Source organism: Blennius ocellaris, assembly GCF_963422515.1.
Source record: "Blennius ocellaris genome assembly, chromosome: 22".
NCBI lineage: Eukaryota > Metazoa > Chordata > Actinopteri > Blenniiformes > Blenniidae > Blennius > Blennius ocellaris.
The window spans coordinates 20,199,500-20,343,678 of NC_137671.1; positions in this window are offsets into that span (position 1 = coordinate 20,199,500).

The window sequence follows — 144,179 nt, forward strand, 5'->3', positions numbered from 1 at the left end:
AGAACTACAAGTTTCTGAAAATGGGCTATAAAAAGCACTTTGGGTTTTAAAAGATTTAAAGTTGTTCAATGCAGATTATTACTTTGGTAACTTACTAACTGCTTCCTTTTTCCGACATCATGATTTTCCCTGAACGCTCAGATGAGCGGGTCCCTTTAAATGTTGTCGCTGCAAGGAATTATGGGGCAGCATGAGCTCACCTCCTTTACGACAGGAAGCATCAGTACTATCCTATGCTAAAGGAGGTTCTAAAGGAAGCATCAGTGCTATCCTATGCTAAAGGAGGTTCTAAAGGAAGCATCAGTGCTATCCTATGCTAAAGTAGGTTCTAAAGGAAGCATCAGTGCTATCCTATGCTAAAGTAGGTTCTAAAGGAAGCATCAGTGCTATCCTATGCTAAAGGAGGTTCTAAAGGAAGCATCAGTGCTATCCTATGCTAAAGGAGGTTCTAAAGGAAGCATCAGTGCTATCCTATGCTAAAGGAGGTTCTAAAGGAAGCATCAGTGCTATCCTATGCTAAAGTAGGTTCTAAAGGAAGCATCAGTGCTATCCTATGCTAAAGGAGGTTCTAAAGGAAGCATCAGTGCTATCCTATGCTAAAGGGGGTTCTAAAGGAAGCATCAGTGCTGTCCTGTGCCAAAGGAGGTTCTAAATGAAGCATCAGTGCTATCCTATGCTAAAGGAGGTTCTAAAGGAAGCATCAGTGCTATCCTATGCTAAAGGAGGTTCTAAAGGAAGCATCAGTGCTATCCTATGCTAAAGTAGGTTCTAAAGGAAGCATCAGTGCTATCATATGCTAAAGGAGGTTCTAAAGGAAGCATCAGCACTATCCTATGCTAAAGGAGGTTCTAAAGGAAGCATCAGTGCTATCCTATGCTAAAGTAGGTTCTAAAGGAAGCATCAGTGCTATCCTATGCTAAAGGAGGCTCTAAAGGAAGCATCAGTACTATCCTATGCTAAAGTAGGTTCTAAAGGAAGCATCAGCACTATCCTATGCTAAAGTAGGTTCTAAAGGAAGCATCAGCACTATCCTATGCTAAAGGAGGTTCTAAAGGAAGCATCAGCGCTATCCTATGCTAAAGGAGGCTCTAAAGGAAGCATCAGTGCTATCCTATGCTAAAGGAGGTTCTAAAGGCAGCATCAGTACTATCCTAGGCTAAAGGAGGTTCTAAAGGAAGCATCAGTGCTATCCTATGCTAAAGGAGGTTCTAAAGGAAGCATCAGTGCTATCCTATGCTAAAGGAGGTTCTAAAGGAAGCCTCAGTACTATCCTAGGCTAAAGGAGGTTCTAAAGGAAGCATCAGTGCTATCCTATGCTAAAGGAGGTTCTAAAGGAAGCATCAGCACTATCCTATGCTAAAGGAGGTTCTAAAGAAAGCCTCAGTGCTATCCTATGCTAAAGGAGGTTCTAAAGGAAGCATCAGTGCTATCCTATGCTAAAGGAGGTTCTAAAGGAAGCATCAGTACTATCCTATGCTAAAGGAGGTTCTAAAGGAAGCATCAGTGCTATCCTATGCTAAAGGAGGTTCTAAAGGAAGCCTCAGTGCTATCCTATGCTAAAGGAGGTTCTAAAGGAAGCATCAGTGCTATCCTATGCTAAAGGAGGTTCTAAAGGAAGCATCAGTGCTATCCTATGCTAAAGGAGGTTCTAAAGGAAGCCTCAGTGCTATCCTATGCTAAAGGAGGTTCTAAAGGAAGCATCAGTGCTATCCTGTGCTAAAGGAGGTTCTAAAGGAAGCATCAGTGCTATCCTATGCTAAAGGAGGTTCTAAAGGAAGCATCAGTGCTATCCTATGCTAAAGTAGGTTCTAAAGGAAGCATCAGTGCTATCATATGCTAAAGGAGGTTCTAAAGGAAGCATCAGCACTATCCTATGCTAAAGGAGGTTCTAAAGGAAGCATCAGTGCTATCCTATGCTAAAGTAGGTTCTAAAGGAAGCATCAGTGCTATCCTATGCTAAAGGAGGCTCTAAAGGAAGCATCAGTACTATCCTATGCTAAAGTAGGTTCTAAAGGAAGCATCAGCACTATCCTATGCTAAAGTAGGTTCTAAAGGAAGCATCAGCACTATCCTATGCTAAAGGAGGTTCTAAAGGAAGCATTAGCGCTATCCTATGTTAAAGGAGGCTCTAAAGGAAGCATCAGTGCTATCCTATGCTAAAGGAGGTTCTAAAGGAAGCATCAGTGCTATCCTATGCTAAAGGAGGTTCTAAAGGAAGCCTCAGTACTATCCTAGGCTAAAGGAGGTTGTAAAGGAAGCATCAGTGCTATCCTATGCTAAAGGAGGTTCTAAAGGAAGCATCAGCACTATCCTATGCTAAAGGAGGTTCTAAAGGAACCATCAGTGCTATCCTATGCTAAAGGAGGTTGTAAAGAAAGCCTCAGTGCTATCCTATGCTAAAGGAGGTTCTAAAGGAAGCATCAGTGCTATCCTATGCTAAAGGAGGTTCTAAAGGAAGCATCAGTACTATCCTATGCTAAAGGAGGTTCTAAAGGAACCATCAGTGCTATCCTATGCTAAAGGAGGTTCTAAAGAAAGCCTCAGTGCTATCCTATGCTAAAGGAGGTTCTAAAGGAAGCATCAGTGCTATCCTGTGCTAAAGGAGGTTCTAAAGGAAGCATCAGTGCTATCCTATGCTAAAGGAGGTTCTAAAGGAAGCATCAGTGCTATCCTATGCTAAAGGAGGTTCTAAAGGAAGCATCAGTGCTATCCTATGCTAAAGTAGGTTCTAAAGGAAGCATCAGTGCTATCCTATGCTAAAGGAGGTTCTAAAGGAAGCATCAGCACTATCCTATGCTAAAGGAGGTTCTAAAGGAAGCATCAGTGCTATCCTATGCTAAAGGAGGCTCTAAAGGAAGCATCAGTACTATCCTATGCTAAAGTAGGTTCTAAAGGAAGCATCAGTACTATCCTATGCTAAAGTAGGTTCTAAAGGAAGCATCAGCACTATCCTATGCTAAAGTAGGTTCTAAAGGAAGCATCAGCACTATCCTATGCTAAAGGAGGTTCTAAAGGAAGCATCAGTGCTATCCTATGCTAAAGGAGGTTCTAAAGGAAGCATCAGTGCTATCCTATGCTAAAGGAGGTTCTAAAGGAAGCATCAGTACTATCCTATGCTAAAGGAGGTTCTAAAGGAAAACTCAGTGCTATCCTATGCTAAAGGAGGTTCTAAAGGAAGCATCAGTGCTATCCTATGCTAAAGGAGGTTCTAAAGGAAGCCTCAGTACTATCCTATGCTAAAGGAGGTTCTAAAGGAAGCATCAGTGCTATCCTATGCTAAAGGAGGTTCTAAAGGAAGCATCAGTGCTATTCTATGCTAAAGGAGGTTCTAAAGGAAGCATCAGTGCTCTCCTATGCTAAAGGAGGTTCTAAAGGAAGCATCAGTGCTCTCCTACTTCAGTACAAGTGGATAATGAGAATATATGTAAGACCAACTCAACTAAATCAATTCAACCCCAATAACCCTGACACGTGCTACAAGTGTGGTAGAGTGGGCACACTATACCATTGCCTATGGGACTGCCCATTGATTCAGGCCTTTTGGACTGAGGTGATATGATTTTGCAGGTTACAGGTATAAAACTAATATTAGACCCCAAACTTTGTATTCTTGGTATTTTTCCGACAAACCTTAGCCTTAACAAGGCAAATAAATCTATGATTATTTTTTGCTTGTTACAAGCCAAATACACTATAGCAAAGTCATGGAAATCCACTACTAAACCAAGTACCAGTGTCTGGCTTGCAGGACTATCAGACTCCCTGGCACTTGAAAAAGTCACCTTCACGTTAAAGGGTAAATATCTAATCTTTGACAGTATGTGGAGATCTTTTATGGTGTTCTTGGAGGGGAGGAAAGCATTGGAGGCCTGTTCCCCCTGTATGTAAGCCATCAACAAATGTAATTACCATGTATTTATTATACGTCTGTTTGTTTTTGTTTTTGTTTTTTGTTTTTTTGTTTTTTTTTGTTTTTTGTTTTCCGCTCCTTTTATTTATATTTGAAATGCTTTTCGTCAAGTGAGATGATGGATTTTTATATTTTGGAATTTGTAAATAACACATGCTGCTGCCCTGTGATGTTTGTACCATTTAAGATGAGCCTTATTGTGACAGTTTTGTTTTGCACCTGTGTTTTTTTTTTTTTTTTTTTTTTGTATTGTGAATAATTATTTTGAAAAAATTAATAAACACACTTGTTTAAAAAAAAAATGTGGCGTTGGTGAAGATCTGCGCTCTACCGAGTGTAGTTCTAGTTCTACGTTTAAATAAATGATGGTAGACATCAAGCAACAACAGCAGCACATCACATTGATGAGGAGGTGAGGTGACACAGTGAAGCTTCCAGGGAGCTGATGGGGTCAAGGATCCTCTAGATCAGGTGTGGGGAACCCTGGTCCTCAAGGGCCACAGTCCTGGATGTTCAAACACAGCTGAGTTGTCATGGTGACGAGCCAATCATTGTTGTCAGCTGTGTTGATGTGAGGAGACATTGAAACCACTGAGATTTGAACTCAGATCACTGGACTCAGAGTCCAGAGTGCTAACCATTACACCATGGAGCCATAGTGGAGCCAATATGACTTGATACTATGATAACGTTGTTTGATTAAGTACCAATTCATCATAAATACACTGAAAGACAGTTTTACTGCATTCAAGATGGAGTTCAGTGTTTTACTGCATTCCTAAGTATAATACAGACTGTGTATGATTGGTACCTTGCCCAATGTATGGTAACTGTGTTCAGGTTATGGGTTTAGGCATGTTTTATTAGTTACTGATGCTTTAATGATCTCTGCCATGAGCTTTCAAAGTAAAAGGATCTAGAATGAACTCTGTTCTGCTCGCTATGTGAAGTAACTCTACAACTGTAGGATCATTATCAGCTCATCAACATTTTTTGGTGACGTCTCCACTGTAAAGGTTGTCTTATGCTTGACGTGTCCACGAGCTCCTCACGGCTTCCTGCAGCCAAATGACATCATTTTAGCCGCCACGCCCCTCAGTGCAGTCCTGTTCACGTGGACGTCACCGCTCCGTGTGCCTCCCAATTCTTCTGACTACACGGACGGAGACGTGAGGAAAAAAAGGTGGAGCTGAAGAGGAGGAAGACTGAAGACTTGTTGTAAAGACACAAAAAGCATCAAGCTGCACATCCACACTGAAAACACAAGATGTGATTCGTCAATATTTTTGCATCTCAATCAACCCGTTGATCACTTTGACACTAAATCCTGACAGAAAAGATGAAGAAAAGGAAGAGCAAAATAGGAGGTGGAGGTCAGGAGGTGATATTATTTGGTGTCACAGAATCACAAATAAAGCTGTATAGAGTGTTGTTGGGGGTTCAGCTAATGACAATTAAGGAAGACCCTCCCTTTGACCCTCCCACAATGAGACAGCTCCGCTCTGTCAGACGGCATCATGGGAGAAAGTATAATACAACCTCTCGGCCATTCTGACCTAAAAACACCAGGTCACATGTAGCCGAGGACGTTCTGGGTTCTCTAGTTCGTCTCATCTCACACCTTCACCCTGATGATGTTGTTTGGTCGTCCAAGAGTTTTCTCTCCAAGCCAACAATCAGGGACTACAAGCTCCAGTGGAGCTGCAGAAGCTACTGACGCTAGGAGGAGGAGGAGTGGAGCCATAGACCTATAGAACTAGAATTATATAGAGGTTTATGAGCAGATATCTACTTCTAGATTTCTATGTGGTCTGTCTTCTGTGTTTTTGGTGTGTTAGGTGAGTCACAGCGCCCCTAAAGGCCTGACATGTGTACTGCATGCCCTGAAGCCTTGTGTTGAGCCGTGTTCATAGTGAGGTGTGGACACAATTGTTTTGGAGAAGGCTGGGGAGAAAAAAGATGTTTTTTCGTCATGTGGATGAAACCTTACACTTGCAGGCCCAGCAGACGACCTTTGTCAGAGCAGAGAAGAAGCTCCTGAAGACTTTGAGTCTCTTTGGTTGACGCTGGCAATCAAGACGCAACAAGAGGTGACACATTCTAAACACTTTGCTGGAGAACTCAACTTTTTGAAAAGTTCCATAGAAATTGTGAGAATGCAACTTTCTGAAAACGTTCTTGTTCTTGTTTATTTCACAGCAGCCACACGTCTGTAAAGCAGCGTTTTAACTTTTCAACTGCAGTTTATTTCTCCCCTCCAGTGCTTTCAGAAATACATTTCACTGAACTGATTCAGTAATGAAAGAGAGTTTTTGTATGAGCGGCCATGTTGGTCTGGTTTTAACTGCAGGAGTTGCTGCTTTTCGTGATGCGTTCAGGTGCATCACGTAAGCCTGCACTCCGACATTTCAACAAGCTGCGGTGCTCCTGCAGTAGCGACGTTACAAGTTAATGTGATTAAAACATGACTGCTAGTTATTAGCGAGCTGGAACACGCATGCTCAGCACACGTCAGTGCTGAAGTTTGTGCAGTGCAGCTCCTCAACAGTTGGTCCAGGACGGTCGGCACAGCCCAAACTCATTTCTTCAGCCACAAGGAGCTGGTCCAAGGAAATGATGTCATTTTGTTCAGCAGGATCCTGGAGTGCTGAACTTTCTTCTTCTTCTTATGGAGGACCAATTGGCCTTTATTGTGTGAATGCTGAAGGCAATGCTTTGATCTGCAACAGACGCTGATCTCCTTTGATCCTATCAGAGTGAATCCTGATCTGTGTGTGTGTGTGTGTGTGTGTGTGTGTGTGTGTGTGTGTGTGTGTGTGTGTGTGTGTGTGTGTGCGTGTGTGCGTGTGTGCGTGTGTGCGTGTGTGCGTGTGTGCGTGTGTGCGTGTGTGTGTGTGTGCGTGTGTGTGTGTGTGTGTGTGTGCGCGTGTGTGTGTGTGTGTGTGTGTGTGTGTGTGTTTCAGAGGATCAGCATGCTTGTTTTCACATGTTTTGTGAAAAAGCCTTGCTCATGTTTTTGACATTGAGAATAAAATAAAACTCATGTTTTGTAACACAACAGTTAAAAGTGTGTCTGTATTGCTTATTGAAACTTGAAGACCTTCTATAACACACTGATGGATATTTCAATGACTGACAGTCACATGTTAACGGGTCGGTTTTGACCTGAGTCTTAGATCCCATTTACACAACAACGTTCCAAGTGACAACAACTTGTCTGTTCAAGAAAAGTCTTACTTTTACACAACAGCAGCAGACACACTGACAACAATGGAGTTTTTACAATGTGAACAAGTCTCAGTCAACAGTGGTCGTCTTCTGTGTAGGGTATTACAGGGAACCTTCCATGAGGACAGAACAAGTTGTGTGTGCTTCTGGGAATGACGAGAAGGTTTGGGCTTTTGTGCTGCAGGAACCAGGTTTTGTGTTTTAGCAATCGAGAAAAACTGGAATTCAGACCCAAAGTTTTATCCACAAGATGAAACAGAGTGGCGCCGTCATAGCAATGTGTAGAAATGTGGGTTATTGGGGCGTCGACACATTATTGGTTTGTGTCCTCAACTCTGATGTTGGAGGTTGGGGGTTCAACTCCCAGCTGAGTTTTTGTTTTCCTGCTGGTTCCTGTCAGGACTCACTGCAGTATTTTATCTCAGTTGAAGACTTCAACATTTGAAATTCTGCTGGTCATGCAGTAGATACTGAGACTGATGACGTCACAGTGATGTCAGAAAGTAGCTCTTGCCATGTTGCCATGGTAACTGTTGATCATAGAATGAGTTCACTCAGCTCAGCACAGTTTTACCTCCAGTCTGGTTCTTCTGTCTGCCACAGACATGTTGGACTGAAATTCACTAGCAGGTTTTAAAATAGACCTTTTTAAGAAACTCAGACCAACTTGTTACTGCAGAAGAGTTTTAGGGCCACTCATGAGGAAATAAAATAGGAGTTAGTTTATTATCATGCAATTTGATAAAGAGTCAAAAAACATTGTTGAGATATTTTGTCCATAAAACACTTGGTGTGGTCGAGAGTGGAGATATTTTCACACTCTGACAGTTTACAGTTGTAAAATGTTGATATGGAGCCTTTCTTCAAAGGCTCAGATGAAAGCAGTTCTTCTAAGACACTATCAGGGGGCTGGTTAGGAAAGGACCAGAATGTGCTCTTAACAAAATTTCAAATATAAAAGCGTGAGTCACAAATAAATACAACAAAGAATGAAGGTCAAAGGTTAAATATGTATAAACATGGTGCAGGAGGCAGGGATCAGCAGAGTTTTGGGCAAAACAGGTTGTAACCTTTATGTTCAGACGATGGGGGGGTGTTGTCAGCAGCTGCTGAAAGTAACTTCTAATCTAACTTAGTTACTTTTAAAAACAAGTGATTAGTAAAGTAATTGAGTTACTTTTAAAGGAGTAACTAGTAATTAGTAATCAGATTAGTTTTTCAAGGTAACTGTGGCAACACTGCTCAGTTCTCACGTTAGGTTTGTAAAACACCTCAGGTGCTTAAAATAAGAAAATTCCAGATTAAATAGTGTGTCTGCCTCTACAAACAAACTTCTACCAGCAGAGTCTGGTTCAGGAACTTTCAAGTTTCCTAAAACCTTTGATCTCTGGATTGAGCTGCTGCAGGACATCACATGACCCTGCTACCTCTATCAGAGTTTCTGTAGTGTAGTGGTTATCACGTTTGCTTCATACGCAAAAGGTCCCCTGTTCGAAACTGGGCAGAAACACAGAAGTGTTTTAGAAATTCCTCAACACAGTTTCCAGCATATTTGGAGCTGAATGGTGTCTTTATGATCTTTGACAGGTGAAAGTTCTCAAAGTAGTGATGGTGGTATAGTGGAGAGCATAGCTGCCTTCCAAGCAGTTGACCCGGGTTCAATTCCCGGCCATCACAGAGGTTAGACTTTCCTCTACATTTTTCGATATTGGATATTTTTCAATTCTTTCAAACCTTTATTCAAAGGCTCAATGTACGTCCAAAAAGTCCCTCCTAACTTTTTCTTTTCCTTTTCTAGGGCCAGGAGTGTCCACTGCTGGAAACTCTGCTGGAGGTCAACAGGGTCATGTGAACACATTTGACTACAAGCAGCAACTCAATCCAGAGACGAGAGAATCTGCATTTCCCGCAGCAAATGCATGATAGTGTGAATGCTGCAGGTAGACTGTAATACTTTGTCCTGCATGCCTGCCGGCAGGTAGATTGTAATGCTTTGTCCTGCCGGCCCGTCTCTGGTCTGGAGTGAGAGTTTAAGAAAGAGTTTAAAGACTGGCAGTTTAAAATGGGTGAAGAGGAGATGAAGAAGAGGGTGAAGAGGACAGATGAAGAGGAGGGTGAAGAAGAGAGATGAATAAGAGGATGAAGAGGACAGATGAAGACTGGTGAAGCATGAAGAGATGAAGTTGAAACAGTTAAAAAGGATTTAAAGAACATACAAGTTTGAAAAAAGTTTAAAGGTCAAGGTTTAAAACAAAAATTTAAACAATTTAAACAAATTTAAAACAGAAAGTTGAAAAAATATTGAAAGAAGTTGCAAAAGTTTCAAAAAGTTAAACATTTTCAAAACGTTTAAAGGTCAAGGTTTGAAATAAAGTTGAAAAATTTGAAACAGTTGAAACAGTTGAAAAAGATTTAGAAAAGTTAAAAGTTAAAAGCTGACAGTTAAATAACAGGTGAAAAGTGGGCGTGGCTTTGCCTGCTGGCAGCCTGATTAGTGCAGGTGAATCTGTTGCCGTGGAGACGGAGCTCCTCTGCTGTCACTCTGTGACAGGCTGGATGAGAACAGGGCTACAAAGCTGATACGCAGCTCCCCAACAACTGCTTGTAGTTGGAAAACCGTGACACTTGGTTGAAAAATGTCTTCACCGTCGGCGTCAGAAGAAGTTGAAGGACGTGTAGTGAGCTTCTCATGTCCTCACGACGTTCCGTCTCCCCGTGAGGACTTGAAACAAATGTCCCAACTTTTGGGATTTGGGGAGAAAATGACTCTTCAAAATACATTGGTGCGGGTGGGAGAAAATCCTGCACTCCCTGTCAATTAAGTCCCCTGGAGGGAGAACCGTGTCTCTCTGAGACAAAAGTGTCCCCTCATGAGAAGCACAAGACCTGTAGCTACAGTTTGATGTATAATATGTTTGAGAAAGACGAAGAAATGTGGCCGTGGCGACGAGTTAAAGACATTTTTTTTTTTGTACTCCAACAGCTTCCCTCACTCTAACCAAAGTCTCTGCACTCTAGCCTCCAATACACACCCATGTTAAACTCCTACATCGGCTAAAACTTGATGAAACTTGAAGGCTCGCAGTTTAAAATTGGTGACAGATAGAAAAAAGACGGTGACACTTCTGAAAAGACGACAAGAGTGGCAACATTTGGTGAGTCACACCATGTTTCTAGCTGGAAGTTTGACCAAGCTGTCGGGGTTCAAAGTTGAAGGAGTTCACATTTTCTTCTCCGTCCACTTCCATGTTAAATTGAATTTGACAACGTTTAAATATTTTAAAAAGTTGAAAAGATTTGAAAAAAGTTTAAGAAGTTTTAAAAAAAGTTGAAAAAGTTGAACAGTTTAAAAGTCGAATGGTTGAAATCGGTTAAGATTTGAAGAAGTTATAGGTAGTTAAAAGTTGAACATTTCTCCATCCACTAACATTATAAAAAAGTTGCACAAAAGTTGAAATATTTTAAAAAGTTGAAGAGAGTTGAAAAAGTTGAAACATAGCCATTGCTCATCAGACACTCTTCTTTTATCTCCTTTGATCTCCATGAGGAGCCTCTCTCATCTGAATTGAATCCACAGGAGGTAATGAGACATTGATGGACTCTGCTGCTCTCTGATTATGTAACTAAACACACCTGTGAGCTACAAGCTTTAAATACTGGAGTTTCAATCACAGCAGGAGGTCATAACTCAAGAGTTTTGGTCCAGAAGTATCTGCAGAGGAACTTCATCCACAACTGAAGGTTAGAGTCTGCTGGAGTCAGTCCTGCAATATGCAAATTAGCCATGAGCACCAGACAGGAGAAAGACTGACTTTGAGTAACTTTGTAAATAAAGTCACTCAGTTCCAGTGATGGTGGTAACACGTTAACTAGCAGGGTTGGGAAGGTGACTTGTAAACTGTAATCAATTACAATTACAAGTTACTTGTCAAAAAATGTAGGTTGTGACGTCAGTCACACGTAATAACAAGTAGTTGTATTTAGAAAAATGCCTGAACTGGGACCACAAATCAACGAGGCCTGGGTCTGGAGTCAAAACTTTGGAATTGGGAATTTTTAACTTGGACACAAAACAGGTTTTTGTTCAGTCTGTTCTCACTTTAAATGATTATTAATTCAGCCTCTTTTACTTTGTGATAATAAATGGATGCAGGTGCTCTGTCTCAACAAAACTTAGCTGGATCAGTTGCAGTCAGTTCAAAATTCATAGTGAGACTTTAGAGCAGCAGCAACAGGAGGACCATGTGACCTCTGTTCATATCTCTCCACTGGCTCCCTGTTGACTTTCATATTCAGGTTAAAATCTTGGTGCTCACTTTTCCAGCCCTACATGGTCAAGCTCCTCCTTACATTGCTGACCTCATGAAGCCCTACAGCTTGACTCAGAGCTTGAGATGGTCTGAGCAGAACTTGTTAATGGTTCCATGTACCTGCTTTAAAACTTGTGACGACAACATTTTAGCAGCCATTGCCGTGACCCGGATTCGAACCGGGGTTGCTGCGGCCACAACGCAGAGTACTAACCACTATACCATCACAACGCAGAGTACTAACCACTATACGATCACGGCTGCTGGATGCACTGCTGGGATTTTGTCTTGGCCTCGTTGGCGCCCTCCTCAGGTTGCTCCTCACACTCTTGTTGGCCTGCTGGTCCCTCAATCTGAAAGCAGAGTGTTTCCACAAGTTTCCACACTAGTGGACAAAGCTGCCATGACAGTTTCTCTAAAGCTTCAGTTTAAGAAGAAGCCCTGAGTTCACATTCCTGGAACTTGTTGAAGTGAAACTCAGAGAGCAGAAGGCATCGTACAGGTGTTACTCACCTGGTGAGGCAGCTGACAGGTACAAAACCTTTAAGTTTTGTTATTAAAAAAAACCCTTCCAGCCATATCTCATTACCACCTGTGGATTCAGTTCAGCAGATGAGAGAGGCACTCATGGAGATCAAAGGAGCTCAGTGTCTGTTGCCATGGACACACTGTTCAGTGTTGTAGCTACCTGGCTTACCTAGTTATCATTGAGATGAGCTAATGGCTATCATGCTACTGAATCTAACTAATGTGAAACAAATGTGACTTTTGTTAAGATTCTGCTCACCGTTAATGAAATTTAAAAAACTAAATAAAAACTGAGTAAAACATCTCAGCAACGTCCTCCAGCATGAGCCATGGAAAACATTCTGCTGCAGCAACATCCTCCAGCATGAGCCATGGAGAATGTTCTGCTGCAGGAACATCCTCCAGCATGAGCCGTGGAGAATGTTCTGCTGCAGGAACGTCCTCCAGCATCGTGGAGAACGTTCTGCTGCAGCAACATCCTCCAGCATGAGCCATGGAGAATGTTCTGCTGCAGCAACATCCTCCAGCATGAGCCATGGAGAATGTTCTGCTACAGGAACATCCTCCAGCATGAGCCGTGGAGAATGTTCTGCTGCAGGAACATCCTCCAGCATGAGCCGTGGAGAACGTTCTGCTGCAGCAACGTTCTCCAGCATGAGCCGTGGAGAACGTTCTGCTGCAGGAACATCCTCCAGCATGAGTGGTTTGGCGCTGGGTCAGTAATGGTGTGGGGAGGCATTTCTTTGGATGGCCCACAGCCTCCATGTTCTAGCCAGAGGAACCCTGACTGCCATGAGGTACCAGATGAGATCCTCAGACCCATTGTGAGACCAGCACTATCGGTGCTGAACAACCACACACCAGGAATAGTAAACAAGCTTTTTTCTGGGCAGCATTGTTAGATTAGCCTGAAGCTAATACATAAATGTGTTTATTTTCTGTGTTTTCTGATAAAGCTGCATCTGTTTGTGTTCATGTGTGAACGTCGTGTTCAGGCGCACTCCCGTCTGAAGCCTCGGTTTCCTCCTCAGACACCAGAGGTCTGGTTTAGCTTCCTGAAGCTAACTTCAATCCCTGTGTGGAGAACCGAGTGTCAAACCTTGCCAGAGCTTTTCCCCCTCTCTCTCTCACATTAACTCCCCGTGAGCGCCCTGCGTGTATATCGCCACCACATGTGGTAACTGATTGAGATAAGCTCTCCACATAGCCACATTTAGCATCTGAACCGCTAACTTGTGCCACTAAACCACCTCCTCACAACCACCAGACTTCTAACTGGATGTTCCGACATCCAGCTATCCAACATAAGCTGCAGGGATCATAGCACGTGGAAAAAGTAAGGGCTTATAGTCCAGAAAGTAGTGTAGTTAATTTTTTGACATTTGTGGTTACACTATTTATGGATCTGTCAGGTTTCCAATATGTGTCCACCCCAATACTCACTCCTACACATTTGATTCCTTCGGTTTTCAGTTAGCATCTCCTTGCTAACTCTGGTCCGTTATGAGTTCTGGAGGAATGTTTCAGTCATGTGATATAATACCATGAATCGACCAGTACGGGATTTGAACATACACATGGAGAATTAGCAGTCCTTCACCGAAACCACATCATCCTACTGCACTTCTTGAAACAGCACCTCCATGTGGTGATATCTGAATGGATCTAATCTATACACACTATTCAAATGAAAGTATTGTTGGTTGTCTGTCTTGAAGTGTCTCACCGTGCACAGCCAAAGATCTCGTCCCTGGGTGGGCTCGAACCACCATCCTTTCGGTTAACAGCCGAATGTGCTAGCCGATTGCGCCACAGAGACTGGTTATTATTAAAAGTGGGCGTGGCTTTGAGTTTCATCACTAAGTCTCTTTGTTGAGCTATGATTTTATTTCATATTTTTTTGGTTCAATGTGTGAGAGTTCACTTTTACTTGTGAAGTTAAAGTCGTTCATTCAGTCTCTTTTTGGCCAAATTCAGCTCAGATCCAGATCAGATCCATAATGTGATTTGTTAAGAAGTGAAACAGGAAATGGTCTGTAAGGTGCAGTATAGCGGGGCTCCGCCCCTCCACCATGTGACAGCATCTCAGTTCTTTTGCTGAATAACTAGTCCTGCACTGCTGGAGCACAGACACAAAAAGAACACATGGACTACATTCATAATCAGTCCAAGAGTTTCCATGTGTACGTCCACAACAGGGTACAAAGAATCCACCAGACCACAGAACCAAACCAATGGAAGTACGTTCCTTCAGAACATCACCCAGCTGACCATGCTTCTAGGTTAGCCCAAGCCTCACAGCTAACTAGAACCAACTGGCTCACAGGACCAGCGTTCTTGTACAAACCACAGAAAACCAGTGAGCAACATGAGACTTTTGAGCTCATCAGTCCAGATTTTGATGTAGAAATCTGATCAAAAGTGACAAGTTGTGTCATGACACAAAAGGACAAGCTACTCAATCCTGAGAGGTTCACACAATTCTCTTCCTGGATGTCCTTACAAAGATCATTCTTCCAGGTAATCACCATGTGTCCACGTTGCTCATCAGACACTCTCCTTTGATCTCCTTTGATCTCCATGAGGAGCCTCTCTCATCTGCTGAATTGAATCCACAGGAGGTAATGAGACATTGATGGACTCTGCTGCTCTCTGATTGTGTAACTAGTCACACCTGTGAGCTGCAAGCTTTAAATACTGGAGTTTCAATCTCAGCAGGAGGTCATAACTCAAGGGTTTTGGTCCAGAAGTGTCTGCAGAGGAACTTCATCCACAACTGAAGGTTAGAGTCTGCTGGAGTCAGTCCTGCAATATGCAAATTAGCCAGTAGCACCAGACAGGAGAAAGCCTGACTTTGCCTACCATCCACTGCATTGGCCAGGGTTCAGGCCTGATGGTTATCAGGAACAACACACAGAAAACCTTACCCTCCCCTTTGAGGAATTGAACCCTGGTCTCCTCAAAAGGCAATAAAGTAGGTTTAACCTGATGTAAAACCTTCTTTGAGCATGTTGTTGTGGCCGAGAGGTTAAGGCGATGGACAAGAAAGCCATCGGGGTCTCCCTGCGTGGGTTTGAATGCTACCAGCAACGCTGCTCAATGCTTTGTGACGGTTACTCTCCTTGTGGGTTATTTCATAAAGTCAAACCTCTGAGTTGGAGACAACCTGAAATCAGAACCAAAAACACAATTCACTTGTTTCCACATGTCTGAATATTCAAAACTCTTTGTGAAAAACCTTAAACAAAGGTTACTGAAGAAATGATTAATTGCACTTTGTGTTCATTCAGCAAACACATGGTTCCTCATGTCAAAACTTTAATCAGTCTTTCATTCCAGAGCTGAGACAACTGAACTCCACACATTTACTGGTGAGCAGTCACTTCTATGTTCAGTTTGGGAATTGAACCCAAGACCTCGGTGTTCTGAGATGAGAATTCCATGAATAGGTCAGACATATGCATGAGGAGAATGAAGCTCATATAAATGAATCATGACACTCAAGAAGAGTCTTTGTGTAACAAAGTATTGAGCAGCGTTATTGTCAGGATTCAGACGCTGCATTGTAGCTCCTCCTTATGGAACCGTACCGATGTGCTAGCTACCACTACAGAGGGTGACGGTTGGTACGGTACTTTTGGTACACTGCACAACTTTAATGAGTGAAAACACATGAAAACCTGGACTGGATCATAACGTAGCAGCACACAGTGCAGGGTAGAAATGAGACACTTTGAGTATGAAGGAGTTGGTGACACAGTGAAGCTCCCTGGGAATCTCAACTATGAGCACTAGACAGGAGAAAGCCTGACTTTGCCTACCATCCACTGCATTGGCCAGGGTTCAGGCCTGATGGTTATCAGGAACAACACACAGAAAACCTTACCCTCCCCTTTGAGGAATTGAACCCTGGTCTCCTCAAAAGGCAATAAAGTAGGTTTAACCTGATGTAAAACCTTCCTGGAGCATGTTGTTGTGGCCGAGAGGTTAAGGCGATGGACTTGAAATCCATTGTGGTCTCCCTGCGTCGGTTCAAATCCTGCCAACAACGCTGCTCAATGCTTTGTGACAGTAACTGAATGACTCTTCTTGTGTAATATATCATAAAGTCAAACCTCTGACTTGGACACAACCTGAAATCCAAGGACAAGAGTCCCCTGAAGACAAGTTCTCTTCAGAGAAACATGAATTTATGGTACGCAGAACTACTCGACCCGTCGTAGTAATGAATTAATATTCCGAGACAAAACACACACAAGAGAAACTCAGCAGCACAAAAACCTTTTCTTCACAAATCTTTCATCATTCCCAGAAGCACACACACATTTCCCAGAACCAAAAACACAATTTACTTGTTTCCACGTCTGAATATTCAAAACTCTAAATTGGACTTACACTTTCTTACAGGCCTTGTTTTCTTACTGGGAAGAGAAAATCCCTGCTGAGGTTTAGTGAAACTTCTCCTTCACAACAAAACTTGCTTCTCTTGCTTTATCCACAAGTTGAAGAAGCTTTGGAAGAACTTGGTCAGATGGAACGTCCTCACAGGGTGAGGTGTCGACAACGTGACAATGTGACTCACTCCTGGTTGGGAAGTGTTGTGGGCAGGATTTGAACCCAATGGATATCAAGTACATGGCCTGAACCACTCAGCACAACATTTCAAAAGCTCTTGTGACGACTTACAGCTTTCAAACAATGTCAATGACAAACATTTTTATCCAGCAATGTTGTCATTCTGTCCACCAGTCAGGCTTCCTTGAAGACACCTGAACTAATAGAAATTATTTGATACTTCTGGACCAAAACCCTTGAGCAACAGAGTCCATCAATGTCTCATTACCTCCTGTGGATTCAATTCAGATGAGAGGCTCCTCATGGAGCTCAAAGGAGATCAAAGGAGATCAGCATCTGCTGCCATAGAGATGCTCCCTGCTCAGTGTTGAAGCTACCTGGTCTGCCCAGTTGGCATTGAGATAACCTAATGGCTATCATGCTCGCAACACTAACTCGGCTCATTAAAGAAATGTGGCATTGGTGAAGTATTGGCTGTACCGAGTGTAGCTCTAGTTGGTAGTTTATTAATACTTTTTCACTCTTACTATTATTTTTCTTGGTCTTTTTCCCATCACTAATACTTTATTGAAACGTCTTCACACAGTACACATTGACTCGCATAGCACCTGTTAGCTCCCATACATATTAGCATGTTAGCTTGGGTGCATGGATGTAAAAAAACACATCAAAATATTAAATATTTTGCTGTGACTTTTACATGTGGGAAGTTTTTGACAGAATGACTGTGAGGTTAGCAGAAGCAGCTTTTCCATCAGAAGTCCAGTAAATGTTGTGAAACTCTCTTACAGTACTTCACACACTTGTGATCAGAAGTCAGATCCTGAAACCCTGAACTGTCACTAGCAGAGGATGGTTTCGATCCATCGACTTCTGGGTTATGGGCCCAGCACGCTTCCACTGCGCCACTCTGCTTAGTGCATGACTGTTTCTTCCCAAATTAACTTTCCTTGTAGGATCTTGTTTCCCACTGAGGTCCTGGTTTAGGTGTATGAGGGACATGAAAGTCTACTGAAATTGATCCCCCAACCATTTACTGGAGCACCATTTGTTTCCAGTGTGGTTTTAGACTTGTTGACAGTGTTGGCTTGGAGAGAAAATTCTTGGACGACCAAACAACATCACCAGGGTGAAGGTGTGAGATGAGATGAACTAGAGAACCCAGAACGTCCTCGTCTACACGAGACCTGGAGTCGCTACTGCAGAGGACCTCAGGGCCCATGAGGGTCGATATGATAAAAGCAGTTCAGATAAATAAGAGGGTGCAAAACCATTAAGACACTTGAAGGGTTATGAAGGGTTTATCTCTCGCTGTACTCTTTACAAACTGTTTCACCCATCAGATATACGAACAGTTACTTCACGTTATGTACTGAAAAAAGGTAAACCTCGGGTGCTTTATTGATAGCCACCGTTAGCATTGCTTAGCTTTAAAATGACTCGTAAACTAAACCACTGGTGTAACATTACGGCAGGTATATAGTGTGAATTGAAATCAAAGGAAAAGAGGCTGAATTAATAATCATTCAAACTGAGAACAGGCTGAACAAAAACCTGTTTTGTGGTCAAGTTAAAACTCCCAATTCCATCTTTTCACTCCAGACCCAGGCCTCATTGATTTGTGGTACCAGTTCAGGTATTTTTCTAAATGCAACTGCTTGTTATTGACGTGTGACTGATGTCACAGATAAGCACCAGAAGAAGCAGCTCCTCCAGAATAAAAGCTGTTAAAAGCTCTGCTCTTTTCTCCTCATTCTCCTTCTTTCAATCGTGCATAGATGAAGAAAGAGACTCAATGTCCTTTGTAAATGATGAGATATGACTTCAACATGAGACACAGTGACAGCCTGTAATGACACAGCTGATCAATTAGTAGGATTAATAATGGAAACAGAGACAGAAGGCAGAACAGAGAGAGTGTGGATTACACTGAGCTGTGCAGCACAATTTGCTCTAGTTCAGCATCAGATATTCAAATTCGGGTATCGGGATCTGATGGGAAGTGAAAAAACCTGTATTGGTGCCTCCCCAACAGCAGTAAAACCAAACTGATCAAACCAAAGGTCAAAATGTCTTCCTGTAGAAGAGAATGACTAACAGTTATGTTCCACAGTGCAGAGCAGCTCTTTAACCCCCAAAGTGAAACTACTTCCTGGAGGTTGGACACCATCTTGTAACAGGTGAACTCTACCTGAGACCAGCTGCCACCACACCTCTGAACATCAGCTCTACGTTGTCTGACCCTGAAGCTTCTCTTCTGTTTCTCCTTGTTAGCCACATACTCAGGTTGGCTTGTCCTTACAGGAAGTTGGCCAAACAGATGTTTGTGTGCTGTGCTGGTGTGAACCTGGGAGCAAAGAGGAAGAAGCTGTGCTCCTATATGAACCCTCGACCAGCCAGCCACTGCTGCAGTAAAGAGGGAGTCAGTCTGGGACATGGAGACAAAGGTGCTGGATTGTTTCCTCAGCTTGGCAGAAGAGGCAGTGACTTCCTGTTTGGGGGTCAAGCTGCACCACATGTCTGTTGGTAGCCAAGGCCCCATGCACTGTCCTCCACTGGAGATCCACAGAAGACCTGTGACACGAGAGCCAATTGAAACTGATCAGGAAAAATGATCTCCTTTCAGAAGTATATGAACGGTGGCATTCAAATCTGATTTCCAGACTGCAGTCAGTGTTTGTAAAGGATGACAATTAGGAAGGAGCAATTAATGTGCTGAATGTCTCCTTGAAAGTTGTGCAAATGGGACTAAACCCATATTTTTCTGAGTTGAACTGTGTTTTGGAGTTTAAATAAGCTTCCTTGGTGTTTCTCCCTGTTTTGATCAGGGGAACTTTTGCTTGTCAAGCAAATGTGATAACCACTACACTACAGAAACTATGCATGAAGTAAGCAGGGTGGTGTGGATGACAGGGGTGATATTCCACCAAATTTGCTTTCTCATTTGAATATTTTTCATTAGTATTGCAGCACTAATAAGCATCCCTAAACCTTGGAAGAAAACATGTTCAGAAATAAATCACAGAGTGCCTCTTGGTGATGAAACAATAAGTGCTCATGTTCTACAATGAATTTGATTTCATAGCGATCGCAAGCAACAAGTGACAAAATTCTCTTCTTGGATGTCCTTACAAAGAGCGGTCACAACACTCATTCATGTTGTTCTGTCTTTCAAACCGACAGGCCAAAGGGCCAGTGGGTGTAGTGGTTGGCACTGGTGTTCAAAGTCTCACACCACTGATGAGTTGTGTAAGGCCACTAAAGTAAACCTTCTTGCTGTACAATGAGACTCCTTCCATGAAGATTTAGATGTTCTCTCCAAAGGAGCTAATGTTTGCAAAAGGAGCTCACTGACCAAACTAAATCTGACTGTAGATTCAGACGGTCTGCTGAGGATCAGAGGCAGACTGAAGCTAGATGATCTAAGTGACAAAGAAAAGCATCCAATCATTCTTCCAGTCAATCACCATGTGTCATCAAACACTCTCCTTTGATCTCCTTTGATCTCCATGAGGTGCCTCTCTCATCTGAATTGAATCTACAGGAGGTAATGAGACATTGATGGGCTCTGCTGCTCTCTGATTATGTAACTAAACAATAAAATCAATGGGCCAATGGATAACGCATCTGACTACGGATCAGAAGACTGCAGGTTCAACTCCTGGCTGGCTCGTACCTTAAAACAAACATAACATTCTCTCATGTTTCAAGTGAATAAAATCCACTGTTTGGAACCATAACAAGCTCCCATGAGGTTGATCAAAAACTTATCAGTGATTAAATCAAGGACTCTTTCTCCAAACATCTAGGCTCATGTAGAACAGGCTGTATGGTTAGTGGTACAGTGGTAAATCATCTCATATAGAGCAGTCTGTAATCTGCCTTTTGTTTCCCTCCTCTCCTCACCTCATGTTGTCCTTCTTACCCTCAAACTTTCTATGTTTTGTTGTACCTGTTAAAATGACAATAAAAAGATTCTGAGTTGAAAAGGAGCAGGAAGAGCGCCCCCTGATGACGGAAGGAAAAGCATACAGCACCTGGTATTCCCAGTCAGTCTCCCATCCAAGTACTAACCAAAGAAGGTCTGGTATCCATAACTGTCTCTCTGTATCGTTCCCAACACAGTTTGGCTGTCCAGCAGGTGGAACCATCGTTCTACTTCCATTCAGTTCTACTTTTCAATATATTTTATGAGTTGGGTTGCAAAGACTGCTGCACAGAGCTCTGCTATGCCTGGTTAGTTAGCTTCAGTTTTTACACCCCCCCTTTCTGGTCCAGTGGTGTGAGCTTTCCCTTCGATTCTACCAATCTGACCTGGACGCCTTGCTTGGTTTCCCAGCTGAGGTATACCACAGCTCCAAAGCTCTTGTCACTTCCATCTGAGAATGTTATTCCCCAAGGTTTTCCAACCCAGCCAGCTGATGTGAGGCTTCTATGGAACGTGATCTGGCCAAGATGCACATATTCCTCAAACAAGTTGAGGGCATCCCTCCAGAGGTCTCCAGAAAGGGGCTTGTCCCGAGTGTCTCGGGTCATACTTCCACCTCCAGCCTCTTGGAATGCTTTCCTGACAAGTATGGCTCCTTTCACCTTGATGGGTGTAACAATCCAATCAGATCATAGAGGCTAGCCACTTGGCTTAATAGCTCTCTTCTGGTCAGTGGGTCAGGAGTCTTTCTCTTTCTTTTCAAGAAGGTCTTGGCCTGTTCTTGTTTTCTTTCTCCTTCTTGAGAAGTTGATTGAGGATTTTATGTAAATCTGGTCCTTGTCTTGGCGAGATGATTTGAGAAAAAGGGTACGATTGAAATCACCTTAATTTAAACAAAAGGATGGTTTTACATTGTTGGGATCTCACAAGACCACAGAAAGTTTGTTCATTTCCAAGGAAAGACATTTTTCATTTGTCATAATGCAGTCATAACATGTGAATTCTGACTCAGGAATGTGACTTTTGCCACTGAGATCATCCATAATCATCGATCAGTAACAACCATTAGTCATGTTTTCAAGCCTCGTTGGTGCAGTAGGCAGAGCGTCAGTCTCATAATCTGAAGGTTGTGAGTTCGAGCCTCACACGGGGCAACAGGTTTAGCTCATTTGCTCAGTGTTGAACGAGAACAGTAGAAAGTCTGATCACTTTCAAAAACCACAGACAATCCAGAGATTTAAGTCAAATGTATCACTGAACGTATTAATTCTATATCAGCCTTATTTACACATTTCAAAGCAGGAAGAATAGTAAAAGTACAAATGGTGGTATTCAACAGTAAACATCAAGAGAAAAAGCGTCTTGTCATGCAGGGTAAGTAACCACAACCACTGCATGAATGATTGAGACCAAAGAGAAGCAGAATGTTCAGCATCTTAGCAAGTTTTCCTGGAGAAAGATTCTTTCCTGAACGGTTCCATTATTTCTTGCAATAGTGATTGTTGGTCAGTATTTGTGAGACTCACAACAAAGACTATTTGGAGGTTTATTCCAGGTTGATTTCAGACGAGCCTGATTGACAACAAATGCCACAGTAAATGTGTTTTCAGTGTAAATTCAACTCTAAAAAGATCCTTCCTTCCTGTTGCTGTTGCTTACGGCCATACCACCCTGAACACACCTGATCTCATCTGATCCTGGAAGCTAAGCAGGGTAGGGCCTGGTCACTACTTAGATGGGAACAGCTCATGACCCCCCAAGTCCCTGTTGCTGGTCTTGGGGTTGAGCAGAATCCTGGATCAGAGGATTTTATGGGCTTGTGCCACCTGCTGGCCAGTTCATGTCACAACACTTTCTTTTAATGTAATTTCAGCTCATTGAAGGAGATTTATTATGTATTCATTCAGGACAATATAATTCAGGGGGATTGATTTCATCCCTTTAACAATATATTCTGAAGTCTTACATCTTAATGGAGAAGGCCAGAGGATTCCAATTTACCAGTCACATTTGATCTCCAACAGATCAGAACTTTTGTAACTCAAGACAGATTCTTTTCAGGTCTTGTTCTCCTATTATGTGATTCTTTAAGATCTGTCTGGAGACACTGTTTTCACACTCACTACATTTTTACTGAGAATAACAGACATTTTAAATGCCAACAACATTTTTATTAAGTGTATTTAGTATACTGAAACCATTCTGTATTTACACAAACATTTAGTGTTTTGATATGAAATAATAACTACTATAAATTTACAAATATAATATAACAATAGTTAACAATGTAAAGTATTTACTGTTTAACATTACATTTGCTAATGTCAGAAAATGTGAAGGCAAATTTACAAATAACAAACATAAATACAACGATGTAATGCAAGACAACTCACAACTATTTAACAATATACATATATAGACTTTTCATTTTCTACAAACACACCAAATGGAGGTGTTAATCATTCCTCCTCTTCTCCACCACAGTTTTAAAATGTTCACAGCTGGTGTACACCACACCCTCAAAACCAGGCGTGGTGGATTTTCTTGTTGTTGGAGCAAAAGGTAAACATCTTCTGGTTTCCACTTACGTTTTCTTTTGATGGCGTGTACCTTGTGCGCAGGCCACCACACTGCGGTACTCGACACGCCACACAGGGTTTGTTAGATTCCTTTGGCATGACGGTCTTGACGATGGGTGCAGGGGGGGGGGGGGGGGACAAACACCTGACTGCTGGACGGCCCAGCAAACTGAATAGACGGTGCCCGAGGCTGTGCTGGGACCACCAGCAGTATTGGTGCTGCTGAGACGGAGGTGGGATGTGGGAGGTGGTCCTGGTGGCCTTGGGCTGGATGGTCCACTTTGAAGGTCCTGCCACCGGCTCTGGTTCCTCAGGCTCCTCAAAGTCCAATCTGCAGATGTACAAAACAGACCATGAGGATTCAGGGACGTGGATTAGCCCTTTAACATCATTCAGAAGTAAAAAACATGCTCCCTGCCAAAGAGCACCTCGGCCTGCTGGTTCATGCGCTGGATCTGCCGGGCCTCCATGCACGTCGTGTGGCGCCCCTGGACACCAGCAACCTGGAGGGATTCCATCAGGAACACCTGAGAAACACATGATGAAAAAAATATCTTATGTGTACCTGATGAATAATTTATAACCAAATGGTGTAATGGTTAGCACTCTGGACTCTGAATCCAGTGATCTGAGTTCTAATCTCAGTGGAACCTGACTTTTCATGAACAAAAACACAATGTGAGTAGATCTCTATCCTGCACTGAGTGCAAACACTGAAAATAACCACTGACAGCAATAATGAGTCACAAGTAGTGATGCTCAATGAAGCCTCATGAACCACTTCTTTATTTTCTCACCACCAGATGGCACTGTTGGTTTGAAGGTTGACACTGAAGGACTGAAGCAGTGGAGTGTGTTTTAAACAGTGGTGGTCAGTCAGGGGCAGCAGGTCTAGCACTGCTAGCCCTGTCAAAAATGACTTTTCTTTTTTTTTTAATAATAATTAAAAAGTGATTTTGAAATCTGTGTCTGGAATCAATTAGTGACTTTAGCAACTTTATCCAGAAGACGACTGGTTCTATTGTGTGGAGTTCAAATCTCCTATGTCCTCTGAACACATCACGGCTCCTTTCCTCTGCTGGGGCTAGCAGTAGCTTCATTGCTAACCTCTGATGGAAGCTGGACGTTGCTATTGGGTTAAAATGTTGAGTGACAGTATCATCAGCCAATCAGATTCTGATGTGTTATTGACAGAACGCTTTAGGGCCAGCAGAGTTTCTAGTGCTGGTCTGGGTGTGGTCATTGAAATGAGCTTGACTGATTGGCTCATGGGCAGGAGGTGATGACTCTGTTATTATCTGCTATTCTGGAGTGATGGAGGCTAATTTAACATCAAGATCATGATACCATTGAAGACCTGCTTTGGGAACTTTTTCAAGGTGCCTGTTTGCAGAAAAAAGGTAAATTGTGAGTAGAAGAAGACCGACACAGAAATGATGAGGAACTCAGACCAACAAAGGCTTTGTGCAGCATTTTACAGCAGGATGATTTAATCTACAAGTGATGGTGATGCTAGTTAGTTTTTTACTTTCTCTGGATTAGATTGGTGCTGCTGTTGGCATTTGGTGGTGTTTTTGATTGTAAAGTGGTGTTTCCCATACAATGGTGCACACAGACAAAGTGTGCATGACAGTGGTGTGTAAACCTGTTGGAAACACTGGAGAATGATGTGATGGTGAAGCTGCTCAGTGTGTCTTGATGTGTTGTGGTTGTTGATCAGCTGTCATGTTGGTGTGGATTAAGTCCTGATGCATAGTCGTGGCCTTACATTGGATTCTGATTGTGTATTTACTGTAGGACATAATGTGTGGGGGAGGGGGGTATTTTGTTACTGCTGGCCCTGACTGAAACTACTGGTTTTAAATGTTTGTTAAAGAGACAGCGCCATCAGAAAGTAAAGACAGAACTTCATGAAGCTTCATGTGGCCAGTATGGGGATTGAACCCATGACCTTGGTGTTATTAGCACCACACTGACCAACTGAGCTAACCGGCACACTTTGGGGAAAACAATTTGTATGTGATTTTAAATGTTTTCTAAACAAGAGTTTCTGTAGTGTAGTGGTTATCACGTTTGCTTCACACACAAAAGGTCCACTGTTTGAAACCGGACGAAAACACAGGAAGGTTTTGGAAATTCCTCAACTCAGTTTCCAACATATTAGGAGCTTCATGGACTGTGGCATCTTGTTACTTCCTGATTTCAGTAAATATAACAACGTAAACTTCTGAAACTGGGAGTGGTGGCATTTGAAAGCTGAATTGAATTAGAGCTTTGAATTTGCAGCTTTTAATTTGTGGGTGCGTCACGCGCCATGGCGTGGGTGCCCCGCACACCGTCAGGCGGTCAGCGTTCTGTTCAACCGCGGTCAGTGCCACTGCATCGGGACGGATGCCGTACCGCTTTGTTCCGTCCCCGTACTTTTGTGCGGTGGAAACGGGGCTAAGGAGAACATACAAACTCCAAGCTGGTCCTGACTTGAAGTGTGGAAATGATCCAAACCTGCATCTTTATGACAATCACTGGAGTCCTTTAGCTTCTTGAACATGTTGGCTCGTTGGTCTAGGAGTACGATTCTCGCTTTGGGTGCGAGAGGTTCCGGGTTCAATTCCCGGATGAGCCCTTTGGTCATCAATCAACCATCAACCCTTCCTGTTAAATTTCAAAAGAGGCTTTGGGTACGTCTGAAATGTCCTCCTCACTCCTCATCTATCAACTTTCACTGAACCCTGGAAGTGTTTTGTGTCGCGGCCATGATAAGGACTGACTGAATTCTCAATAAGCAAAGGAAAGGAGACTCGTTGGTTCCTTTAGAACCTCCTTTACCATAGGATAGCACTGATGCTTCCTTTAGAACCTCCTTTAGCATAGGATAGTACTGATGCTTCCTTTAGAATCTCCTTTAGCATAGGATAGTACTGATGCTTCCTTTAGAACCTCCTTTAGCATAGGATAGCACTGATGCTTCCTTTAGAACCTACTTTAGCATAGGATAGCACTGATGCTTCCTTTAGAACCTCCTTTAGCATAGGATAGCACTGATGCTTCCTTTAGAACCTCCTTTAGCATAGGATAGCACTGAGGCTTCCTTTAGAACCTCCTTTAGCATAGGATAGCACTGATGCTTCCTTTAGAACCTCCTTTAGCATAGGATAGCACTGATGCTTCCTTTAGAACCTCCTTTAGCATAGGATAGCACTGATGCTTCCTTTAGAACCTCCTTTAGCATAGGATAGCACTGAGGCTTCCTTTAGAACCTCCTTTAGCATAGGATAGCACTGATGCTTCCTTTAGAGCCTCCTTTAGCATAGGATAGCACTGATGCTTCCTTTAGAACCTCCTTTAGCATAGGATAGCACTGATGCTTCCTTTAGAACCTCCTTTAGCATAGGATAGCACTGATGCTTCCTTTAGAGCCTCCTTTAGCATAGGATAGCACTGATGCTTCCTTTAGAACCTCCTTTAGCATAGGATAGCACTGATGCTTCCTTTAGAACCTCCTTTAGCATAGGATAGCACTGATGCTTCCTTTAGAGCCTCCTTTAGCATAGGATAGCACTGATGCTTCCTTTAGAACCTCCTTTAGCATAGGATAGCACTGATGCTTCCTTTAGAACCTCCTTTAGCATAGGATAGTACTGATGCTTCCTATAGAACCTCCTTTAGCATAGGATAGCACTGATGCTTCCTTTAGAACCTCCTTTAGCATAGGATAGCACTGATGCTTCCTTTAGAACCTCCTTTAGCATAGGATAGTACTGATGCTTCCTTTAGAACCTCCTTTAGCATAGGATGGTACTGATGCTTCCTTTAGAACCTCCTTTAGCATAGGATAGCACTGATGCTTCCTTTAGAACCTCCTTTTGCATAGGATAGCACTGATGCTTCCTTTAGAACCTCCTTTAGCATAGGATAGCACTGATGCTTCCTGTCGTAAAGGAGGTGAGCTCATGCTGCCCCACAATTCCTTGCAGCGACAACATTTTAAGGGACCCGCTCATCTGAGCGTTCAGGGAAAATCATGATGTCGGAAAAAGGAAGCAGTTAGTAAGTTACCAAAGTAATAATCTGCATTGAACAACTTTAAATCTTTTAAAACCCAAAGTGCTTTTTATAGCCCATTTTCAGAAACTTGTAGTTCTTCCCCACCACGGCAGACGTCACTAACTTGCACCGCCGTCGTTTCTGTATTAAACAGCTTTGTGTGCAGGTGTCTACATGAAACAGGAAATGGTGTGTAAGGTGCAGTACGGCGTGGCTCCGCCCCTCCACCATGTGACAGCGTCTCAGTTTTTTACTGAATAACTCGTCCTGCACTGCTGGAGCACAGACACAAGAAGAACATCAGGAAGACGTTGTTATCACTTTTGTTAATGATTCACATAACTGCTTCCAAACACAATTGAAAAAACCAGCAAAACAATGTTTCATACAAAGTGATGGGAGAGGCTCCTCATGGAAGAGATGAAAGGAGATTAAAGGAGATTTTAGGAGATCAACTTCTGTTGCCATGGAGACACGAAGAATAAAGGAGAGGCAGACACACACTATTTCACCTGGAATTTTCTTGTTTTAAGCACCTGAGGTGTTTTAAAAACCTAACATGAGATCTGAGCAGTGTAGCCACAGTTACCTTGAAAAACTAATCTGATTACTGATTACTAGTTACTCATTTAAAAATTAACTTAGTTATTTTACTGATGACTTGTTTTTAAACTTATTTGAGACTTGTTTGGGTGTAAAGAAAATTCTTTCTCATCTAAACTAACCAACCAATGAGATAAAACACAGAAGGATTCCAGCGGCACCGGCCAGCTCCTCCTGGATCCCACAGGACAAAGTTTCATCACAGATCTCAAGAGACCAGCTCCTTGGACCTGCATGGGAGAATCAGGACACTGCCAGGACTGTTCCTGAACCACAACTCCTCCAGCTTCTTCTTCTTCTGCACAATGCAGCACAACCAGAGTTAGCAAGGAGATGCTAACTGAAAACCCAAGGAATCAAGCATGTAGTAATGAGTTGGGGTGGTACAATTATCTACCGTACTTTCTGGACTATAAGCTGCTACTTTTTTCACGGGCTATGATCCCTGCAGCTTATACAATGAACAGACTTCATGCCGTGGATACATCTCAATTTTAATTACAATTTATAAGCAAATTGTCCTGGACACACAGCCCTACACCCCCCCCTCCCTCTCTCTCTCTCTCTCTCTCTCTCTCTCTCTCTCTCTCTCTCTCTCTCTCTCTCTCTGTGCATGCTAGGAGTGTGTGGGTGTGAGTGTGTGAGCAGGTGTGTAGCGTTGGGAGAAGTTTGACTGTGTAAACTGTGTTTCTGCACTTTAATCTTCGGTGTTCCTCCTCCCCTGGTTCCTCCTCCCCTGGTTCCTCCTCCCCAGGCTCCTCCTCCCCTGGTTCCTCCTCCCCTGGTTCCTCCTCCCCAGGCTCCTCCTCCCCTGGTTCCTCCTCCCCTGGTTCCTCCTCCCCGGGTTCCTCCATGTGAAGGTAAGAGGAGGTTCATTCATCACTTTGAAGGAAAGGAAACTGGAACATCCAGTTAGAACTCTGGTGGTCAGGAGGAAGTGGTTTAGCGGCACAACTTAGCGGTTCAGATGCAAAAAAGTGTCTATGTGTGTTTCAATAACCACAATTAGATAACATGAGCGGAAGGTGGGCGTACCCTCGTGAGGTCAGGCTCATGAAGAGAGAGAAGGAAAACTATGGTTGTCTTTGCAGAAACCCGGGATTGAACCAGGGACCTTTAGAGCTTCAGTCTAAAGCTCTCCCTATTTCAGCACATAACAATGATTTTGCATTAACATATGGAAACTTAACATCAGAATCACTGTACTTATTACTGGATCACCATAGGATCCATTGTTCTCACTCATACTTCCTCAACTCCCTGTGAAGACTCTCCATCCACCTGGTTGACGTCGTCCTGAGGAGGACTTTCCTTCCATTGTAACGCCTCAAAAGTCTTGAATGAACATCGGCTCAGAGTGATTCTGACAAATGAATCCAGGATCCACTCTACCAACTGAGCTATAGAACGGTGTAAAGTGTGTTTCCTCACAGGGAGAAAACATTCCAGTGGAATAGACACACTGCAATAGTTTACATTGTTCTAACTCATGTTTCATCACATCAGAAAGTTTCCTTTGAAGTCTTGAGGACTGTGGTCAGATGTCTTGACTCTGTAGTTTGACTTTCCAGCTGAACCATGATGTCATAAAGTAAACTTGTTCTTCCAAATCCTCCATACTCAGTTTTATGAAAACTCCTCCTTCGAGCCTGATTTGAACCAGCGACCTAAGGATGTCAATGTTGTCCACTACAGTCCTCCACTCTACCAACTGAGCTATCGAAGGGTGTGAAGTGTTGTTTACGGCCAGGAGAAAACATTCCTCAGGACTATACACAGGTGAAGTTTTGACACATTTGCAGATGATACAACCGTCATAGGGCTTATTGGCTCAAAAGATGAGTCACATTATCGTGAGGAGGTGGAAAAGGTAGTCAAAGTATAGAAATCAACTTGCTTCTGAACACCTCAAAGACATGTGAACTTGTCATGGACTTTCATCACAATAAGAATCAGACGCCAATTACCATCAACAATTCTGAGGTACAGATTGTTGAGGAATGGAAATTCTTGGGCGTGACTCTTTCTCATGACCTGAATTGGAGCTCAAACACCAGTAACATTGCTAAGAAAGCCAGACAGCGCCTCTTCTTTTCATGCAAGCTCTGTGATTTTACTCAAAATACAAGGATTCTTCTAAACTTTTACTATTGTGTAATTGAGAGTATCTTAACGAATTGTACTACTGTGTGGTTAGGAAATCTCACTTCAGATCTGAGATCACAGTGTAGACAGGTATCAGGGAGATCACAGTGTAGACAGGTATCTGGGAGATCACAGTGTAGACAGTTATCTGGGAGATCACAGTGTAGACAGTTATCAGGGAGATCACAGTGTAGGTTGGTATCATGGAGATCACAGTGTAGACAGGAATCAGGGAGATCACAGTGTAGACAGGTATCAGGGAGATCACAGTGTAGGTTGGTATCATGGAGATCACAGTGTAGACAGGTATCAGGGAGATCACAGTGTAGACAAGTATCAGGGAGATCACAGTGTAGACAGGTATCAGGGAGAACACAGTGTAGACAGGTGTCAAGGAGATCACAGTGTAGATAGGTATCAGGGAGATCACAGTGTAGACAGGTATCAAGGAGATCATAGTGTAGAAAGGTATCAAGGAGATCACAGTGTAGACAGGTGTCAAGGAGATCACAGTGTAGACAAGTATCAAGGAGATCACAGTGTAGAAAGGTATCAGGGAGATCACAGTGTACACAAGTATCAGGGAGATCACAGTGGAGACAAGTATCAGGGAGATCACATTATCAAGGAGATCACAGTGTGGACAGGTATCAGGGAGATCACAGTGTAGATATGTATAAAGGATATCACAGTGTAGTCGGGTATCAGGGAGATCACAGTGTAGACAGGTATCAAGGATATCACAGTGTAGACAGGTATCAGGGAGATCACAGTGTAGACAGGTATCAAGGAGATCACAGTGTAGACAGGTATCAGGGAGATCAGAGTGTAGACAGGTATCAAGGAGATCACAGTGTAGACAGGTATCAGGGAGATCACAGTGTAGACAGGTATCAAGGAGACCACAGTGTAGACAGGTAGCAGGGAGATCAGAGTGTAGACAGGTACCAAGGAGATCACAGTGTAGATACGTATCAAGGAGATCACAGTGTAGACAGGTATCAGGGAGATCACAGTGTAGACAGGTATCAAGGAGATCACAGTGTAGATAAGTATCAAGGAGATCACAGTGTAGACAGGTATCAGGGAGATCACAGTGTAGACAGGTACCAAGGAGATCACAGTGTAGACAGGTACCAAGGAGATCACAGTGTAGACAGGTATCAAGGAGATCACAGTGTAGACAGGTATCAGGGAGATCACAGTGTAGACAGGTATCAAGGAGACCACAGTGTAGACAGGTAGCAGGGAGATCAGAGTGTAGACAGGTACCAAGGAGATCACAGTGTAGATACGTATCAAGGAGATCACAGTGTAGACAGGTATCAGGGAGATCACAGTGTAGACAGGTATCAAGGAGATCACAGTGTAGATAAGTATCAAGGAGATCACAGTATAGACAGGTATCAGGGAGATCACAGTGTAGACAGGTACCAAGGAGATCACAGTGTAGACAGGTATCAAGGAGATCAAAGTGTAGACAGGTATCAAGGAGATCACAGTGTAGACAGGTATCAAGGAGATCAGCTGTGCAGTTTTAACATATGTTAGAGGAAGTGAGAGCATCTTGTGTAATGAACTAGTTAAGGACCTTGTATTGTCTGAGCTGTATATTGGTGTTTCTGCTCATTGTGAATGTGTTTCTACAGATTAGTGACCAAAGCGTTGGGTTTGTGTTGATGTTGAGATCTTCTTCACATTTGGAGGTTGAAGGGATATTGTGGTATTTGAACATGACAGGATTGAAAGGATTTTAGAAAGTGGTTTTGGTGCTGAGATCTTCGGGAGGTTTGTCACTGTCTGAGGTCAGTTTAGGTTCATCTCTTCTCTGTTAACGGGTCGGTTTTGACCTGAGTCTTAGATCCCATTTACACAACAACGTTCCAAGTGACAACAACTTGTCTGTTCAAGAAAAGTCTTACTTTTACACACCAGCAGCAGACACACTGACAACAATGGAGTTTTTACAATGTGAACAAGTCTCAGTCAACAGTGGTGGTCTTCTGTGTAGGGTATTACAGGGAACCTTCCATGAGGACAGAACAAGGTGCCTGGCTAGCTCAGTCGGTAGAGCATGAGACTCTTAATCTCAGGGTCGTGGGTTCAAGCCCCACGTTGGGCTTTACTTTCAGACAGTGGTGTCCTCAAGAACTAGGCGCCTGAAGCTCTCAATTATGAGTCTCCCAGGTGAGTGGTCACCACTGTGGGTCTCAACCATGACCTTTGACCCCATCAGCTCCCTGGGAGCTTCACTGTGTCACCAACTCCTTCATACTCAGTGTCTCATTTCTACCCTGCACTATGTGCTGCTACATTATGATCCAGTCCAGGTTTTCATGTGTTTTCACTCAATAAAGTTGTGCAGTGTACCAAAAGTACCGTACCAACCGTCACCCTCTGTAGTGGTAGCTAGCACATCGGTACGGTTCCATAAGGAGGAGCTCCATTAGTGTCTGCTTCGTGTCACTCAGAAGTGAAGGTAGAAGGTAGTTGGATGTCGATCTCATGAACAATAAGCTGGTGAATTGTGTTTTTGGTTCTGGGAAATGTGTGTGTGCTTCTGGGAATGACGAGAAGGTTTGGGCTTTTGTGCTGCAGGAACCAGGTTTTGTGTTTTAGCAATCGAGAAAACTGGAATTCAGACCCAAAGTTTTATCCACAAGATGAAACAGAGTGGCGCCGTCATAACAATGTGTAGAAATGTGGGTTATAAGGGCATCGATACATTATTGGTTTGTGTCCTCAACTCTGATGTTGCAGGTTGGGGGTTCGACTCCCAGCTGAGTTTTTTTTTTCCTGCTGGTTCCTGTCAGGACTCACTGCAGCATTTTATCTCAGTTGAAGACTTCAACATTTGAAATTCTTCTGGTCATAGAGTCTACTCTATGACCAGCAGAATTTCAAAGACTGAGACTGATGACATCACAGTGATGTCAGAAAGTAGTTATTGCTGTGTTGCCATGGTAACTGTTGATCATAGAATGAGTTCACTCAGCTCAGCAGTTTTACCTCCAGTCTGGTTCTTCTGTCTGCCACAGACATGGTGGACTGAAATTCACTAGCAGGTTTTAAAATATGTATGAAGTATCATCCTTACTGTGATCCTGTTGACAGATGGATCGTCTCACTTTCATCTTGAGTCAAAGACAGATGGATCATCTCACTTTCATCTTGAGCCAAAGCCCTCAGATCAAAGTCACACCCAGTGATGCCATACCCAGTACTTGTGTTTACAGTAGGGAAGCATGGATCTCTGCAACCAACTGTAAAATAAACTGCTATATCAGATGTCTCTGTTGCAGCAGGGTCTCAGAAATTCCCCATCATTTATTTAAGGGGATATGAAATTATAATTTAGGCATTCATACTACTGGTCAAGATTCTACCCAACATACTCAATACAAGTTTTATTTTCAGGTATTTACCCATATTCTACTGCACGTACCTGTGGAGCATTGGTGGACTGAGCTGACTGCTGCACCCAGTACAGTGGTACCCAGTACAGTGGTATCCAGTACAGTGGTACCCAGTACAGCGGGACACATAATTGAGCTGGCTGTGGTACCCAGTGTTGAGTTGGCCGTGTTACCCAATGTTGAGTTGGCCGTAGTACACAGTGCTCAGGTTCTGCCTCCTTGCAGTGCTCAGGTTAGGAGCTCCTTGCTTGTCCTTGCAGCTTCACAGTTCAAATGTGGAGATCCAAGCTGGCCTCTCCTTTATATAGACCATGTGATGATATCATACTGTGATCCTGTTGACAGATGGATCGTCTCACTTTCATCTTGAGTAAAAGACAGATGGATCATTTCACTTTCATCTTGATCCAAAGCCCTCAGATCAAAGTCACACCCAGTGATGCCATACCCAGTACTTGTGTTTACAGTAGGGAAGCATGGATCTCTGCAACCAACTGTATAATATACTGCTATAGCAGATGTCTCTGTTGCAGCAGGGGTATGAAATGTTAATTTAAGCTTTCATACTACTGGTCTACATTCTACCCAACATACTCAACATAAGTTGTATTTTCAGGTATTTACTCATATTCTACTGCACTTACATGTGGAGCATTGGTGGACTGAGCTGACTGCTGCACCCAGTACAGCGGTACCCAGTACAGTGGTACCCAGTACAGTGGGACACAGTATTGAACTGGCTGTGGTATCTAGTGTTGAGCTGGCAGATTTGAGTTGGCCGTGGTACCCAATCATGAGTTGTCCGTGGTACACAGTGCTCAGGTTCTGCCTCCTTGCAGTGCTCAGGTGCGCAGCTCCTTGCTTGTCCTTGCAGCTCCACAGTTCAAATGTGGAGATCCAAGCTGGCCTCTCCTTTATATAGACCATGTGATGATATCATACTGTGATCGTGTTGACAGATGGATCGTCTCACTTTCATCTTGAGTCAAAGACAGATGGATCATCTCACTTTCATCTTGAGCCAAAGCCCTCAGATCAAAGTCACACCCAGTGATGCCATACCCAGTACTTGTGTTTACAGTAGGGAAGCATGGATCTCTGCAACCAACTGTAAAATATACTGCTATAGCAGATGTCTCTGTTGCAGCAGGGTCTCAGAAATTCCCCATCATTTATTTAAGGGGGTATGAAATGTTAATTTAAGCATTCATACTACTAGTCTAGATTCTACCCAACATACTCAACATAAGTTGTATTTTCAGGTATTTACTCATATTCTACTGCACTTACCTGTGGAGCATTGGTGGACTGAGCTGACTGCGGCACCCAGTACAGCGGTACCCAGTACAGTGGTACCCAGTACAGTGGTACCCAGTACAGCGGTACCCAGTACAGTGGTATCCAGTACAGTGGTACCCAGTACAGCGGGACACAGTATTGAGTTGGCTGTGGTACCCAGTGTTGAGTTGGCCGTGGTACACAGTGTTAAGGTGGCTGTGGGTGAAGCTCATGGTTTCAGTCACAGTTAAGGTTGGTGGATGATGTGGACAGAAAGCAAGGTTCAGCCTCCTCGCAGTGTTTAGGTTCAGCTTCCTCTCCATGCTGAGGTTCAGCCTCCTTGCATTGTTTAGGTTCAGCTTCCTATCCATGCTGAGGTTCAGCCTCCTCGCAGTGTTTAGGTTCAGCTTCCTATCCATGCTGAGGTTCAGCCTCCTCACAGTGTTTAGGTTCAGCTTCCTATCCATGCTGAGGTTCAGCCTCCTCGCATTGTTTAGGTTCAGCTTCCTCTCCATGCTGAGGTTCAGCCTCCTTGCATTGTTTAGGTTCAGCTTCCTATCCATGCTGAGGTTCAGCCTCCTCGCATTGTTTAGGTTCAGCTTCCTCTCCATGCTGAGGTTCAGCCTCCTCGCAGTGTTTAGGTTCAGCTTCCTATCCATGCTGAGGTTCAGCCTCCTCACAGTGTTTAGGTTCAGCTTCCTATCCATGCTGAGGTTCAGCCTCCTCGCATTGTTTAGGTTCAGCTTCCTCTCCATGCTGAGGTTCAGCCTCCTCGCAGTGTTTAGGTTCAGCTTCCTATCCATGCTGAGGTTCAGCCTCCTCGCATTGTTTAGGTTCAGCTTCCTATCCATGCTGAGGTTCAGCCTCCTCGCATTGTTTAGGTTCAGCTTCCTATCCATGCTGAGGTTCAGCCTCCTCGCATTGTTTAGGTTCAGCTTCCTCTCCATGCTGAGGTTCAGCCTCCTCGCAGTGTTTAGGTTCAGCTTCCTATCCATGCTGAGGTTCAGCCTCCTCGCAGTGTTTAGGTTCAGCTTCCTATCCATGCTGAGGTTCAGCCTCCTCACAGTGTTTAGGTTCAGCTTCCTATCCATGCTGAGGTTCAGCCTCCTCGCATTGTTTAGGTTCAGCTTCCTCTCCATGCTGAGGTTCAGCCTCCTCACAGTGTCTAGTTTCAGCTTCCTCTCCATGCTGAGGTTCAGCCTCCTCGCATTGTTTAGGTTCAGCTTCCTCACCTCAACATGGCTTGGCCATGTTGAGGTGAGGAAGCTGAACATGGCAATTACTATTGCAACAACACATCATCAGTAGGGTAAAACTAACCTGTCTTACGAAGGTCTAAACCCAGCTCACTATTAGTGGGTGAACAATCCAACGCTTGGTGAATTCTGCTTCACAATGATAGGAAGAGCCGACATCAAAGGATCAAAAAGCGACGTCGCTATGAACGCTTGGCCGCCACAAGCCAGTTCTCCCTGTGGTCACTTTTCTGACACCTCCTGCTTAAAATCCAAAAAGTCAGAAGGACTGGAGGTGAGGAATCTAATCCATTTTTTTTATATATGATTTAAGAATTAAAACAAACACAACAAAAGAAAATACCAAAATGGACTATAATAATGGAAATTCATGAAAGATAAATAAATAAATAAATAAAACGGACAAGTCGACATTTCGTTCTCCACTTCTATTGGTAATAACAGAAGTCTGCAAAACCCTCTCACTGTACGACCAAAGACTGAAGACTACGACGAAATATTTCCTCATGACAGTTCATCTTGTCTTTTGGATGGCCAAAGCCTCAATTCACATTTAGTATTTAGGTTTACTTTGTTTTTTTGTTTTTGTTTTTTTTTCATTTCAGAAGAATCATTTAGCTCCAACTGAAACAAAGTGCTGAACAACAATGGTGCAAAAAGTTAATCGACGTAAACGATAAATATAACATATCAAGTCAATATCAGCATTTCAAGCTCGCCTCAACGCCAAGAAGTGAAAGTGGATTTCTTTCACTTCTTTCAGGAAGATAGAGGAGAATGTATTTGATCCAAAGATTGTTGGTGACCCCAGGCCAGTTGTCTTTAAAAACCAACACATCAGTCAGGTGGGCTCGTACAAGTATTGAGGGTCCACGCTGATGAAACCTTCAGCTGGAAGGTACATTGTGGAAGTCACCAAACTCCAACAACTTTCTTTACTTTCTATGCAGACTGAGGGTCTCTGGAGTGGAACAGATATGTTACGACTGTAACTGTGCAGTCGAGTTCATGGGCTGTTGGTCTGATCCAGACTGCCATGAAAATGATCGGGGTTAGGAACCATCTTTCCCTCGAGATGCTTTATGAGACAGGCAAGAAAGATTGCGTCTGACTGGACTCAATTCCGACACCAACAGGAGATTCAGGCTGCCAACATCCGTCAAACTATAAAACAATCAACGACAACTGCCAGGTTTCTTTTAATCATGTATATATGCAGTACATATAAAGTATGTTGCTGTTGTACTTTCTAGTTTGGTTCTGGAAGGGATGAAACAAAAGAAACACAGGGTACAATAGGAGGAACAATTCGGATGTATCCACAGACGTTTGAATCTGAGAGACGGTCTTCCTCTACTAAGGGTCAAGGGTTCTCCCTGTGACCCTTGACCCCTCTGGCCAATCACAATGGACTCCTGTTCTCTGAGGCGGGCTCCAGTTTGCCAGCCTGCAGTGGGTCCTTGTTTACATATCAACACCTATTGTCTCTGAGTATCACTGTGCTTACAAAATGATGGCAAATTTCACAGAATGGGAAACAGTGAACCTAAAATGGCAGACGATATCAAGTTAAAGTACTCCACCAAATACTCCAATGAGAAGAACTGATAGAATATCTCAGGTAAAACCACCAGTTCTGTCAGTCTGCAGTACTTTATGGATTTAATTACTTTATTTATGATAATTACCGGTGGAAATTTTGGAAAATTGTTTTCTCTTTACTCATTTTACATGTTGATTAAAAAAAAAAAATTGTTGGCTAAGGTTTCCAGTGACCCCAAACTCTACATGTTTTATTTCCCTCTTGTCAGAAGTATTCTTAGTAAAGCCATCCAGCAGGTCCAGACTTGGCCCGGCTTTAGAGGGCCAGCAGAGCTCCTCAGCATGTACTCCACCCGGGACCAGGATCCATTGTTTGGCAGAGGTTGGACTCCCAGTGTCCAGCACATCAGGTTGTAGACGTCGACAGCTCGGATCGGTGCCACCCGCACATTCTGCTTAAAGTCTGAATGGAAGAACATTCAAGTTGTGAATTTACCTCCAGATTTGTTTGAAGCTTGAAGGATGAAATGTGCAAAATCTCCAAATCAGTCGACCTTTTCTTAAAAGATCAACACCTTCAAAACATTTGTCACTTGTCGATTTTGCATAATATTAAATATATTGATTCAATTCATCAATAGGTTTTAGGAAATGACAAACAAAATGCTCCATAACTGGTTTCCAGCACATTACAAAAAATGTACTCTTGAACACACATACAATTAAACTTCACCCAAAAACCTTCAATAGTATGTGGTCTGAAACAGTTTGATAAAATAATCCAAAAAAAGATATATATATATAGTCAAACAGACCAACCCTCGAGATGTGAATTACGCCACAAAAGTTGATTAAAATGTAAGCATGAAATAAACTTGAAGTTTAGCGAACGAGATAAAAAACACTTTTTTTAAATACAAAAAAGCAAAATGGAACGTTAATGTATGCATAGAACGTAAACAGATACACATTACAGTATAAAGTGATTAAAAAGTTTGCTAGCTCCTCTAGCAGTTCTAAAAACTCCAACAAACCAATCAGTAAATACTGAAATAGACGTTGCATTATTTTTTTAAACTCAGCTGAGGAGAGTTCTACGTTTTGAGCCAAAGCCTAAAAATGGGTGTTGATTTCAGCAAATTCAAAGTCACGGTGAAAACAAGGGGACGACTGTCCTCATACTCATCATCTTCATCATCCTCATCATAGTGCAGTGATGCTGGTAACGTGTTAATTAGTAAAGTGCTTCCTTCATATGACTGCTTTTTTCAGTAACGAGTAATCTAACATGTCACTATTCGCAAACCTGTAAACAGATTGTTATTTATCAAAAGTCACTGTGCCTTACTATTGTTTCATTCTCACACACACACACACACACACACACACACACACACACACACACACACTCACACACACACAGGACCGGTCCCCACCTCCACTCTCAGCCAATCACAGGTGAACTTGCTCTAATGGCGCGTTCATGTGGCACAAAAGAATCGGAAACCTTCCCGTTGTCACCATTGCAATATACTCAACAATTATCATTTACTAAATTTGGAAAACTTCATAAAACTATACTCTTTAACACTGACATTCAAGTGCATCCATAACCTGGCACCAGAGCCACTAAGTTCATTCATACAGAGACAAAACAGCAATAGAGTCACCAGGAGCCCCTCCCACAATCACTGTGCGACCCCCCACAGGAGGACCACTTGGTCAGTCTGCTTTCTCCATGCAGACGGCCAAACTGTGGAACCCACTGCCCACTGACCTCAAAAGTAGACCAGAGTTTAAGGAGTTCACATCAAAGCTAAAGTTGTGGCTTAAAACAAACCAAAGATGTACCCACCTCTGAGTCTGTAAATAATGTATAGTGTGTGTGCGTGTGTGCGTAGAGACCACTGTTGTAAATATGTGTTTTAGGGTTGTGTATTTTATTCATTCTGTATCATTTGTATGTACTACAGGGAAAAGCTCAACCAGGGACAGGAGTTGAAAATTAGCATTAGCTACACACTCTGTATGTGTCGCATCAGCTGCATCTTTCATGTTGTAACTATGTATGACTACATTGTCCCTGTCAAATAAATAAATAATAAAAAAAAGAAAAAGAAAAGGAATAGCAAAATAGTCCTGGAGGAGGTGATATTATTTGGTGTCACAGAATCACAAATTAAGTTGTATAGAGTGTTGTTGGGGGTTCAACTAATGACAATTAAGGAAGACCCTCCCTTTGACCCTTGCACAATGAGGAATCTCTGCTCTGCCACATGGCATCATGGGAGAAAGTATAATATAACTCCTTTGAAGGTTCATGAACACACCGGGATGTTTAAACATGCTCTGCTGTCAGAAGAGGGATTTGAACCCACGCCTCCAGAAGAGACTGCGACCTGAACGCAGCGCCTTGGACCTCTCGGCCATTCTGACCTAAAAACACCCAGGTCACGTGTAGCCGAGGACGTTCTGGGTTCTCTAGTTCATCTCATCTCACACCTTCAGAGACAGTGGTGTCCTCAAGAACAAAATGGTAGGATTGACATCTGAAGCTCTCTCTCATGAGTCTTCCAGTGGAGAGGTCACCACTGTGGAGCAGGGGTGTCAAAAGCCCCGTTTCCACTGCACAAAAAGTACTGGGATAGAACGGTATAGTCTGTTACGGTTCACGTTTCCACTGCAGGAATTTGTGATTTTCCTCTCCGTCGGGGTACCAGGACCATGGAACGGGTCTGAGTTTGAGGAGCTGATTGGTCAGTGGTTTACTACACGCCCTCTATATTTTAATATGTAAGCGGGATGAATCCTCTGCTGTCAGTGTGTTCAGCTTTGCACTGGTTGTTTTTTGTTTTTTTTTCCTTTTCTTTTCTTTGCTACTGAACTTTCATGTTGGTCATGAAAGAGCAGATGAGGCAGGGGGAGACCGGGGTTCAGGACTTTGCATCACGTTGGAGCTTTCTGTTAGCAGCATAGCGTCAGCGTGCCGAGTCTGTCTTTGCATCGCGTCTGTGGTTTCTGTTCAAACGCGATGCTGCAGCGGTCAGTGTTCTATTCAATGGTGGTCAGTGCTACTGCGTCGCCGCTGCATCTCCGCTGCATCGCTGCTGCATCGCCGTGGTTAGTTATTTCTAGCTGCTGAAAGTAACTAAAAAAGGAAGTTCAAATCTAATTTAGTTACTTTTAAAAACAAGTAATTAGTAAAGTAATTGGGTTACTTTTAAAGGAGTAACTGTAATCAGTAATCAGATTAGTTTTTCAAGGTAACTGTGGCAACACTGCTCAGTTCTCACGTTTGGTTTTTAAAACACCTTCGGTGCTTAAAACAAGACAATTCCAGATGAAATAGTGTGTCTGCCTCTCCTTTGTTCTTAGTGTCTCCATGGCAACAGATGCTGTTCTACTTTAATCTCCTTTCATCTCTTCCATGAGGAGTCTCTCCCATCACTTTGTATGGGACATTGTTTTGTTGGTTTTTTCAATTGTGTTTGGAAGCAGTTATGTGAATAATTAACAAAAGTCATAACAACGTCTTCCTGATGTTCTTCTTGTGTCTGTGCTCCAGCAGTGCAGGACGAGTTATTCAGTAAAAAACTGAGACGCTGTCACATGGTGGAGGGGCGGAGCCACGCCGTACTGCACCTTACACACCATTTCCTGTTTCATGTAGACACCTGCACACAAAACTGTTTAATACAGAAAGTAGCAACGTGGCTCCTTGTAGCACAACAGAGCCACTATGAGCCACGTATAGTGCTAACCCCCTTTTAGCACCAGTGTTTATGAGTTCATCATGAAACCCTGATTTGAGCCTTCATCAGTTACTAAGGCCACATTTAGAAATAAATACATAAAGAGCTTTTTCTACAATCATTCATTGCTACAATAAATGGAGCAGTTTTTTTCTCAGGGTTTCCAATGGAGTTTTGGTTTGATCTCTACGACATTCCTAGAGAGATCACACCATGGCTGTGAGGACATTGGTCATTTTAGTGACTGGAGGTGGCGCTAGAGAGCACATTGTTATAGAATTAAAGGTTAATTGAATTAATGTTGTGAGGCACTGCTGGGATTTGAACCCAGGATCTCCTGTTTACAAGACAGGCACTTTGACCAGCTAAGCCACAGCGCCTCCTGCAGGACATTTTTAGTGCTGCTTTACCTGGTGTCAGATGTTCTGCAAACACATCTTTACATTTGATCACAGTCTGAAAAAGATGGAGAAAAAAACACATTACAATTTTCATTACAGGCTGTCACTGTCACAGGGTCTAAAGTTAGATTTACTTTGTTTTACATAATTACTGTCAGATTACAAACAACATTGAGAGTCTGTTTCTTGATCTATGATCATATTTCATATTCTGATGCTTCAAAGTGTGAAAGTTGTGTGAAAGTATTAGAGTCTCATGCTCTAGTGACTGAGCTGGTCAGGCTACTTGTTCTGTAGTGATGAAGGACGAGTGTAAAATCCTCCTCTGAAGACCTTCAGGACCACGGTTGACTGTGACTTGCTCACATTGTGGAAACTATTTGAAGCTTCATCCACAGTTGCTATGGAAACAGGAGCAGAACCAGAACTCTTTCAGAACCATGACATCATCACAAGAACAGCTGATATTGCAGAAAGCCTCATTTTAAAAGAAACAATAGCACTTGGATTCATTGTTCGGAGGAGAGAAGGACAATCAAGCAACAGCTGCTGAAAAATAGACACAAGTTCAACACAATGTGAGCTTCAACTTGTCAGCCTTCTGTTGGTGATGTTCATGGACAGGGTGTCGAGGTGCAGCTGAGGAAGAGGAGACAACAAGTCAACCAGGCTGACAGTAAGGTAAGGCTCTATACTTTCTATTTCATTGGACTTACACTTTCTTACAGGCCTTGTTTTCTTACTGGGAAGAGAAAATCTCTGACTTCACACACTTGTGATCTGAAGTCAGATCCTGAAAACCTGAACTGTCATTAGCAGAGGATGGTTTCGATCCATCGACTTCTGGGTTATGGGCCCAGCATGCTTCCACTGCGCCACTCTGCTTAGTGCATGACTGCTTCTTCCCAAATCAACTTTCCTTGTAGGATCTTGTTTCCCACTGAGGTCCTGGTTTAGGTGTATGAGGGACATGAAAGTCTACTTGAATTGATCCCCCAACCATTTACTGGAGCACCATTTGTTTCCAGTGTGGTTTTAGACTTGCTGACAGTGTTGGCTTGGAGAGAAAATTCTTGGACGACCAAACAACAACATCAGGGTGAAGGTGTGAGATGAGACGAACTAGAGAACCCAGAACATCCTCGGCTACACGAGACCTGGAGTCGCGACTGCCGACCACCTCAGGGCCCATGAGGGTTGATATGATGGCTACTCTAGATACACACTGGTGACTTCTCAACTGTGAGGTTCACATCTCAAGTCCACCATTCTGTCCTCAAGCACACCACTGTCTCAATAGAGAGCTCTGCCCAATGTGGAACTTGAACTCACAACGAGAACAGAAATTGAAAAATCAACGGATGTAGCTCAGTGGTAGAGTGCATGCTTGGCATGTATGAGATCCAGGGATCAATCCCCAGATCCTCCAAACTTTATGTCTCTAGCAGAAAGTAGATTAATAGTGATTTAGTGTCTCTTGATTGTTGTGATATGAAACATTTCTCCAGACAAACATCCAGCAAACCTGTAAACAAAACATCACTATCAACTTAATCATCTTATTTTCTTACTTAGGACGTTGCTGCAGCAGAACGTTCTCCACGACTCATGATGGAGGATGTCCCTGCAGCAGAACGTTCTCCACAATTACAGTGAACCTTCCAGAAGTACAGAAAAAGATGCCTAGCTAGCTCAGTCGGTAGAGCATGAGACTCTTAATCTCAGGGTCGTGGGTTCAAGCCCCACGTTGGGCTTTACTTTCAGACAGTGGTGTCCTCAAGGACAAAATGGTAGAATTGACATTCTCTTATGAGTCTTCCAGTGGAGAGGCCACCACTGTGGATCTAGAGCACGTGTCGAACTCCGGTCCTCGAGGGCCACAGCCCTGCACGATTTGCTTGTTTCCCTGCTTCCACACAGCTGATTGCAATGAGCAGCTCGTTATCTGGCTTTGTGCTGAATGTGGTGATGAACCATCAGGACATTCAGGGGAGGGAGACGTGGAAAACATGCAGAGCTTCGGCCCTCCAGGATCTGAGTTTGACACCCCTGATCTAAACCATGACCTTTGATCCCATCAGCTCCCTGGGAGCTTCACTGTGTCACCAACTCCTTCATACTCAAAGTGTCTCATTTCTACCCTGCACTGTGTGCTACTACGTTATGATCCAGTCCAGGTCTTCATGTGTTTTCACTCATTAAAGTTGTGCAGTGTACCAAAAGTACCGTACCAACCGTCACCCTCTGTAGTGGTAGCTAGCACATCGGTACGGTTCCATAAGGAGGAGCTACAATGCAGCGTCTGAATCCTGACAATAACGCTGCTCAATACTTTGTTACACAAAGACTCTTCTTGAGTGTCATGATTCATTTATATGAGCTTCATTCTCCTCATGCATATGTCTGACCTATTCATGGAATTCTCATCTCAGAACACTGAGGTCTTCGGTTCAATTCCCAAACTGAACATAGAACTGACTGCTCAGCAGTAAATCTGTGGAGTTCAGTTGTCTCAGCTCTGGAATGAAAGACTGATTAAAGTTCATCTGCAGATCCTTCTGGACCAAAACTCTTGAGTTATGACCTCCTGCTGTGATTGAAACTCCAATATTTAAAGCTTGTAGCTCACAAGTGTGTTTAGTTACATAATCAGAGAGCAGCAGAATCCATCAATGTCTCATTACCTCCTGTGGATTCAATTCAGATGAGAGAGGCTCCTCATGGAGATCAAAGGAGATCAAAGGAGAGTGTCTGATGAGCAATGTGGACACATGGTGATTACCTGGAAGAATGATCTTTGTAAGGACATCCAGGAAGATAATTTTGTGAACCTCTCAGGATTGAGTAGCTTGTCCTTTTGTGTCATGACACAACTTGTCACTTGTAATCAGATTTCTACATCAAAATCTGGACTGATGAGCTCAAAAGTCTCATGTTGCTCACTGGTTTTCTGTGGTTTGTACAAGAATGCTGGTCCTTTGAGCCAGTTGGTTCTGGTTAGCTGTGAGGCTTGGACTAACCTAGAAGCATGGTCAGCTGGGTTATGTTCTGAAGGAACATACTTCCATTGGTTTGGTTCTGTGGTCTGGTGGATTCTTGGTACCCTGTTGTGGACGTACACATGGGAACTCTTGGACTGATTATGAATGTAGTCCAGCACCACCCGTCTGTCGCAGTAGAAGGTAGTTGCATCAAGTTGGATGTCGATCTTTTGAACAATAAGCTGGTGAATTGTGTTTTTGGTTCTGGGAAATGTGTGTGTGCTTCTGGGAATGACGAGAAGGTTTGGGCTTTTGTGCTGCAGGAACCAGGTTTTGTGTTTTAGCAATCGAGAAAAACTGGAATTCAGACCCAAAGTTTTATCAACAAGATGAAACAGAGTGGCGCCGTCATAACAATGTGTAGAAATATGGGTTACAAGGGCATCGACACATTATTGGTTTGTGTCCTCAACTCTGATGTTGGAGGTTGGGGGTTCAACTCCCAGCTGAGTTTTTGTTTTCCTGCTGGTTCCTGTCAGGACTCACTGCAGTATTTTATCTCAGTTGAAGACTTCAACATTTTAAATTCTGCTGGTCATGCAGTAGATACTGAGACTGATGACATCACAGTGATGTCAGAAAGTAGCTCTTGTCATGTTGCCATGGTAACTGTTGATCATAGAATGAGTTCACTCAGCTCAGCAGTTTTACCTCCAGTCTGGTTCTTCTGTCTGCCACAGACATGGTGGACTGAAATTCACTAGCAGGTTTTAAAATAGACCTTTTTAAGAAACTCAGACCAACTTGTTACTGCAGAAGAGTTTTAGGGCCACTCATGAGGAAATAAAATAGGAGTTAGTTTATTATCATGCAATTTGATAAAGAGTCAAAAAACATTGTTGAGATATTTTGTCCATAAAACACTTGGTGTGGTCGAGAGTGGTGATATTTTCACACTCTGACAGTTTACAGTTGTAAAATGTTGATATGGAGCCTTTCTTCAAAGGCTCAGATGAAAGCAGTTCTTCTAAGACACTGTCAGGGGGCTGGCTAGGAAAGGACCAGAATGTGGTCTTAACAAAATTTCAAATATAAAAGAATTGTCAGAAAAAATTTCAAAAAAGAATGAAGGTCAAAGGTCAAATATGTACAAACATGGTGCAGGAGGCAGGGATCAGCAGAGTTTGGGACAAAACAGGTTGTAACCTTTATGTTCAGATGATGGGGGGGGGGGGGGGGGGGGGGGGCGGGGGGGGTGTTGTCAGCAGCTGCTGAAAGTAACTGAAAAGGTAACTTCTAATCTAACTTAGTTACTTTTAAAAACAAGTGATTAGCAAAGTAATTAAATTACTTTTAAAGGAGTAACCAGTAATTAATAATCAGATTAGTTTTTCAAGTTAACTGTGGCAACACTGCTCAGTTCTCACGTTAGGTTTGTAAAACACCTCAGCTGTTTGAAACTGGGCAGAAACACAGAAGTGTTTTAGAAATTCCTCAACACAGTTTCCAGCATATGAGGAGCTGAATGGTGTCTTGTTACTCCTTCTTCCTGATTTCAGTAAATATAACATCCTAAACCCCTGAAATTGGGAATGTTGACATTTGGAAGGCAAACCCCATCATCTACTGTCTTTTACCATCTTTAGCTGGATCAAAATCTGATTGGCTGATGATACTGTCACTCAGATTTTGATCCAATTTATTTAAGGGGGTATGAAATGTTAATTTAAGCTTTCATACTACTGGTCTACATTCTACCCAACATACTCAACATAAGTTGTATTTTCAGGTATTTACTCAGATTCTACTGCACTTACCAGTGGAGCATTGGTGGACTGAGCTGACTGCTGCACCCAGTACAGCGGTACCCAGTACTGTGGTACCCAGTACAGTGGGACACAGTATTGAGCTGGCTGTGGCACCCAGTGTTGAGCTGGCTGTGGTACCCAGTGTTGAGTTGGCCGTGGTACACAGTGCTCAGGCTCTACCTCCTCGCAGTGCTCAGGTTCACAGCTCCTTGCTTGTCCTTGCAGCTCCACAGTTCAAATGTGGAGATCCAAGCTGGCCTCTCCTTTATATAGACCATGTGATGACATCATACTGTGATCCTGTTGACAGATGGATCGTCTCACTTTCATCTTGAGCCAAAGCCCTCAGATCAAAGTCATACCCAGTGATGTCCTACCCAGTACTTGTGTTTACAGTAGGGAAGTATGGATCTCTGCAACCAACTGTAAAATATACTGCTATAGCAGATGTCTCTGTTGCAGCAGGGGTATGAAATGTTAATTTAAGCTTTCATACTACTGGTCTACATTCTACCCAACATACTCAACATAAGTTGTATTTTCAGGTATTTACTCATATTCTACTGAACTTACCTGTGGAGCATTGGTGGACTGAGCTGACTGCTGCACCCAGTACAGCGGTACCCAGTACTGTGGTACCCAGTACAGTGGGACACAGTATTGAGCTGGCCGTGGTACCCAATGTTGAGTTGGCCGTGGTACACAGTGCTCAGGTTCTACCTCCTCGCAGTGCTCAGGTTCGCAGCTCCTTGCTTGTCCTTGCAGCTCCACAGTTCAAATGTGGAGATCCAAGCTGGCCTCTCCTTTATATAGACCATGTGATGATATCATACTGTGATCGTGTTGACAGATGGATCGTCTCACTTTCATCTTGAGTCAAAGACAGATGGATCATCTCACTTTCATCTTGAGCCAAAGCCCTCAGATCAAAGTCACACCCAGTGATGTCATACCCAGTACTTGTGTTTACAGGAGGGAAGCATGTTCTTCAAACAGTTGAACAGTTGAAACAGTTTAAAACGTTGTTAAAAAGTTAAAAGTTTGGAAAATGTGGAGTGAGAGTTTAAGAAAGAGTTTTAAGACTGGTAGTTTAAAAAGGGTGATGAGATGAAGAAGAGGGTGAAGAGTAGAGATGAATAAAAGGATGAAGAGGAGAGATGAAGACTGATGAAGCATGAAGAGATGAAGTTGAAACAGTTTAAAAAGATTTAAAGAACATACAATTTTAAAAACAGTTTAAAGGTCAAGGTTTAAAACAAAATTTAAAACAGAAAGTTGAAAAAAAATTGAAAAAGTTGCAAAAAGTTGCAAACGTTTCAAAAAGTTGCAAAAGCTGAAAAAGTTGAAAAAATTTCAAAAAGTTGAAAAAGTTTCAAAAAGTTAAATATTTTCAAAACATTTAAAGGTCAAGGTTTGAAATAAAGTTGGAAAAAAAAACGAAGACAGTTTAAACAGTTGAAACAGTTGAAAGAGATTTAGAAAAGTTCCAAGTTTAAAAAACATTGAAAGTTTCAAACAGTTTAAAAAGCTGACAGTTAAAGAACAGTTGAAAAGTGGGCGTGGCTTTGCCTGCTGGCAGCCTGATTAGTGCAGGTGAGTCTGTTGCCGTGGAGACGGAGCTCCTCTGCTGTCACTCTGTGACAGGCTGGATGAGAACAGGGCTACAAAGCTGATACGCAGCTCCCCAACAACTGCTTGTGGTTGGAAAACCGTGACACTTGGTTGAAAAATGTCTTCACCGTCGGCGTCAGAAGAAGTTGAAGGACGTGTAGTGAGCTTCTCATGTCCTCACGACGTTCCGTCTCCCCGTGAGGACTTGAAACAAATGTCCCAACTTTTGGGATATGCTCTCATGTGTTTGGATTTGTTTTTGTTTACATATAATGTCATGGCAACGCTCATTGATCATGTCAAGATTGATTGCTGATTTGACACACGTGTGAAAATAAAGATGGTGTGCCCGAGGTCCGGGTGATCACAAAAATAAAAAGACGTGTGCTGTGTCTATGTCACGTTTAACGCTGTGTTTAAGTGTAGACTCTGCTAACAGGTTTTGGGCCCAGAGTCGTAACGCACAGTTGGATGAAGTACCGGGTGAAAGTCGCGACGTTTAGCCTACTGCGTGCACCTGAGAGGCAAGTTGAAGTGATCCGACCATGAGTGGGAAGGACAGAGACGCGGTGCCAACTGGCCACTGGGCAAGGCTCGTTTTCCATGGAGACGAGAAGAACTACGAGCTATGGGAGACAAAGTTTTTGGGCTATCTCTATCTGCAAGGGTTAAAAGACACTATCCTGAATGAACCCGCTGCCGATAGTGAGGAGGACGGCGAGAAGAACGCAGAGGCGGAGCTCATTCAGTTTTTGGATGACAAGAGCCTGTCGCTGGTAATACGTGACGCGGCGGATGACGGACGCGAGGCACTCCAGATTCTCCGGGAATATTACGCCGGCAAAGGGAAGCCCAGAGTGATAAACTTGTACACCGAGTTGACCTCACTGCAAAAGTCACCCATTGAGAATGTCACTGAATATGTCATCAGAGCGGAGACTGCGATTACTGCCTTAAGAAACGCAGGCGAGACGCTCAGTGAGGGACTTTTAATAGCCATGGTGTTGAAAGGGCTACCAGAGACATTTAAGCCGTTTGTAATACACGCGTCTCAGATCGAAGATAAAATGACTTTTGCCGAATTTAAGACGAAGCTCAGAAGTAATGAGGATGTTGAAAACATGCGAGCAACTGTGTCAGAGGATGCGGTTATGAGGGCGAGAGCGCAGTTTGGCACAAAGCGCGCGCCCGAGAGCGCAAAGAACAGTGATAACATGGACATTGTGTGTTACAAATGTGGTGCCAAAGGCCACATTGCCAGGGCCTGTAATCGCAAACTATGGTGCAGCCACTGCAAAAGTAACACGCACAACACCGCTAGCTGCAGACGGAAAAAGCGGGATAACGCACGGATGGCGTCCGAGTCGGGCGACAAGGAATACGCGTTCCGGGTGAGAGACGAGGAGATGCGGGTGCCAAATGTCAAGAGGAAAGGACTGATGGTGGACGCGGGTGCAACGTCGCACATCGTCACAGACATCGCCAAATTTAAAGAATTCGACGGGACTTTCCAGGCCAGGACGCACTGCGTGGAGCGGACGGGACCAGATGCAACGGTGTCGCCAAGCGCAGAGGTGACGCGGAGGTGCGGCTTATTGACGGCAAGGGGCGGAGTGTCAGAACCACCCTCAAGAGAGCCCTATACATACCAACGTATCCCCAGGATATTTTCTCAGTGAAAGCTGCTACCACCAGCGGAGCCACAGTGATCTTCAGTGAGAAGAACAGTGTCCTGCTTCATGGAGACGGTACCGAATTCCCCATACACGTACACAACAACCTTTTCTATATGCACACTTCAGACATTGACTGCAATGACCAATGTATGAAAAGTCTTGACTTGCAAAGTTGGCATGGAATTTTAGGCCATTGCAATTATGCAGATGTATCCAAACTAAGGCATGTTGTAGATGGGATGGACATGAAGAATGAAGGTAATAAACCTGTTCCATGTTGTGAAGTTTGCACTCAGTGGAAGTTTGTTCAAACTAGGAACAGAGGGCCAGATACGAGGGCCAAAGCACCTTTGAACATGGTGCACATGGATTTGGCCGGTCCTATAGACCCAATGTCTAAAGATGGTCATCAATATGCACTATCGTTTACAGATGACTTTTCTAGTGCAGTGTTTGTCTATTTCCTGAAAAATAAAAGGGATCGAGTGCAAGCAACTGAGAAATTTATAGCAGACATGGCCCCTCATGGCAAAATAAAATGCATGAGATCTGATAATGGCACAGAGTACACAGGCAGAGAGTACCAAGCTTTAATGCGCAGGAGTGGTATTAGGCATGAGACTTCAGCCCCATATTCTCCACACCAAAATGGTACTGCTGAACGTAACTGGAGAACCCTGTTTGAAATGGCCAGGTGTATGCTCATAGGAAGTGGGCTGCCAAAGATGTTGTGGACCTATGCCGTCCAGACAGCTGCTGTGGTGAGGAATAGGTGCTTTAACAACCGCACTAAACAGACTCCTTACTACATGTTAATAGGCAGACGACCAAATATTGCCAGAATGCAAAAGTTTGGACAGGTGTGTTATGCATACAAGCAGGATAAAGGGAAATTGGACACTAGATGTGAGAAGGGCATTTTTGTGGGATATGACAAAAATAGTCCAGCCTATCTGGTGTACTACCCCAAAAACAGGAAAGTACAAAAACACAGACTTGTGGAGTTTGTATCTAGATTGAATCAGGAAATACTGGATGCCGAAGATGATGATAGAGTGATTCAGAATGAAAGACAAAAAGTAAAAGCCCCTCCAGTTTGCCCAGACATAACTGGAAACCAAGAAGAAGAGCACTCCGAAAGCAACACAGAGGAGAGTGATACAGTGAAAGTCGAAGAAGAAAAAGAGAGACGTTCCCCTGATAGAGAAAGGAAAAAGCCAGATTATTACGGCGACCATGCTTGTGGGTTTGAGGATGACATAAATATTGACTACTGTTACAGACTGATGTGCAATGTGCCACAGACCTATAAAGAAGCTGTTACCTCAGTGAATGCAAAGGACTGGACTGAAGCAATGGATGAGGAAGTCCAATCTTTGAAAGACAACTCAACGTTTCCCCTGACCACTCTACCAGAGGGCAAGGATGTAGTGGGGGGTAAGTGGGTTTACGCAATGAAGAAGAACAATGATGGATCTGACAAATACAAGGCGAGATATGTTGCCAGAGGATTCAGTCAGAAAAGGGGTGTTAGCTACGATGAGACTTTCTCTCCTACAGCCAGTATGACCAGCATCAGACTGTTGGCACAGAAAGCGGCACAGGACCATCTGATTGTTCACCAGATGGATGTAAAAACGGCATATTTACATGCACCAATTGAGTGTGAAAGTTATATTGAGCAGCCCGAGGGTTATGAAGTGAGATCTAATGGAAACAAACTAGTGTGTCAACTGAAGAAATCCTGTACGGATTCAAACAGTCAGGTCGCAACTGGAACAAAATGTTGCATGATTACTTGTGTGAGATACAGTTTGTACAAAATCCATCTGATCATTGTGTCTACGGCAAAATGACTGACAATGAAAAAGTTCACATTATCATATGGGTTGATAATTTGATTATTGCCACCAGTGATGATGAAGTCATGAAATGTGTTAAAGAAAAGCTAAGTGCCAAGTTCAGGATGAAAGACTTGGGTAGACTGACACATTTTCTAGGTATTGACTTTGACCAAAGTACTGAATGTGTTCAGATGTCACAATGCAAGTATGTACAGAAAATACTGGAGAGATTTGACGTGTTAAACTGTAAATCTAGAGCTACTCCATGTGAACAAAAGCTTGAGTACAGTGATGATGCTGAAATAATGGATGATGTGAGGAAATACAGAGAGGCAGTTGGCAGCTTAATCTACCTGGCAACCTGTACTGGGCCAGACTTAAGCTTTGTAGTGAGTAAACTGTCTCAGTATTTCAACAAACCAACCACTGAACAATGGACAACTGTAAAGCATGTGTTAAGGTATTTGAAGGGTACCCAAAACAAAGAACTATGTTTTAGGAAATACAAGGATGAGAACCTGATCCACTCTTACAGTGATGCTGATTGGGCAGCTGATATTGGTGATGGAAAAAGCACTACAGGTTACTGAATCAGTCTAAACCAAAATGGTCCAACAGTTTCATGGAAAACTAAACGACAGCCTACAGTGGCACCATCCACCTGTGAGGCTGAATATATGGCTTTAGCTCTATGCAAGAGTGTCTGTATTTGAGACAGTTGTTGAATTGTCTTGATGGTCGGACATACAAGTGTATTGTTTATGAGGACAACCAGGGCACTATAGCCTTAACTAAGAACCCTGTACATAGACAGTGATGTAAACATGTAGATATTAAATACCACTTTGTGAGATCTACATTGGATGGTGACCAAATAAGACTACTATATTGTCCAACAAAGGAAATGGCTGCAGATGTACTGACAAAGCCTGCAACTCAACTAAAACTAAAGAAGTTTGAAATGTTTATGTTTGGTGTGTAAACCCAGTTATGTGAAGGATAAGTTTAAGTTAAGTGGACACTTCAAATGAGAGCAAGTGGGGGTGTTGAGATATGCTCTCATGTGTTTGGATTTGTTTTTGTTTACATATGATGTTGTAACCCCTGACTCACGTTATGTAGGTACGGAATAATCTAAAGTATAGACCAGTTGCTAGGCTCGAAAGGATTACAATAGGAACTAAGTGAATGTGATGAAATGGCTGGAGACAACAAGCGAGTATGACAAAGAACTATTATTTAAAACACAACAATAAACATTTTAAATGTACAGCAGTAGGCATAGCCGGCATATGCAACAAAAAGGAACATAAACCCCCAAGTCTTACTGAGCTCAGTGTATTTCAGTTTAGTCTTCTTTAGTCGTTTCGTCAAGTCAATTGTCTTTAGTGTTTGATTTCCTGTCCTTTAAGCGGCAGCTTAGGGTGTTACCACTCTGCAATGCATGAAGGATGGTTGCTCTTCAAAGTTCACTTCTGGGCACAGGCTCGCCATCTCCGTCCGGAGAACATCCAAGGTGGTTCCATCCAGGGTTTTCTTAACCATGAAAAACTAGCCTGCACAACAATAATGTATTATTGTGTACAGCTGAACAAAAGTCCATTATCTAATCTCACTGCTATAGCTTTGCTTTTATCTTTTCTCATTACTGTTACAAAATATACAGTAATAATTTACATGCATGTTTTTTCAATCAAAATATAATTTGTTAATACATGAAATAGTTTTTATCCATGTAACACAGTTCAATGAATCTCTGTTTTTATCCTTGTTTGAGAATTATGACATTAAATAGATCATACAATACAATATTCTTTAAAATAAACACATCAATCAGCAAAACCCCACTTGTGCTACTGGGTTTAACAAAACAGCACAGTTACTGCAGACTTTTTGCATAGAAAATAATCACAGTGTACATTGAACACAAAATAATAATTATGCTTAGTCAAAACAGTGTGAAAATAACCAAAAGTGCTTCCTTGCATGGTTATGCACCAACATATAAGTGCGTAGACACCATATCTTGCCCAAAAACAATGTTTTCATTGCTTTTTATCAGAAAAATACCACTCGCGATTAGCATTAGCATCGGCTAATATTAGCATAGCGCTAGCATGTTCATCTAACTCGCACATGGCATTGACTTACCAAGATGAGGTATCAGAGGAACAAGCAAGGAACGCCACAGCACAGCCTCTCCAGCATGTGCTCCTTCCACAGACGACCCAAAATGTTTTGCTCGGACCGTCTACAGCTTGTCTCTCTCATTCCCAGAGTGCAAAAAGGCCAATAAACTAGTGCGTGCTTTAGTCCGCAGCTCGGAAGGCGGGTCTAATATTATCTTCAACAAATCAAAAGGTCACGATCACCCAATGTGACCGTCAAAACAGGAAAATAAAGTTTGAGCGAGGGGATCACACTTCCTCTTTTCAAAATAAATCATTTTCAAAATAAAAGTACACAAATGTAAAATACAAGAAAACGAAGAGAAAATGACCCATTTTCTCTACTGGGTTACAATGTCATGGCAACGCTCATTGATCATGTGACTGATTGATTGCTGATTTGACACACGTGTGAAAATAAAGATGGTGTGCCCGAGGTCCGGGTGATCACAAAGGAAAAAGACGTGTGCTGTGTTATGTCACGTTTAACGCTGTGTTTAAGTGTAGACTCTGCTAACATATACTGTATATAGTATATCGTTTTTAATATATAAAACATTGAATCTGTTCAAGGTTTTGATAGTAGTGAACTCACTCCTCTCTAGTTCCAGGTTTTGGGATTCATATTACTGCTGCAAAACCATGAGAAAGAGAATTTTGCAGAATATGACCTTTAATCTCAGAATTCTACCACCCTATTGGTCTCATGCATAGTTTCTGTAGTGTAGTGGTTATCACGTTTGCTTGACACGCAAAAGGTCCCCTGTTCGAAACTGGGCAGAAACACAAAGGAAGCTTTTTTTAAACTCCAAAACTCAGTTCATCTCTGGCAAATATAGGTTTAGTCCCATTTGCACACTTTTGATCATAGATCAAGAAACAGACTCTCAATGTTGTTTGTATTCTGACAGTTATTATGTAAAACAAAGTAAATCTAACTTTAGACCCTGTGACAGTGACAGCCTGTAATGAAAATTGTAATGTGTTTTTTTCTACATAGTTTTCAGACTGTGATCAAATGTAAAGATGTGTTTGCAGAACATCTGACACCAGGTAAAGCAGCACTAAAAATGCCCTGCAGGAGGCGCTGTGGCTTAGCTAGTCAAAGTGCCTGTCTAGTAAACAGGAGGTCCTGGGTTCAAATCCCAGCAGTGCCTCACAACATTAATTCAATTGACCTTTAATTGTATAACAATGTGCTCTCTAGCGCCACCTCCAGTCACTAAAATGACCAATGTCCTCCACAGCCATGGTGTGATCTCTCTAGGAATGTCGTAGAGATCAAACCAAAACTCCCATTGGAAACCCTGAGAAAAAAACTGCTCCATTTATTGTAGCAATGAATGATTGTAGAAAAAGCTCTTTATGTATTTATTTCTAAATGTGGCCTTAGTAACTGATGAAGGGTCAAATCAGGGTTTCATGATGAACTCATAAACACTGGTGCTAAAAGGGGGTTAGCACTATACGTGGCTCTTTAGCACCATTTCCACCGCACAAAAGTGCGGGGACAGAGCGGAGAGGTAGCGGCAGCGCTGCAGCCTCAACTTCCGTGTTTGTTCTGAGAGCGTGAACGCTCCAGCGACTTGCCCCGCACTTGAGCGCTCGGGTGCAGGGCAAGTCACCGGAGCGTTCACCCTGGTTGGCGGAGGCACAGACACGGGAGTCTTGAGCTTTCTGCTAAAACGCAGGAGCTCCACTCCACTGAGGCGCTGATCGCAGTCCGGCAGCTCAGCGCCGGAACACGGAGGCTCCATGCTCCGAGTTTCTCTTCATTGCTTCCGTGGTCCGTCCCCGCGACATAGCGCCACTGACCGCGGTTGAACAGAACGCTGACCGCCTCTGGGAAGCAGAGCTGCTGGAGCGCAATCAGCTCCCGTGTCCCGGACGCACATCCACGCCACGGCGAGCGCTATGCTGCAAACAGAAAGCTCCAACACGATGCAAAATCCCGAGCCCCGGTCTCCCCCTGCCTCAAGTCCGCTCTTTCACCACAAACACTAAAGTTGAGCACTAAAGAAACGAAAAAAAAAAAAAACCAGTGCAAAGCTGACCACACTGACAGCAGAGGATTCATCCAGCTGACATACTAAAATATTGAGGGCGTGTAGTAAACCACTGACCAATCAGGTCCTCAAACTCAGACCCGTTCCATGGTCCTGGTACCCCGAAAGAGAGGTAGTAGAAAAGGAACGGCCTTTGGAGTGGTTGTTTCCGGAAAATCACAAATTCCTGCAGTGGAAACGTGAACCGTAACAGACTATACCAGTGTTTTTCAACCACTGTGCCGCGGCACACTGGTGTTCCGCGAGATATAGTCGGGTGTGCCGTGGGAAATTATCCAATTTCACATTTTTTTCTAAAAAAACATTTACTCTCACAGCCACTGTCAGCTGTGAGAGCACTGTGCAGAGTAATCGTGCATGAATACTGCGGCGAGCGCCGCGGAAGAATTGCTCTGGGTTCAGATTCTATTCTACCAGCTGAAAACCGGAGGCTTTTATTTTGACATGAACTCACGCAACCGGAACTTCATAACAGGATGAGACTCCACACAACACATTTCTCACAACCCCAACAATAACCCTCAATAACCTCCGGCAACACATAACCTGAACTCCCATCATGCCCTGCAATGACCAACTCCGTTATCGCTACAATACTCTTCACCACTAGAGGGCAGCACAGAACTTTGTCGGTGAAATAAAACTTAGCAGACGTCAGTCTGGTTAATCTCCACCTCCTGATACCATCTTGTATCAAAGTACTGTGTCAGTGACAGTGATGGAGAAGTTTTTGAAAAGGAAGAATCGAACCAGGATCTCAGCTCTTCATCCATCAGGTCCAGGTTTCACACTGAGTGAGTCACTATTAAAAAAAGAATTTGGGAAATACTTTTTTCCTGTATTTATTTGATTCCTGTTGATAAAACTTTGACGAGAATGACTTTATATTGTTAATAGAGGCTACAGAGTTTAACATTTTCGTGTGGTGGTGCTCCAGAAAACCCAAGCATCTCTCTCAGAATCTAACTTGAGACTTCAGCAGATCACGTCCAACAGCAAAGACATCTTGAGAGTGTTTCCAGCAGAGGATCATGCTAAGAACATGAAAGATCTTGACTTATAATGGAGACGTGTACCCATACTGTGAAGTCTTGGATTAAGCTGGAATATCAAAAATGACACTGCTGAGGATCAGAGGCAGACTGAAGCAAGCTGATCTAAGTGACAAAGAAAAGCATCCAAATATTCTTCCAGTCAATCACCATGTGTCATCAGACACTCTCCTTTGATCTCCATGAGGTACCTCTCTCATCTGAATTGAATCCACAGGAGGTAATGAGACATTGATGGACTCTGCTGCTCTCTGATTATGTAACTAAACACACCTGTGAGCTACAAGCTTTAAATACTGGAGTTTCAATCACAGCAGGAGGTCATAACTCAAGGGTTTTGGTCCAGAAGTATCTGCAGATGAACTTCATCCACAAGTGAAGGTTAGAGTCTGCTGGAGTCAGTCCTGCAATATGCAAATTAGCCATGAACACCAGACAGGAGAAAGCCTGACTTTGAGTAACTTTGTATTAAAAAGTGACTCAGATCCAGTGATAATAAGCTGGAGGTGCTGGAGGAGGGCAGAGCTCCGGGGGCGAGGCTCCACATGCTCAGGTTGTGTGGCCGAGACGATGAGCCTCCCATGGGCTCAAGAGAAGCATGTGGGGGGGTCAGGTGGGGGGGTCAGATGGAGCTCTGTGAAAAGTGAATAAAGCCCCGGAGATGTATCCACGGCATGAAGCCTGTTAATCCTTAAAAATCCATATATTAACCACGTCATCATATAAGTCATCATATAAGCTGCAGGGATCAAAGCACGTGGAAAAAGTAAGGGCTTATAGTCCAGAAAGTAGTGTAGTTAATGTGTGACATTGTGGTTAAACTATTTACGGATCTGTCAGTTTTCCAATGTGTGTCCACATTCTCACTCCTATACACTTGATTCCTTGGGTTTTCAGTTAGCATCTCCTTGCTAACTCTGGTTGTGCTGCATTGTGCAGAAGAAGAAGAAGCTGGAGGAGTTGTGGTTCAGGAACAGTCCTGGCAGTGTCCTGGTTCTCCCATGCAGGTCCAAGGAGCTGGTCTCTTGAGATCTGTGATGAAACTTTGTCCTGTGTGATCCAGGAGGAGCTGGCCAATGTTTTCTGTCGTTTGTTGGTGGAGTTTGTTATGAGTTCTGGAGGAATGTTTCAGTCATGTGATATAATAACAGGAATCGACGAGGATGGGATTTGAACCCACGCGTGCAGAGCACAATGGATTAGCAGTCCATCACCTTAACCACTCGGTCACCTCGTCCTGCTGCACTGCTTGAAACAGCGCCTCCATGTGGTGATATCATAATAGATATAATCTGTAAAAATATGAAGACACTTGAAGTGTCTCTCTGGGCTCTGGTGAAGTTTAGATGAGAAAGAATGAGAAAGAATCCGGTTACGCTTTGAAAAGAAGCTGAATAAATAATCATTGAAACGGAGAACAGGATGAACAAAAACCTGTTTCAAGTTAAAACTCCCAGTTCTAATCTTTTCACTCCATTTCATTTTCTAACAATTTTCTAACAAATCACATTACGGATCTGATCTGGATCTGGGGCCTCATTTATAAAACCTTGTGTAGGATTTCTACCAGCTTAGCTTCCAAGATCAGATGAGATCAGGGTGTTCAGGGTGGTATGGCCGTAAGGATCAGTGACATGAAGAAATTACCTTTTTATAGGTGAAAATACACTGAAAACCTGTTGATTGTTCCATTTGTTGTCAATCAGGTGTCTCTCAATTCAAACTGGAATAAAGCTCCAGAGTGTCTTTGTTGTGAGTCTCTCTCAAATACTGACCACCAATCAGAGACTGGTCAGCTGATGGAGCTCACCTGGTCCATCCAGGCTCCAGAAAACATGGAGGAACTCTGTCAGGACCTGTCAATGTCAAGCCTGAAAGGTCCTTTGTGATCTCAACCTGAGGATTATCAGTAAATAAACACCATGAACCAAACTCCCCGTCGGGGAATTGAACCCCGGTCTCCCACGTGACAGGCGGGGATACTGACCACTATACTAACGAGGAGATACTGCCATGTCTCATCACAATACTAACCAGGCCTGACCCTGCTTAGCTTCCCAGCTCAGCAACAGTGAGCAGAAGAAATGAGCTTTTGATAAGTGAAGATACTGTAACATGAGTCCACTGAGCTCAGCAGTTGATCACATGACCTCTCATGGTGGGAATGTGTCAGCATGAGAGCATTGGTTATTCACTGCTACAATTCTCGCTGCCACGCAGGTTCAATTCCCGGCCAATGCAGCTCCTTATTTTACCAATCACCAATAATGTACAAGTTTGCTTTTTGTAGTCCTATTTGGGAAACTTGTAGTTCTTTCCTCACCACAGCAGACTTGTGCTGCCGTCGCATTATTATGACATCAAGAAGTGAAAGTCCAGTCTGACTGCCACACTAATGTACTTGCCTTTCCTTAACTCCTTTAGGAGCCTCCTAACACCTTTCCTTAACTCCTTCAGGAAGCCTCCTAACACTTTACCTTCACCCTGTGACATCATCCAGGGTGAAGGTAAAGTCCATAGAGAAGGAGAAAGGAGGGACAATTCAGACGTCCCCTGAGACTTTGTGTGTGAGAATCGTCCTCCAGACCAACCAGCAACATCTTCAAGAAGCAAAAGGACTCAACCAACAGTATCGGGGCTTGATTCACTTTGAGGAGCTTCAAACAGCAACGCCGACACATTTCATGATGAACTCATAAACACTGGTGCTAAAAGGGGGTTAGCACCATACGTGGATCATAGTGGCTCTGTTGTGCTACAAGGAGCCACGTTGCTACTTTCTGTATTTAACAGCTTTATGTGCAGGTGTCTAAGTGAAACAGAACATAACAGCTTCCAAACACAATTAAAAAAACCAACAAAACAATGTCCCATACAAAGTGATGGGAGAGGCTCCTCCTGGAAGAGATGAAAGGAGATTAAAGGAAATTAAAGGAGATTGCTGCTGTTGCCATGGAGACACTAAGAACAAAGGAGAGGCAGACACACACTGTTTCATCTGGAATTTTCTTATTTTAAGCACCTGAGGTGTTTTACAAACCTAACGTGAGAACTGAGCAGTGTTGCCACAGTTACCTTGAAAAACTAATCTGATTAGTAGTTACTCCTTTAGGTAGCAACTCAATTACTTCACTAATTACTTGTTTTTAAAAGTAACTAAGTTAGATTAGAAGTTACTTTTCTAGTTACTTTCAGCAGCTGCTGACAACACCCCCCCATCGTCTGAACATAAAGGTTACAACCTGTTTTGCCCAAAACTCTGCTGATCCCTGCCTCCTGCACCATGTTTATACATATTTAACCTTTGACCTTCATTCTTTGTTGTATTTCTTTCTGACTCACACTTTTATATTTGAAATTCTGTTAAGACCACATTCCGGTCCTTTCCTAACCAGCCCCCTGACAGTGTCTTAGAAGAACTGCTTTCATCTGAGCCTTTGAAGAAAGGCTCCATATCAACATTTTACAACTGTGAAAATATCTCCACTCTCGACCACACCAAGAAAAAGGTTTCTGAATGTATGGTATGATTTAAGTTTTTCTGTATTTACACAATTGTTTGATTCTATGGTCAGTCCAATTCTCTTTTATGCTGCAGGTTTGTGGGGTTTCAATGAATGACATAATGTTCAGAACAGGGCCATCAGAACTTTTTTGGGTGTGCATAAGTTTACAAGCAAATTAGCGGCAGAAGGCGACAAGGGATGGTAAACTGTTGACACCAAATTCCTGAGTTGACGTCCTTCACTCTTCTGTGAAATATACAGTGAAATGATATTAATGATGAGAACAACACAGAATGTAAAAGTGAAGAACAGTGTATTCAATGCTTTTAGTCTTGATGGTAGAAGTCATCTCCACACAAATGACGGCACAAAAGCACAATAAACCTTAAACACAGAGATACACAGCAAGCGTTGTTGTGTTGATGTCATTTAAGAAGTAAAGCATGAGTGATGGAATTCTGCAATCTCACAAACAATATCATGGAACCTTTGCTGGAAAATCCAAGATTGTGTCATCCAAGTATTAATATTCAAGACAGCAGTGAGAAACTGAACACCACACTGTAATCTGATTACATGTTGTACTTTAGAAATCAAATTCTGCTGTGAGTCCCAAAATTATTTGACTCTCAAATTGTCATGAAGCTGTTTTTGTTTTTCCAGTGACGTATCAGTGTCCGATTGCTTTCTAGTGGAATTCTACTGTCACATTTCCAGAACTTTCTGATCTTCCATGAACAATAAGTAGCAGCAACACGAGTGCTGGACCATGTGGACTGTAACACTTCCACTGGTTGGGTGTCTTCAGACCCAGAACCAGGTGGATGGAGAGTCTTCACTGCTTCTTGAGGAACTTTGAGTTAGCACAATGGAAACCAAGCTGATCCAGTGTCAAAACTTCACCTGTGTATAGTCCTGAGGAACTTTTTCTCCGGGCCGTAAACAATACTTTACACCCTTTGATAGCTCAGTTGGTAGAGCGGAGGACTGTAGTGGACAACATCAACATCTGTACATCGCTCGTTCAAATCCGGCTCGAAGGAGGACTTTTATTAAAACTGAGTAAAGAGGATTTGGAAGAACAAGTTTACTTTATGACATCATTGTTCAGTTGAAAAGTCAACTTCAGAGTCAAGACATCTGACCACAGTCCTCAAGGCTTCAAAGGAAGTTTTCTGAAGTGAGGAAATGTATCAATGATGCACTTTTAATGTGAGGATCCACCGTTGAAATCCAAAGGCTTTTCAGAAACATGAGTTAGAACAATGTAAACTATTGCTGTGTGTCTATTCCACTGGAATGTTTTCTCCCTGTGAGGAAACACACTTTACACCGTTCTATAGCTCAGTTGGTAGAGTGGATCCTGGATTCATTTGTCAGAATCACTCTGAGCCGATGTTCATTCAAGACTTTTGAGGCGTTACAATGGAAGGAAAGTCCTCCTCAGGACGACGTCAACCAGGTGGATGGAGAGTCTTCACAGGAAGTTGAGGAAGTATGAGTGAGAACAATGGATCCTATGGTGATCCAGTAGTAAGTACAGCGATTCTGATGTTAAGTGTCCACATGTTCATGAAAAACCACCGGAGATGTGCTGAAATAGCTCAGTTGGGAGAGCGTTAGACTGAAGATCTAAAGGTCCCTGGTTCAATCCCGGGTTTCAGCAAAGACTGCTCTACTAATGGTCATAATGGAAGAAGGATAGACAGTCATTAGCACTCTGGTAACCCAAATGCAGAAACATAACAAATTCAGGAGAACACTACCAAATTAAAAGCCTCAACCTGCCATTCGTACCTCTCGGCCATAATGAGGACAAAATATCTTGTCTCTTCATTATGGAAGGACTGATGTTCTCCTCCACAGAGAGAAGCTGCTGGTAGCTCACTCTCTATGCTCCTCTGGAGGTGAGGACTGATGTTCTCCTCCACAGAGAGAAGCTGCTGGTAGCTCACTCTCTATGTTCCTCTGGAGGTGAGGACTGATGTTCTCCTCCACAGAGAGAAGCTGCTGGTAGCTCACTCTCTATGCTCCTCTGGAGGTGAGGACTGATGTTCTCCTCCACAGAGAGAAGCTGCTGGTAGCTCACTCTCTATGCTTCTCCACAATAGGGACTGGACAGATGGACATGTCTTGGACGTCTATGGATGTTGCTTGCTCAGTGGGTTTGAAGTACATCAGATGCTGATCTCCTTTGTTCTCCTTTGATCTCAGTACTGGTGACGCCATGGAGACGTTGAGATGAAACGAGATTTATTCAAAGGAGAAAGCAGCTTTATTCAGCCTCTTCAGTGTTCACACTTGCATTTTGTTCTGGAAAATGGTCATTTTAGTAATTGTAGGTGGCGCGAGAGAGCACATTTTGGCACTTTATGAGTTCTTTTTTTTTTACATTTTCTTCTAGTCTGAGCCAGTCCTGATGTTCACTCAGGTCAGCTGATCAAGCGTTGCTCTCGGTCCCTCAGACGCATCGTAGATTAAGAGGAGACCGAGCGTTTTCTGTGGTTGGTCCAAAACTGTGGAATGAGCTTCCTCTGTTCATTAGACAGGCTGACTCAATTCATGTTTTTAAATCACATCTTAAAACTTGCATGTTCTCTCTGTCCTCCATGTCTCCTGGTGTCCTGGCCTGTCTCCTGGTATGTCCTCCATGTCTCCTGATGTCCTGGCCTGTCTCCTGGTATGTCCTCCATGTCTCCTGGTGTCCTGGCCTGTCTCCTGGTATGTCCTCCATGTCTCCTGGTGTCCTGGCCTGTCTCCTGGTATGTCCTCCATGCTCTGGACACTGTTCAGGGAGACACAGCAAACCTTCTTGCCACAGCTCATTGATGTTCCATCTTGGATGAGCTGCACAACCTGAGCAGCTTGTGTTGGTTGTCGACACGCCTCCTGCTCCTCCAGGACTGAAACACTAACAACATTCTAAAGTGAGCAGAACCTCAGCCAGGAACCAGGAGAACAGCATCATGGTTTGTGGTCACCACCTGCAGAACCACTGCTTTATAGGACTTGTCTTGATGATTGTTTGATTATTGTGATATGAAATCTACCAATGATCTACTTTCTGCTCTGGACATAAAGCTTGGAGAAGCTGGGGATTGAACCCAGGACCTCATACATGCTAAACATGACTCTCCCACTGAGCTACATCCCCTGTCTTTCTTATTTTCAACTGAATCGGTTCATGAAAGACCAGGAGGAAAACTCCTGAGCAGCTTGTCTTCACCTTTCACCATCAAAGCTTTGATTGTGTGTCTGGTTGCTGGAGCTGCTTTCCTTGGAAGGGTGTGGCTACATGCGAAGCATGCGCTCTACCACTGAGCTACATCCCCTGTCTTCTAATTTCTTAAGCTGGATCAGTTGCTAGAGCCTGAGACCCTTAAGCTCAGGGTTGTGGGTTAAAGTCCCATGTTGGGCAGAGCTCTCTATTGAGACAGTGGTGTCCTTGAGGACAGAATGGTGGACTTGAGATGTGAACCTGACAGTTGAGAAGTCACCAGTGTGGATTTAGAGTTCTCAAAGTGGTGATGGTGGTATAGTGGAGAGCATAGCTGCCTTCCAAGCAGTTAACCTGGGTTTGATTCCCGGCCATCACAGAGGAGAGACTTTCCTCTACATGTTATGATGTTGGATATTTTTCAGTTCTTTCAAACCTTTATTCAAAGGCTCAATGTACGTCCAAAAAGTCCCTTCTAACTTTTTCTTTTCCTTTTCTAGGGCGAAGAGGAGATGAAGAAGAGGGTGAAGAAGAGAGATGAATAAGAGGATGAAGAGGAGAGATGAAGACTGATGAAGCATGAAAAGATAAAGTTGAAACAGTTTAAAAAGATTTAAAGAACATACAAATTTGAAAAAAGTTTAAAGGTTGAGATTTAAAACTAAATTTAAAACATAAAGTTGAAAAATATTGAAAAAAGCTGAAAAAGTTTTTAAAAAGCTGAAAAAGTTGAAAAAGCTTCACAAAATGTTTCAAAAAGTTTAACATTTTCAAAAAGTTTAAACGTCAAGGCTTAAAACAAAGTTGAGAAAAAGTGGGAAAAAGTTGAAACAGTTGAAAAAGATTTTGAAAAGTTCCAAGTTTGAAAAGCGTTGAAAGTTTCCAACAGTTTAAAAAGCTGACAGTTAAATAACAGGTGAAAAGTGGGCGTGGCTTTGCCTGCTGGCAGCCTGATTAGTGCAGGTGAGTCTGTTGCCGTGGAGAAGGAGCTCCTCTGCTGTCACTCTGTGACAGGCTGGATGAGAACAGGGCTACAAAGCTGATACGCAGCTCCCCAACAACTGCTTGTAGTTGGAAAACCGTGACACTTGGTTAAAAAATGTCTTCACCGTCGGCGTCAGAAGAAGTTGAAGGACGTGTAGTGAGCTTCTCATGTCCTCACGACGTTCCGTCTCCCCGTGAGGACTTGAAACAAATGTCCCAACTTTTGGGATTTGGGGAGAAAATGACTCGTCAAAATACATTGGTGCGGGTGGGAGAAAATCCTGCACTCCCTGTCAATTAAGTCCCCTGGAGGGAGAACCGTGTCTCTCTGAGACAGAAGTGTCCCCTCATGAGAAGCACAAGACCTGTAGCTACAGTTTGATGTATAATATGTTGAGAAAGAGGAAGAAATGTGGCCGTGGCGACGAGTTATACACGTTTTTTGTAATCCAACAGCTTCCCTCACTCTAAGCAAAGTCTCTGCACTCTAGCCTCCAATACACACCCATGTTAAACTCCAAAAAGAACAATGGATCCTATGGTGATCCAGTAGTAAGTACATGATTCTCATGTTAAGTTTCCATATGTTCATGCAAAACCACCTGAGATGTGCTGAAATAGCTCAGTTGGGAGAGCGTTAGACTGAAGATCTAAAGGTCCCTGGTTCAATCCCGGGTTTCAGCAAAGACTGTTGTAGTTTTCCTCCTCTCTCTTCATGAGCCTGACCTCACGAGGGTACGCCCACCTTCCACTCATGTTATCTAATTGTGGTTATTTAAACACACACATAGACACTTTTTTGCATCTGAACCGCTAAGTTGTGCCGCTAAACCACCTCCTCATGACCACCAGAGTTCTAACTGGATGTTCCAGTTTCCTTTCCTTCAAAGTGATGGATGAACCTCCTCTTATCTTCACATGGAGGAACCAGGGGAGGAGGAACCCGGGGAGGAGGAACCAGGGGAGGAGGAACCCGGGGAGGAGGAACCCGGGGAGGAGGAACCCGGGGAGGAGGAACCAGGGGAGGAGGAACCCGGGGAGGAGGAACCCGGGGAGGAGGAACCCGGGGAGGAGGAACCAGGGGAGGAGGAACCAGGGGAGGAGGAACACAGAGGATTAAAGTGCAGAAACACAGTTTACACAGTCAAACTTCTCCCAACGCTCCACACCCGCTCACACACTCACACCCACACACTCCTAGCATGCACCGAGAGAGAGAGAGAGAGAGAGAGAGAGAGAGAGAGAGAGAGAGAGAGAGAGAGAGAGAGAGAGAGAGAGAGAGAGAGAGAGAGGGGGGGAGGCGTAGGGCTGCGTGTCCAGGACAATTTGCTTATAAATTGTAATTAAAATTGAGATGTATCCACGGCATGAAGTCTGTTCATTGTATAAGCTGCAGGGATCATAGCCCGTGAAAAAAGTAACAGCTTATAGTCCAGAAAGTACGGTAGATAATTGTACCACCCCAACTCATTACTACATGCTAGATTCCTTGGGTTTTCAGTTAGCATCTCCTTGCTAACTCTGGTTGTGCTGCATTGTGCAGAAGAAGAAGAAGCTGGAGGAGTTGTGGTTCAGGAACAGTCCTGCAGTGTCCTGGTTCTCCCATGCAGGTCCAAGGAGCTGGTCTCTTGAGATCTGTGATGAAACTTTGTCCTGTGGGATCCAGGAGGAGCTGGCCGGTGCCGCTGGAATCCTTCTGTGTTTTATCTCATTGGTTGGTTAGTTTAGATGAGAAAGAATTTTCTTTACACCCAAACAAGTCTCAAATAAGTTTAAAAACAAGTCATCAGTAAAATAACTAAGTTAATTTTTAAATGAGTAACTAGTAATCAGTAATCAGATTAGTTTTTCAAGGTAACTGTGGCTACACTGCTCAGATCTCATATTAGGTTTTTAAAACACCTCAGGTGCTTAAAACAAGACAATTCCAGGTGAAATAGTGTGTGTCTGCCTCTCCTTTGTTCTTAGTGTCTCCATGGCAACAGAAGTTGATCTCCTATAATCTCCTTTCATCTCCTTTCATCTCTTCCATGAGGAGCCTCTCCCATCACTTTGTATGAAACATTGTTTTGCTGGTTTTTTCAATTGTGTTTGGAAGCAGTTATGTGAATCATTAACAAAAGTCATAACAACGTCTTCCTGATGTTCTTCTTGTGTCTGTGCTCCAGCAGTGCAGGACGACTTATTCAGTAAAAAACTGAGACGCTGTCACATGGTGGAGGGGCGGAGCCACGCCGTACTGCACCTTACACACCATTTCCTGTTTCATTTAGACACCTGCACACAAAGCTGTTTAATACAGAAACGACGGCGGTGCAAGTCAGTGACGTCTGCCGTGGTGGGGAAGAACTACAAGTTTCTGAAAATGGACTATAAAAAGCACTTTGGGTTTTAAAAGATTTAAAGTTGTTCAATGCAGATTATTACTTTGGTAACTTACTAACTGCTTCCTTTTTCCAACATCATGATTTTCCCTGAACGCTCAGATGAGCGGGTCCCTTTAAATGTTGTCGCTGCAAGGAATTGTGGGGCAGCATGAGCTCACCTCCTTTACGACAGGAAGCATCAGTGCTATCCTATGCTAAAGGAGGTTCTAAAGGAAGCATCAGTGCTATCCTATGCTAAAGGAGGTTCTAAAGGAAGCATCAGTGCAATCATATGCTAAAGTAGGTTCTAAAGGAAGCATCAGTGCTATCCTATGCTAAAGGAGGTTCTAAAGGAAGCATCAGTACTATCCTATGCTAAAGGAGGTTCTAAAGGAAGCATCAGTGCTATCCTATGCTAAAGGAGGTTCTAAAGGAAGCATCAGTGCTATCCTATGCTAAAGGAGGTTGTAAAGGAAGCCTCAGTACTATCCTAGGCTAAAGGAGGTTCTAAAGGAAGCATCAGTGCTATCCTATGCTAAAGGAGGTTCTAAAGGAAGCATCAGTACTATCCTATGCTAAAGGAGGTTCTAAAGAAAGCCTCAGTGCTATCCTATGCTAAAGGAGGTTCTAAAGGAAGCATCAGTGCTATCCTATGCTAAAGGAGGTTCTAAAGGAAGCATCAGTGCTATCCTATGCTAAAGGAGGTTCTATAGGAAGCATCAGTGCTATCCTATGCTAAAGGAGGTTCTAAAGGAAGCATCAGTGCTATCCTATGCTAAAGGAGGTTCTATAGGAAGCATCAGTGCTATCCTATGCTAAAGGAGGTTCTAAAGGACGCATCAGTGCTATCCTATGCTAAAGGAGGTTCTAAAGGAAGCATCAGTGCTATCCTATGCTAAAGGAGGTTCTAAAGGAAGCCTCAGTACTATCCTAGGCTAAAGGAGGTTCTAAAGGAAGCATCAGTACTATCCTATGCTAAAGGAGGTTCTAAAGGAAGCATCAGTGCTATCCTATGCTAAAGGAGGTTCTAAAGGAAGCATCAGTGCTATCCTATGCTAAAGGAGGTTCTAAAGGAAGCCTCAGTACTATCCTAGGCTAAAGGAGGTTCTAAAGGAAGCATCAGTACTATCCTATGCTAAAGGAGGTTCTAAAGGAAGCATCAGTACTATCCTATGCTAAAGGAGGTTCTAAAGGAAGCATCAGTGCTATCCTATGCTAAAGGAGGTTCTAAAGGAAGCATCAGTACTATCATAGGCTAAAGGAGGTTCTAAAGGAAGCATCAGTGCTATCCTATGCTAAAGGAGGTTCTAAAGGAAGCATCAGTACTACCCTAGGCTAAAGGAGGTTCTAAATGAAGCATCAGTGCTATCCTATGCTAAATGAGGTTCTAAAGGAAGCATCAGTACTATCCTAGGCTAAAGGAGGTTGTATAGGAACCATCAGTGCTATCCTAGGCTAAAGGAGGTTCTAAAGGAAGCATCAGCACTATCCTATGCTAAAGGAGGTTCTAAAGGAAGCATCAGTGCTATCCTATGCTAAAGGAGGTTGTAAAGGAACCATCAGTCCTATCCTATGCTAAAGGAGGTTCTAAAGGAACCAACGAGTCTCCTTTCCTTTGCTTATTGAGAATTCAGTCAGTCCTTATCATGGCCGCGACACAAAACACTTCCAGGGTTCAGTGAAAGTCGATAGATGAGGAGTGAGGAGGACATTTCAGACGTACCCAAAGCCTCTTTTGAAGTTTAACAGAAAGGGTTGATGGTTGATTGATGACCAAAGGGCTCATCCGGGAATTGAACCCGGGACCTCTCGCACCCAAAGCGAGAATCATACTCCTAGACCAATGAGCCGACATGTTCAAGAAGCTAAAGGACTCCAGTGATTGTCATAAAGCTGCAGGTTTGGATCATTTCCACACTTCAAGTCAGGACCAGCTTGGAGTTTGTATGTTCTCCTTAGCCCCGTTTCCACCGCACAAAAGTACGGGGACGGAACAAAGCGGTACGGCATCCGTCCTGATGCAGTGGCACTGACCGCGGTTGAACAGAACGCTGACCGCCTGACGGTGTACGGGGCACCCACGCCATGGCGCGTGGAGCACCCACAAATTAAAAGCTGCAAATTGAAAGCTCCAATTCAATTCAGCTTTCAAATCCCACCACTCCCAGTTTCAGAAGTTTACGTTGTTATATTTACTGAAATCAGGAAGTAACAAGATGCCACAGTCCATGAAGCTCCTAATATGTTGGAAACTGAGTTGAGGAATTTCCAAAACCTTCCTGTGTTTTCGTCCGGTTTCAAACAGTGGACCTTTTGTGTGTGAAGCAAACGTGATAACCACTACACTACAGAAACTCTTGTTTAGAAAACATTTAAAATCACATACAAATTGTTTTCCCCAAAGTGGGCCGGTTAGCTCAGTTGGTCAGTGTGGTGCTAATAACACCAAGGTCATGGGTTCAATCCCCATACTGGCCACATGAAGCTTCATGAAATACTGTCTTTACTTTCTGATGGCGCTGTCTCTTTAACAAACATTTAAAACCAGTAGTTTCAGTCAGGGCCAGCAGTAACAAAATACCCCCCTCCCCCACACATTATGTCCTACAGTAAATACACAATCAGAATCCAATGTAAGGCCACGACTATGCATCAGGACTTAATCCACACCAACATGACAGCTGATCAACAACCACAACACATCAAGACTCCACTGAGCAGCTTCACCATCACATCATTCTCCAGTGTTTCCAACAGGTTTACACACCACTGTCATGCACACTTTGTCTGTGTGCACCATTGTATGGGAAACACCACTTTACAATCAAAAACAGCACCAAATGCCAACAGCAGCTCCAATCTAATCCAGAGAAAGTCAAAAACAAACTAGCATCACCATCACTTGTAGATTAAATCATCCTGCTGTAAAATGCTGCACAAAGACTTTGTTGGTCTGAGTTCCTCATCATTTCTGTGTCGGTCTTCTTCTACTCACAATTGACCTTTTTTCTTCAAACAGGCACCTTGAAAAAGTTCCCCAAAGCAGGTCTTCAATCGTATCATGATCTTGATGTTAAATCAGCCTCCATCACTCCAGAGTAGCAGATAATAACAGAATCATCACCTCCTGCCCATGAGCCAATCAGTCAAGCTCATTTCAATGACCACACCCAGACCAGCACTAGAAACTCTGCTGGCCCTAAAGCGTTCTGTCAATAACACATCAGAATCTGATTGGCTGATGATACTGTCACTCAACATTTTTACCCAATAGCAACGTCCAGCTTCCATCAGAGGTTAGCAATGAAGCTACTGCTAGCCCCAGCAGAGGAAAGGAGCTGTGATGTGTTCAGAGGACATAGGAGATTTGAGCTCCACACAAGATAACCAGTCGTCTTCTGGATAAAGTTGCTAAAGTCACTAATTGATTCCAGACACAGATTTCAGAATCACTTTTTAATTATTATTAAAAAAAAAAGAAAAGTCATTTTTGACAGGGCTAGCAGTGCTAGACCTGCTGCCCCTGACTGCACACCACTGTTTAAAACACACTCCACTGCTTCAGTCCTTCAGTGTCAACCTTCAAACCAACAGTGCCATCTGGTGGTGAGAAAATAAAGAAGTGGTTCATGAGGCTTCATTGAGCATCACTACTTGTGACTCATTATTGCTGTCAGTGGTTATTTTCAGTGTTTGCACTCAGTGCAGGATAGAGATCTACTCACATTGTGTTTTTGTTCATGAAAAGTCAGGTTCCACTGAGATTTGAACTCAGATCACTGGACTCAGAGTCCAGAGTGCTAACCATTACACCATTTGGTTATAAATTATTCATCAGGTACACATAAGATATTTTTTTCATCATGTGTTTCTCAGGTGTACCTGATGGAATCCCTCCAGGTTGCTGGTGTCCAGGGGCGCCACACGACGTGCATGGAGGCCCGGCAGATCCAGCGCATGAACCAGCAGGCCGAGGTGCTCTTTGGCAGGGAGCATGTTTTTTACTTCTGAATGATGTTAAAGGGCTAATCCACGTCCCTGAATCCTCATGGTCTGTTTTGTACATCTGCAGATTGGACTTTGAGGAGCCTGAGGAACCAGAGCCGGTGACAGGACCTTCAAAGTGGACCATCCAGCCCAAAGCCACCAGGACCACCTCCCACACCCCACCTCCGTCTCAGCAGCACCAATACTGCTGGTGGTCCCAGCACAGCCTCGGGCACCGTCTATTCAGTTTGCTGGGCCGTCCAGCAGTCAGGTGTTTGTCCCCCCCCCCCTGCACCCATCGTCAAGACCGTCATGCCAAAGGAATCTAACAAACCCTGTGTGGCGTGTCGAGTACCGCAGTGTGGTGGCCTGCGCACAAGGTACACGCCATCAAAAGAAAACGTAAGTGGAAACCAGAAGATGTTTACCTTTTGCCCAACAACAAGAAAATCCAGCACGCCTGGTTTTGAGGGTGTGGTGTACACCAGCTGTGAACATTTTAAAACTGTGGTGGAGAAGAGGAGGAATGATTAACACCTCCATTTGGTGTGTTTGTAGAAAATGAAAAGTGTATATATGTACATTGTTAAATAGTTGTGAGTTGTCTTGCATTACATCGTTGTATTTATGTGTGTTATTTGTAAATTTGCCTTCACATTTTCTGACATTAGCAAATGTAATCTTAAACAGTAAATCTTTACATTGTTAACTATTGTTATATTATATTTGTAAATTTATAGTAGTTATTATTTCATATCAAAACACTAAATGTTTGTGTAAATACATAATGGTTTCAGTATACTAAATACACTTAATAAAAATGTTGTTGGCATTTAAAATGTGTGTTATTCTCAGTAAAAATGTAGTGAGTGTGAAAACAGTGTCTCCAGACAGATCTTAAAGAATCACATAATAGGAGAACAAGACCTGAAAAGAATCTGTCTTGAGTTACAAAAGTTCTGATCTGTTGGAGATCAAATGTGACTGGTAAATTGGAATCCTCTGGCCTTCTCCATTAAGATGTAAGACTTCAGAATATATTGTTAAAGGGATGAAATCAATCCCCTGAATTATATTGTCCTGAATGAATACATAATAAATCTCCTTCAATGAGCTGAAATTACATTAAAAGAAAGTGTTGTGACATTAACTGGCCAGCAGGTGGCACAAGCCCATAAAATCCTCTGATCCAGGATTCTGCTCAACCCCAAGACCAGCAACAGGGACTTGGGGGGTCATGAGCTGTTCTCATCTAAGTAGTGACCAGGCCCTACCCTGCTTAGCTTCCAGGATCAGATGAGATCAGGTGTGTTCAGGGTGGTATGGCCGTAAGCAACAGCAACAGGAAGGAAGGATCTTTTTAGAGTTGAATTTACACTGAAAACACATTTACTGTGGCATTTGTTGTCAATCAGGCTCGTCTGAAATCAACCTGGAATAAACCTCCAAAGTGTCTTTGTTGTGAGTCTCACAAATACTGACCAACAATCACTATTGCAAGAAATAATGGAACCGTTCAGGAAAGAATCTTTCTCCAGGAAAACTTGCTAAGATGCTGAACATTCTGCTTCTCTTTGGTCTCAATCCTTCATGCAGTGGTTGTGGTTACTTACCCTGCATGACAAGATGCTTTTTCTCTTGATGTTTACTGTTGAATACCACCATTTGTACTTTTACTATTCTTCCTGCTTTGAAATGTGTAAATAAGGCTGATATTGAATTAATACGTTTAGTGATACATTTGACTGAAATCACTGGATTGTCTGTGGTTTTTGAAAGTGATCAGACTTTCTACTGTTCTCGTTCAACACTGCCCACATGGAAAGAACCTATATGAGGATATATGCACATATATGAAACCTATATGCAGCATATATGCACATATATGACAATATATATGCTGTATATATGCACATATATGCACATATATGACAATATATATGCTGCATATATGCACATAAATGCTGCATATATGCACATATATGACCATATATATGCTGCATATATGCACACATATGCTGCATATATCCACATATATGACAATATATATGCTGCATATATGCAGCCCATATATTGTCATATATGTGCATATATGCACATATATGACAATATATGCTGCATATATGCACATATATGCTGCATATATGCACATATATGACAACATATATGCTGCATATATGCACATAAATGCTGCATATATGCACATATATGACAATATATGGGCTGCACATATGGAAAGTCCCACATGGACAGAACCAGAATATATATACATATATACATAGTGGCTCGATAGCTCAGGTGGCAAGGCAACGGACTGGTGCACGGGAGACCCTGGTTCAATTCCAGCTAGGGTCACTGAGCTAATAACAGTATTCAGTGTGGGCCCACATGGAAAGAACCTATATAAAGGTTAGGATATATGTGGCATATACATTGGCAATTTTCCTACATTTTATGCACATATATGTACATACATGTACATATATGTGTGCATACATGGGCTCATATAGGTGTGCATATATGCGCATATAGGTGTGCATATATGGACGCATATAGGTGTGCATATATGGGCACATATAGGTTTGCATATATTGGAACATATAGGTGTGCATATATGCGCATATAGGTTTGGAATATATGTGACATATATAAAATTGGCCGTTTTCCTATATGTTATATACATATATGTACATATATGCACACATGTATGCACACATATATGTACATATATGTACATAACATATAGGAAAACGGCCAATTTTATATGTCACATATATGCCAAACCTATATCAAAACCTATATTAAAACATATATGTTTATATAGGTTCTTTCCATGTGGGTGAGCAAATGAGCTAAACCTGTTGCCCCGTGTGAGGCTCGAACTCACAACCTTCAGATTATGAGACTGACGCTCTGCCTACTGCACCAACGAGGCTTGAAAACATGACTAATGGTTGTTACTGATCGATGATTAATGGATGATCTCAGTGGCAAAAGTCACATTCCTGAGTCAGAATTCACATGTTATGACTGCATCATGACAAATGAAAAATGTCTTTCCTTGGAAATGAACAAACTCTCTGTGGTCTTGTGAGATCCCAACAAAGTAAAACCATCCTTTTGATTAAATTAAGGTGATTTTAATCATTCCTTTTTTCTCAAATCATCTCGCCAAGACAAGGACCAGATTTACATAATATCCTCAATCAACTTCTCAAGAAGGAGAAAGAAAACAAGAACAGGCCAAGACCTTCTTGAAAAGAAAGAGAAAGACTCCTGACCCACTGACCAGAAGAGAGCTATTAAGCCAAGTGGCTAGCCTCTATGATCTGATTGGATTGTTACACCCATCAAGGTGAAAGGAGCCATACTTGTCAGGAAAGCATTCCAAGAGGCTGGAGGTGGAAGTATGACCCGAGACACTCGGGACAAGCCCCTTTCTGGAGACCTCTGGAGGGATGCCCTCAACTTGTTTGAGGAATATGTTCATCTTGGCCAGATCATGTTCCATAGAAGCCTCACATCAGCTGGCTGGGTTGGAAAACCTTGGGGAATAACATTCTCAGATGGAAGTGACAAGAGCTTTGGAGCTGTGGTATACCTCAGCTGGGAAACCAAGCAAGGCGTCCAGGTCAGATTGGTAGAATCGAAGGGAAAGCTCACACCACTGGACCAGAAAGGGGGGGTTGTAAAAACCGAAGCTAACTAACCAGGCAAAGCAGAGCTCTGTGCAGCAGTCTTTGCAACCCCACTCATAAAATATATTGAAAAGTAGAACTGAATGGAAGTAGAACGATGGTTCCACCTGCTGGACAGCCAAACTGTGTTGGGAACGATACAGAGAGACAGTTATGGATACCAGACCTTCTTTGGTTAGTACTTGGATGGGAGACTGCCTGGGAATACCAGGTGCTGTAAGCTTTTCCTTCCGTCATCAGGGGGCGCTCTTCCTGCTCCTTTTCAACTCAGAATCTTTTTATTGTCATTGTAACAGGTACAACAAAATAGCATAGAAAGTTTGAGGGTAAGAAGGACAACATGAGGTGAGGAGAGGAGGGAAACAAAAGGCAGATTACAGACTGCTCTATATGAGATGGTTTACCACTGTAGCACTAACCATACAGCCTGTTCTACATGAGCCTAGATGTTTGGAGAAAGAGTCCATACCTGTTGATTTAATCACTGATAAGTTTTTGATCAACCTCATGGGAGCTTGTTATGGTTCCAAACAGTGGATTTTATTCACTTGAAACATGAAAGAATGTTATGTTTGTTTTGACTTTTGTTTAAAGCTACGAGCCAGCCAGGAGTTGAACCTGGAGTCTCCTGATCCGTAGTCAGACACATTATCCATTGCTCCACTGGCCCATTGAGTCTTGTTGTATAGTTACATAATCAGAGAGCAGCAGAGTACATCAATGTCTCATTACCTCCTGTGGATTCAATTCAGATGAGAGAGGCACCTCATGGAGATCAAAGGAGATAAAAGGAGAGTGTTTGATGACACATGGTGATTGACTGGAAGAATGATTGGATGCTTTTCTTTGTCACTTAGATCATCTAGCTTCAGTCTGCCTCTGATCCTCAGCAGACCGTATGAATCTACAGTCAGATTTAGTTTGGTCAGTGAGCTCCTTTTGCAAACATTAGCTCCTTTGGAGAGAACATCTAATTCTTCATGAAGGAGTCTCATTGTACAGCAAGAAGGTTTACTTTAGTCACCTTGGACAACTCATCAGTGGTGTGAGACTTTGAACACCAGTGCCAGCCACTACACCCACTGGCCCTTTGGCCTGTCGGTTTGAAAGACAGAACAACATGAATGAGTGTTGTGACCGCTCTTTGTAAGGACATCCAGGAAGAGAATTTTGTCACTTGTCACTTGTGATCGCTATGAAATCAAATTCATTGTAGAACATGAGCACTTATTGTTTCATCACCAAGAGGCACTCTGTGATTTATTTCTGAACATGTTTTCTTCTAAGGTTTAGGGATGCATATTAGTGCTGCAATACTAATGACAAATATTCAAATGAGTAAGCAAATTTGGTGGAATATGACCCCTGTCATCCACACCACCCTGCTTACTTCATGCATAGTTTCTGTAGTGTAGTGGTTATCACATTTGCTTGACAAGCAAAAGTTCCCCTGTTCAAAACAGGGAGAAACACCAAGGAAGCTTATTTAAACTCCAAAACACAGTTCAACTCAGAAAAATATGGGTTTAGTCCCATTTGCACAACTTTCAAGGAGACATTCAGCACATTAATTGCTCCTTCCTAATTGTCATCCTTTACAAACACTGACTGCAGTCTGGAAATCAGATTTGAATGCCACCGTTCATATACTTCTGAAAGGAGATCATTTTTCCTGATCAGTTTCAATTGGCTCTCGTGTCACAGGTCTTCTGTGGATCTCCAGTGGAGGACAGTGCATGGGGCCTTGGCTACCAACAGACATGTGGTGCAGCTTGACCCCCAAACAGGAAGTCACTGCCTCTTCTGCCAAGCTGAGGAAACAATCCAGCACCTTTGTCTCCATGTCCCAGACTGACTCCCTCTTTACTGCAGCAGTGGCTGGCTGGTCGAGGGTTCATATAGGAGCACAGCTTCTTCCTCTTTGCTCCCAGGTTCACACCAGCACAGCACACAAACATCTGTTTGGCCAACTTCCTGTAAGGACAAGCCAACCTGAGTATGTGGCTAACAAGGAGAAACAGAAGAGAAGCTTCAGGGTCAGACAACGTAGAGCTGATGTTCAGAGGTGTGGTGGCAGCTGGTCTCAGGTAGAGTTCACCTGTTACAAGATGGTGTCCAACCTCCAGGAAGTAGTTTCACTTTGGGGGTTAAAGAGCTGCTCTGCACTGTGGAACATAACTGTTAGTCATTCTCTTCTACAGGAAGACATTTTGACCTTTGGTTTGATCAGTTTGGTTTTACTGCTGTTGGGGAGGCACCAATACAGGTTTTTTCACTTCCCATCAGATCCCGATACCCGAATTTGAATATCTGATGCTGAACTAGAGCAAATTGTGCTGCACAGCTCAGTGTAATCCACACTCTCTCTGTTCTGCCTTCTGTCTCTGTTTCCATTATTAATCCTACTAATTGATCAGCTGTGTCATTACAGGCTGTCACTGTGTCTCATGTTGAAGTCATATCTCATCATTTACAAAGGACATTGAGTCTCTTTCTTCATCTATGCACGATTGAAAGAAGGAGAATGAGGAGAAAAGAGCAGAGCTTCTAACAGCTTTTATTCTGGAGGAGCTGCTTCTTCTGGTGCTTATCTGTGACATCAGTCACACGTCAATAACAAGCAGTTGCATTTAGAAAACTATCTGAACTGGTACCACAAATCAACGAGGCCTGGGTCTGGAGTGAAAAGATGGAATTGGGAGTTTTAACTTGACCACAAAACAGGTTTTTGTTCAGCCTGTTGTCAGTTTGAATGATTATTAATTCAGCCTCTTTTCCTTTGATTTCAATTCACACTATATACCTGCCGTAATGTTACATCAGTGGTTTAGTTTACGAGTCATTTTAAAGCTAAGCAATGCTAACGGTGGCTATCAATAAAGCACCCGAGGTTTGCCTTTTTTCAGTACATAACGTAAAGTACATCGTATATCTGATGGGTGAAACAGTTTGTAAAGAGTATAGCGAGAGATAAACCCTTCATAACCCTTCAAGTGTCTTAATGGTTTTGCACCCTCTTATTTATCTGAACTGCTTTTATCATATCGACCCTCATGGGCCCTGAGGTCCTCTGCAGTAGCGACTCCAGGTCTCATGGAGCCGAGGACGTTCTGGGTTCTCTAGTTCCTCTCATCTCACACCTTCACCCTGATGATGTTGTTTGGTCGTCCAAGAGTTTTCTCTCCAAGCCAACACTGTCAACAAGTCTAAAACCACACTGGAAACAAATGGTGCTGCAGTAAATGGTTGGGGGATCAATTTCAGTAGACTTTCATGTCCCTCATACACCTAAACCAGGACCTCAGTGGGAAACAAGATCCTACAAGGAAAGTTGATTTGGGAAGAAACAGTCATGCACTAAGCAGAGTGGCGCAGTGGAAGCATGCTGGGCCCATAACCCAGAAGTCGATGGATCGAAACCATCCTCTGCTAGTGACAGTTCAGGGTTTCAGGATCTGACTTCAGATCACAAGTGTGTGAAGTACTGTAAGAGAGTTTCACCACATTTACTGGACTTCTGATGGAAAAGCTGCTTCTGCTAACCTCACAGTCATTCTGTCAAAAACTTCCCACGGCAAAATATTTAATATTTTGATGTGTTTTTTTACATCCATGCACCCAAGCTAACATTCTAATATGTATGGGAGCTAACAGGTGCTATGCGAGTCAATGTGTACTGTGTGAAGACGTTTCAATAAAGTATTAGTGATGGGAAAAAGACCAAGAAAAATTAAAGCTGCAAGCAGCATTGGTCGGGACCTCGAGACTGCCCGTCGGGGGGGTGGCTATGAACGGTTCAAAATATTTGCTTAAATATAAAAAAAAAAAAAAAAAAATTTTTTATGACTTTTATTTTGAAAAAAACTGCGTCAAAACCAGCTAATTAGCTAGTGATTTGTGATCGCAGAAACTCCATTAGGCTACCTACCAAATTTCGGCTCAATCAGACAATGTTTCCTCGCATGCTAACAGGCATGCTAAGCCGCAAGCTAGCCGAGCTGCCTAAAAATGTCTGTTGGGTGCTCCCCAGATGGACCCGATCCTGAATCTGGTCTTACTTCAATTCTAGTGTAAAAGACACAGCACTTATGGCACAATAAAGGTTTTTCAAAAACTTCCACCTACATGAATTATATGGCCTCAGGCCAGGCCTCCTACGGAGGTCAGTGTGTGACATGAGAGTGACCTGGTGGAGTGCCGGGCCTAGGAGGCCCGGCCTTTGTCGGCAGTGTGCGAAGGTGTGAATGATGCAATAAAGGTTTTTCACAAACTTCCACCGACATGAATTACATGTCTCAGGCCAGACCTCGTACAGGTTTTGCATGTCCTCATGACAGGAGAACATGAGACATGAGAGTGAGGTCAGGTCACATAAGAGTAACCTGACCTGAGAATGACTGCTGAGGTCACTCTCAGGTCAAACTGCAGGATATGACAGGCTGTCAATCACACAGCAGTGATGAGCCTGAAGCTACAGGAAGCTGCCCATATATGGAGTGATGCACTGACCAATCACAGTGGAGAATTTCACAGCTGCACCGAGCGCGGACACTCTGACGGCAGAGTGAGCCAGGGAGGATTATATTAGAAGATTTTGCGAACAACTGCTCTTAATCTATACTTATCGGGGGAGTATGTGGATAAAAATACCATACTTTTGTAGGAATTTTTGTCCTCTTTAATAGTGTGTGGGTTTGGAAGCAGTCAGAGGTAAACTTTGGACACCAGGGGGCGCTGTTTGGCAGGAACGGCAGATTTGGCTCCATCCGCTATAGTGTTAAGATTTCGGACGAGAAAAATTTTACTGTGTCGCTTTAACTCGTCATTCTGGGGACTTGTTTTGGAATTTTCCCCACATATGTTACATCCTCTTGTTCGGCAGGGTCTCGTGTACGTGGCGATGCCCTCGGTTTGTGGCTGAGAGTCACGGTTTGCAAACAGTTAAGAGTAGTTCGGGGAGTTGTAAATCGTTGATTTTCGGCGAGAATTTTCCGTTTCCCCATGTTAATGGATGACAGGAGCCAAAATGCCGATTAGGGGGTGGGGAGCTTGGACGGCTAATAAAAATTAAACTGGACTAGGTAAGAAAATTTCCCTCTAGAGTTCAGTAGTAAACAATCTCCTCTATTTTTGTATATCTCAATTTAACCGATGCGACCTTCGCCCTTTGAGGAGTTAAATTTTCCGTTTCTGCCTTTTTTTCCCTTTTTTGGGCGAATACCTTACATTGAAAGGCAAATAGCCGGCTTCCTGTTGGAGTTAGGTCAAAAGTTAGAGCGCGTGAGTCGTAGGGGTCGAGTAGACGAAGAAGTTTCGTATTCGCTGTTTTTCTCTACGACATTCTTACGGACCGTGGCGGGTGATTGCAATTTTCTAGGTGGCGCTAGAGAGCCATTTTTGGATTTTTGGGGAATTTTTTGACGTGAGATTGTGGAGTGCCACACTTTTGACGAGTCTCCCAAATTTGGTGAGTTTTTGAGCGTGTTTAGGGGGTTCGGAGGGCCCGCACTTTTGGCGACGACGAAATCCAAAAGAGACCTGCCGTTGGCTGGGCCTAGGGCCCAGCCGTTGGCGAGGTCCCTAATAATAGTAAGAGTGAAAAAGTATTAATAACTACCAACTAGAGCTACACTCGGTACAGCCAATACTTCACCAATGCCACATTTCTTTAATGAGCCGAGTTAGTGTTGCGAGCATGATAGCCATTAGGTTATCTCAATGCCAACTGGGCAGACCAGGTAGCTTCAACACTGAGCAGGGAGCATCTCTATGGCAGCAGATGCTGATCTCCTTTGATCTCCTTTGAGCTCCATGAGGAGCCTCTCATCTGAATTGAATCCACAGGAGGTAATGAGACATTGATGGACTCTGTTGCTCAAGGGTTTTGGTCCAGAAGTATCAAATAATTTCTATGAGTTCAGGTGTCTTCAAGGAAGCCTGACTGGTGGACAGAATTACAACATTGCTGGATAAAAATGTTTGTCATTGACATTGTTTGAAAGCTGTAAGTCGTTACAAGAGCTTTTGAAACATTGTGCTCTGTGGTTCAGGCCATGTACTTGAAATCGATTGGGTTCAAATCCTGCCCACAACACTTCCCAACAAGGAGTGAGTCACATTGTCACGTTGTCGACACCTCACCCTGTGAGGACGTTCCATCTGACCAAGTTCTTCCAAAGCTTCTTCAACTTGTGGATAAAGCAAGAGAAGCAAGTTTTGTTGTGAAGGAGAAGTTTCACTAAACCTCAGCAGGGATTTTCTCTTCCCAGTAAGAAAACAAGGCCTGTAAGAAAGTGTAAGTCCAATTTAGAGTTTTGAATATTCAGACGTGGAAACAAGTAAATTGTGTTTTTGGTTCTGGGAAATGTGTGTGTTTCTGGGAATGATGAAAGATTTGTGAAGAAAAGGTTTTTGTGCTGCTGAGTTTCTCTTGTGTGTGTTTTGTCTCGGCATATTAATTCATTACTACGACGGGTCGAGTAGTTCTGCGTACCATAAATTCATGTTTCTCTGAAGAGAACTTGTCTTCAGGGGACTCTTGTCCTTGGATTTCAGGTTGTCTCCAAATCAGAAGTTTGACTTTATGAGATATTACACAAGAAGAGTCATTCAGTTACTGTCACAAAGCATTGAGCAGCGTTGTTGGCAGGATTTGAACCGACGCAGGGAGATCCCAATGGATTTCTAGTCCATCGCCTTAACCTCTCGGCCACAACAACATGCTCCAGGAAGGTTTTACATCAGGTTAAACCTACTTTATTGCCTTTTGAGGAGCCCAGGGGTCAATTCCTCAAAGGGGAGGGTAAGGTTTTCTGTGTGTTGTTCCTGATAACCATCAGGCCTGAACCCTGGCCAATGCAGTGGATGGTAGGCAAAGTCAGGCTTTCTCCTGTCTAGTGCTCATAATTGAGATTCCCAGGGAGCTTCACTGTGTCACCAACTCCTTCATACTCAAAGTGTCTCATTTCTACCCTGCACTATGTGCTGCTACGTTATGATCCAGTCCAGGTTTTCATGTGTTTTCACTCATTAAAGTTGTGTAGTGTACCAAAAGTACCGTACCAACCGTCACCCTCTGTAGTGGTAGCTAGCACATCGGTACGGTTCCATAAGGAGGAGCTACAATGCAGCGTCTGAATCCTGACAATAACGCTGCTCAATACTTTGTTACACAAAGACTCTTCTTGAGTGTCATGATTCATTTATATGAGCTTCATTCTCCTCATGCATATGTCTGACCTATTCATGGAATGCTCATCTCAGAACACTGAGGTCTTGGGTTCAATTCCCAAACTGAACATAGAAGTGACTGCTCACTAGTAAGTGTGTGGAGTTCAGTTGTCTCAGCTCTGGAATGAAAGACTGATTAACGTTTTGACATGAGGAACCATGTGTTTGCTGAATGAACACAAAGTGCAATTAATGATTTCTTCATTTGTTTAAGGTTTTTCACAAAGAGTTTTGAATATTCAGACATGTGGAAACAAGTGAATTGTGTTTTCGGTTCTGATTTCAGGTTGTCTCCAACTCAGAGGTTTGACTTTATAAAATACTCCACAAGGAGAGTCTTTCAAGTACCCTTGAGAAAGCATTGAGCAGCGTTGCTGGTAGCATTCAAACCCACGCAGGGAGACCCTAATGGATTTCTTGTCCATCGCCTTAACCTCTCGGCCACAACAACATGCTCAAAGAAGGTTTTACATCAGGTTAAACCTACTTTATTGCCTTTTGAGGAGACCTGGGTTCAATTCCTCAAAGGGGAGTGTAAGGTTTTTCTGTGTGTTGTTCCTGATAACCATCAGGCCTGAACCCTGGCCAATGCAGTGGATGGTAGGCAAAGTCAGGCTTTCTCCTGTCTGGTGCTACTGGCTAATTTGCATATTGCAGGACTGACTCCAGCAGACTCTAACCTTCAGTTGTGGATGAAGTTCATCTGCAGATTCTTCTGGACCAAAACTCTTGAGTTATGACCTCCTGCTGTGATTGAAACTCCAGTATTTAAAGCTTGTAGCTCACAGGTGTGACTAGTTACATAATCAGAGAGCAGCAGAGTCCATCAATGTCTCATTACCTCCTGTGGATTCAATTCAGCAGATGAGAGAGGCTCCTCATGGAGATCAAAGGAGATAAAAGAAGAGTGTCTGATGAGCAACGTGGACACATGGTGATTATCTGGAAGAATGATCTTTGTAAGGACATCCAGGAAGAGAATTTTGTGAACCTCTCAGGATTGAGTAGCTTGTCCTTTTGTGTCATGACACAACTTGTCACTTGTAATCAGATTTCTACACCAGAATCTGGGCTGATGAGCTCAAAAGTCTCATGTTGCTCACTGGTTTTCTGTGGTTTGTACAAGAACGCTGGTCCTGTGAGCCAGTTGGTTCTAGTTAGCTGTGAGGCTTGGGCTAACCTAGAAGCATGGTCAGCTGGGTGATGTTCTGAAGGAACATACTTCCATTGGTTTGGTTCTGTGGTCTGGTGGATTCTTTGTACCCTGTTGTGGACGTACACATGGGAACTCTTGGACTGATTATGAATGTAGTCCATGTGTTCTTTTTGTGTCTGTGCTCCAGCAGTGCAGGACTAGTTATTCAGCAAAAGAACTGAGATGCTGTCACATGGTGGAGGGGCGGAGCCCCGCTATACTGCACCTTACAGACCATTTCCTGTTTCACTTCTTAACAAATCACATTATGGATCTGATCTGGATCTGAGCTGAATTTGGCCAAAAAGAGACTGAATGAACGGCTTTAACTTCACAAGTAAAAGTGAACTCTCACACATTGAACCAAAAAAATATGAAATAAAATCATAGCTCAACAAAGAGACTTAGTGATGAAACTCAAAGCCACGCCCACTTTTAATAATAACCAGTCTCTGTGGCGCAATCAGCTAGCACATTCGGCTGTTAACCGAAAGGATGGTGGTTGGAGCCCACCCAGGGACGAGATCTTTGGCTGTGCACAGAGAGACACTTCAAGACAGACAACCAACAATACTTTCATTTGAATAGTGTGTATAGATTAGATCCATTCAGATATCACCACATGGAGGTGCTGTTTCAAGAAGTGCAGTAGGATGAGTGGTTTCGGTGAAGGACTGCTAATTCTCCATGTGTATGTTCAAATCCCGTACTGGTCGATTCATGGTATTATATCACATGAATGAAACATTCCTCCAGAACTCATAACGGACCAGAGTTAGCAAGGAGATGCTAACTGAAAACCGAAGGAATCAAATGTGTAGGAGTGAGTATAACATTGGGGTGGACACATATTGGAAACCTGACAGATCCATAAATAGTGTAACCACAAATGTCAAAAATTAACTACACTACTTCCTGGACTATAAGCCCTTACTTTTTACACGTGCTATGATCCCTGCAGCTTATGTTGGATAGCTGGATGTCGGAACATCCAGTTAGAAGTCTGGTGGTTGTGAGGAGGTGGTTTAGTGGCACAAGTTAGCGGTTCAGATGCTAAATGTGGCTATGTGGAGAGCTTATCTCAATCAGTTACCACATGTGGTGGCGATATACACGCAGGGCGCTCACAGGGAGTTAATGTGAGAGAGAGAGGGGGAAAAGCTCTGGCAAGGTTTGAAACACGGTTCTCCACACAGGGATTGAAGTTAGCTTCAGGAAGCTAAACCAGACCTCTGGTGTCCGAGGAGGAAACCGAGGCTTCAGACGGGAGTGCGCCTGAACACGACGTTCACACATGAACACAAACAGTTGCAACTTTATCAGAAAACACAGAAAATAAATAAATTTTATGTATTAGCTTCAGGCTAATCTAACAATGCTGCCCAGACAAAAGCTTGTTTACTGTTCCTGGTGTGTGGTTGTTCAGCACCGATAGTGCTGGTCTCACAATGGGTCTGAGGATCTCATCTGGTACCTCATGGCAGTCAGGGTTCTGGCTAGAACATGGAGGCTGTGGGCCATCCAAAGAAATGCCTCCCCACACCATTACTGACCCAGCGCCAAACCACTCATGCTGGACGATGTTCCTGCAGCAGAACGTTCTCCATGGCTCATGCTGGAGGATGTTGCTGCAGCAGAACGTTCTCCACGGCTCATCCTGGAGGATGTTCCTGCAGAGAACGTTCTCCACGGCTCATGCTGGAGAACGTTCCTGCAGCAGAACGTTCTCCACGGCTCATGCTGGAGGATGTTGCTGCAGCAGAACATTCTCCATGGCTCATGCTGGAGGATGTTCCTGCAGCAGAACATTCTCCATGGCTCATGCTGGAGGATGTTGCTGCAGCAGAACGTTCTCCACGGCTCATGCTGGAGGACGTTGCTGAGATGTTTTACTCAGTTTTTATTTAGTTTTTTAAATTTCATTAACGGTGAGCAGAATCTTAACAAAAGTCACATTTGTTTCACATTAGTTAGATTCAGTAGCATGATATCCATTAGCTTATCTCAATGATAACTAGGTAAGCCAGGTAGCTACAACACTGAACAGTGTGTCCATGGCAACAGACACTGAGCTCCTTTGATCTCCTTTGATCTCCATGAGTGCCTCTCTCATCTGCATCACAGGTGGTAATGAGATATGGCTGGAAGGGTTTTTTTAATAACAAAACTTAAAGGTTTTGTACCTGTCAGCTGCCTCACCAGGTGAGTAACACCTGTACGATGCCTTCTGCTCTCTGAGTTTCACTTCAACAAGTTCCAGGAATGTGAACTCAGGGCTTCTTCTTGAACTGAAGCTTTAAAGAAACTGTCATGGCAGCTTTGTCCACTAGTGTGGAAACTTGTGGAAACACTCTGCTTTCAGATTGAGGGACCAGCAGGCCAACAAGAGTGTGAGGAGCAACCTGAGGAGGGCGCCAATGAGGCCAAGACAAAATCCCAGCAGTGCATCCAGCAGCCGTGATCGTATAGTGGTTAGTACTCTGTGTTGTGATGGTATAGTGGTTAGTACTCTGTGTTGTGATGGTATAGTGGTTAGTACTCTGCGTTGTGGCCGCAGCAACCCCGTTTCGAATCCGGGTCACGGCAATGGCTGCTAAAATGTTGTCGTCACAAGTTTTAAAGCAGGTACATGGAACCATTAACAAGTTCTGCCCAGACCATCTCAAGCTCCGAGTCGAGCTGTAGGGCTTCATGAGGTCAGCAATGTAAGGAGGAGCTTGACCATGTAGGGCTGGAAAAGTGAGCACCAAGATTTTAACCTGAATATGAAAGTCAGCAGGGAGCCAGTGGAGAGATATGAACAGAGGTCACATGGTCCTCCTGTTGCTGCTGCTCTAAAGTCTCACGACTGAATTTTGGACTGACTGCAACTGATCCAGCTAAGTTTTGTTGAGACAGAGCACCTGCATCCATTTATTATCACAAAGTAAAAGAGGCTGAATTAATAATCATTTAAAGTGAGAACAGGCTGAACAAAATCCTGTTTTGTGTCCAAGTTAAAAATTCCCAATTCCAAAGTTTTGACTCCAGACCCAGGCCTCGTTGATTTGTGGTACCAGTTCAGGCATTTTTCTAAATACAACTACTTGTTATTGACGTGTGACTGACGTCACAACCTACATTTTTTGACAAGTAACTTGTAATTGTAATGGATTACAGTTTACAAGTCACCTTCCCAACCCTGCTAGTTAACGTGTTACCGCCATCACTGGAACTGAGTGACTTTATTTACAAAGTTACTCAAAGTCAGTCTTTCTCCTGTCTGGTGCTCATGGCTAATTTGCATATTGCAGGACTGACTCCAGCAGACTCTAACCTTCAGTTGTGGATGAAGTTCATCTGCAGATACTTCTGGACCAAAACCCTTGAGTTATGACCTCCTGCTGTGATTGAAACTCCAGTATTTAAAGCTTGTAGCTCACAGGTGTGTTTAGTTACATAATCAGAGAGCAACACAGTCCATCAATGTCTCATTACCTCCTGTGGATTCAATTCAGATGAGAGAGGCTTCCCATGGAGATCAAAGGAGATAAAAGAAGAGTGTCTGATGAGCAATGGCTATGTTTCAACTTTTTCAACTCTCTTCAACTTTTTAAAATATTTCAACTTTTGTGCAACTTTTTTATAATGTTAGTGGATGGAGAAATGTTCAACTTTTAACTACCTATAACTTCTTCAAATCTTAACCGATTTCAACCATTCGACTTTTAAACTGTTCAACTTTTTCAACTTTTTTTAAAACTTCTTAAACTTTTTTCAAATCTTTTCAACTTTTTAAAATATTTAAACGTTGTCAAATTCAATTTAACATGGAAGTGGACGGAGAAGAAAATGTGAACTCCTTCAACTTTGAACCCCGACAGCTTGGTCAAACTTTAAGCTAGAAACATGGTGTGACTCACCAAATGTTGCCACTCTTGTCGTCTTTTCAGAAGTGTCACCGTCTTTTTTCTATCTGTCACCAATTTTAAACTGCGAGCCTTCAAGTTTCATCAAGTTTTAGCCGATGTAGGAGTTTAACATGGGTGTGTATTGAAGGCTAGAGTGCAGAGACTTTGGTTAGAGTGAGGGAAGCTGTTGGATTACAAAAAAAATATTTCTTTAACTCGTCGCCACGGCCACATTTCTTCGTCTTTCTCAACATATTATACATCAAACTGTAGCTACAGGTCTTGTGCTTCTCATGAGGGGACACTTTTGTCTCAGAGAGACACGGTTCTCCCTCCAGGGGACTTAATTGACAAGGAGCGCAGGATTTTCTCCCACCCGCACCAATGTATTTTGACGAGTCATTTTCTCCCCAAATCCCAAAAGTTGGGACATTTGTTTCAAGTCCTCACGGGGAGACGGAACGTCATGAGGACACGAGAAGCTCACTACACGTCCTTCAACTTCTTCTGACGCCGACGGTGAAGACATTTTTCAACCAAGTGTCACGGTTTTCGAACTACAAGCAGTTGTTGGGGAGCTGCGTATTAGCTTTGTAGCCCTGTTCTCATCCAGCCTGTCACAGAGTGACAGCAAAGGAGCTCCGTCTCCACGGCAACAGACTCACCTGCACTAATCAGGCTGCCAGCAGGCAAAGCCACGCCCACTTTTCAACTGTTATTTAACTGTCAGCTTTTAACTTTTAACTTTTAACTTTTCTAAATCTTTTTCAACTGTTTCAACTGTTTCAAATGTTTCAACTTTATTTCAAACCTTGACCTTTAAACGTTTTGAAAATGTTTAACTTTTTGAAACTTTTGCAACTTTTTTCAATTTTTTTTCAACTTTCTGTTTTAAATTTTGTTTTAAACCTTGACCTTTAAACTTTTTTCAAACTTGTATGTTCTTTAAATCCTTTTTAACTGTTTCAACTTCATCTCTTCATGCTTCATCAGTCTTCATCTGTCCTCTTCATCCTCTTATTCATGTCTCTTCTTCACCCTCCTCTTCATCTGTCCTCTTCACCCTCTTCTTCATCTCCTCTTCACCCATTTTAAACTGCCAGTCTTTAAACTCTTTCTTAAACTCTCACTCCAGACCAGAGACGGGCCGGCAGGACAAAGCATTACAGTTTGCCTGCAGCATTCACACTATCATGCATTTGCTGCGGGAAATGCAGATTCTCTCGTCTCTGGATTGAGTTGCTGCTTGTAGTCAAATGTGTTCACATGACCCTGTTGACCTCCAGCAGAGTTTCCAGCAGTGGACACTCCTGGCCCTAGAAAAGGAAAAGAAAAAGTTAGGAGGGACTTTTTGGACGTACATTGAGCCTTTGAATAAAGGTTTGAAAGCACTGAAAAATATCCAATATCGAAAAATGTAGAGGAAAGTCTAACCTCTGTGATGGCCGGGAATTGAACCCGGGTCAACTGCTTGGAAGGCAGGTATGCTCTCCACTATACCACCATCACTACTTTGAGAATGTTCACCTGTCAAAGATCATAAAGACACCATTCAGTTCCAAATATGCTGGAAACTGTGTTGAGGAATTTCTGAAACCATCCATCCATCCATCCATTGGCTACCGCTTTATCCAGGCCGGGTCGCGGAGGCAGCAGTCTGAGCAGAGTTGCCCAGACTTCCCTCGCCCCAGACACTTCCTCCAGCTCCTCCGGTGGCACCCCAAGGCGTTCCCAGGCCAGCCGAGAGACAGAGTCCCTTCAGCGTGTCCTGGGTCTGCCCCGAGGCCTCCTACCGGAGGGACATGCCCGAAACACCTCCCTCGGGAGGCGTCCGGGGGGCATCCGAAATAGATGCCCGAGCCACCTCAGCTGGCTCCTCTCGATGTGGAGGAGCAGCGGCTCTACTCCGAGCTCCTCCCTGGTGACTGAGCTCCTCACCCTATCTCTAAGGGTACGCCCAGCCACCCTACGGAGGAAGCTCATTTCAGCCGCTTGTATCCGGGATCTCGTTCTTTCGGTCATGACCCATAGTTCATGACCATAGGTGAGGGTAGGAACGAAGATCGACCGGTAAATCGAGAGCTTCGCTTTTTGGCTCAGCTCCTTCTTCACCACGACGGACCGATACAACGTCCGCATGACTGCAGACGCTGCACCGATCCGCCTGTCGATCTCACGCTCCATCTTTCCCCCACTAGTGAACAAGACCCCAAGATACTTGAACTCCTCCACTTGGGACAAGGGCACTCCACCGACCTGGAGGGGGCAAGCCACCTTTTTCCGGTCGAGAACCATGGCCTCGGATTTAGAGGTGCTGATCCTCATCCCAGCTGCTTCACACTCGGCTGCGAACCGTGTCAGTGCACGCTGGAGATCCAGGCTTGATGGGGCCAACAGAACCACATCATCCGCAAATAGCAGAGATGAGATTCTGTGGTCCCCAAACCGGACCCCCTCTGGCCCCCGGCTGTGCCTAGAAATTCTGTCCATATATATGATGAACAGAACCGGTGATAAAGGACACCCCTGCCGGAGGCCAACGTGCACTGGGAACAGGTCCGACTTACTGCCGGCAATGCGAACCAGACTCCTGCTCCGGGAATACAAGGACCGAACAGCCCTCAACAAGGGACCCCGGACTCCGTACTCCCGGAGCACCCCCCACAGGACATCTCGGGGGACGCGGTCGAACGCCTTCTCCAGATCCACAAAACACATGTGAACTGGTTGGGCGAACTCCCACGAACCCTCAAGCACCTGGTGGAGGGTATAGAGCTGGTCCAGTGTTCCACGACCAGGACGAAAACCGCATTGTTCCTCTTGGATCCGAGGTTCGACTAACGGCCGGACCCTCCTCTCCAGTACCCTGGAATAGACTTTCCCGGGGAGGCTGAGGAGTGTGATCCCTCTGTAGTTGGAACACACCCTCCGATCCCCCTTCTTAAAGAGAGGGACCACCACCCCGGTCTGCCAGTCCAGAGGTACTGTCCCCGCCCGCCACGCGATGTTGCAGAGACGAGTCAGCCACGACAGTCCCTGCACATCCAGAGACTTAAGGAACTCTGGGCGAATCTCATCCACTCCCGGTGCCTTGCCACCGAGGAGCTTCACAACAACCTCGGTGACTTCAGCTTGGGAAATGGACGAGTCCACCTCTGAGAACCCAGCCTCTGCTTCCTCAATGGAAGACGTGGTGGTGGGATTGAGGAGGTCCTCGAAGTATTCCTTCCACCGCCCAACGATATCCCCAGTTGAGGTCAACAGCTCCCCACGTCCACTGTAAACAGTGTTGGTGGAGAACTGCTTCCCCCGCCTGAGGCGCCGGACGGTTTGCCAGAATTTCCTCGAGGCCGACCGAAAGTCCTCCTCCATGGCCTCTCCGAACTCCTCCCAGACCCGAGTTTTTGCCTCCACCACAGCCCTCCCAGTCCAGCGCATCCAACTCACCACCAGGTGGTGATCAGTTGACAGCTCTGCCCCTCTCTTTACCCGAGTGTCCAAGACACGCAGCCAGAGATCAGATGACACGACCACAAAGTCTATCATTGACCTCCGGCCTAGGGTGTCCTGGTGCCATGTGCACTTATGGACACCCCTGTGCTCGAACATGGTGTTCGTTATGGACAAGCTGTGACTGGCACAGAAGTCCAATAACAGAACACCGCTCGGGTTCAGATCGGGGAGGCCGTTCCTCCCAATCACCCCCTTCCAGGTCTCACTGTCATTGCCCACGTGGGCGTTGAAGTCCCCCAGGAGAACAATGGAGTCCCCAGTTGGGGCACTATCCAGCACCCCTCCCAGAGACTCCAAGAAGGTTGGGTACTCTGAACTGCTGTTCGGTGCATAGGCCGAGACAACAGTCAGAGACCTGTCCCCTACTTGTAGGCGTAGTGACGCAACCCTCTCGTTCACCGGGGTGAACTCCAACACATGGCGGCTGAGCTGTGGGGCAATAAGCAAGCCCACTCCAGCCCGCCGCCTTACACCGCGGGCAACTCCAGAGAAGTGGAGTATCCAGCCCCTGTCGAGGAGCTGGGTTCCAGAGTCCAAGCTGTGAGTGGAGGTGAGCCCGACTATATCTAGCCGGTATCTCTCAACCTCCCTCACAAGCTCGGGCTCCTTCCCCCCCAGCGAGGTCACATTCCATGTCCCAAAAGCCAGAGTCCGTGTATCGGGTCGTCGAGGCCCCTGCCGTCGACTGCCACCCAATCCACATTGCACCCGACCCCTACGGCAGCCTCTGTGGGTGGTGGGTCCACAGGAGGATGAGGAAGAGGGGCCCGCGTCGTCCCTTCGGGCTGAGCCCGGCCGAGTCCCGCGGGCAAGAACGCGGCCACCAGGCGCTCGCGTGCGAGCCTCCACCCCGGGCCTGGCTCCATGGTGTGGCCCCGGCTGCGCCAAACCGGGCGACGTCACCTTTTTCCTCGTGAGTGTGTCCATGGGGTCTTGTGAACTGCTTTTAGTCTGACCCGTCGCCTCGGACCTGTTTGCCTTGGGAGACCCTACTGGGGGGGCAAGCCCCCCGGCAACATAGCTCCGAGGGTCATTCGGGTGCTCAAACTCCCCCACCACGATAAGGTTGCAGTTCAAGGGGGAGGAATTTCTGAAACACTTCGATGTTTCTGCCCAGTTTCGAACAGGGGACATTTGGCATGTGAAGCAAACGTGATAACCACTACACTACAGAAACTCTGATAGAGCTGGCAGGGTCGTGTGATGTCCTGCAGCAACTCAAACCAGAGATTAAACGTTTTAGGAAACTAGAAAGTTCCTGAACCAGACTCTGCTGGTAGAAGTTTGTTCGTAGAGGCAGACACACACTATTTAATCTGGAACTTTCTTATTTTAAGCACCTGAGGTGTTTTACAAACCTAACGTGAGAACTGAGCAGTGTTGCCATAGTTAACTTAAAAAACTAATCTGATTACTAATTACTAGTTACTCCTTTAAAAGTAACTCAATTACTTTACTAATCACTTGTTTTTAAAAGTAACTAAGTTAGATTAGAAGTTACTTTCAGCAGCTGCTGACAACACCCCCCATCGTCTGAACATAAAGGTTACAACCTGTTTTGCCCAAAACTCTGCTGATCCCTGCCTCCTGCACCATGTTTATACATATTTAACCTTTGACCTTCATTCTTTGTTGTATTTATTTGTGACTCACGCTTTTATATTTGAAATTTTGTTAAGAGCACATTCTGGTCCTTTCCTAACCAGCCCCTTGACAGTGTCTTAGAAGAACTGCTTTCATCTGAGCCTTTGAAGAAAGGCTCCATATCAAGACTTTACAGTAAACTGTCAGAGTGTGAAAATATCCCCACTCTCGACCACACCAAGTGTTTTATGGACAAAATATCTCAACAATGTTTTTTGACTCTTTATCAAATTGCATGATAATAAACTAACTCCTATTTTATTTCCTCATGAGTGACCCTAAAACTCTTCTGCAGTAACAAGTTGGTCTGAGTTTCTTAAAAAGGTCTGTTTTAAAACCTGCTAGTGAATTTCAGTCCAACATGTCTGTGGCAGACAGAAGAACCAGACTGGAGGTAAAACTGTGCTGAGCTGAGTGAACTCATTCTATGATCAACAGTTACCATGGCAACATGACAAGAGCTACTTTCTGACATCACTGTGACGTCATCAGTCTCAGTATCTACTGCATGACCAGCAGAATTTCAAATGTTGAAGTCTTCAACTGAGATAAAATACTGCAGTGAGTCCTGACAGGAACCAGCAGGAAAACAAAAACTCAGCTGGGAGTTGAACCCCCAACCTGCAACATCAGAGTTGAGGACACAAACCAATAATGTGTCGACGCCCCAATAACCCACATTTCTACACATTGTTATGACGGCGCCACTCTGTTTCATCTTGTGGATAAAACTTTGGGTCTGAATTCCAGTTTTTCTCGATTGCTAAAACACAAAACCTGGTTCCTGCAGCACAAAAGCCCAAACCTTCTCGTCATTCCCAGAAGCACACACAACTTGTTCTGTCCTCATGGAAGGTTCCCTGTAATACCCTACACAGAAGATGACCACTGTTGACTGAGACTTGTTCACATTGTAAAAACTCCATTGTTGTCAGTGTGTCTGCTGCTGTTGTGTAAAAGTAAGACTTTTCTTGAACAGACAAGTTGTTGTCACTTGGAACGTTGTTGTGTAAATGGGATCTAAGACTCAGGTCAAAACCGACCCGTTAACATGTGACTGTCAGTCATTGAAATATCCATCAGTGTGTTATAGAAGGTCTTCAAGTTTCAATAAGCAATACAGACACACTTTTAACTGTTGTGTTACAAAACATGAATTTTATTTTATTCTCAATGTCAAAAACATGAGCAAGGCTTTTTCACAAAACATGTGAAAACAAGCATGCTGATCCTCTGAAACACACACACACACACACACACACACACACACACACACACACACACACACACACACACACACACACACACACACACACACACACACACACACACACACACACACACACACACACATACACACACGCACACGCACACACACACATACACAAACACACACAAACACACACACAGATCAGGATTCACTCTGATAGGATCAAAGGAGATCAGCGTCTGTTGCAGATCAAAGCATTACCTTCAGCATTCACACAATAAAGGCCAATTCGTCCTCCATAAGAAGAAGAAGAAAGTTCAGCACTCCAGGATCCTGCTGAACAAAATGACATCATTTCCTTGGACCAGCTCCTTGTGGCTGAAGAAATGAGTTTGGGCTGTGCCGACCGTCCTGGACCAACTGTTGAGGAGCTGCACTGCACAAACTTCAGCACTGACGTGTGCTGAGCATGCGTGTTCCAGCTCGCTAATAACTAGCAGTCATATTTTAATCACATTAACTTGTAGCATCGCTACTGCAGGAGCACCGCAGCTTGTTGAAATGTTGGAAGGCAGGTTTACGTGATGCACCTGAACGCATCACGAAAAGCAGCAACTCCTGCAGTTAAAACCAGACCAACATGGCCGCTCATACAAAAACTCTCTTTTATTACTGAATCAGTTCAGTGAAATGTATTTCTGAAAGCACTGGAGGTGAGAAATAAACTGCAGTTGAAAAGTTAAAACGCTGCTTTACAGACGTGTGGCTGCTGTGAAATAAACAAGAACAAGAACGTTTTCAGAAAGTTGCATTCTCACAATTTCTATGGAACTTTTCAAAAAGTTGTTCTCCAGCAAAGTGTTTAGAATGTGTCACCTCTTGTTGCGTCTTGATTGCCAGCGTCAACCAAAGAGACTCAAAGTCTTCAGGAGCTTCTTCTCTGCTCTGACAAAGGTCGTCTGCTGGGCCTGCAAGTGTAAGGTTTCATCCACATGACGAAAAAACCTCTTTTTTCTCCCCAGCCTTCTCCAAAACAATTGTGTCCACACCTCACTATGAACACGGCTCAACACAAGGCTTCAGGGCATGTAGTACACATGTCAGGCCTTTAGGGGCACTGTGACTCACCTAACACACCAAAAACACAGAAGACAGACCACATAGAAATCTAGAAGTAGATATCTGCTCATAAACCTCTATATAATTCTAGTTCTATAGGTCTATGGCTCCACTCCTCCTCCTCCTAGCGTCAGTAGCTTCTGCAGCTCCACTGGAGCTTGTAGTCCCTGATTGTTGGCTTGGAGAGAAAACTCTTGGACGACCAAACAACATCATCAGGGTGAAGGTGTGAGATGAGACGAACTAGAGAACCCAGAACGTCCTCGGCTACATGTGACCTGGGTGTTTTTAGGTCAGAATGGCCGAGCGGTTGTATTATACTTTCTCCCATGATGCCGTCTGACAGAGCAGAGCTGTCTCATTGTGGGAGGGTCAAAGGGAGGGTCTTCCTTAATTGTCATTAGCTGAACCCTCAATCACACTTGATACAGCTTGATTTGTGATTCTGTGACTCCAAATAATATCGTCTCCTGACCTCCACCTCCTATTTTGCTCTTCCTTTTCTTCATCTTTTCTGTCGGGATTTAGTGTCAAAGTGATCAATGGGTTGATTGAGATGTAAAAATATTGACGAAGCACATCTTGTGTTTTCAGTGTGGATGTGCAGCTTGATGCTTTTTGTGTCTTTACAACAAGTCTTCAGTCTTCCTCCTCTTCAGCTCCACCTTTTTTTCCTCACGTCTCCGTCCGTGTAGTCAGAAGAATTGGGAGGCACACGGAGCGGTGACGTCCACGTGAACAGGACTGCACTGAGGGGCGTGGCGGCTAAAATGATGTCATTTGGCTGCAGGAAGCCGTGAGGAGCTCGTGGACACGTCAAGCATAAGACAACCTTTACAGTGGAGACGTCACCAAAAAATGTTGATGAGCTGATAATGATCCTACAGTTGTAGAGTTACTTCACATAGCGAGCAGAACAGAGTTCATTCTAGATCCTTTTACTTTGAAAGCTCATGGCAGAGATCATTAAAGCATCAGTAACTAATAAAACATTCCTAAACCCATAACCTGAACACAGTTACCATACATTGGACAAGGTACCAATCCTACACAGTCTGTATTATACTTAGAAATGCAGTAAAACACTGAACTCCATCTTGAATGCAGTAAAACTGTCTTTCACTGTATTTATGATGAATTGGTACTTAATCAAACAACGTTATCATAGTATCAAGTGATATTGGCTCCAGTATGGATGATTTATTAAGGTTGGTAGTTGCTGGACTTACTTTAAAGAATCTTTGGAATACAGTTGTCACAGTTCTTAAAAGTGACTCATTTTACATGATGGTAAAATAGACGGTTAAATAGACGTCCTCAATTACAGCCTGTTTAAAATGTCTATTTTCAACCAGTTCTGGCTGTCAAATAGACGTCCACAATAGGGACTGGACAGATGGACATGTCTTGGACGTCTATGGACGTTGCTTGCTCGGTGGGTTTGATCTACATCAGATGCTGATCTCCTTTGTTCTCCTTTGATCTCAGTACCGGAGACACCATTTAACCATGGAGACGCTGAGATGAAAGGAGATTTATTCAAAGCAGAAAGCAGCTTTATTCAGCCTCTTCAGCTTTCACACTTGCACTTTGTTCTGGAAATACAAACCTCTAGTTTCAGTAGACTTCCTGTTTAATGGCAAATACTAAAGTTTGACTGAGATTTGTGTGATATTTAAGTTTTGGTGAGATGAAGAAGTGAGTTTTGGTTTAACGACATTCCAAGGAAGATCAGACAATGGCTGTGGTGGACATTGGTCATTTTAGTGATTGTAGGTGGAGCTAGAGAGCACATTTGGCCACTTTTAGGGGTTATGTTTTTTTTTTTTTTACATTTTCTTATCATCTGAGCACGTCCTGATTAGTGTGACAAATTTGGTGAACAAGTTTAGGGGTCAAATTTGAGTTCAGGAACTTTTCAGACATACCCCGTGTCTCCTGATCATTGAATGTCCACTTCAAGGAAACACAACTGCTGGACAAATGAACCACACTCTTCCAAGAAAAGCAGCTCCAGCAACCAGACACACAATCAAAGCTTTGAGAGTGAAAGGTGAAGACAAGCTCCTCAGGAGTTTTCCTCCTGGTCTTTCATCAACTGATTCAGTTCATTATAAAGACCGGGGATGTAGCTCAGTGGTAGAGTCATGCTTAGCATGTATGAGGTCCTGGGATCAATCCCCAGCTTCTCCAAGCTTTATGTCTTGACCAGAAAGTAGATCATTGGTAGATTTCATATCACAATAATCAAACAATCATCAAGACATCTCCTATAAAGCAGTGGTTCTGCACCTGGTGACCACAAACCATGATGCTGTTCTCCTGGTTCCTGGCTGAGGTTCTGCTCACTTTAGAATGTTGTTAGTGTTTCAGTCCTGGAGGAGCAGGAGGCGTGTCGACAACCAACACAAGCTGCTCAGGTTGTGCAGCTCATCCAAGATGGAACATCAATGAGCTGTGGCAAGAAGATTTGCTGTGTCTCCCTGAACAGTGTCCAGAGCATGGAGGACACACCAGGAGACAGGCCAGGACACCAGGAGACATGGAGGACATACCAGGAGACAGGCCAGGACACCAGGAGACATGGAGGACATACCAGGAGACAGGCCAGGACACCAGGAGACATGGAGGAGCGTTTAGCGTTTTGTTCTCGTTGTGAGTTCAAGTCCCACATTGGGCAGAGCTCTCTATTGAGACAGAGGTGTCCTTGAGGACAGAATGGTGGACTTGAGATGTGAACCTCACAGTTGAGAAGTCACCAGTGTGGATCTAGAGTAGCCTTGAGGGCCGTGGTCCTGCATGATTTCAATGTCTCCTCACATCAACACAGCTGACAACAATGATTGGCTCGTCACCATGACAACTCAGCTGTGTTTGAACATCCAGGACTGTGGCCCTTGAGGACCAGGGTTCCCCACACCTGATCTAGAGGATCCTTGACCCCATCAGCTCCCTGGAAGCTTCACTGTGTCACCTCACCTCCTCATCAATGTGATGTGCTGCTGTTGTTGCTTGATGTCTACCATCATTTATTTAAACGTAGAACTAGAACTACACTCGGTAGAGTGCAGATCTTCACCAACGCCACATTTGTTTATGGAACTGAGTTAGCATAGCGAGCATGATAACCGTTAGGTCATCTCAATGCTTACTGGGTAGGCCAGGTAGCTACAACACTGGGCAGGGAGCATCTCCATGGCAACAAATGCTGCACTCCTTTGATCTCCTTTGATCTCCCTGAGAAGCCTTGACTCTGCTGCTCTCTGATTTAGTAACTAAACACACCTGTGAGCTACAAGCTTTAAATACTGGAGTTTCAATCACAGCAGGAGGTCATAACTCAAGGGTTTGGGTCCAGAAGTTTCTGCAGATGAACTTCATCCACAACTGAAGGTTAGAGTCTGCTGGAGTCAGTCCTGCAATATGCAAATTAGCCCTGAGCACCAGACAGGAGGAAGACTGACTTTGAGCAACTTTGTAAATAAAGTCACTCAGTTCCAGTGATGTAACACGTTAATTAGCAGGGTTGGGAAGGTGACTTGAAAACTGTAATACATTACAATTACAAGTTACTTGTCAAAAAATGTAGGTTGTGACGTCAGTCACACGTCAATAACAAGTAGTTGTATTTAGAAAAATGCCTGAACTGGGACCACAAATCAACGAGGCCTGGGTCTGGAGTCAAAACTTTGGAATTGGGAATTTTTAACTTGGACACAAAACAGGTTTTTGTTCAGCCTGTTCTCACTTTAAATGATTATTAATTCAGCCTCTTTTACTTTGTGATAATGAACTGATGCAGGTGGTGTGGCCGAGCGGTCCAAGGCACTGAATTAAGGCTCCAGTCTCTCAGGAGGCGTGGGTTCAAATCCCACCACTGCCACTTTCCAAATTTCTGGATGAGTTTACTTCCTCAAATCAAGAGTTGTCTGGCACTTTACTGCTCCATGCCAGATAGAAAATGATGACACAAGACATTCATTTAACCTGAATTCACAGGCCAAGTTTCATATTAGAGGTAAGTTGCTACTTTGAAATTTCATAAAATGTTATGAATGTGTAATGAATGGTTTCTTGCATGTGTTTGAGGCTTATATACCAATAAAGCACCCGAGGTTTACCTTTTTTCAGTACATAACGTGAAGTAACTGTTCATATATCTGATGGGTGAAACAGTTTGTAAAGAGTACAGCGAGAGATAAACCCTTCATAACCCTTCAAGTGTCTTAATGGTTTTGCACCCTCTTATTTATTTGAACTGCTTTTATCATATCGACCCTCATGGGCCCTGAGGTCCTCGGCAGTAGCGACTCCAGGTCACGTGTAGACGAGGACGTTCTGGGTTCTCTAGTTCATCTCATCTCACACCTTCACCCTGATGATGTTGTTTGGTCGTCCAAGAATTTTCTCTCCAAGCCAACACTGTCAACAAGTCTAAAACCACACTGGAAACAAATGGTGCTCCAGTAAATGGTTGGGGGATCAATTCAAGTAGACTTTCATGTCCCTCATACACCTAAACCAGGACCTCAGTGGGAAACAAGATCCTACAAGGAAAGTTGATTTGGGAAGAAGCAGTCATGCACTAAGCAGAGTGGCGCAGTGGAAGCGTGCTGGGCCCATAACCCAGAAGTCGATGGATCGAAACCATCCTCTGCTAGTGACAGTTCAGGTTTTCAGGATCTGATTTCAGATCACAAGTGTGTGAAGTCAGCAGGGATTTTCTCTTCCCAGTAAGAAAACAAGGCCTGTAAGAAAGTGTAAGTCCAATGAAATAGAAAGTATAGAGTATTACCTTAGAGAAGCTCGGAGCCTCCGTGTTCTGGCGCTGAGCTGCTGGAGTGCGATCAGACACACTGGTTCTCCCAGTTGCAGCACACCTGAATCCAATGAAGGGTTTTGTTACTTGGCTTGGTTTACAAGCTGGATGTTCCTGGTGCATTCATGATCTCTGCCATGAGATTTCAAAATAAAAGAATCTAGAATGAACTATGTTCTGCTCGCTATGTTAAGTGACTCTACAACTGGAGGATCATTATCAGCCACCATGAGGTATTTGGTGTTTGGTTCTTTCTGGTTCTGGTTCAGGGAGACCCCAGTGGATTTCTAGTCCATCACCTTCACCTCTGGACCACAACAACCTGCTTCAGGAAGCTTTTCCATCAGAGTGAACCTGAAGTTACCTGGATCAGAGAAACTCCAGCTTTGTAGTCCAGGCCTCTGGTCTCTGTAGTTCAGGTTCACTATGAAGAGCAGAAGATAAATGAAGAGGTGAAGTTTCTCCTGGAGGATCAATAAAGTATGTTTTCTGACTTTTCCTGAACAAAAACACAATGTGAGTAGATCTCTATCCTGCACTGAGTGCAAACACTGAAAATAACCACTGACAGCAACAATGACTCTCTGAATGAATCAGCTGTTCCTCACTCTTCAAGGAGAAGACACATTGATTGGAGGACATCTTGGCAGGACAAGACTCAGGACATGAGAGACAATTGAAGGAAGCTTCACTTGTCTGACTGGAATCTCCATCTTTGAACAAGTGGGGGACAAAGACAACACGCTCAATCCACACTATTGTTCCTGTTGGGATTTATGGTTGTTATTAGTGTTACAATTACTGTAAGTAATAGATTACTGAAAGTAATAGATCACTGGAAGTAATTATGAAAAATGTAAATTATTAATGGAAGTAAATGGTCATTTACTCATTAACAACTCCTAAAGTAATTGAGTAATTGCTTAAAAGTGAATAAATTATCCAAAATAATTTATTAATTAAGAATTATCAAATTGAATAAATTGGTTATTTATCAAATAATAATGAATTGGGGCACCACCAGCGAAACTGGAAATAGTTAATACCAAAATATCAGTCTCGTTTGTAAAAAGGTTATTTAAGTTAGTTAATATTCCTGTGCAAAATATAACAATCTTAAATAACAAGGAAGGTGTGAGATTCTCGCTCAGACTGTTACAAACCAGTGAATTATCAACAATAAATACACAATAAATACCAGGAATCCATCAATTCAGCTAACAGGTGTTTATTTACACAAATACATTAATTCATAAATAATTCAGAAATCATCTCATGAATCAATACAATCAAGTAACAACGTCATCTAACAGGAGATCTGATCTACTAAACAGCAACACTGTGTACAAAGAAAGAGGTGTGTGTGTGTGTGTGTGTGTGTGTGTGTGTGTGTGTGTGTGTGTGTGTGTGTGTGTGTGTGTGTGTGTCGGGGAGTCTGAGTGGGGATGTAATGACCACGAGTGTCCACCAGATGGCGGCGGACCTTGGAGAGTCAGTATGAGTGGCTGTTGTGGTCTTAAACGTCCACCGAGTGATGAGTGATCCTCATCCAAGATGGCAGCTCAAGCGTTGTTTACAACGAACCAAAATGGCGGCTCAGTTTCCCTCGGGTGTCTGAGGCGACCGCAGACGCTCTCTGAGGTCACGTGACCAACGGACGGCGTTGCCAGTCCGGTTCTGAGTCGGAGTTCTAGCTGGATGTCGGACCTCGGTAGCGGGGCGCTACCGAGGTCCGGTTAGTGAAGAGAGAGAAAAGAGGAGAGAGGAGGAAAAACTGTGGTTTCAGGTCTGAAAGTCGGTTCTCCACAGGGACTGAAGTTAGCTTCAGGAAGCTAAACCAGACCTCTGGACTGGTGTCCAGACTGGAGTAACTATCCACGGTGGTTTAAACTCCAATGCCTGTTTACGTCACGTATTACGGTAGAGCAGTCAGAAGCCGACGGGAGCTTCATGGTGCGTTCAAGGACACCTCAGTTACAACCAGAAGTCACAACAGTACTGTACAGGCGTATAGTAACAGAAATGAATAGAAAATAACACATTTCAGAAACCTTCTCCAGATTCTTGTTCTACAGGCTCCCAGGCACCTCTGTGCCCATTTGTAACTAGAATTACTGCAACATTTTCTCACAATTACACTATGAATTTACACCCACTGCATACATGGTACTCTACATTCATAAATTCATAGAAAATCTAATTGTTTTCAGAAACCTCCACCAGATTCTTGTTCTACAGACCCACAGGTACCTTTGTTTGTCGTTGTCATCCTTTCATTTGGCAGAATTTGGTCTCTTAATGGTTTTTGTTTGTCCTCCATTCATAGGAGTCCAACTCACCTGGTCATCTCCATCCTCCAACCTCTGCAGCTCATTGGTCAGTCATCTTTTTACCAGTCAGTGTAACAGTCTGTGAGTCTGTACCTGTTTCTCATGCTTGTCTGCTCTTTGTTGTTGTCATCATCTTTTTTTAAATCACATTTATTATTTGAACCTTTGACTGTTTTTGGCTCAACCAAGTCTTCATCTAAACTGTCAACTGTATTTTGATGTTTGGACTATTAAATACTTCTTGAATTCCTGTCATACCTCTGCCTTGTGTGTGCTGTTCTAGTAGCTGTATGGTTTGGACAATGGAGACGTGGACTCTTGATCAAGATGGACAGCAGATATGGCTTTTATTGTCTTTTATTCTCTAAACAAGAAAACGTGGCGTACAGAATCACAAGACACCCGTATAACAGTTAACTTAAGAATTGCTCAATGGAGGTGAGTGGGACTGAGCTCCTCCTAAAGTCCTCAATCATCTCTACTGTCTTTAGAGCCTTGAGCTCCAGGTTGTTCTACCTGCACCAAAACACCAGGAAATGTGTCTTCCAAGACCGTCTCCATCAGAGATGAGGTCAATGAGGGTGGTGTTGTCTCTGAACTTCAGGAGCTTGACAGACTGTTGCTGGAGGTGCTGCTGTTGGTGTCCATGGAGAAGAGCAGAGGGGAAAGAACACATCTGAGTGGAGGCACTGCCAATGGTCCGGGAGTCTGACGTGTTTTACCAGCTTTACCTGCTGCCTCCTGCCACACAGGAAGTCCATGATCCACCTGCAGGTGGATTCTGGCACATTCTGATGGGGGTGCTAGTCTTGCAGGAGAGCTGGGATGATTGTGCTGAATGCTGAGCAAAAGTCCACAAACCAGATCCTGGTGTAGGATCGTGGGAGTCCAGGTGCTGGAAGACGTAGTGCAGAGCCATGTTTACCACGTGGTCCACAGACCTGTTGGCTCTGTAGGTGAAGTGCAGAAAGTCCAGCTGGGGTCAGTAATGTCTTTAACATGTGAGATTATGAGGCGCTCTAATGACTTCATGACCACAGAGGTCAGAGTGACGGGTTAGGTACAGTAATGTATATTGCTGTGAATTCATAGTGGAATTGTGAGAAAATGCTGCAGTAATTCTAGTTAAAAATTGGCACAGAGGTGCCTGGGAGCCTGTAGGACAAGAATCTGGTGAAGGTTGCTGAAAACAATTTGATTTTCTATGAATTTTTGTTACAATACGCCTGTACAGTACTGTTTTGATTCAAAGTTGTAACCGAGGTGTCCTTGAACGCACCATGCAGCTCCCGTCGCCTTCTGACTGCTTTACCGTAATACATGACGTAAACAGGCATTGGAGTTTAAACCGTGGATAGTTACTCTAGTGCCAGGTTGTGGTAGAGAAAGGCTAAATGCTATTGGTGAGACAGGAGGGAGACACAGAGAGACAGGTGGGAGACACAGAGAATCAGGGGGGAGACACACAGAGACAGGGGGTGACACAGAGAGACAGGGGGAGACACAGAGAGACAGGTGGGAGACACAGAGAGACAGGTGGGAGACACACAGTGACAGGTGGGAGACAGAGAGACAGGGGGAGACAGAGAGACAGGTGGGAGACACAGAGAGACAGGTGGGAGACACAGAGAGACAGGTGGGAGACACACAGTGACAGGTGGGAGACAGAGAGAGACAGGGGAGGCACACAGTGACAGGTAGGAGACACAGGTGGGAGACACAGAGAGACAGGGGGAGGCACACAGTGACAGGTAGGAGACACAGAGAGACAGGTGAGAGACACAGAGAGACAGGGGGGAGACACAGAGTGACCGGGGGAGACACAGAGACACAGGGGGAGACACAGAGAGACAGGGGGGAGCCACAGAGTGACCGGGGGAGACACAGGGGGAGACACAGAGTGACAGGTGAGAGACACAGAGAGACAGGGGGGAGCCACAGAGTGACAGGGGGAGACACAGAGAGACAGGGGGAGACACAGAGAGACAGGGGAGAGACACAGAGAGACAGGGGAGACACAGAGTGACAGGGGGAGACACAGAGAGACAGGGGGAGACAGAGAGAGACAGGGGGAGACACAGAGAGACAGGGGAGACACAGAGAGACAGGGGGGAGACACAGAGAGACAGGGGAAGACACAGAGAGACAGGTGGGAGACACAGAGAGACAGGGGAGACACAGAGTGACAGGGGGAGACACAGAGAGACAGGTGGGAGACACAGAGAGACAGGGGGGAGACACAGAGTGACCCGGGGAGACACAGAGTGACAGGTGGGAGACACAGAGAGACATGTGGGAGACACAGAGAGACAGGGGGGAGACACAGAGTGGCCCGGGGAGACACAGAGTGACAGGGGGAGACACAGAGAGACAGGTGGGAGACACAGAGAGACAGGTGGGAGACACAGAGTGACCGGGGGAGACACAGAGTGACAGGGGGAGACACAGAGAGACAGGGGGGAGACACAGAATGACAGGTGGGAGACACAGAGAGACAGGTGGGAGACACAGAGTGACAGGTGGGAGACACAGAGTGACAGGTGGGAGACACAGAGTGACAGGGGGGAGACACAGAGAGACAGGTGGGAGACACAGAATGACAGGTGGGAGACACAGAGAGACAGGTGGGAGACACAGAGTGACAGGGGGGAGACACAGAGTGACAGGTGGGAGACACAGAGTGACAGGGGGGAGACAGAGAGAGACAGGGGGAGACACAAAGTGACAGGGGAGAGACACAGAGTGACAGGGGGGAGACACAGAGAGACAGGGGGGAGACAGAGTGACAGGGGGAGACACAGAGTGACAGGGGGGAGACACATAGTGACAGGGGGAGACACAGAGAGACAGGGGGGAGACACAGAGAGACAGGGGGGAGACACAGAGTGACAGGGGGAGACACAGAGAGACAGGTGGGAGACACAGAGAGACAGGGGGGAGACACAGAGTGACAGGGGGAGACACAGAGAGACAGGTGGGAGACACATAGTGAATATAGTGGAGAGTATCTCCTCCTGTCACATTGAGTCCAGGGTTCAATTCCCTGACAGGGAGAGCAGAACCTTTTAGTTTTGTTATTAAAACCAGGTTCAGATTGGGAACGGCCCCTTCCAGCCATTCCAGCTGTTGTCAATGTGAACATAAAAGTTGCACAGTGAGACTCTGGAGTCCATTAGGGGTTCCCTTTCTAGGACCTCATCACTGGACACCAGGTTCTCTGCACCTTTTTTCAGGGACTGAGCCCGTAAGGGAAGCTGCCTGGAGGCGAGGACCCTATTGCATCTGTAGTGTTTCTTTCTTTGTTTCTTCTCCTGACGCCACTGAAACCAAATCTGACCCCTAAACTTCTTCACCAAATTTGACACACTCATCAGGACTGGCTCAGACTATAACACAATGTAAAAAAAAAAGAACTCATAAAGTCATCTTCTGTGTAGGGTATTACAGTGAACCTTCCATGAGGACATGACAAGGTGCCTGGCTAGCTCAGTCGGTAGAGCATGAGACTCTTTATCTCAGGGTTGTGGGTTCGAGCCCCACGTTGGGCTTTGCTTTCAGACAGTGGTGTCCTCAAGAACTAAATGGAAGGACTGACATGTAAAGCTCTCTCTTATGAGTCTTCCAGTGGAGAGGTCACCACTGTGGACATCAAACTCTGGTCCTCAAGTGCTGCAGCCCTGCATGTTTTCACAAATGTCAAAAATTAACTACACTACTTCCTGGACTATAAGCCCTTACTTTTTCCACGTGCTATGATCCCTGCAGCTTATGTTGGATAGCTGGATGTCGGAACATCCAGTTAGAAGTCTGGTGGTTGTGAGGAGGTGGTTTAGCGGCACAAGTTAGCGGTTCAGATGCTAAATGTGGCTATGTGGAGAGCTTATCTCAATCAGTTACCACATGCGGTGGCGAGATACACGCTGGGCGCTCACGGGGAGTTAATGTGAGAGAGAGAGGGGGAAAAGCTCTGGCAAGGTTTGAAACTCGGTTCTCCACACAGGGATTGAAGTTAGCTTCAGGAAGCTAAACCAGACCTCTGGTGTCCGAGGAGGAAACCGAGGCTTCAGACGGGAGTGCGCCTGAACACGACGTTCACACATGAACACAAACAGTTGCAGCTTTATCAGAAAACACAGAAAATAAATACATTTTATGTATTAGCTTCAGGCTAATCTAACAATGCTGCCCAGAAAAAAGCTCGCTCACTGTTCCAGGTGTGTGGTTGTTCAGCACCGATAGTGCTGGTCTCACAATGGGTCTGAGGATCTCATCTGGTACCTCATGGCAGTCAGGGTTCCACTGGCTAGAACATGGAGGCTGTGGGCCATCCAAAGAAATGCCTCCCCACACCATTACTGACCCAGAGCCAAACCACTCATGCTGGAGGATGTTCCTGCAGCAGAACGTTCTCCACGGCTCATGCTGGAGGATGTTCCTGCAGCAGAATGTGCTCCATGGCTCATGCTGGAGGATGTTGCTGCAGCAGAACGTTCTCCACGATGCTGGAGGACGTTCCTGCAACAGAACGTTCTCCATGGCTCATGCTGGAGGATGTTGCTGCAGCAGAACGTTCTCCACGATGCTGGAGGACGTTCCTGCAACAGAACGTTCTCCATGGCTCATGCTGGAGGATGTTCCTGCAGCAGAACGTTCTCCACAGCTCATGCTGGAGGATGTTGCTGCAACAGAACGTTCTCCACGGGTCATGCTGGAGGATGTTGCTGCAACAGAATGTTTTCCATGGCTCATGCTGGAGGACGTTGCTGAGATGATTTACTCAGTTTTTATTTTATTTTTTAAATTTCATTAACGGTGAGCAGAATCTTTACAAAAGTCACATTTGTTTCACATTAGCTAGATTCAGTAGCATGATATCCATTAGCTTATCTCAATGATAACTAGGTAAGCCAGGTAGCTACAACACTGAACAGTAGTATGTCCATGGCAACAGACACCGATCCCCTTTGATCTCCTTTGATCTCCATGAGGTTCCTCTCTCATCTGCTGAACTGAATCCACAGGTGGTAATGAGATATGGCTGGAAGGGTTTTTTTAATAACAAAACTTAAAGGTTTTGTACCTGTCAGCTTCCTCACCAGGTGAGTAACACCTGTACGATGCCTTCTGCTCTCTGAGTTTCACTTCAACAAGTTCCAGGAATGTGAACTCAGGGCTTCTTCTTGAACTGAAGCTTTAGAGAAACTGTCATGGCAGCTTTGTCCACTAGTGTGTATACTTGTGGAAACACTCTGCTTTCAGATTGAGGGACCAGCAGGCCAACAAGAGTGTGAGGAGCAACCTGAGGGGGGCGCCAATGAGGCCAAGACAAAATCCCAGCAGTGCATCCAGCAGCCGTGATCGTATAGTGGTTAGTACTCTGTGTTGTGATGGTATAGTGGTTAGTACTCTGCGTTGTGGCCGCAGCAACCCCGGTTCGAATCCGGGTCACAGCAATGGCTACTAAAATGTTGTCGTCACAAGTTTTAAAGCAGGTACGTGGAACCATTAACAAGTTCTGCTCAGACCATCTCAAGCTCTGAGTCGAGCTGTAGGGCTTCATGAGGTCAGCCATGTAAGGAGGAGCTTGACCATGTAGGGCTGGAAAAGGTAGCACCAAGATTTTAACCTGAATATGAAAGTCAACAGGGAGCCAGTGGAGAGATATGAACAGAGGTCACATGGTCCTCCTGTTGCTGCTGCTCTAAAGTCTCATGATGAATTTTGGACTGCAACTGATCCAGTTCTGTTTTGTTGAGACACGTGAAGAGACGGTTGCAGTCGTCCAGGTGTGAGGACACAAATGCATGGACAATCATTTCAAGCTCTTCTCTGGACATCATGGACCTGAGCTTGGAGACGTTACACAACTGGAAAAAGCAGTTTTTTACCAGCTGTCTACAATGTCGCTCCAGTGACATGGACTGATCAAAGACCAGCCCTAAATTCCTCAGTTTGTTTTGACTGAAAGGCTCAGTTCACCTGGTACTGTTTGGTAGTGTAGTAGTACTATCTGGTACTGTTTGGTAGTGTAGTAGTACTATCTGGTACTGTTTGGTAGTGGTAGTAGTACTATCTGGTACTGTTTGGTAGTGGTAGTAGTACTCCCTGGTACTGTTTGATAGTGGTGTTAGTACTATCTGGTACTGTTTGGTAGTGTAGTAGTACTATCTGGTACTGTTTGATAGTGGTAGTAGTACTATCTGGTACTGTTTGGTAGTGGTAGTAGTACTATCTGGTACTGTTTGGTAGTGTAGTAGTACTATCTGGTACTGTTTGGTAGTGGTAGCAGTACTATCTGGTACTGTTTGGTAGTGTAGTAGTACTATCTGGTACTGTTTGGTAGTGGTAGTAGTACTATCTGGCACTGTTTGATAGTGGTAGTAGTACTATCTGGTACTGTTTGGTAGTGGTAGTAGTACTCCCTGGTACTGTTTGGTAGTGTAGTAGTACTATCTGGTACTGTTTGGTAGTGGTAGCAGTACTATCTGGTACTGTTTGATAGTACCAGATAGTACTATCTGGTACTGTTTGGTAGTGGGAGTAGTACTATCTGGTACTGTTTGGTAGTGGTAGTAGTACTATCTGGTACTGTTTGGTAGTGGTAGCAGTACTATCTGGTACTGTTTGGTAGTGGTAGCAGTACTATCTGGCACTGTTTGGTAGTGGTAGCAGTACTATCTGGTACTGTTTGATAGTCGAAGTAGTACTATCTGGTACCGTTTGATAGTGGTAGTAGCACTATCTGGTACTGTTTGATAGTACCAGATAGTACTATCTGGTACTGTTTGGTAGTGGGAGTAGTACTATCTGGTACTGTTTGATAGTGGTAGTAGTACTATCTGGTACTGTTTGGTAGTGGTAGTAGTATTATCTGCTACTGTTTGGTAGTGGTAGTAGTACTATCTGGTACTGTTTGATAGTGGTAGTAGTACTATCTGGTACTGTTTGATAGTGGTAGTAGTACTATCTGGTACTGTTTGGTAGTGGTAGTAGTACTATCTGGTACTGTTTGATAGTGGTAGTAGAACTATCTGGTACTGTTTGGTAGTGGTAGTAGTGGTACTCTTCTTCCGGCTCTCAGCGAAGGCGGACGCTTCTCTCTCCTCTCCCCCTCGTCTTCCCTGCTTGCTGCTCCCGTCCTGTACTGTCCTGTGTCTGATCTATCAAGAGAATCTCTTCACTCCCACATCGGAATTTAACTGGAACCATGGAATTGATCAGCTGGTTTCTCAATGCGATCGACCAAATTTTTACGACACGACGATCGGGCAAAGGAGAGCCTGCATGTCCTGATGGGACGTTTGCAGCCGGATACATGCTGGATTCCTGGGGTTCCTGGAGGTCCCTGAGGTTCCTGGAGGTTCCTGGAGGTCCCTGGAGGTCCCTGGAGGTCCCTGAGGTTCCTGGGGTTCCTGGAGGTCCCTGAGGTTCCTGGAGGTTCCTGGAGGTCCCTGTGTTTGGCCATTCTTTCCATCGAGGATGTGGAGGACGTCTACATATTGGGATTCATGATAGCAGGTATGCTGCTGATTGGAGCTGGCGGCTTTCTGATCTATCGCAAAGTTGAGAAGACGCTAGCAGCTGCATTGGGAAGGCTGCCTATCGTCACTGAAGGACTGTACTGAGCTTTGAACGGTCAGACTCATGTGATAAACCAACTCAAGAGCGTGCAGGTCACGACTCTTGAATGTTTACGTCAAATTGGATCGATCTTGGAGGATATTCGAACTCGGTTGGGAAGCTAAAATCTTGCCACAATTGGAGCAGCAGTGGAGACCAGAGACACTCGAGGTCGACAGATAAAGCTGAAGCGCCTGAATGAAAACAATCCTAATCAACATTTGGACTCCAGACAACCAGTCGCCAAGGCTGTGTTTTGTCTTCAACTCTCCTGGATGTGAGTGTGGAACGAAAGCTCTGCCCCCCCCCACCCCTGGTCTTCCTCCCCCTCCTCCCACCCTCCCTTTCCCGGACTCTCTGGCCCACTGGAATTTTACCAGCACCTTTCACCGTCTTTGTTGATGCTAAATGTGCCTGAGGTGGGTTTTTTTCCCAATTACAGACTGTCTCCTTAGAGCACAGTCTTTAATCTGCCTTTTTTTCCCTCCTCTCCTCACCTCATGTTGTCCTTCTTTCCCCAAACTTTCTATGCAATTTCATTGTACCTGTACTTGTACCTGTTAGAATGACAATAAAGCTTCTGATTCTGATTCTGATTCTAATCATTCAAACTGAGAACAGGCTGAACAAAAACCTGTTTTGTGGTCAAGTTAAAACACTCACTTCCATCTTTTCACTCCAGACCCAGGCCTTGTTGATTTCTGGTCTCTTCAAATCCTCCAACTCAGGTTCTGAAAAGAACTTCCTCAACTCTTCTTGCTCAGTTTCAACTCATCCCTCACTTTTCTTCCTCACAAAGGCAAAAAATACAACTTTGTCCTTCACAATCAAATCCCTGTTAAACTTTCAACTTCCTTAACCATTATAATTATTATTTCGTAAAAAGGCTGTTGGTAAGAGGTAGGATGAGTTGAAAAGGAGCAAGAAGAGCGCCCCCTGATGACAGATGGAAAAGCTTACAGCACCTGGTATTCCCAGGTGGTCTCCTATCCAAGTACTAACCAGGCCTGATACTGCTTAGCTTCCGTAAGCACCAGTAGGAAGAAAAAATTACCTGTCACTTACTGGAGCCTGTCGTGACAATATCAACAGTATTTACACATTTCAAGCCAGTGAGTTCAACTACAAAAGGAGAGACTTTCCACAGTCATGGTGGATCAGTCCAAATGTGATGGGGAAGCTTGACTGTGGCCAGGTGGCGCCCTCTGGTGACAGAAGGAAAAGCTTACAGCACCTGGTGTTGTGACATTAACTGGCCAGCAGGTGGCAAAAGCCCAAAAAATCCTCTGATCCAGGATTCTGCTGAATCCCAAGATCAGCAATAGGGAGTTTTGGGGGGTCATGAGCTGTTCCCTGGCCGTCTCCCATCCAAGTACTAACCAGGCCTGACCCTGCTTAGCTTCCAAGACCAGGTGTGTTCAGGGTGGTAAGGCCGTGAGCAACAGTAAGAGGTATAGATTATCTTTTTATAGGTGAAAATACTGTATTCTGAGTCCACTGAGCTCTGCAGTTGAATCACATGACATCTGATGGTGGGAACATGGAAACATGAGAGCATTGGTGGTTCAGTGGTAGAATTCTCGCCTGCCACGCGGGAGGCCCGGGTTCAATTCCCGGCCAATGCAGCTCCTTATTGTACCAATCATCAATAATTTACAAGCTTTACTCACCTGCCTTGTCTGACTAAAGGCTGTCAGGTTGAATATAACTTGTCACAGATGTTATGTAACAGTTATGTACTGGTTATTGTGTATATACACATGAAGAAACAACATCCAGCAGAAGACAACACCCCAGACCTTGAGCCTCACCCTCTTTCTCACCATGTCCTTCACTTCTTATGGTCCAAATAGATCTACTGTTGTGAACTCAAATGTCCTGGCTGGCTGCGTTCACTCCAGTGGAAGGTCACCCATGATTTGCTGACACTTTCTCACCCTGACTCTTCTGTCAACAACTTTCTTAGCCAATCTCTGAGCCCTTATAACCCAGGCTTCCTTCCTCATCTGAAGGAGTAGTCCTGCTTCCTCTTCATGGTTTGCTTTGTGGGCCTCTTGATCTAGAAGTGTTGATATCCATGCTTCATATGGTAGGATAGGTACTGCACTTTCCTCTTTATTGAAGAACTATTCTTCCTCCACATAGTAACAATCCTGACTCATTGTCTTTGTATACAGCCAATGTGTTGAGAGTCGTGTCATAAAAGGTAGTAACCTCCTGGTCTGCAAGGAAAAGGTCTTGAAGCACACCTTCACACTCTCCAACAGACAGAACAGCTTGCTTGTCTTTGGTCTTAGCCTCCTCCTGAGCCTTACTGACAGCTGAGCCTTTCATTTCCCACCTTGTGGCAGCTCTTCACACCGAGGCAATGACTCTGACCTGTTTAGATAAATGACTGAAGCTCCTTTTATCAACAAGTAACTTAACTACCGAGCCAGCTTGGGGTCTGTGGATTCCTCCCATATGGTCAGAAGTCTTTAGATGAGCCACAGGTTCATTGCAGTCATGGGTTTGCAGTGCAGTATTCTGTTTTCTCTCCTGGATTCTGGTCAGTACTGCTGAGAAAGCCTTCCTTTGAAGTTTTTCTATGGTCTCCTTAGCAATTACTGAAACCTCTTTAGCTGACTTTTTCGGCCACTCCTCCATTGGCTGCCTCAGGAACCGAGGTCCATTTCGTCATTCTGAAACCTCCTTGAGATCCTCAGGAGGATCCTCCTCTAGGTATGTCAGCAATGTTTACATCTCCCGGGATCTACCACCAGTCCTCAAGTGGTCCAGCCTTGCAAACCCTGTTCACAAAGGTCTGGTATCCATAACTGTCTCTCTGTATAGCTCCCAACACAGTTTGGCTGTCCAGCAGGTGGAACCATCGTTCTACTTCCATTCGATTGTGCTTTTCAATACATTTTTTGAGTGGGGTTGCAAAGACTGCTGCACAGAGCTCTGCTTTGACTGGTTAGTTAGCTTCAGTTTTTACTATTTATTTATTCAGTTTATTACCTACACTACAAATCTAACACAACCCCCAATAATTACATTTAAAACACGACAAACAGAAGCTCCCATAATGCATTGCAGCTATCAGCTCCTTTATTGCTACACATTATTAAAATGGAAGATAAATGTGGAGATCTGGATTGTTAGAACCATGAGTGTGAGTGGTGTGTCTTTAATGTCCTGTAGTTGTTGTGTAACTCACTAGAATGTTCCGTCACTCTCAACAAGTTTGTAATGAACCTCCTGGAACTGTCGGCTTTTACTGTGAAAGGTACAGGAAGCTCCCAGCTTCAGACACCAGTTGATCCGCAATTCTACGTTCTTCATGTCATTATTGTTGTGTAATGACGTGACATCGCTGCGTCGTTCACGACCTGCCTACATTTTACTCTACTCTTTGTAGTGCTCTGGGTGGCTTTGCCTCCTTACGTCCCTCTCTGGGTGGCTTTGCCTCCTTACGTCCCTCTCTGGGTGGCTTTGCCTCCTTACGTCCCTCTCTGGGTGGCTTTGCCTCCTTACCTCCCTCTCTGGGTGGCTTTGCCTCCTTACGTCCCTCTCTGGGTGCTTTGCCTCCTTACGTCCCTCTCTGGGTGGTTTTGCCTCCTTACGTCCCTCTCTGGGTGGCTTTGCCTCCTTACGTCCCGCTCTGGGTGCTTTGCCTCCTTACGTCCCTCCTGGATGAACTGCAGTGGGACGGAGGCTCAAAGAGCCGCAGTGGAGGGACCAAAGAGCTGCAGTGGAGGGACCATAGAGCCGCAGTGGAGGGACCAAGGAGCCGCAGTGGAGGGACCAAAGAGCCGCAGTGGAGGGACCATAGAGCCGCAGTGGAGGGACCAAAGAGCCGCAGTGGAGGGACCAAAGAGCCGCAGTGGAGGGACCATAGAGCCGCAGTGGAGGGACCAAAGAGCCGCAGTGGAGGGACCAAAGAGCCGCAGTGGAGGGACCATAGAGCCGCAGTGGAGGGACCAAAGAGCCGCAGTGGAGGGACCATAGAGCCGCAGTGGAGGACCAAAGAGCCGCAGTGGAGGGACCATAGAGCCGCAGTGGAGGGACCATAGAGCCGCAGAGGAGGGACCAAAGAGCCGCAGTGGAGGGACCATAGAGCCGCAGTGGAGGGACCATAGAGCCGCAGTGGAGGGACCAAAGAGCCACAGTGGAGGGACCAAAGAGCCGCAGTGGAGGGACCATAGAGCCGCGGGTTGCCGACCCCTGTCAGTGAATAAAATCCACTGTTTGGAACCCTAACAAGCTCCCATGAGGTTGATCAAAAACTTATCAGTGATTAAATCAAGGACTCTTTCTCCAAACATCTAGGCTCATGTAGAACAGGCTGTATGGTTAGTGGTACAGTGGTAAACCATCTCATATAGAGCAGTCTGTAATCTGCCTTTTGTTTCCCTCCTCTCCTCACCTCATGTTGTCCTTCTTACCCTCAAACTTTCTATGCTATTTTGTTGTACCTGTTAAAATGACAATAAAAAGATTCTGAGTTGAAAAGGAGCAGGAAGAGCGCCCCCTGATGGTGGAAGGAAAAGCTTACAGCACCTGGTATTCCCAGGCAGTCTCCCATCCAAGTACTAACCAAAGAAGGTCTGGTATCCATAACTGTCTCGCTGTATCGTTCCCAACACAGTTTGGCTGTCCAGCAGGTGGAACCATCGTTCTACTTCCATTCAGTTCTACTTTTCAATACATTTTCTGAGTGGGGTTGCAAAGACTGCTGCACAGAGCTCTGCTATGCCTGGTTAGTTAGCTTCAGTTTTTACACCCCCCCTTTCTGGTCCAGTGGTGTGAGCTTTCCCTTCGATTCTACCAATCTGACCTGGACGCCTTGCTTGGTTTCCCAGCTGAGGTATACCACAGCTCTAAAGCTCTTGTCACTTCCATCTGAGAATGTTATTCCCCAAGGTTTTCCAACCCAGCCAGCTGATGTGAGGCTTCTATGGAACGTGATCTGGCCAAGATGCACATATTCCTCAAACAAGTTGAGGGCATCCCTCCAGAGGTCTCCAGAAAGGGGCTTGTCCCGAGTGTCTCGGGTCATACTTCCACCTCCAGCCTCTTGGAATGCTTTCCTGACAAGTATGGCTCCTTTCACCTTGATGGGTGTAACAATCCAATCAGATCATAGAGGCTAGCCACTTGGCTTAATAGCTCTCTTCTGGTCAGTGGGTCAGGAGTCTTTCTCTTTCTTTTCAAGAAGGTCTTGGCCTGTTCTTGTTTTCTTTCTCCTTCTTGAGAAGTTGATTGAGGATATTATGTAAATCTGGTCCTTGTCTTGGCGAGATGATTTGAGAAAAAAGGAATGATTAAAATCACCTTAATTTAATCAAAAGGATGGATTTACTTTGTTGGGATCTCACAAGACCACAGAAAGTTTGTTCATTTCCAAGGAAAGACATTTTTCATTTGTCATGATGCCGTCATAACATGTGAATTCTGACTCAGGAATGTGACTTTTGCCACTGAGATCATCCATTAATCATCGATCAGTAACAACCATTAGTCATGTTTTCAAGCCTCGTTGGTGCAGTAGGCAGAGCGTCAGTCTCATAATCTGAAGGTTGTGAGTTCGAGTCTCACACGGGGCAACAGGTTTAGCTCATTTGCTCAGTGTTGAACGAGAACAGTAGAAAGTCTGATCACTTTCAAAAACCACAGACAATCCAGTGATTTCAGTCAAATGTATCACTGAACGTATTAATTCAATATCAGCCTTATTGACACATTTCAAAGCAGGAAGAATAGTAAAAGTACAAATGGTGGTATTCAACAGTAAACATCAAGAGAAAAAGCGTCTTGTCATGCAGGGTAAGTAACCACAACCACTGCATGAATGATTGAGACCAAAGAGAAGCAGAATGTTCAGCATCTTAGCAAGTTTTCCTGGAGAAAGATTCTTTCCTGAACGGTTCCATTATTTCTTGCAATAGTGATTGTTGGTCAGTATTTGTGAGACTCACAACAAAGACACTTTGGAGGTTTATTCCAGGTTGATTTCAGACGAGCCTGATTGACAACAAATGCCACAGTAAATGTGTTTTCAGTGTAAATTCAACTCTAAAAAGATCCTTCCTTCCTGTTGCTGTTGCTTACGGCCATACCACCCTGAACACACCTGATCTCATCTGATCCTGGAAGCTAAGCAGGGTAGGGCCTGGTCACTACTTAGATGAGAACAGCTCATGACCCCCCAAGTCCCTGTTGCTGGTCTTGGGGTTGAGCAGAATCCTGGATCAGAGGATTTTATGGGCTTGTGCCACCTGCTGGCCAGTTAATGTCACAACACTTTCTTTTAATGTAATTTCAGCTCATTGAAGGAGATTTATTATGTATTCATCCAGGACAATATAATTCATGGGGATTGATTTCATCCCTTTAACAATATATTCTGAAGTCTTACATCTTAATGGAGAAGGCCAGAGGATTCCAATTTACCAGTCACATTTGATCTCCAACAGATCAGAACTTTTGTAACTCAAGACAGATTCTTTTCAGGTCTTGTTCTCCTATTATGTGATTCTTTAAGATCTGTCTGGAGACACTGTTTTCACACTCACTACATTTTTACTGAGAATAACACACATTTTAAATGCCAACAACATTTTTATTAAGTGTATTTAGTGTACTGAAACCATTATGTATTTACACAAGCATTTATTGTTTTGATATGAAATAAAAACTATTATAAATTTACAAATATAATATAACAATAGTTAACAATGTAAAAGATTTACTGTTTAACATTACATTTGCTAATGTCAGAAAATGTGAAGGCAAATTTACAAATAACAAACATAAATACAACGATGTAATGCAAGACAACTCACAACTATTTAACAATGTACATATATAGACTTTTCATTTTCTACAAACACACCAAATGGAGGTGTTAATCATTCCTCCTCTTCTCCACCACAGTTTTAAAATGTTCACAGCTGGTGTACACCACACCCTCAAAACCAGGCGTGGTGGATTTTCTTGTTGTTGGGCAAAAGGTAAACATCTTCTGGTTTCCACTTACGTTTTCTTTTGATGGCGTGTACCTTGTGCGCAGGCCACCACACTGCGGTACTCGACACGCCACACAGGGTTTGTTAGATTCCTTTGGCATGACGGTCTTGACGATGGGTGCAGGGGGGGGGGGGACAAACACCTGACTGCTGGACGGCCCAGCAAACTGAATAGACGGTGCCCGAGGCTGTGCTGGGACCACCAGCAGTATTGGTGCTGCTGAGACGGAGGTGGGATGTGGGAGGTGGTCCTGGTGGCCTTGGGCTGGATGGTCCACTTTGAAGGTCCTGCCACCGGCTCTGGTTCCTCAGGCTCCTCAAAGTCCAATCTGCAGATGTACAAAACAGACCATGAGGATTCAGGGACGAGGATTAGCCCTTTAACATCATTCAGAAGTAAAAAACATGCTCCCTGCCAAAGAGCACCTCGGCCTGCCGGTTCATGCGCTGGATCTGCCGGGCCTCCATGCACGTCGTGTGGCGCCCCTGGACACCAGCAACCTGGAGGGATTCCATCAGGAACACCTGAGAAACACATGATGAAAAAAATATCTTATGTGTACCTGATGAATAATTTATAACCAAATGGTGTAATGGTTAGCACTCTGGACTCTGAATCCAGTGATCTGAGTTCAAATCTCAGTGGAACCTGACTTTTCATGAACAAAAACACAATGTGAGTAGATCTCTATCCTGCACTGAGTGCAAACACTGAAAATAACCACTGACAGCAATAATGACTCACAAGTAGTGATGCTCAATGAAGCCTCATGAACCACTTCTTTATTTTCTCACCACCAGATGGCACTGTTGGTTTGAAGGTTGACACTGAAGGACTGAAGCAGTGGAGTGTGTTTTAAACAGTGGTGTGCAGTCAGGGGCAGCAGGTCTAGCACTGCTAGCCCTGTCAAAAATGATTTTTCTTTTTTTTTTTAATAATAATTAAAAAGTGATTCTGAAATCTGTGTCTGGAATCAATTAGTGACTTTAGCAACTTTATCCAGAAGACGACTGGTTATATTGTGTGGAGGTCAAATCTCCTATGTCCTCTGAACACATCACAGCTCCTTTCCTCTGCTGGGGCTAGCAGTAGCTTCATTGCTAACCTCTGATGGAAGCTGGACGTTGCTATTGGGTTAAAATGTTGAGTGACAGTATCATCAGCCAAGCAGATTCTGATGTGTTATTGACAGAACGCTTTAGGGCCAGCAGAGTTTCTAGTGCTGGTCTGGGTGTGGTCATTGAAATGAGCTTGTCTGATTGGCTCATGGGCAGGTGGTGATGATTCTGTTATTATCTGCTATTCTGGAGTGATGGAGGCTGATTTAACATCAAGATCATGATACGATTGAAGACCTGCTTTGGGGAACTTTTTCAAGGTGCCTGTTTGCAGAAAAAAGGTCAATTGTGAGTAGAAGAAGACCGACACAGAAATGATGAGGAACTCAGACCAACAAAGTCTTTGTGCAGCATTTTACAGCAGGATGATTTAATCTACAAGTGATGGTGATGCTAGTTTGTTTTTGACTTTCTCTGGATTAGATTGGAGCTGCTGTTGGCATTTGGTGGTGTTTTTGATTGTAAAGTGGTGTTTCCCATACAATGGTGCACACAGACAAAGTGTGCATGACAGTGGTGTGTAAACCTGTTGGAAACACTGGAGAATGATGTGATGGTGAAGCTGCTCAGTGGAGTCTTGATGTGTTGTGGTTGTTGATCAGCTGTCATGTTGGTGTGGATTAAGTCCTGATGCATAGTCGTGGCCTTACATTGGATTCTGATTGTGTATTTACTGTAGGACATAATGTGTGGGGGAGGGGGGGTATTTTGTTACTGCTGGCCCTGACTGATACTACTGGTTTTAAATGTTTGTTAAAGAGACAGCGCCATCAGAAAGTAAAGACAGTACTTCATGAAGCCAGTATGGGGATTGAACCCATGACCTTGGTGTTATTAGCACCACACTCTGACCAACTGAGCTAACCAGCCCACTTTGGGGAAAACAATTTGTATGTGATTTTAAATGTTTTCTAAACAAGAGTTTCTGTAGTGTAGTGGTTATCACGTTTGCTTCACACACAAAAGGTCCACTGTTTGAAACCGGACGAAAACACAGGAAGGTTTTGGAAATTCCTCAACTCAGTTTCCAACATATTAGGAGCTTCATGGACTGTGGCATCTTGTTACTTCCTGATTTCAGTAAATATAACAACGTAAACTTCTGAAACTGGGAGTGGTGGCATTTGAAAGCTGAATTGAATTAGAGCTTTGAATTTGCAGCTTTTAATTTGTGGGTGCGCCACGCGCCATGGCGTGGGTGCCCCGCACACCGTCAGGCGGTCAGCGTTCTGTTCAACCGCGGTCAGTGCCACTGCATCAGGACGGATGCCGTACCGCTTTGTTCCGTCCCCGTACTTTTGTGCGGTGGAAACGGGGCTAAGGAGAACATACAAACTCCAAGCTGGTCCTGACTTGAAGTGTGGAAATGATCCAAACCTGCAGCTTTATGACAATCACTGGAGTCCTTTAGCTTCTTGGACATGTCGGCTCATTGGTCTAGGAGTATGATTCTCGCTTTGGGTGCGAGAGGTCCCGGGTTCAATTCCCGGATGAGCCCTTTGGTCATCAATCAACCATCAACCCTTTCTCTTAAACTTCAAAAGAGGCTTTGGGTACGTCTGAAATGTCCTCCTCACTCCTCATCTATCAACTTTCACTGAACCCTGGAAGTGTTTTGTGTCGCGGCCATGATAAGGACTGACTGAATTCTCAATAAGCAAAGGAAAGGAGACTCGTTGGTTCCTTTAGAACCTCCTTTAGCATAGGAGAGCACTGATGGTTCCTTTACAACCTCCTTTAGCATAGGATAGCACTGATGCTTCCTTTAGAACCTCCTTTAGCATAGGATAGTACTGGTGCTTCCTTTAGAACCTCCTTTAGCATAGGATAGCACTGATGCTTCCTTTAGAACCTCCTTTAGCACAGGATAGTGCTGATGCTTCCTTTAGAACCTCCTTTAGCCTAGGATAGCACTGATGGTTCCTATACAACCTCCTTTAGCCTAGGATAGTACTGATGCTTCCTTTAGAACCTCCTTTAGCATAGGATAGCACTGATGCTTCCTTTAGAACCTCCTTTAGCATAGGATAGTACTGATGCTTCCTTTAGAACCTCCTTTAGCCTTGGATAGTACTGAGGTTTCCTTTAGAACCTCCTTTAGCATAGGATAGCACTGATGCTTCCTTTAGAACCTCCTGTAGCATAGGATAGCACTGATGCTTCCTTTAGAACCTACTTTAGCATAGGATAGCACTGATGCTTCCTTTAGAACCTCCTTTAGCATAGGATGGTACTGATGCTTCCTTTAGAACCTCCTTTAGCATAGGATAGCACTGAGGCTTCCTTTAGAACCTCCTTTAGCCTAGGATAGCACTGATGCTTCCTTTAGAACCTCCTTTAGCATTGGATAGCACTGATGCTTCCTTTAGGACCTCCTTTAGTATAGGATAGCACTGATGCTTCCTTTAGAACCTCCTTTAGCATAGGATAGCACTGATGCTTCCTTTAGAACCTCCTTTAGCATAGGATAGCACTGATGCTTCCTTTAGAGCCTCCTTTAGCATAGGATAGCACTGAGGCTTCCTTTAGAACCTACTTTAGCATAGGATAGCACTGATGCTTCCTTTAGAACCTCCTTTAGCATAGGATAGTACTGATGCTTCCTTTAGAACCTCCTTTAGCATAGGATAGCACTGATGCTTCCTTTAGAACCTCCTTTAGCATAGGATAGTACTGATGCTTCCTTTAGAACCTCCTTTAGCATAGGATAGCACTGATGCTTCCTTTAGAACCTCCTTTAGCATAGGATAGTACTGATGCTTCCTTTAGAACCTCCTTTAGCATAGGATAGCACTGATGCTTCCTTTAGAACCTCCTTTAGCATAGGATAGTACTGATGCTTCCTTTAGAACCTCCTTTAGCATAGGATAGTACTGATGCTTCCTTTAGAACCTCCTTTAGCATAGGATAGCACTGATGCTTCCTTTAGAACCTCCTTTAGCATAGGATAGCACTGATGCTTCCTTTAGAGCCTCCTTTAGCATAGGATAGCACTGAGGCTTCCTTTAGAACCTACTTTAGCATAGGATAGCACTGATGCTTCCTTTAGAACCTCCTTTAGCATAGGATAGTACTGATGCTTCCTTTAGAACCTCCTTTAGCATAGGATAGCACTGATGCTTCCTTTAGAACCTCCTTTAGCATAGGATAGTACTGATGCTTCCTTTAGAACCTCCTTTAGCATAGGATAGCACTGATGCTTCCTTTAGAACCTCCTTTAGCATAGGATAGTACTGATGCTTCCTTTAGAACCTCCTTTAGCATAGGATAGCACTGATGCTTCCTTTAGAACCTCCTTTAGCATAGGATAGTACTGATGCTTCCTTTAGAACCTCCTTTAGCATAGGATAGTACTGATGCTTCCTTTAGAACCTTCCTTAGCATAGGATAGCACTGATGCTTCCTTTAGAACCTCCTTTAGCATAGGATAGCACTGATGCTTCCTTTAGAGCCTCCTTTAGCATAGGATAGCACTGATGCTTCCTGTCGTAAAGGAGGTGAGCTCATGCTGCCCCACAATTCCTTGCAGCGACAACATTTAAAGGGACCCGCTCATCTGAGCGTTCAGGGAAAATCATGATGTCGGAAAAAGGAAGCAGTTAGTAAGTTACCAAAGTAATAATCTGCATTGAACAACTTTAAATCTTTTAAAACCCAAAGTGCTTTTTATAGCCCATTTTCAGAAACTTGTAGTTCTTCCCCACCACGGCAGACGTTACTGACTTGCACCGCCGTCGTTTCTGTATTAAACATCTCTGTGTGCAGGTGTCTAAATGAAACAGGAAATGGTCTGTAAGGTGCAGTACGGCGTGGCTCCGCCCCTCCACCATGTGACAGCGTCTCAGTTTTTTACTGAATAACTCGTCCTGCACTGCTGGAGCACAGACACAAGAAGAACATCAGGAAGACGTTGTTATGACTTTTGTTAATGAATCACATAACTGCTTCCAAACACAATTGAAAAAAACAGCAAAACAATGTTTCATACAAAGTGATGGGAGAGGCTCCTCATGGAAGAGATGAAAGGAGATTAAAGGAGATTTTAGGAGATCAACTTCTGTTGCCATGGAGACACAAAGAACAAAGGAGAGGCAGACACACACTATTTCACCTGGAATTGTCTTGTTTTAAGCACCTGAGGTGTTTTAAAAACCTAATATGAGATCTTAGCAGTGTAGCCACAGCTACCTTGAAAAACTAATCTGATTACTGATTACTAGTTACTCATTTAAAAATTAACCTAGTTATTTTACTGATGACTTGTTTTTAAACTTATTTGAGACTTGTTTGGGTGTAAAGAAAATTCTTTCTCATCTAAACTAACCAACCAATGAGATAAAACACAGAAGGATTCCAGCGGCACCGGCCAGCTCCTCCTGGATCCCACAGGACAAAGTTTCATCACAGATCTCAAGAGACCAGCTCCTTGGACCTGCATGGGAGAACCAGGACACTGCCAGGACTGTTCCTGAACCACAACTCCTCCAGCTTCTTCTTCTTCTGCACAATGCAGCACAACCAGAGTTAGCAAGGAGATGCTAACTGAAAACCCAAGGAATCAAGCATGTAGTAATGAGTTGGGGTGGTACAATTATCTACCGTACTTTCTGGACTATAAGCTGTTACTTTTTTCATGGGCTATGATCCCTGCAGCTTATACAATGAACAGACTTCATGCCGTGGATACATCTCAATTTTATTTACAATTTCAAAGCAAATTGTCCTGGACACGCAGCGCTACGCCCCCCCCCCCCCCCCCTCTCTCGCCCTCTCTCTCGCCCTCTCTCTCTCTCTCTCTCTCTCTCTCTCGGTGCATGCTAGGAGTGTGTGGGTGTGAGTGTTTGAGCAGGTGTGTAGCGTTGGGAGAAGTTTGACTGTGTAAACTGTGTTTCTGCACTTTAATCTTCGGTGTTCCTCCTCCCCTGGTTCCTCCTCCCCTGGTTCCTCCTCCCCTGGTTCCTCCTCCCCGGGTTCCTCCTCCCCAGGCTCCTCCTCCCCTGGTTCCTCCTCCCCTGGTTACTCCTCCCCTGGTTCCTCCTCCCCAGGCTCCTCCTCCCCTGGTTCCTCCTCCCCTGGTTCCTCCATGTGAAGGTAAGAGGAGGTTCATTCATCACTTTGAAGGAAAGGAAACTGGAACATCCAGTTAGAACTCTGGTGGTCATGAGGAAGTGGTTTAGCGGCACAACTTAGTGGTTCAGATTCAAAAAAGTGGCTATGTGTGTTTAAATAACTGCAATTAGATGACATGAGCAGAAGGTGGGGGTACCCTCGTGAGGTCAGGCTCATGAAGAGAGAGAAGGAAAACTATGGTTGTCTTTGCAGAAACCCGGGATTGAACCAGGGACCTTTAGAGCTTCAGTCTAACGCTCTCCCTATTTCAGCACATAACAATGATTTTGCATTAACATATGGAAACTTAACATCAGAATCACTGTACTTATTACTGGATCACCATAGGATCCATTGTTCTCACTCATACTTCCTCAACTCCCTGTGAAGACTCTCCATCCACCTGGTTGACGTCGTCCTGAGGAGGACTTTCCTTCCATTGTAACGCCTCAAAAGTCTTGAATGAACATCGGCTCGGAGTGATTCTGACAAATGAATCCAGGATCCACTCTACCAACTGAGCTATAGAACGGTGTAAAGTGTGTTTCCGCACAGGGAGAAAACATTCCAGTGGAATAGACACACAGCAATAGTTTACATTGTTCTAACTCATGTTTCTGAAAAGCCTTTGGATTTCAACGGTGGATCCTCACATTAAAAGTGCATCATTGATACATTTCCTGACTTCAGAAAGTTTCCTTTGAGGTCTTGAGGACTGTGGTCAGATGTCTTGACTCTGAAGTTTGACTTTCCAGCTGAACCATGATGTCATAAAGAAAACTTGTTCTTCCAAATCCTCCATACTCAGTTTTATGAAAACTCCTCCTTCGAGCCGGATTTGAACCAGCAACCTAAGGATGTCAATGTTGTCCACTACAGTCCTCCACTCTACCAACTGAGCTATCGAAGGGTGTGAAGTGTTGTTTACGGCCAGGAGAAAACATTCCTCCGGACTATACACAGGTGAAGTTTTGACACATTTGCAGATGATACAACCGTCATAGGGCTTATAGGCTCAAAAGATTAGTCACATTATCGTGAGGAGGTGGAAAAGGTGGTCAAAGTATAGAAATCAACTTGCTTCTGAACACCTCAAAGACGTGTGAACTTGTCATGGACTTTCATCACAATGAGAATCAGACGCCAATTACCATCAACGATTCTGAGGTACAGATTGTTGAGGAATGTAAATTCTTGGGCGTGACTCTTTCTCATGACCTGAATTGGAGTTCAAACACCAGTAACATTGCTAAGAAAGCCAGACAGCGCCTCTTCTTTTCATGCAAGCTCCACGATTTCACTCAAAATACAAGGATTCTTCTAAACTTTTACTATTGTGTAATTGAGAGTATCTAAACGAATTGTATTACTGTGTGGTTTGGAGATCTCACTTCAGATCGGAGATCACAGTGTAGACAGGTATCAGGGAGATCTCAGTGTAGACAGGTATCAGGGAGATCACAGTGTAGACAGGTATCAGGGAGATCACAGTGTAGGTTGGTATCATGGAGATCACAGTGTAGACAGGTATCAGGGAGATCACAGTGTAGACAGGCATCAGGGAGATCACAGTGTAGGTTGGTATCATGGAGATCACAGTGTAGACAGGTATCAGGGAGATCACAGTGTAGACAAGTATCAGGGAGATCACAGTGTAGACAGGTATCAGGGAGAACACAGTGTAGACAGGTGTCAAGGAGATCACAGTGTAGATAGGTATCAGGGAGATCACAGTGTAGACAGGTATCAAGGAGATCATAGTGTAGAAAGGTATTAAGGAGATCACAGTGTAGACAGGTGTCAAGGAGATCACAGTGTAGACAAGTATCAAGGAGATCACAGTGTAGAAAGGTATCAGGGAGATCACAGTGTACACAAGTATCAGGGAGATCACAGTGGAGACAAGTATCAGGGAGATCACATTATCAAGGAGATCACAGTGTGGACAGGTATCAGGGAGATCACAGTGTAGATATGTATAAAGGATATCACAGTGTAGCCGGGTATCAGGGAGATCACAGTGTAGACAGGTATCAAGGATATCACAGTGTAGACAGGTATCAGGGAGATCACAGTGTAGACAGGTATCAAGGAGATCACAGTGTAGACAGGTATCAGGGAGATCAGAGTGTAGACAGGTATCAAGGAGATCACAGTGTAGACAGGTATCAGGGAGATCACAGTGTAGACAGGTATCAAGGAGATCACAGTGTAGATAAGTATCAAGGAGATCACAGTGTAGACAGGTATCAGGGAGATCACAGTGTAGACAGGTACCAAGGAGATCACAGTGTAGACAGGTATCAAGGAGATCACAGTGTAGATAGGTATCAGGGAGATCACAGTGTAGACAGGTACCAAGGAGATCACAGTGTAGACATGTATCAAGGAGATAACAGTGTAGACAGGTATCAAGGAGATCACAATGTAGACAGGTATCAAGGAGATCAGCTGTGCAGTTTGAACATATGTTAGAGGAAGTGAGAGCATCTTGTGTAATGAACTAGTGAAGGACCTTGTATTGTCTGAGCTGTATATTGGTGTGTCTGCTCATTGTGAATGTGTTTCTACAGATTAGTGACCAAAGCGTTGGGTTTGTGTTGATGTTGAGATCTTCTTCACATTTGGAACTTGAAGGGATATTGTGGTATTTGAACATGACAGGATTGAAAGGATTTTATAAAGTGGTTTTGGTGCTGAGATCTTCAGGAGGTTTGTCACTGTCTGAGGTCAGTTTAGGTTCATCTCTTCTAGTTTGAACTTCCTTTGTATTATTAAAATGTTTTATTGTGAAAACACTGGACTTGACTTGGTGCCAATAGATTGAAGGCAGTGTCTCTTGATTGTTATGAAATTAAACCTTTCTCCAGACAAACATCCTGCAGATTTCCTGTAAACAAAACATTACAATCATATGTGGACCAATGCCCTTCTTATGGAGGATGAATTGGCCTTTATTGTGTGAATGCTGAAGGCAATGCTTTGATCTGCAACATACGCTGATCTCCTTTGATCCTATCAGAGTGAATCCTGATCTGTGTGTGTGTGTGTGTGTGTGTGTGTGTGTGTGTGTGAGTGTGTGTTTCAGAGGATCAGCATGCTTGTTTTCACATGTTTTGTGAAAAAGCCTTGCTCATGTTTTTGACATTGAGAATAAAATAAAATTCATGTTTTGTAACACAACAGTTAAAAGTGTGTCTGTATTGCTTATTGAAACTTGAAGACCTTCTATAACACACTGATGGATGTTTCAATGACTGACAGTCACATGTTAACGGGTCGGTTTTGACCTGAGTCTTAGATCCCATTTACACAACAACGTTCCAAGTGACAACAACTTGTCTGTTCAAGAAAAGTGTTACTTTTACACAACAGCAGCAGACACACTGACAACAATGGAGTTTTTACAATGTCAACAAGTCTCAGTCAACAGTGGTCATCTTCTGTGTAGGGTATTACAGGGAACCTTCCATGAGGACAGAACAAGTTGCCTAGCTAGCTCAGTCGGTAGAGCATGAGACTCTTAATCTCAGGGTCGTGGGTTCAAGCCCCACGTTGGGCTTTACTTTCAGACAGTGGTGTCCTCAAGAACTAGGCGCCTGAAGCTCTCAATTATGAGTCTCCCAGGTGAGTGGTCCCCACTGTGGGTCTCAACCATGACCTTTGACCCCATCAGCTCCCTGGGAGCTTCACTGTGTCACCAACTCCTTCATCCTCAGTGTCTCATTTCTACCCTGCACTATGTGCTGCTACATTATGATCCAGTCCAGGTTTTCGTGTGTTTTCACTCAATAAAGTTTTGCAGTGTACCAAAAGTACCGTACCAACCATCACCCTCTGTAGTGGTAGCTAGCACATCGGTACGGTTCCATAAGGAGGAGCTACATTAGTGTCTGCTTCGTCTCATCAGAAGTGAGAATCATATGGAGACACAACACTGTGTTGGCAGGCCTGGATAGCTCAGATGGTAGAGCATCAGACTTTTAATCTGACGGTCCAGGGTTCAAGTCCCTGTTCAGGCTCTTTGTGAAGAAACTTGACAGGTGAAAAGATGCTGAGCAGGATGACTATTGCAGAATGACATCATCAGTAGGATCAAACTAAGGTGTCTCTTGATGGTCTATGTCAATGCAGAACAGTTCTCTGGAGTCTCCATCCAGAGGAGTGTTGCTTTCATGATCTCCACCCAATAGTCAAATCACTGATATCCTGAGGAGCTGCTGTCCAGTAGAGAAATACTCTGGTGGAGCTGCTGTTTATCTTCATCATATTAATGCCATCAAGTATGAAAAGTTCCTGATGTTACATAACCAGCAAACATGATCACTTTATTTCTATAGCAGTTTTCTAAACTGTTACAAAATACAAAATGTACTACAATGAAATACAGACTGACAAAAAATAGGGACAAGAAGAAATAGAAACTAAAAACAAGAGAACTTCTGTTTATTAAAGCTAAAAAATAAAAGTCTTAAGAGTTATTAGACTAGATTTAAAACAGGATATTGAGTTTTCCTGCCTGAGTTCCTGTCCTGGTGACTCCTGTCCTGGTGACTCCTGTCCTGGTGTCTCCTGTCCTGGTGATGCCTGTCCTGGTGTCTCCTGTCCTGGTGACTCCTGTTCAGGTGTCTCCTGTCCTGGTGACTCCTGTCCTGGTGACTCCTGTCCAGGTGTCTCCTGTCCTGGTGATGCCTGTCCTGGTAACTCCTGTCCTGGTGTCTCCTGTCCTGGTGTCTCCTGTCCTAGTGTCTCCTTCCCTGGTGACTCCTGTCCAGGTGACTCCCGTTCAGGTGTCTCCCGTCCTGGTGTCCCCTGTCCTGGTGACTCCTGTCCAGGTGTCTCCTGTCTGCTGTCCTGGTGCCTCCTGTCCTGGTGACTCCTGTCCTGGTGTCTCCTGTCCTGGTGACTCCTGTCCAGGTGTCTCCTGTCTGCTGTCCTGGTGACTCCTGTCCTGGTGACTCCTGTCCAGTTGTCTCCTGTCCTGGTGTCTCCTGTCCAGGTGTCTCCTGTCCTGGTCCACAGTCAGCTGGGATTGGCTCCAGCACAGGATAAAGCGTAATAGAAGGACTGAAAGAAGGATTGTCTTCTTAGTCTCAGGAGAATGATCGTCCTCCTTCCTCTCCTCTGTCCCCTCACCCCAACCAGAAGAGTAGAAAGACTCTGATTCTGGTTCTGCAAAGTTTTCTTCATGTGAGAGGGAGTTTTTTCTTTCCACTGAATGGAGGTGAGGACTGATGTTCTCCTCCACAGAGAGAAGCTGCTGGTAGCTCACTCTCTATGCTCCTCTGGAGGTGAGGACTGATGTTCTCCTCCACAGAGAGAAGCTGCTGGTAGCTCACTCTCTATGCTCCTCTGGAGGTGAGGACTGATGTTCTCCTCCACAGAGAGAAGCTGCTGGTAGCTCACTCTCTATGTTCCTCTGGAGGTGAGGACTGATGTTCTCCTCCACAGAGAGAAGCTGCTGGTAGCTCACTCTCTATGCTCCTCTGCAGAAAGTGATGAGGACTGATGTTCTCAGAGGAGCTTTTTTATCATCAAAAACAACTTTTCCCTCAGAGAGTGAGACGAGTCAAGTGAGGAAACCAAGTGGTCCAAGGAGCTGTGTTCATGTTGCAGTGTCTTCTGGAGGTGTCGGTTCAAATCCCACTTCTACCAGCAGAGTCTGGTTCAGGATGTTTTTTGTTCCCCTAAAACCTTTAATCTCTGGATTATAGTCAAATGTGTTCACATGACTCCACTAACCTCTAGCAGAGTTTCTGTAGTGTAATGTTTATCACTTTTGCTTTACATGCAAAAGGTCCCCTGTTCAAAACTGGCCGGAAACACAGGAGTTTTTTGAAATTCCTCAACTCTAACACATAAGGAGCTTAATGGACTGTGTCTTGGGTCTTGTTACTTCCTGATTTCAGTAAACATAACAACCTAAACCCCTGAAACTGGTAGGCTTTGCCTTCCAAATACATGTGCTACATGTGCTTTTTACATCTATGTGCCCAAGCTAGCATGCCAGCATGTTATTTTTCAATTCAAAATCTTTTTATTAACATTTTCTCATTATAACAAACGTGCAGTGCTGAATAGTCATTACAGAGACATGAGGTAGACGTGGGTGTATATCAATCACATCATGCACAAATAGGATATATAAAAACAAAGACAAAAAAAAGAAAAGAAAGAAATATTTTAAAAGAAAAAAACAAAAAGGGAAAGAAAAAACAAAATAATCCCTCCCATGTCATTGCCAGATTACTGGTTGTAGCATAAAGTCACTGTTAGATCAAAAGCTCAGAGTGTGTAGCAAGTGTGCGGCATAGCTGAGCTGTACTCGAGGACCAAGCCTTTAAAGGGTCTGGAATTCTTTTAGGAAGGGGCCCCACACCTTCTGGAACTTCTGATTTGAATGCTGAAGTGAGTGTCTAATTTTCTCCAGTTTTAAGCAGGACATGATATCTTCCAGCCATTGCGCGTGAGTGGGAGGGAAAGTGTCTTTCCACCTAAGCAGAATTGCTCGTCGAGCCAAAAGGGAGGCAAAGGATAGAGTGTGTTGCTTTGCTATGGTTAACTTTTTCACCCCTCCCATGACCCCGAACAGAGCAGTCAATGGGTTTGGTTCCAGTTTGATGTTTAACACCCGAGAAAGTGTATGAAAAACCTCCCTCCAATATTTCTCAAGGCCTGAGCAGGACCAGTACATGTGAATGAGAGAAGCTTCCGCATGTTTGCATTTGACACAGTATGGACTAATATCCGGGTACATGGAGGACAGTTTTGCTTTTGAAATATGAGCCCTATGTACCACCTTAAACTGAATTAAACATTGACGTGCACAGAGGGAGGTTGAATTAACCAGTTTAAGAATGGAAAGCCAAGTATCCTCTGGTAAAGGAAAACCCAAGTCCTCCTCCCATGCTGTTTTGAGCTTCTCTGTGGGGGCACTCCTAAGATCTAGTAGCTTGCCATAAAAAGCCGAAATTAGCTTCTTTTTAAGTGGGTCTATAGAGAGGACAGTGTCAACGATGGTCAAATCCGATGCTGTTATAGATCTGGTCGCCTGGGAGAGAAGAAAATGTCTTGCCTGAAGATACCTGAAGAAATTTGACTTTGGGAGGCTGAATTTTCTACTGAGCTGCTCAAATGATGCCAAATTATTATCTATAAACAGATCCTTGAAACGTACAATCCCCTTCCTGTGCCATTCTTGAAAGACTGAGTCCTGACAGGATGGTTTGAAAAGATGGTTTGATGCAATGGGGCTTAGCAGGGAGAAGCTATGAAGACCAAAATACTTCCTAAACTGGGCCCAGATTTTTAGAGAGTGTTTAACCACTGAATTTCCGATTGATCTAAGTGGGGGAAGTGGAAGTGAGGATCCAAGGAGTGCAAGAATTGACAAATTGTTATTTGACTGTAACTCCATCGCCACCCAGTCAGGACAGTCAGGCTGGCCATAACAGGAGGACCAGAATGCAAGGCAGCGTAAATTAGCAGCCCAGTAATAGAAGCGAAAATTTGGAAGTGCCAGACCCCCCGTCGCCTTGGTCTTTTGAAGATGAATCCTGTTCAAACGTGGTCGCTTACCCTGCCATAAGTATGAGGAAATAACTGAGTCGAGAAGTTGAAAAAAGGATCCGGGGATAAAGAGTGGTAAGGCCTGGAAGAGGTACAGAAATTTAGGTAGAATGGTCATTTTGATTGAATTGATACGGCCCACAAGCGACATCGACAGGGGCGACCATTGTGTTAGGATTTGTTTAGTTTGATTTAACATTGTGATAAGGTTCTCCTGGAAAAGATCTTTATGCTTCCTTGTCACAGATATGCCTAAATAGGAAAATTTGTTGTTCTCAATTTTAAAAGGAAAACTGCTGAGGTCTAAGGCACATGCTTCATTATTGATGGGAAAAAGCTCACTTTTACTGAGATTTAATTTGTAGCCTGAAAGTTTACCGAACTGACTAAGCAGCGACAGAACAGGGGGCAATGAAGCTGCTGGATAGGAAATGAAGAGCAGCAGGTCGTCCGCATAAAGTGAAACTTTATGCTCAATGTGACCTCTCCAGACACCAGATACATCCTTACAAGAGCGAAGTGCTATTGCAAGTGGTTCAATAACCATGTCGAAAAGCATGGGACTGAGGGGACACCCCTGACGGGTTCCACGATGCAAACTAAAGGGTCCTGACCGTTGAGAGTTGGTGCGAATTGAGGCTGTGGGATGCAAATATAATAGTTTAATCCATGAAGTAAAATTTGAACCAAAGCCAAATTTACTCAGCACAGTAAATAGGTAGATCCATTCAACGCGATCGAATGCCTTCTCCGCATCAAGGGAAACAACGCACTCAGGGACATCTTCAGAGGCAGAGTAAACAATGTTAAGCAGTCGTCTTATGTTGAAGTAGGACTGCCTGCCTTTAACAAAGCCTGTTTGGTCTTTGGATATGATTGTAGGGAGGACATTCTCCAATCTATGGGCCAGGACCTTGGCTAAAACTTTAGCATCTGTGTTTAGGAGGGAAATAGGCCTGTACGAGGCGCATTCCATCGGGTCTTTACCTTTTTTAGCAGTGAGAGTAATACAGGCCTCAGAAAATGAAGAAGGGAGGGAGCCTTGTCTGCAGGATTCTGAGAGAACTGAACATAGTGATGGGGAAAGCAGCAAGGAGAATTTCTTTAAAAATTCTGCCGGGAAGCCGTCAGGGCCTGGACACTTACCAGACTGCATTGAGGAAATGGCTAGTGCTATTTCTGCCTGGGATATAGGTTCCTCTAATTTCTTCCTTAGGTCCGGTGAGAGACTGGGAATACTAAGACCGTTTAGAAAATCAGAAATATCATCGCAATCAGTCTGAGATTCCGAGGTGTATAGCTGGGTATAGAAGTCCCTGAATGCATCATTAATTTGTAAGTGATCTGTAGTTACATGGCCGCTTGGTAACCGGATTTTGGAGATATTTTGTTTAGCCTTGGAGCCTTTAAGTTGGTTAGCTAATAATTTGTCTGATTTGTCTCCATATATATAAAACATGGTTTTACTTTTTAAGAGTGATTGTTCTATTGAATGAGTGGTAAGCAGGTCAAATCTGGTCTTAAGTTCCAGCCGCTTTTTGTATAGATCTGGAGACTTTGTCTGAGCGTATTGTTTATCGATCTCTTTAATTTGGTGGGCAAGGTCTGAGCGCTCCTTATAGGACTCTCGCCTCACTTGCGCAGTGTAAGATATAATCTGTCCCCGGATATAAGCCTTGAGACAATCCCAAACAATTAGACTGGATATGTCTGGAGACAGATTAGTAGTAAGAAAAAAAGCTATTTCCTTCTCCATGAATTTAACAAAATTATCATCAGACAGCAAAGTTGAATTAAATCGCCACTGTCTGTCTCTTTGTGGCCGGTCAGGAAGGGACATGGTTAGGGCAATAGGAGCATGGTCAGAGATGACAATGCTCTGATAGGCACAGGAGTGAACCAGGGGAATCAATTTATTATCAATGAAAAAATAGTCGATCCTCGAGTATGTGTGATGAACATGTGAGAAAAAGGAGTATTCTCTGTCGCATGGATGCAGAGAGCGCCACACATCGCAGACACCAAAGTCAGAAAGAAAAGCCTGAATAAAACGGGCTGACCTACTCGCTGTGCTGGGGTTCGTAGAGGATCGGTCCAAAACCGGGTCAAGCCAACAGTTAAAGTCGCCACCAAGTATGAGAGAATATGTATTAAGATCTGGGAGCAGGGAGAACAATCGTTCAAAAAAGACTACGTCATCTATATTAGGGGCGTAAACATTTACAAGTACGACTGGTGTATTGTATAATTTACCGGAGATAATCACATATCGACCAAATTTATCAGAGATCCCACTATGCAGTTCAAATGATACATCTTGACTGATAAGGATTGAAACTCCTCTGGCTTTGGCTTGAAATGAGGAATGGAATCCCTGTCCCGACCATCTTGAAAGTAGACGGTTATTGTCTGAACTGCGAATATGGGTTTCTTGTAGAAAGGCTATTTCTGTTTTAAGTTGTTTTAGATGTGAAAAGACCTTTCTTCTTTTAACAGGGTGATTTAGGCCCTTAACATTCCAGCTCGCCAGCTTCAAATGTCTACTCATAGCATTTGACATGAAAAGTTATGGTGTGAGCACAGTGACCTGGACAAAAAACTGAAAAGAAATGGATAGAACTAGTGTAAAGTATTAATTTCAAAAGAATAATTGAAACGCTTCTGGCAATGACATATCTCCCCACCCCGCCCTCCCCGACCAAGACAGCTGCTAAAAAAAAAAGCAGCAAGCTCTTCAGAACCAACATTATACAACAACACATCTTCCTAACTAGCATTAAACTAACTATTGCTCCTATATTATGAACATTTATGGACTTAGAACCTTAAAACCAACGTGTATACTTAAGAGGAATAGTAAAAAGTAAGTTTGTAAAAGAAGGGATTCCCTTTCCAAAATAGGACTTTGACACCCTGATTTGAGCTCTGAAATATAATTACAGAAAGATAAAGCAGATACAAATTCCTGGCCCAAATAATGTAGTATTAAAATTGTCAATCAAAATTATTACAGAGCCAGCAGGCAAAGTGGTACAACTTATGATACTCTCAGAAGGTGCACGTAATGGCAGAGTCAAAACAAATCAAGCTTCAAGCACAATGTCAATGCAGATTGTCCAAACAGCACAAGATTTGTTCGCAAATTTGAAGAAAAGAAAAAGAGAGAAAGAAAAAAAAAAGAAAAAATGATCGGTGATAGTTGTCCGCAAAGGGGAGCGGGGAATAGATACTCACGTACTAACCAGATGAGTGAACATGCCCACCTATGTAATGTAAACAAACCACACCAACTAAAATGGCGCTGAACCTGCAGAATGGCAGGGTCGCGAACAGTAGTGAGTTGTTAAACCGTGCTATTATGGCGACTTCGGAGACTTGCGGAGGGTCTCGATGTATTTCTGCGCCTCGTCCACGGAGCTGATCCACTTTCTGGTCCCACCGGACAGCGTAAGACGGAGCCGGGCGGGGTAGAGGAGAGCGGGCTTCAGACCCAGTTTGTAAAGTTCTGCCATTACTCCAAAGTATTCTGATCGCTGACTGAGAACTTCAGGGCTGTAGTCCTCCACAACGCGAACCGGCTGGCCGTGATATTCAAGTTTCCCTCTCCGCTGTGCCTCTCTGATGAGAAGATCCTTCGTCTGGTACCGGTGTAGGCGGAGGATTACTGGCCGTGGTCGCTGTCCGGGGGCCGGCTTGGATGCTAGAGAGCGATGGGCTCTGTCGATTTCTGGTGGTGAGGGCAGTGTGTTATTCCCAAATGCCTCGCACAGCAGCTTCGAGAAGAACTCGGTAGGAGATCCACTTTCAATGGACTCCGGTAGACCCAGGATTCGTATGTTCTGCCTCCTGCTTCGGCTCTCCAAATCGTTAACTTTAGCCTTTAGCCTAGCATTATCATCGCGTAGAGTCGAGCAAATGCCTCCAAGGTCGACGACTCTTTGACTGAGGTCTTCTGTAGCAAGTTGGAGGGACGAGACACGTTGGCCATGGTCCTCCACTGCGAGCCGCGTTTGGTCAAGTTTCGAGTCGAGCTGACTGAATGATGTCTTGAACTCGGTGGCTAACGCTGCACGATGTTCCTCAAGCAGCTCGGTGATGGCTGCTAATGTTAAGCTAGCGCTAGCTTCTTCTTTTTTGCTGGACTTGCCGCTTTTCGCAGCCATTTCAGAGGTAGCGGGACTTGTGTCGGCGAAACAAAAAGAGAAAAGAAAGAAAAGGAAGAGGGAATTCCGTTTGTCTTGAAAGTTTGAGGGCTAGGTGGTTTAAAAAGTTAGATATTCATGGGAGCACTCGCACAACACGTCTACGCCATCAACTCGCTAACCGGAAGTCAGCATGTTATTTTTAACATGCTAATATGTATGGGAGCAAACATGTGCTATGTGAATCAATGTGTACTGTGTGAAGATGTTTCAAAAAAGTATTAGTAATAGTAAAAAAACTGTCAAGAAAATAATAGTAACAGTGAAAAAGTATCAATAAATTACCAACTAGACCTACACTCGGTAGAGCCAAGATCTTCACCAATGCCACATTTCTTTAAGGAACCGAGTTAGCATCGCTAGCATGATAGCCATTAGGTTATCTTAATGCTATCCGGGTAGGCCAGTGTTGGGGGCCACTCAACCTCATGGAAGGGGGAGGGGGGACCACGTTTTGAGAACAAAGAGATCACATGGTCAGAATGGGAAAAGTTCGCCATTCATCCCGGATCACCCCCCGGATCACCCCCCCTCCAAGGTGCAATACTAGAGGCCAACGGCAGGGGGAGCCTGAGAGCTCCCTCACCAGCTGGAATGTCCAGGGCGGGCCCTCCGTCAGGATTGGTCCACATGACCCAGAGCCGACCGGTAACACGAAACCACAACAAGAGGTATAAAACACCCCCGCCGGGGTGATTTCTGCCTCTCCAATGTTGAAACCTGCGTAAAGACGGACGCATCCGTTTCGCACGGAGACGAAGTGCCACGTGTGCCCGCTGACCGGGCCCGGAGTTCCACACCCGGCCGGACGAGCCGAGAACCACCGTGGAACTACTTCTACTTTTCCCTTTTTCCTTTTTTTTTCTTCTTCACCGGAGTCCGAGTGTGCAGCTGCCAGCGCACCGTCCTCCCGCCTGCAGACCTGAAGCCGCTTCTTCTTCCCCCTCCTCAAAAGAAGTGCTTGATCCTCCTGGAATCATCTTGTGGACTTTTCCCTGTCCACAGACCATTTTAGCTTGTTTACCTGGGACGCCAGAGAGAAAAACAAGCTCCAGCCGGGAAATCAACGCACTTTCCCGGCCGCCAGCACGTTCACCCTCATCAAACTGAGTAAGGCTTAGAGTCTGGGCAGACAATGAGAATAACGTGACTGTAATATTGCTGTGTGTTTATTATTGTGTTGAAGTCAGGGACGTCGATCCCTGTTTCCAATCAATCTGTGTCTGCGTGTTGGATTTACATCCACGCGAACCTCCTCTCTCTCTCTCTCTCTCTCTCGCTCGCTCTCTCCTTTTGCACAGATCATTTCTAGATGACTGTGCAGTCCAGAGACAGTGTGCAGAGCTGAACATATTCTGTCCACTGCCCTTCTCCCTCCCTCCTTTTCAGTTTTCCTCTCCTCCTCATAAACGATCGCGTAAAAGCAGCCGCGCGCTGCTGCACCCGCTTCTGTGACCGTGTGTAGTTCACTGTCCCTGGGATTTCTCAGCCACGAGCCCCCAGGCGCGCTCCGAGCAGGCTCACGAGCCGTGCACGAGCACAGTGACGTCACGCCGTCCAGAAAGAGTGCGCCAAGCGCCTCTGGTGGCCGCGTTGGTGATTGCAATCTCTTGAAAGACCGCCACTCGGTGGACAAGTCGAGTCATTGCATTCTCCCTCCGTGCGCCGCCGCGCCCCTAGTGGTCGTTCCGGTTACTGCCTCGAACTAGACGCCTGCCGCCATCTAGTGTCCGTTCGAGGTCATTACACCCACACACACTGACCCTCCAACGCCTGCCGCCACCTGGTGCCCGTTCGTGGTCATTACACCCCACTCAGGCTTCCACACACTCACTCATACACACTCTCACACACATACACACACACACACACACACACACACACCCTCTTTCTTTGTACATAGTGTTTGCTGTTTAATAGATTAGATCTTCGTGTTTGATTGTTTATTACTTAATTGTGTTGTTTTAATAAATGATTTATGAATTATTTTTGAATAAATACTTTTTGTTAATAAACGCATTTTAACTGAATTGATCGATTCTTGGTTATCATTGTGTATTTATTGTTGACAATTCACTGGTTTGTAACAGTCTGTGCTCGAATCTCACACCTTCCTTGTTATTTAACATTGTTATATTTACACAGAAATATTAACTTTACTTAAATAACCCTTTTTGACAAACGAGACTGAAATTTGGTATTAGCTATTTCCAGCTTAGCTGGTGGTGCCCCGATTTAATTATTATTTGATAAATAACCAATTTATGCAAATTAATAATTTTTATTAATAAATTATTTTTGATAATTTATTAACTTTTGAGTAATTACTCAATTACTCTAGGAGTTGCTGATGAGTAACTAACCGTTTACTTCATTAGTAATTCCAATTTTTCCTAAATTACTTTCAGTAATCTATTACTTTCAGTAATCCATTACTTACAGTAATTATTTATGCTAATTACCAACCATAAATCCCAACACCAGGAAGCTATAACACTGAGCAGGGAGCGTCTCCATGGCAACAAATGCTGCAGTCCTTTGATCTCTTTTGATCTCCATGAGGTGCCTCTCTCATCTGCTGAATTGAATCCACACTGGTGGTGGCCAGCTTCCCCGCTGGTGGTGCCGTCCTGTGGGTTTCCCTGCCCCGGGCACCTGTCTTCATTTATCTGTGTGTGTCTCTGCATGTGTGTGTGTGTGTGTGTGTGTGTGTGTGTTGGTTTGCTTTTTAATTATCTATTTTATCTTTGCACTGTTTTTAAATCATGTTAAGCACTTTGTATTATTTTGTTGTATAAAAAGTGCTATATGAATAAAGTTGATTGAATGATTGGTGACGTCTCCACTGTAAAGGTTGTCTTATGCTTGACGTGTCCACGAGCTCCTCACGGCTTCCTGCAGCCAAATGACATCATTTTAGCCGCCACGCCCCTCAGTGCAGTCCTGTTCACGTGGACGTCACCGCTCCGTGTGCCTCCCAATTCTTCTGACTACACGGACGGAGACGTGAGGAAAAAAAGGTGGAGCTGAAGAGGAGGAAGACTGAAGACTTGTTGTAAAGACACAAAAAGCATCAAGCTGCACCTCCACACTGAAAACACAAGATGTGACTCATAGACGTCAATTAGCTTCAGTGTCACACTTCAACAGAGGGAACCTTTAATTTGAAACAATAGTTGATGCTCCGCTCTCCACTGCAGGATCACCTGCTGGTGTCACAGAGAAGAAGTCTACTTCTTCTGCTCTAATTTAATACTGCGGTGGAAGTGTGTTTGTGATGCACTGCCCCCTGCAGGTTGGGAGCAGTATTGGAAGAGCATTCTCCAATTTCTCAATAAAATATGATTAAACTGGAATACTGTTGAAATATGTTTATGGCAGTGAACAATCAATAGTCTCTGACCTGTGTTAACTTCATTTTCTTACAATTCTAACATTCCATACAAAGTGCTTCGTCAATATTTTTACATCTCAATCAACCCGTTGATCACTTTGACACTAAATCCCGACAGAAAAGACGAAGAAAAGGAAGAGCAAAATAGGAGGTGGAGGTCAGGAGACGATATTATTTGGAGTCACAGAATCACAAATGAAGCTGTATTGAGTGTGATTGGGGGTTCAGCTAATGACAATTAAGGAAGACCCTCCCTTTGACCCTCCCACAATGAGACAGCTCCGCTCTGTCAGACGGCATCATGGGAGAAAGTATAATACAACCGCTCGGCCATTCTGACCTAAAAACACCAGGTCACATGTAGCCGAGGACGTTCTGGGTTCTCTAGTTCGTCTCATCTCACACCTTCACCCTGATGATGTTGTTTGGTCGTCCAAGAGTTTTCTCTCCAAGCCAACAATCAGGGACTACAAGCTCCAGTGGAGCTGCAGAAGCTACTGACGCTAGGAGGAGGAGGAGTGGAGCCATAGACCTATAGAACTAGAATTATATAGAGGTTTATGAGCAGATATCTACTTCTAAATTTCTATGTGGTCTGTCTTCTGTGTTTTTGGTGTGTTTGGTGAGTCACAGCGCCCCTAAAGGCCTGCATGTGTACTACATGCCCTGAAGCCTTGTGTTGAGCCGTGTTCATAGTGAGGTGTGGACACAATTGTTTTGGAGAAGGCTGGGGAGAAAAAAGAGGTTTTTTCGTCATGTGGATGAAACCTTACACTTGCAGGCCCAGCAGACGACCTTTGTCAGAGCAGAGAAGAAGCTCCTGAAGACTTTGAGTCTCTTTGGTTGACGCTGGCAATCAAGACGCAACAAGAGGTGACACATTCTAAACACTTTGCTGGAGAACAACTTTTTGAAAAGTTCCATGGAAATTGTGAGAATGCAACTTTCTGAAAACGTTCTTGTTCTTGTTTATTTCACAGCAGCCACACGTCTGTAAAGCAGCGTTTTAACTTTTCAACTGCAGTTTATTTCTCACCTCCAGTGCTTTCAGAAATACATTTCACTGAACTGATTCAGTAATGAAAGAGAGTTTTTGTATGAGCGGCCATGTTGGTCTGGTTTTGACTGCAGGAGTTGGTGCTTTTCGTGATGCGTTCAGGTGCATCACGTAAACCTGCCCTCCGACATTTCAACAAGCTGCGGTGCTCCTGCAGTAGCAATGTTACAAGTTAATGTGATTAAAATATGACTGCTAGTTATTAGCGAGCTGGAACACGCATGCTCAGCACACGTCAGTGCTGAAGTTTGTGCAGTGCAGCTCCTCAACAGTTGGTCCAGGACGGTCGGCACAGCCCAAACTCATTTCTTCAGCCACAAGGAGCTGGTCCAAGGAAATGATGTCATTTTGTTCAGCAGGATCCTGGAGTGCTGAACTTTCTTCTTCTTCTTATGGAGGACGAATTGGCCTTTATTGTGTGAATGCTGAAGGCAATGCTTTGATCTGCAACAGACGCTGATCTCCTTTGATCCTATCAGAGTGAATCCTGATCTGTGTGTGTGTGTGTGTGTGTGTGTGTGTGTGTGTGTGTGTGTGTGTGTGTGTGTGTGTGTGTGTGTGTGTGTGTGTGTGTGTGTGTGTGTGTGTGTGTGTGTGTGTGTGTGTGTGTGTGTGTGTGTGTGTGTTTCAGAGGATCAGCATGCTTGTTTTCACATGTTTTGTGAAAAAGCCTTGCTCATGTTTTTGACATTGAGAATAAAATAAAATTCATGTTTTGTAACACAACAGTTAAAAGTGTGTCTGTATTGCTTATTGAAACTTGAAGACCTTCTATAACACACTGATGGATATTTCAATGACTGACAGTCACATGTTAACGGGTCGGTTTTGACCTGAGTCTTAGATCCCATTTACACAACAACGTTCCAAGTGACAACAACTTGTCTGTTCAAGAAAAGTCTTACTTTTACACAACAGCAGCAGACACACTGACAACAATGGAGTTTTTACAATGTGAACAAGTCTCAGTCAACAGTGGTCGTCTTCTGTGTAGGGTATTACAGGGAACCTTCCATGAGGACAGAACAAGGTGCCTAGCTAGCTCAGTCGGTAGAGCATGAGACTCTTAATCTCAGGGTCGTGGGTTCGAGCCCCACGTTGGGCTTTACTTTAAGACAGTGGTGTCCTCAAGAACTAAATGGTAGAATTGGCACCTGAAGCTCTCAATTATGAGTCTCCCAGGTGAGTGGTCACCACTGTGGGTCCAGACCATGACCTTTGACCCCATCAGCTCCCTGGGAGCTTCACTGTGTCACCAACTCCTTCATACTCAGTGTCTCATTTCTACCCTGCACTATGTGCTGCTACATTATGATCCAGTCCAGCTTTTCATGTGTTTTCACTCATTAAAGCTGTGCAGTGTACCAAAAGTACCGTACCAACCGTCACCCTCTGTAGTGGTAGCTAGCACATCGGTACGGTTCCATAAGGAGGAGCTACATTAGTGTCTGCTTCGTGTCACTCAGAAGTGAAGGTAGAAGGTAGTTGGATGTCGATCTCATGAACAATAAGCTGGTGAATTGTGTTTTTGGTTCTGGGAAATGTGTGTGTGCTTCTGGGAATGACGAGAAGGTTTGGGCTTTTGTGCTGCAGGAACCAGGTTTTGTGTTTTAGCAATCGAGAAAACTGGAATTCAGACCCAAAGTTTTATCCACAAGATGAAACAGAGTGGCGCCGTCATAACAATGTGTAGAAATGTGGGTTATAAGGGCATCGATACATTATTGGTTTGTGTCCTCAACTCTGATGTTGCAGGTTGGGGGTTCGACTCCCAGCTGAGTTTTTGTTTTCCTGCTGGTTCCTGTCAGGACTCACTGCAGTATTTTATCTCAGTTGAAGACTTCAACATTTGAAATTCTTCTGGTCATAGAGTCTACTCTATGACCAGCAGAATTTCAAAGACTGAGACTGATGACATCACAGTGATGTCAGAAAGTAGTTATTGCTGTGTTGCCATGGTAACTGTTGATCATAGAATGAGTTCACTCAGCTCAGCAGTTTTACCTCCAGTCTGGTTCTTCTGTCTGCCACAGACATGGTGGACTGAAATTCACTAGCAGGTTTTAAAATATGTATGAAGTATCATCCTTACTGTGATCCTGTTGACAGATGGATCTTCTCACTTTCATCTTGAGTCAAAGACAGATGGATCATCTCACTTTCATCTTGAGCCAAAGCCCTCAGATCAAAGTCACACCCAGTGATGCCATACCCAGTACTTGTGTTTACAGTAGGGAAGCATGGATCTCTGCAACCAACTGTAAAATAAACTGCTATATCAGATGGCTCTGTTGCAGCAGGGTCTCAGAAATTCCCCATCATTTATTTAAGGGGATATGAAATTATAATTTAGGCATTCATACTACTGGTCAAGATTCTACCCAACATACTCAATACAAGTTTTATTTTCAGGTATTTACCCATATTCTACTGCACGTACCTGTGGAGCATTGGTGGACTGAGCTGACTGCTGCACCCAGTACAGTGGTACCCAGTACAGCGGGACACATAATTGAGCTGGCTGTGGTACCCAGTGTTGAGTTGGCCGTGTTACCCAATGTTGAGTTGGCCGTGGTACACAGTGCTCAGGTTCTGCCTCCTTGCAGTGCTCAGGTGCGCAGCTCCTTGCTTGTCCTTGCAGCTCCACAGTTCAAATGTGGAGATCCAAGCTGGCCTCTCCTTTATATAGACCATGTGATGATATCATACTGTGATCCTGTTGACAGATGGATCGTCTCACTTTCATCTTGAGTAAAAGACAGATGGATCATTTCACTTTCATCTTGATCCAAAGCCCTCAGATCAAAGTCACACCCAGTGATGCCATACCCAGTACTTGTGTTTACAGTAGGGAAGCATGGATCTCTGCAACCAACTGTATAATATACTGCTATAGCAGATGTCTCTGTTGCAGCAGGGGTATGAAATGTTAATTTAAGCTTTCATACTACTGGTCTACATTCTACCCAACATACTCAACATAAGTTGTATTTTCAGGTATTTACTCATATTCTACTGCACTTACATGTGGAGCATTGGTGGACTGAGCTGACTGCTGCACCCAGTACAGTGGTACCCAGTACAGTGGTACCCAGTACAGCGGGACACAGTATTGAACTGGCTGTGGTATCTAGTGTTGAGCTGGCAGATTTGAGTTGGCCGTGGTACCCAATGTTGAGTTGGCCGTGGTACACAGTGCTCAGGTTCTGCCTCCTTGCAGTGCTCAGGTGCGCAGCTCCTTGCTTGTCCTTGCAGCTCCACAGTTCAAATGTGGAGATCCAAGCTGGCCTCTCCTTTATATAGACCATGTGATGATATCATACTGTGATCGTGTTGACAGATGGATCGTCTCACTTTCATCTTGAGTCAAAGACAGATGGATCATCTCACTTTCATCTTGAGCCAAAGCCCTCAGATCAAAGTCACACCCAGTGATGTCATACCCAGTACTTGTGTTTACAGTAGGGAAGCATGGATCTCTGCAACCAACTGTAAAATATACTGCTATAGCAGATGTCTCTGTTGCAGCAGGGTCTCAGAAATTCCCCATCATTTATTTAAGGGGGTATGAAATGTTAATTTAAGCATTCATACTACTAGTCTAGATTCTACCCAACATACTCAACATAAGTTGTATTTTCAGGTATTTACTCATATCCTACTGCACTTACCTGTGGAGCATTGGTGGACTGAGCTGGCTGCGGCACCCAGTACAGCGGTACCCAGTACAGTGGTACCCAGTACAGCGGTACCCAGTACAGTGGTATCCAGTACAGTGGTACCCAGTACAGCGGGACACAGTATTGAGTTGGCTGTGGTACCCAGTGTTGAGTTGGCCGTGGTACACAGTGTTAAGGTGGCTGTGGGTGAAGCTCATGGTTTCAGTCACAGTTAAGGTTGGTGGATGATGTGGACAGAAAGCAAGGTTCAGCCTCCTCACAGTGTCTAGTTTCAGCTTCCTCTCCATGCTGAGGTTCAGCCTCCTCACAGTGTCTAGTTTCAGCTTCCTCTCCATGCTGAGGTTCAGCCTCCTCGCATTGTTTAGGTTCAGCTTCCTCTCCATGCTGAGGTTCAGCCTCCTCGCAGTGTTTAGGTTCAGCTTCCTCTCCATGCTGAGGTTCAGCCTCCTCGCATTGTTTAGGTTCAGCTTCCTCTCCATGCTGAGGTTCAGCCTCCTCGCATTGTTTAGGTTCAGCTTCCTATCCATGCTGAGGTTCAGCCTCCTCGCATTGTTTAGGTTCAGCTTCCTCTCCATGCTGAGGTTCAGCCTCCTTGCATTGTTTAGGTTCAGCTTCCTCTCCATGCTGAGGTTCAGCCTCCTCGCAGTGTTTAGGTTCAGCTGAACATGGCAATTACTATTGCAACAACACATCATCAGTAGGGTAAAACTAACCTGTCTTACGAAGGTCTAAACCCAGCTCACTATTAGTGGGTGAACAATCCAACGCTTGGTGAATTCTGCTTCACAATGATAGGAAGAGCCGACATCAAAGGATCAAAAAGCGACGTCGCTATGAACGCTTGGCCGCCACAAGCCAGTTCTCCCTGTGGTCACTTTTCTGACACCTCCTGCTTAAAATCCAAAAAGTCAGAAGGACTGGAGGTGAGGAATCTAATCCATTTTTTTTATATATGATTTAAGAATTAAAACAAACACAACAAAAGAAAATACCAAAATGGACTATAATAATGGAAATTCATGAAAGATAAATAAATAAATAAATAAAACGGACAAGTCGACATTTCGTTCTCCACTTCTATTGGTAATAACAGAAGTCTGCAAAACCCTCTCACTGTACGACCAAAGACTGAAGACTACGACGAAATATTTCCTCATGACAGTTCATCTTGTCTTTTGGATGGCCAAAGCCTCAATTCACATTTAGTATTTAGGTTTACTTTGTTTTTTTGTTTTTGTTTTTTTTTCATTTCAGAAGAATCATTTAGCTCCAACTGAAACAAAGTGCTGAACAACAATGGTGCAAAAAGTTAATCGACGTAAACGATAAATATAACATATCAAGTCAATATCAGCATTTCAAGCTCGCCTCAACGCCAAGAAGTGAAAGTGGATTTCTTTCACTTCTTTCAGGAAGATAGAGGAGAATGTATTTGATCCAAAGATTGTTGGTGACCCCAGGCCAGTTGTCTTTAAAAACCAACACATCAGTCAGGTGGGCTCGTACAAGTATTGAGGGTCCACGCTGATGAAACCTTCAGCTGGAAGGTACATTGTGGAAGTCACCAAACTCCAACAACTTTCTTTACTTTCTATGCAGACTGAGGGTCTCTGGAGTGGAACAGATATGTTACGACTGTAACTGTGCAGTCGAGTTCATGGGCTGTTGGTCTGATCCAGACTGCCATGAAAATGATCGGGGTTAGGAACCATCTTTCCCTCGAGATGCTTTATGAGACAGGCAAGAAAGATTGCGTCTGACTGGACTCAATTCCGACACCAACAGGAGATTCAGGCTGCCAACATCCGTCAAACTATAAAACAATCAACGACAACTGCCAGGTTTCTTTTAATCATGTATATATGCAGTACATATAAAGTATGTTGCTGTTGTACTTTCTAGTTTGGTTCTGGAAGGGATGAAACAAAAGAAACACAGGGTACAATAGGAGGAACAATTCGGATGTATCCACAGACGTTTGAATCTGAGAGACGGTCTTCCTCTACTAAG